Source organism: Trachypithecus francoisi, unplaced genomic scaffold, assembly GCF_009764315.1.
Source record: "Trachypithecus francoisi isolate TF-2019V2 unplaced genomic scaffold, Tfra_2.0 Lachesis_group10, whole genome shotgun sequence".
In the NCBI taxonomy this organism is placed as follows: Eukaryota; Metazoa; Chordata; class Mammalia; order Primates; family Cercopithecidae; genus Trachypithecus; species Trachypithecus francoisi.
Window position 1 is genome coordinate 73,584,547 of NW_022681455.1, and position 111,405 is coordinate 73,695,951.

The window sequence follows — 111,405 nt, forward strand, 5'->3', positions numbered from 1 at the left end:
AGTCAGCAAGACCACTTCAGAGATGAACGCTGTGATCCAGATGAGACGTTTGAAGGCCCTAATGAGGACAGTGGCCATGGGGTAGGGCAGAGGAACACAGCAACGAGTGTCTAGAGCAGGGATGTCCAATCTTTTGGCTTCCCTGGGCCACATTGGAAGAAGAATTGCCTTGGGCCACAGCAGCCAAGGGGCCACTATTGGCAGCAGCACCAATAAAACAGGAGCTGGGCCAGGCGCAGTGGCTCACACCTGTAATCCCAGCACTTTGGGAGGCCGAGGCAGGTGGATCACCTGAGGTCAGGGGTTCGAGACCAGCCTGGCTAACATAGTGAAACCCCATCTCTACTAAAAATATAAAATTAGCTGGGCATGGTGGCACACACCTGTATTCCCAGTTACTTGGGATGCTGAGGCAGGAGAAGAATTGCTTGAACCTGGGAGGTGGAGGTCGCAGTGAGCGGGATCACACCACCACATTCCAGCCTGGGCTGTGAGTGAGACTCTGTCTCAATAAAAAAAAAAAGAAAAGAAAAGAAAAGAGAAAAAAAGAAAAACAGCTGCTGCAGCAGCAGTTCCCACTCAGGCCGCACAGGTCCCAGGAAGGGTCTGAGATGAGAGAGGCAAAGTCCTAGCCAATACTAGATACCCAGAGAGGGCAAATAGAAAGCCTACTTTCTTGGCCGGGCGCGGCGGCTCACGCCTATAATCCCAGCATTTTGGGAGGCCGAGGTGGCCAGATCACGAGGTCAGGAGATCGAGACCATCCTGTCCAACTTGGTGAAACCCCATCTCTACTGAAATACAAAAAATTAGCCAGGCGTGGTGGTGCGTGCCTGGAGCTACTCGGGAGGCTGAGGCAGGGGAAATGCTGGAACCCAGGAGGTGGAGATCAGAGCGAGCCAAGATCACGACACGGCACTCCAGCCGGGCGATGGAGTAAGACTCTGTCAAAAAGAAGGAAGTGAGGGAGGGAGGAAGGGAGGGAAGAATCCAAACCCACTGACTGAAGTAACACCTGCTGCAGGGTCCATCATCCAATTGTTTTAATAGTAACACTAAAACTAGGTGGGGAAAGTGTGACAGTCAGTATGTAGAGGTAATTCAAACGCAAACCCAACAGCTCAAATTAACGAGCAGAGAAAGCGCACCAAGTACGTACACAGGTGGTCTCAATGAATTCTTTTAGCTAATATACAGGGCTTTGGAACAGGTCCAAGGTCATGATGCTGGCACATTGTTCCATGAATCTTAAAGATGTACCTTCTAAGTTGAACATCTGATATCAACCAATAATATTTTCCAAAACCTTCCCAAGTCCTACCCTTCTGGGACCAACTTTATCGCCTAGTGTTGAAATAGTGTTTTTCAATGAATTCTTTATTAAACTTGTTACTTGACGTATGACCTGTCAACCAAGTGGGCTGCTGTCTCCTAAAATATAGATATAGCTTTTCTAAGTCCCACACCTTGACTGGGCACTGCTTTAGGAAAGGTTTCTCTTTTGATGGATATTTTTCTGCTGAAATAGATCATCAGTCCTTTCAGTCTGTGTTCTTGTCATCCCTGAAGCATTTATGCCTTGCTTAAGCCCTTCATTATAATCAGCTGTCCTTAGCTTGCTATTTCCTGCAAGGGCTTTGCCTCAATCATAGATGAAATAGAACAATTGCCCTTTTAGCTGTGGACCAAGTTATCTTTGGGGTGCCCTATGTAAATGAGAGCACTTGAAAATGCTAATTTATAATGAGCCAAAAATTGATAATAATATCACTATGAGTGAACTGGTGAGAAGGCCAAATGGATGGACAAGAAAGAATGTGGCTGGGAAAAAGGAGTGAGCTGATCAAATGCACAGACAGGAAAAAAGTGAAGACAGAGAAACATGGGCAGGTCATGATTGCCACTGGGGTGGTTCGAGGCAGTAGAGCAAGAGAAAAAGAATAATGTTTTGTTACTGTCCTGACAGCCATGTAACAGGTAAAAACATAAGACTTGAAGTCCCCAAGGGGAAAATGTGGATCTGATTAGAATAACGGATGTGATAAAGTATGGGGAAAATTGTGTATATAAGAAAAGCACAGCCGAGCATGGTGGCTTGCACCTATAATCCCAGCACTTTAGGAGGCCGAGGTGGGTGAATCACCTGAGATCAAAAGTTTGCGACCAGTCTGGTCGACATGGTGAAATCCTGTCTCTACTAAAAATGTAAAAATTAGCCAGGCACGGTGGTATACCCCTGTAATCCCAGCTACTTGGGAGGCTGAGGTGGGAGAATTGCTTGAACCTGGGAGGTGAGGCTTTTGTGAGCTGAGCCTGGGTGACAGAGCGAGACCCTGTCTCAAAAAAAAAAAAAAAAAAAAGAAGAAGAAAAGAAAAGCAGGCCAGGTGCGTGGCTCCCACCTGTAATCCCAACACTTTGGGAGGTTGAGGTGGGTGGATCGCCTAAAGCCAGGAGTTCGAGACCAGCCTGGCCAACATAGTGAAACCCCATCTTTACTAAAAATAAAAAAAATTAAAAAAATTAGTCGGCCATGGTGGCAGATGCCTGTAATCCCAGCTTCTTGGGAGGCTGAAGCCCAGGAATCACTGGAACTAGGGAGGCAGAGACTGCAGTAAGCCGAGATCGTACCACTGCACTCCAGTATGGGCAACAGAGCAAGCCTGTATCTCAAAAGAAAAGAAAAGAAAAGGAAAGAAAAGAGTACAAAATTAAAAGCAAGAAAACATTAAAGCGATTAGAAATCCTGGGGAGTGTGAGAGAAGGAAAGTTTTCAAAAAAAATATATAATCATAATACATCTGCTGGCTCTTCAGTGAACAATATTTACCAGTGACATAATTATAAATAGTCATATAATTGTATGAGAAGGATGGGAGACAGGGAGTATAAGGGAGCTAAATCCACCACCATTGTTTCAGAATGTAAACAGATAATATCTGAAACTGATACATCAAGAAATACATGGCCAGGCATGGTGGCTCATTCCTGTAATCTGAGCAATTTGGGAGGCCGAGGCGAGTAGATCACTTAAGCCGAGGAGTTCAAGACCAGCCTGGGCAACATAGCAAGACCCTAACTCTATAAAAAAACTTTTTTTTAAAATTAGCCACACCTGCTGGCATGCGCCTGTGGTCCCAGCTACTTGACAGGCTGAAGTGGGAGGATCGCTTAATCCTGAGAGCTCAGAGCTGCAGTGAGCCTGTTTGTGCTACTGTGCTCCAGCCTGGGTAATGGATGGAGACCCCACCTCAATAAAGAAAAGAAAGGGAGGGAGGGAGGGAGGGAAGGAAGGAAGGAAGGAAGGAAGGAAGGAAGGGAAGGAAAGAGAGGTAAAGAAGCTTATTATTTATTCTTTTAACTGATCAAAGAGTTTAAAATTTTTATCTCCACCTGTAATCCCAGCTACTCAGGAGGCTGAGGCAGGAGAATCGCTTGAACCTGGGAGGCAGAGGTTGCAGTGAGCTGAGATGGCGCCACTGCACTCCAGCCTGGGTGACAGAGCAAGACTCCGTCTCAAAAAAAAAAAAAAAAGGTTACCTTCAGAAAGCAGAAAAGGAGGGGGAACAAGACATTGTTGCTTTTATTACAAGGTCTTTGGTGTTGTTTAATTTTTTTTTTTTAAGTTAGCATGGAATTTAGTGTCAGAAAAAATTTTACTGAGCATTTGCACCGGGCTAGGTATTTTCTACACATTCATTTAAATCTCACAACCACAACAACAAAAACACTTCTTTAGTGCTTACTATGTGCCAAGTACTGTTTCAAAAACTTAACGTTTATCTCATTCCATCTTTGCCATAACTTTATGTTAGTCTTATTTTGCCCACTGAACCAATGAGGAAACTGAAGCACAGAGGGAACAAGTAACTTGCCCAAGGTCATGAGATTGAGAGTCACGGTGCTGGGACCTGAGCCTGGGTAACCTGGCTCCAAAGTCTGTGTTCTGAACCTCTACACTCTGTTGTGTTGTCTAGCAAAGCCAAGGCATAGATATTATTGTTGGTTTGTTGTTGTTGTTGTTGTTGTTGTTGTTTGAGACAGTTTCTCTGTGTCACCCAGGCTGGAGTGCAATGGTGCAACCTCGACTCACTGCAACCTCTGACTCCCAGATTCAAGCAATTCTCCTGCCTCGGCCTCCTGAGTAGCTGGGATTACAGGCGCCTGCCACCACACCTAGCTAATTTTTTGTATTTTTAGTGGAGACGGGGTTTCACCATGTTGGCCAGGCTGGTCTCGAATTCCTGACCTCAGGTGATCCACCTGCCTTGTCCTTCCAAAGTGCTGGGATTACAGGCATGAGCCACCATGCCCAGCCCAGGCATAGGTATTATTATCTAATCCTTGAAGGTGAGGAAACATACAGAGAGAAAGTCACTTTTCTAAGATCATATAGATAGTATGTTGTGAGATCTGGTTTGACCATGGATTAGATTGATTTTGACACCTATGCTTAGTCTCTCCATTGCATCATGCACAACTGTGTTTACAAAAATGAGCTAATTGGGAAAAAAAGGAGGGCATTCACCCTCACCACTGCTATTCAACATAGTGCTGGAAGTTCTAGCCAGTGAAATAAGGTTAAAAAAACAAAAAAGAGAGAGAGAATAAAAAGCACACCAATAAAAAGGGAAGGAAAAGAATGGTCCATATTTGCAAATGACATGGCGGTCTACACAGAAAATTCCAAGAAATCTATAGAAAAACAATTGGAACTGGCTGGGCGCAGTGGCTCAAGCCTGTAATCCCAGCACTTTGGGAGGCCGAGGTGGGCGGATCACCTGAGGTCAGGAGTTTGAGACCAGCCTAGCCAACATGGGGAAACCCTGTCTCTACTAAAAATACAAAAATTAGCCAGGTGTGGTTGTGGGAACCTGTAATCCCAGCCACTTGGGAAGCTGAGACAGGAGAATCACTCGAACCCGGGAGGCGGAGGTTATAGTGAGCTGAGACCGCACCATTGCACTCCAGCCTGGGCAAGAAGAGCAAAACTCCATCTCAAAAATAAATAAATAAATAAATAAATACATAAATAAATAAATAAATAAGTTCTGCAAGTTCACAGGATACAAGAGAAAGACACAAAATTATTTCTGTATTTATGTATTAACAATGAACACATGAAAACTGAAATTAAAAATACAATGCCTTTTATAATTGCTCAAAAGATGAAACAATTATGTGTAAATCTAAATAAATAAGTTTAGGAATTACATGCCAAAAACTATTAAATCAAAGATCTAAATATACAGAGAAACCTAATGTGTTCATGAGTAGAAGACTCAGTAAAGATGCCAAATCTCCCCAAATTGAGTTGCAAATGTAACAGAATTCCTGTCAAAAGTTCAGCAAAATTTTCTACAGATACAGACGAAATTATTCTGAAATTTATATGGAAAGGCAAAGGCGCTAGAATAACCAAAACAATTTTCAAAAGACATTGATAAACTCAGAGGAATCACTCTTCCTCACATCAGGACTTACTAGATGTAGCTACAGTAAGGCCAGGCGTAGGGGTTCACACCTGTAACCCCAGCTCTTTGGGAGGCTGAGGCGGGTGGATTGCTTGAGGCCAGGAGTTCAAGACCGGCTTGGGCAACATGGTGAATTCCTGTCTCTAAAATCTTCTTGTATCTAAAAATACAAGAAGAAAAATTAGACGTGTACAGTGGTGTGAACCTGTAGTCCCAGCTACTTGAGAGGCTGAGGCAGGAGGATCACTTGAGTCTGGGAGGCAGAGGTTGCAGTGAGCCAAGATTGCACCATTGCACTCCAGCCTGAGTGACAGGAATAAAACCCTGTCTCAAAATATATATATGAATAAATAAATAAGTATGAATAGCTGTAGCCACAGTAATAAAGACTATGTAATACTGGCAGAGGGAAAGACACAGAGATCAATGGAATAGAATGAAAAACCTAGAAATAATGCCACACGAGTGCAACCAACTGATTTTTTAACACCCGTCTGCTTTTGCATCAACCAACTGATGTTTTACAAAGATGCAAAAGCAATTCAATATAAGAAGCGTAATATTTTTTCCAAATGGTGCTAAAGCAAAAAAAAAATTTTAAGTATCCTGACCTACATCTCACACCTTATATAAAAACTAACTAATTGAAAATGGATCATAGGCTTCAACATAAAATGTAAAACTATAAATATTTTAGAAGATAACAAAAGGGGAAATCCTTGGAGCACATGAAGAACTCTTAAACATGACACCAAAAGTGTAATTCATAAAAGAATAAATTGATAAATTGGACTTCAAAATGAAAAACTTTTACTCTGTAAAAGACTTCATTAAAAGGATAAAAAGATAAGCTATAAACTGGAAGAAATTATTTGCAAATCACATATCTAACAGAAGGCCACTTTGGAATAAAGAACTCTCAAAACTGAACAGTAAATAAATAATAATAATTCAATTAGAAAATGGGCAGCCGGGCACGGTGGCTCACGCCTATAATCCCAGCACTTTGGGAGACTGAGGCGGGCAGATCACAAGGTCAAGAGATTAAGACCATCCTGGCCAGCATGGTGAAACCCTGTATCTACTAAAAATACAAAAATTAACAGGGCGTGATGGCTTGCGCCTGTAGTCCCAGGTACTCAGGAAGCTGAGGCAGGAGAATCGCTTGAGCGCAGGAGGTGGAGGTTGCAGTGAGCCGAGATTGCACCATGCACTCCAGCCTGGCGACAGAGCGAGACTCCTTCTCAAAAGAAAAAGAAAAGAAAATGGGCAAAAGGCGCATTTCACCAAGGAGGATATACAAATGGCAAACAAGCACAGGAAACGATGTTCAACACCATTAGCCATTATGAAAATTCCAATTAAAACCACAGTGAGTTACCATTACTCACCTATTAGAACATCTGAAATAAAAAAACAGTGACAGTATCAAATACTAGCAAGGATGTGGAGAAACTAGATTTCTTGTATGTTACTGGAGTATAAAATGGTATAGCCACTCTGGAAAAATACTTGCCACTTTCTTAAAAAAAAAAAAAAAAAAGATACACTTACTATATGATCCAGCAATTGCACCCCTGGGCATTACCCCAAAGAAATGAAAACTTATGCCCACACAAAAACTGATCTATGATTGTTCATAGCAACTTTATTTGTAGTAGCCAAAAACTGGAAACAACCAATATGCTCCTTGATGGGGAGTGGTTAAAGAAACTGTGGTACACCTATGTCATGGAATCCTACTCAGTAATAAAAAGGAATAAACTACTGATACACATAAAAACTTCGATGGATCTCAAGGGCTTTATGCTGAACAACAACAAAAGAAATCTACACTCAAAAAGTCACATAGTGTATGATTCTATTTATATAACATCCCCCAAAAGACAAAATTTTAGACATGAAAAATGCATCAATGATTGCTAGAGGTAAGGGATGATGGAGAGAGTGGAGGTGAGTGTGACTATAAAGATGAAGGGGGGCCGAGCATGGTGGCTCACCCATGTAATCCCAACACTTTGGGAGGCTGAGGCAGGCGGATTGCAAAAAAACAAATGACCCCATTAAAAAGTGGACAAAAGACATGAACAGACACTTTTCAAAAGAGGTGTGGGTCACTTGAGGTCAGGAGTCCGAGACCAGCCTGGCCAACATGGTGAAACCGTATCTTTACTAAAAATACAAAAATTAGCCAGGAGTGGTGGCTTACACCTGTAGTCCCAGCTACTTGGGAGGCTGAGGCACAAGAATCGTTTGAACTGGGAAGAGGAGGTTGCAGTGAGCTGAAATCGCACCACTGTACTCCAGTCTGGACGACAGAGTGAGACTCTGTCTCAAAAAAAAAAAAAAAAAAAAAAAAAAGGGAGGAAAAGATGGCAGTGGTTCTTTTCCCAGCTCTGCTGCTTATTCTGAATTCATTTATACAACATGTGGCTCACACTATTAATTACCTAATGTATGTAAGTATAATGTATATTGGGGATGTACTTATAATACAAAATTATTTTGTTTATAATATAAGTGTATTGGGGACATATTTATAATATAAAATTATTGACCCAGCATGGTGGCTCATGCCTATAATCCCAGCAGTTTGGGAGGCCAAGGTAGGTAGATTACCTGAGGTCAGCAGTTTGAGACCAGCCTGGCCAACACAGTGAAACCCCGTCTCTACAAAAAAATACAAAAATTAGCCAGGCATGGTGGCAGGCACCTATAATCCCATCTACTCAGAAGGCTGAGGCAGGAGAATTGCTTGAACTCAGGAGGCGGAGGCTGTAGTGAGCCGAGGTCCCACCACTGCACTCCAGCTGGGCAACAAGAGCAAAACTCCGTCTCAAAATAAATAAATAAAATAAAATTATTTTGTTGTTTATCTGAAATTCCAATTTAACTGGATGTCCTGGGTTTTTGTTTGTTTAGTCTTTGCTGCTATTTTGTTTTCTGTTGTTTTACTAAATCTGACAACACAACCATGGTCCTTGCCTTTATGGAATGTATAACAAACAGTTGAATAAGAAGACAAAAAGTCTTCAAGTAACCAAAGTGATAAAGTAAAAGAACAACGGTTCTATAATCAAGACTATGGAAAATTGTTTTAGACAAGGGTAGTGATGTTTGACATGCTGGGACATAAAGAGAAGCCTGGAATCAGAATGATCAATGTAATTAGAACAGCAGGGGCTGTGGTGCAGAAAAAGGTTTGTAGTGCTCCAGGAACTAGAAGATGGCAGGGCAGCTGGAGCTAAGTGAGAAAGATAGAAGAAAGGACCCAAGAGAGTCTGGTGAGAAAAGCCGGAGCCAAATCCCACAGGACACTGAAGAAGTATCAACAGGTGTTTCGCACTCGAGAAACAATTAAGTGGGACAAACTGATCTCATCCTCACTTTTGAAAGATCAATCTGATCACTCTGTAGAGAATGGGTTTGGGCAAGCACTAGAATGAAAACAAGGAAGTTGGGTGGGAGATTATGGCTATAGATAATCCAGGCAAGAGATAATGCTGGTGACTTTGTGTAAGGCGATACCAAGCACATGCAGAGGCATGGATGAGCTTTGGAAGTAGAGTCAGCAGGAACCACTGATGGATGGGAAGGAGACAAGGGAAAGGGAGGGATCAAAGATAACTCCTCCCAGGAGGTTGAGGCTGCAGTGAGTCTTGATTGCACCACAGCACTCTGGTCTGGGCAACAGAGCAAGACTCTATTTAAAAAATAAATAAATAAATAACTCCTGGGGCTTTGGCTTAAGCAGTTGGAATAATGATAATGCTGTTTTCTAAGATGATGAAAATCATGGGATAAATGGGTTAGCAGAGTTGGGGAGTCAAACTCTCCATGACGAACATAATCTTTGAGATTCTTGAGAGACAACCAAGTAAGAATGCCAAGTAAACTCTGGAGCCCAAAGGAGAGGTCTGCTACAGAGATTGAAAAGGGAAGGTTACCAACATAAAGATCAGTGGTTCTTTTCTTTCTTTTCTTTTCTTTTCTCTTTTTAGAGACAGGATCTCACTCTGTTGCCCAGGCTGGAGTACAGTGGCACAATCATAGCTCACTGCAGCCTCAAACTCATAAGCTCAAACGATCCTCCTACCTCAGCCTCCTGAGTGGCTGGGACTACAGTCACACACCACCACGCCTGGCTAATTTATCCTTTTTTTTTTTTTTTATAGATATGGGGTCTTGCTATGTTGACCAGGCTGGACTTGAACTCCTAGCCTCAAGTGATCATCCCACCTCAGCCTCCCAAAATGCAGGTGTGAGCCACCACATGCAACCATAAATCAATGACTCTTGATCCTGGCCACTCAATAAATTACCTACAGAGCTTTTTAAAAAGTACTGCTGCCCCACATGGACGAAACTGGAGGTTATTTCTTCAGTGAAACAACCCAGGCACAGAAAGTCAAATGCTGCATGTTCTCACTCTAAGCAGGTGCCAAAAAAAGAAAAGTGTACACACGGCTGTGGAAAGTGAAATTATACACACTGGAGACTTGGAAGGGTGAAAGCTGAGGTGGGGGGTGGATGATGAGAAATTGCTTAACGAGAACAATGTTCATTGGGTTATAACGAACCTAAAAGCCCTGACTGGACCACTATGCAACCTACGCATGCAACAAAATTGCACATGTGCCCAAACATTTGTTTATTTTTAAATTTTTTAAATTTCACCTTCAATTTTAGATTTGCGGGGTACATGTACAGCTCTTCTACGTGGGTATATTGCATGATGCTGAGGCTTGGGGTACGATAGATCCCATTACCCACGTAGTGAGCACAGTACCTACCAGTTAGTTTTTCTACCCTTGACCCCTTCTTTCCACCCCCCAAGTAGTCCCCAGTGTCTATTGTTGCCATCTTTACATCTATGAGCACATTTATTTAGCTCCCACTTATGACTGAGAACATGCAGTCTTTGGTCTTCTGTTCTTGCGTTAATTCGCTTAGGATAATGGCCTCCAGCTGAATCCACGTTGCTGCAAAGGACGTGATTTTGTTTGTTTGTATGGCTGCACAGTACTCCATGGTGCATACATTTTCTTCATTCAGTCCACCATTGATGGGCACCTACATTGATTCCATGACTTTGCTCTTGTGAATACTGCTGTGATGAACCCACGAGTGTAGGTGTCTTTTTGATAGAACAATTTGTTTTCCTTTGGGTATATACCCAGTAATGAGATTGCTGGGTCGAATGGTAGTTCTGTTTTAAGTTCTTTGAGAAATCTCCAAACTGCTTTCCATGGTGGCTGAACTAACTTACTTACTTACATTAACTAACTTACATTAACTAACATTCCCTTTTCTCCACAGCCTCACCAACATCTATTATCTTTTCACTTTTAATAAAAGCCATTCCGACTGCTGTGAGCTGTTAATTGGTTTCTTACTGTGGTTTTGATTTGTATTTCTCTGATGATTAGAAATGCTGAGCATTTTTTTGTTTGTTGACTGCTTGTATGTCTGTTTTGTTTTGTTTTAGATAGGGTTTTGCTCTTGTTGCCCAGGCTGGAGTGCAATGGCGTAATCATGGCTCACTGCAATCTCTGCCCCGTGGGTGCAAACGATTCTCCTGCCTCAGCCTCCCAAGTTGCTGGGATTACAGACACATACCAACACGTCTGGCTAATTTTTGTATTTTTAGTGGAGACGGGGTTTCACGATGTTGGCCAGGCTGGTCTTGAACTCCTGACCTCAGGTGATCTGCCCACCTCTTTTAAGAAATCCGTTCATGTCTTTTGCTCACTTTTTAATGGGGTCATTTGTGTTTTTGCTGGTTGAATTGTTTAAGTTCCATATTACACTTCTTTTGGATGCATAGTTTGTTAATATTTTCTCCTGTTCTCCAGGTTGTCTTTTTACTCTGTTGACAGTTTCTTTTCCTGTGCAGAAGCTCTTTCATTTAATTAGATTCCATTTGCCAATTTTTGTTTTTGTTGCAAGTTGCTTTTGAGGACTTAGCCATAAATTATTTCCCAAGACCAATGTCCAAACTGGTGTTTCCTACATTTTCTTCTAGAATTTTTAGTCTCAGGTATTACATATAAGTCTTTAACCTATCCTGAGTTAATTTTGTGGTGACAGAGGTCCAGTTTCATTCTTTTGCATATGGCTAGCCAGTTATCCCAACACCATTTACTGAATAGAGTGTCCTTTCTCGATTGTTTATCTTTATCAACTTTGTCAAAGGTCAGTTGGTTGTAAATGTGTGGCTTTATTTCTGGGTTCTCTATCCTGTTCCATTGGTCTACGTTTCTATTTTCATACCACTTCCATGCTGTTTTTGTTACTGTAGCCTTAGAGTATAGTTTCAGTCCAGGACTATGATACCTTCAGCTTTGTTCTTTTTGCTAAGGATTGCTTTGGCTATTGGGGCTTTTTTTTTTTTTTTTTTTTTTTGGCTCCATGTGAGCTGTAGAATAGTTCCTTCTAATTCTGTGAAGAATGGCTTTGATAGTTTGATAGAAATAACATTGAATCCATAGACTGTTTTGGGCAGTATGGCCATTTTAACAATATTGATTCTTCCAGTCCATGAGCATGGAATGTTTTTCCATTTGTGTGTCATTTATGATTTCTTTCAGCAGTATTTTGTAGTTCTCCTTGTAGAGATCTTTCTCCTCCTTGGTTAGAGGAATTCCCAGACAGATAGGTTATTTTTTGTGTGGTCATTATAAATGGGGTTGCATTCTTGATTTGGATCTCAGCTTGATCATTATTGATGTGTAGAAATGCTACTGATGTTTGCACATTGATTTCCGTATCCTGAAACTTTACTGAGGTCGTTTATCCATCCTAGGAGCCTTTTGGTAGAGACTTTAGGATTTTCTAGATATAGAATTATATCATCAGGGAAGAGATATAATTTGACATATTCTTTCCCTGTTTGGATTACTTTTTCTGTCTCTTGCTTGATTGCTCTGGTTAGGATTTCCAGTACTATTGTTATTGGAAAGCGGTCCCAATCCATATCCCAAGAGAGGGTTTTTGGATCTTGCGGAAGAAAAAACTCAGGGCAAGTGCACAAAGTGAAAGCAAATTTATCAGGAAAGTGAAAGAAAAAAAGAATGGCTACTCCAAAGACAGAGCAGCCCTGGGGGCTGCTGGTTGCCCATTTTTATAGTTATTTCTTGATGCTAAACAAGGGGTGGATTATTCATGCCTCCCCTTTTTACACCATATAGGGTAACTTCCTCACATTGCCATAGAATTTGTAAACTATCATGGCGCTGTTGGGAGTGTAGCAGTGAGGACAGAGGTCACCCTCGTGGGCATCTTGATTTTGGTAGGTTTTAGCTGACTTCTTTGCTGCAACCTGTTTTATCAGCAAGGTCTTTATGATCTGTATTTTGTGCCAACCTCATATCTCATCCTGTGACTTAAATGCCTTAACTGTCTGGGAATCCAGCCCAGTAGGTCTCTCAGCCTCATTCTAGCCAGCTCCTATTTAAGATGGAGTTACTCTGGTTCAAACACCTCTGACACTATGTTGAGTAGGAGTAGTGAGAGTGTTGGCCCATAAATTTGTACAAATAAATGTTCATACTGCTCTGTGAAAAATAATAATAATAATAATTTGCACCCACCAAAAAAGTGCTGCTGCCTAAGCAAATTAACCATTAATAAACTAGAATTTCTGCACGTGGAACCCAGGCATCAGATCTTCTAAGAAACGCTTACATGTGGAGATCGGAGAAAAGAGGAGGATCAAGCAAAAGAAGATTGGAAAGAAGTGGACAATGATAGAGGAAGGAAACCAGGATATGTGGCTCCTGGAAGCTGAGAGAGGGCTGTTTTAAAAGGGAGATAAGATACTCCTGCACAAGGATTTTGTGAGCACTGAAAGAATGCATGCATATGGAAGCACTTTGTAAGCTGTTAATTGATGAACAAATACTACATGAAGTATTACTATCATCTTAAGGAAAAAAATCCTTCTCCCCTAGTACAACATCTGTGTGCTTAGAGAAAGAACTTAGAAAAGCGCTGGGAGGGGGGCCCAGCCCCAGCACTTATACTTATGAGAATTAACCAAAAATCTTTACAGTTATGAGGTTAAACAAATTAATGTTCATTATGCTTAACTCAATGCCTAGTATATCATCATCATCACTATGTAATAATGATGATGATAGATAATAGATAGTGCTTCCTATGTGTTAGGCAATGTTCTAAGTGCTTTATATCTATTCAGGTAGCATTCAAGAATGATGAGCTATTGCTGTTTCTTTTGTTATTATTATTAATTCCAAATGGTTTGGTTTCCTTAGTGGGCATTAAGGGAGGTTATAGATGCTGGTTTGGCGTTCCAGAGGCACTACCGTTCTGATGTGAGGTTAATGATGTCCCCTGAGACCTCTCTAGAAGTAGCAGAGAAAGTGGGGAGGGGGCTTCCCTAGAACAGAGACCCACAGGTCTCCAGAACTGTGTGTCAGCTCTAGGGCCACCTGGCAGACAGCAGAACTGTCCTATGGGAGGGCTGTGTCCCACTGTGATAACTGAATTCCTTCATGTAGGCTGTGCTTTAGGCCTGTTCAGAGCTATATGTGAAGGTGTCTGGACATGATAAGAACTTTATCTGGGTTCTTCAACTCAACTATTATTTACTGACCACTCATAGGCACCAGTGTATCTAAGCCTGTCATTGACTTTGAGAAGTAGAGATGGTTATCCCCATTCTCCAGGTCAGGAAGCTGAGGCTTACAGAGGCTAAATAACTTGCCCAAATTCACACAGCCAGTTAGCATCAGAGCCAGGACTGAAACTGGAATACCCTAAATTCAAGTTCTGACTTCTTCATCTCCCATGCATGTCATTTTTTTTTTAACCAAGTTTTGAGGAGGTAGGGCTATGGCCAAATTTTAAAAACCAAAACCAAGACCTAGAAAGACTTCACCTTCAATATGCTAGCAGGGGAAGGGAAATGGGCAAAGGACATAGGTAATTTGCAGAAGAGGCACACAAACACCAAAAATAAAAAAGTAAATAAATGCAAACACACATTTTAAACATTTTAAACACACATTTAAAAAATATACACACATCATTTTAAGCCCATGAGATTCATTTTTTAGATGTATAAAAGTCAGAAAATAACAAGCCTTGGTAAGGATATGGGTAACACAACCCCAAGACACTATTGTAGATTTGTGCAATGACCACAGAGAGCAAGATAATTGTATCTAAAAATGTTTAAGAAATGCTCACTCCTGAATCGTTTGAACCCAAGAAGTGGAGGTTGCAGTGAGCCAAGATCACACCACTGCACTCCAGCCTCAGCCACAGAGCAAGACTCTGTCTCAGAAAAAGAAATGCTCACTTCCTACAACCCAGCAATTCTACTCTAAGTAGAGTCTACAGAGAAACTTCTCTCACTTGTGTGCAAGGAGAAACATACAAGGACATTTCCATCGGTAACAGGAAACAGGAAACTATTTAAATGTCCAATATTAGAGAATGGATACATTAAAAGAGGTAAATTCATACTACATACTGTCTAGCAGTTCAAGTGAATAGACTAGATCAAAATATACCATATATGAATAGATCTGAAATAGGCAGACTTGATGGGAAAAGGCAGGTTTGCAGAACGATGCATGGAATATGGTATCACTGACTAAAAGAAGTGATTTGTAGGAAAAGTATAGGTCCTTGAACTAGCACAGAGTGAAGAAGGGACATATTTAGGGCCAGAGGATCTGTGGTTCAAACTTCTTGACATGTTTGTGTCAAAACTCTCCTCACATTTTTCCAACTCCCTCCTCACCACTGTCTCCCCCTCCCTCCCTTCCTCCTTTCTTCTCTTAGAATCTCCTAATCTAGGTTCCATGAGTGCGTTTCAGAGAAACTGTAAATCCCCTAACATTTTAAGTAAAAAAAATTGTATTTATGAATATTTTTCTGGGGAATGGGTCCATGTCTTTCATCAGATTCTCAGAGAGGTTACAGACCCATAAGATTAAAATTCATGGAAAAAAATGTTCAGAGCATAAATGTAGCTTTGATGCAGTTTCACTGGTCTATCATGCCTTGGGAGTAGGAGTTATTTCTCATCAGAAGGAAAAAAAAAAAACGAGAGAGAGAAAATGTGAAGTGATTTGTTCTGACCCTGTTTCCACTCGTCCTGTGCCCTAGGAGAAAATGCACTGCCTTAAGAAATAGAAACATCTCCATCCTTCCTGGCCTGCCGGGCCGCTCATCCATCATCTCAGGCAGGCTCTGGGTAAATGCAGCCAGCTTCCTTTTCTGCCATTCATGACCCTTTCCATCAGATATCGGGGTCTGACTCTGGCCAGCGTGTTGACAATTATGAAGATTTTTCTAACCCAGCCCAACAGCCTCTGCACCATCAGAACACTCCAGCTAAGGAAACTACAAGAGATCAGAAGGGATAAACAGTTTTACAAAGATGCCCCAGGAGAGTGTGCAAATTCATAGGTCCAAGTACAACAACAAGGAGTCCCCAGGGCCTGAGGATGCTGGGATTGAATTAGGCTTCTCCACCATCTAGAGTTGTGGGATGCCATAGTTCTCTGCTCTAAACTCACAGGTCCTCTGGGGAGACCAGTGAGATGAAAGCTATCAATGCACACATCTTGGGGCAGCTGATGGTCAGCCATGTGGCTCTGCTGATCCTGACTGGCTTGCTCTCATGTCCAGGTGTCAGCTGGCTATCCAGGCACCTGGACTGGCCTCTGCGGGGCGGCTGGGCTGCTTCAGCTCTCCTGCAAGTGTCTCTCATGCTCCAGCACACAAGTCTGGGCATGTTCTCACGGTGAGGGCAGAGGGACAAGAGACAGCAAGTGCCAGCATGCAAGCCTATTTCAAGGCTCTGTTTGCATCACATCTGCAAATACCACATTGGCCAAAGCAAGTCACAGGACCCAGCCTGGAGTCACGGACAGGTCTTGATGCCCTGCCTACAGTGAGAAAGCATGGCAAGCCAAGTGAGAATCTGCAATATTTTTTAAATAATTTCACCTTTTATTTTAGTTTCAGGGGGTACATTTGCAGTCTTGTTGTGTTAGTACATTGCATGATGCTGAGGGTTGCAGTATGCTCAATCCCATCACCCAGGTAGTGAGCATAGTATTCAATAGTTGTTCAACGCCTCCCCCCATCTCTTCCTCCCCACTCTAGTAGCCCGCAGTGTCTGTTGTTTCCATCTTTATGTCCATGAGTACCCAACATTTAGCTTCCACTTATAAGTGAGAACATGTAGTCTTTGGTTTTCTATTCTTGCATTAATTCACTTAGGATAATGGCCTCCAGCAGTACCCATGTTGCTGCAAATGAAATGACTGGGTTCTTTATGGCTGTGTAGTATTCCATGGTATATATACACCACAATTTCTTTATCCAATCCACCACTGATGGGCACCTAGGCTGATTCCATGTCTTTGCTATTGTGGATAGCGCTGCAATCAACATGTGAGAGTCCATGTGCTTTTTTGATAGAATGATTTGTTTTCTGTTGGCTATATACCCAGTTATGGGATTGCTGGGTCAAATGGTAGTTCTGTTTTAAGTTCATTGAGAAATCTCCAGACTACTTTCTACAGTGGCTGAACTAGTTTACATTCCCAACCACAGTGTATAAGCAAGAACCTGCATTTTGAGGTCAAGCTCTGCTTCTCACCAGCTACGCTGATGTCTTTTAAGTTCTCTGAGCAAATAAGACACTACTTTTCATCTATCTGATTAGTGAAGTTTTTTTTAATGTAATAATACACAGTGAATAATAAGGCAAAGAAACAGGCACCTGAATATGCTCTTGGTGGGATTTTACTCTGTTTTCTACAGCAACTGAATCATACTTATCATGGTGGATTGCAAAAATATCCCCTAATTCTTCTCATCTTTGTATGCACTCCCCTTTACAATGTTACTTAGCAGCTCCTACCTCCATGAATCTGGGTTAGTCATGGGCCTTGCTTAGGCCAAGGAGAGAATGGGAAATGTAATGCAACAGAGGCTTGAACATTGGAATTGCCTCCTTTGCTGTGCTTGGAAGCCTGAGGCCACCATGTGAATGAGCCCAAGCCAGACTGCTATAGAATGAGAGGCCACGTGGAGGAAAACTGAGGTGCCTCAGCTGACCTTAGAAGCATGAGCAAGCCCAGTTAAGATCAGCCAAGCCTGGTCTAGAACAGAAAAGCCAACCACCTGAGCCCACCCCTAGTTGCCAAATCCCAGAATTATGCATGAGCTAGTAAAAGATGCCAATTCATTGTATCACATCCTCATTAAGGTCAGTGTCTTTCATAAGCAGAGCTGTGATGTAGCTCCATTTGACAAATATTTATTAAGCCTATTATTATATGCTAGGATTGTCTAGGCACTGATGAAATAAAATGAAAAAAATAAAAAATGAAAAAATGTGTCTGCCCTCACGAAGCTTACATTCTAGAGGTAAGAGACAGAATATTGTTTTGTTTTTTTTGAGATAGGGTCTTGCATTGTCACCCAGGCTGGAGTGCAATGGCGCAATCATAGCTCACTGCAGCCTCAACCTCCCAGGCTCAGGCAATTTTCCCCACTCAGCCTCCTAAGTAGCTGGGACTGCAAGCCCACTCCACTGTGCCACCTGATTTTTTACTTGTTTGTGGTAAAGATGAGGTCTTATTGCCCAGGCTGGTCTCCAACTCCTGGGCTCAAACAATCCTTCCACTTCGACCTCCCAAAGTGCTGGAATGACAGGCGTGAGCCACCATGCCCAACCATAGAATTATTTTATTTTTTTTAATTACTAAGTGTAACAGATTGAACAAGAGTGATGAGTTGCTCTGGAGAAACAGTAACACTATGTATAACACTATGATCCAGGAACCTTTCAAATGAGGATGGAGAGTGTTGAGAGGGGTTATAATAGTAAATGAGAAGGCCAGATGAAACCTCTATAAGGAGCTGACCGAGTGAAGATCTGAAGCAGGTGAGGAAATGAGCCTCACTGATATCTGGAGAGGAGTCTTCCAGGGTGAGGGAATAGTTAAGAACAGTTTCTGAGGATGGGCTGGGGCCAAGAAGTGTATAGGATTCAAAGACAGAGAAGTAAAAGGGGGGCCTGATTGCATCGGGTCATGTGGCGACTCTAAGGAATCTTTTGTAAATTCTTGTATAGATCTAATATTTTAACCACGTATGTGGTTTATAATTTTTAAAAAACATATATAGATCAAAAACAGGCTGGGCGCAGTGGCTCATGCCTATGATATCAGCACTTTGGGAGGCCAAGGTGGGTGGATCACCTGAGGTCAGGAGTTCAAGACCAGCCTGGGCAACATGGTGAAACCCCTGTCTTTACCAAAAATACAAAAATTAGCCAGGCGTGGTGGTGCGTGCCTGTAATCCCAGCTACTCAGGAGGCTGAGGCAGGAGAATCGCTTCAACCCGGAAGGCAGAGGTTGCAGTGAGCTGAGATCACATCATTGCACTCCAGCCTGGGTGTCAGAGGGAGACTCCGTCTCAAAAATGCATACCTGTGTGTGTGTCAAAAACAAATAGCAATCCTGAGCTGCACCCACGGATTGCAGTATTAATGCACTCTACATGAATTTTATTATAATCCCTGGCCCCAAATTCATAGAGCTTGCCGGAGACAGCAAAAGAGAGATGTCATTTTTGGGCACAAGCTGCCCTCTGCTGTTCACTTTTGGATTAACAGCCACCGTTATCACCTAAAGAAGCAAATGCTGTCCTGGTGGAAAACAGGTAACTAGTTATCAGGACACCCGTCTTCCTTGCCAATAAGTTCAACTATCTCCAGAAGCTCTTAAAAAACAATATAAGAGGAAAGGATATCTCCCAAATCTTCATCATTCATTTCTATCCAAATATTACACTATCACTTTTTTCTTTTCTTTCTCTCTTTCTTTGTCTTGTCTTGTCCAGTCCTGTCCTGTCCTGTCCTGTCTTTCTGATGGGTCTTGCTGTCTTGCTCAGGCCGGAGTGCAGTGCTGTGATCATACCTCACAGAAGCCTCAAATTCCCAGGCTCAAGCGATCCTCCTGCTTTAAACTTCCAGCTGGGACTACAGGTGCACACCACCCTGCCTGGCTAATATTTTCATCTTTTGTAGACAGGGTCTCACTATATTGCCCAGTCTGGTCTTGAACTCCTGGGCTCAAGGGATCCTCCCGCCTCAGCCTCCCAAAGTGCTGAGATTACAGTCACAAGTAACCAACCCTGGCCTATATATATATATGTGTGTGCGTATATGTATATACATGTGTGTGTGTGTGTGTGTGTGTGTGTATATATATATTTTTTTTTTTTTTTTTTTTGAGATGAAGTCTCACTCTGTCACCTAGGCTGGAGTGCAGTGGTGTGATCTCGGCTCACTGCAACCTCCACCTACCAGGTTCAAGTGATTCTCCTGCCTCAGCCTCCTGAGTACCTGGGATTACAGGCACCCACCACCATGCCCAGCTAATTTTTTGTATTTTTAGTAGAGATGGGGTTTCACTATGTTGGCCAAGCTGGTCTCAAATGCCTGACCTCGTGATCCACATGCCTCAGCCTCCTGAAGTGCTGGGATAACAGGCATGAGCCACTGCACCCGCCTTATTTTTTATTTTTTTAAGATTTTTTTAAAAGCAGTTTTAGGGTCATAGCCACATTAGGAGGAAGGCAGAGAGATTTCCCATACACCCCCTTCCCCTACCCATGCATAGCCTCCCCCATGATCAACATCCTCCACCAGAGTGGTACAATTGTTGCAACTGAGGCACCTACACTGATGCGTCATTATCACCAAAGTCCCTAATTTACATTAGGGTTCACACTTGACGTTGCATATTCTGTGGGTCTGGACAAAGGTATAATGCCATGTATCCACCATTACAGTATCACACAGAGTATTTTCACTGCCCTAAACTTCTGTGTTCCGCCTATTCATCCCTACCTACCCACCCCTAAACCTTGGCAATCACTAACCTTTTTATTGTCTCCATGGTTTTGCCTGAAAATCTGAAAAGGCTGTATACTGTATGATTCCAACTGTATGACCTCCTGGAAAAGGCAAAACTGTTTAAAGATCTAAAATATTCACCCACTTGTTCATTTGATGTTCTGCAAATGCCTGTGAGGTGAGCTGTGTGGGCAGTGTTAGCCCTTTTTGCAGATGAGAGAACTGAAACTTTGGAAACTTGTAGAACTTGCATTTAGTCTCATTAGCCAGTGCATGGTAAAACCAGGATGACAGTCAGAACGTTCTAACTCAGCTGGGTGCAGTGGCTCACGCCTGTAACCCCAACACTTTGGGAGGCCAAGGTGGCAGGATCGCTTGAGGCCAGGAGCTTGAGACTGGCCTGGGAAATACGGGGAGTCCCCCATCTCAACAACAACAAAAAAATTTAATTAGCTGGGCATGGTAATGCATACCTGTAGTCCCAGCTACTCAGGAGGATGAGGCTAGAGGATTGCTTAAGCATCAAGTCTGCAGTGAGCTATGACTGCATCACGGCACTCTGGCCTGGGTGACAGAGCAAGACCTTGCCTCTTAAAAAAATAAAATATGTCCGGGCACGATGGCTCACGCCTGTAATCCCAATACTTTGGGAGGCCAAGGCAGGTGGATACTAAAAATGCAAAAATTAGCCAGGCATGGTGGCACACACCTGTAGTCTCAGCTACTTGGGAGGCTGAGGCAGGAGAATGGCTTGAATCTGGAAGGTGGAGGTTGCAATGAGCCAAGATCACACCACTGCATTCCCGCCTGGACAATAGAGTGAGATTCTATCTCAACAACAAAAAATAAATAAGGGCCGGGCGCGGTGGCTCAAGCCTGTAATCCCAGCACTTTGGGAGGCCGAGACGGGTGGATCACGAGGTCAGGAGATCAAGACCATCCTGGCTAACACGGTGAAACCCCGTCTCTACTAAAAAATACAAAAACTAGCCGGGCGAGGTGGCGGGCGCCTGTAGTCCCAGCTACTGGGGAGGCTGAGGCAGGAGAATGGCGGAAACCTGGGAGGCGGAGCTTGCAGTGAGCTGAGATCCGGCCACTGCACTCCAGTCCGGGCGACAGAGCAAGACTCCGCCTCAAAAAAAAAAATAAATAAATAAATAAATAAATAAGAACCTTCCAACCCACTTCGGTACAACTGAAGTACAAAGAGGGTAGAAGACTTGCTCAGCATCACACAAATTTTAAGCAACAAATCCAAGATAAAAAGCCATGAGTTTTCATCACTCTAACCACAGACATGTCCAAGGAGAAGCCCAGGTAAAGACCCAGGGAGGAGACGGCCATCTACAAGTCAAGAACAGAGACCTCAGAATCAGCCCTGCCAATACCTCGATCTCAGGCTTCTAGCCTCCTGAATTGTGAAAAAATACATTTCTATTGTTTAAGCCATCCAATTTGTAGTACTTTGTTATAGCAAATGACTACAAAGGGTCTCCTCTTCTTGATAATGATATGATCATTATATTAGAAATGTCATACAAATGAAGTGAACAGAGCAAACAGTAATTACAGGCAGAACAGCATATGTGCCAGCCAGTTCTACCTCGGCGGAAGCTCCAGGAAGTTGTTCAGAAGGCTTTTGAACAGCGGACTGAGTTTAAGAGTGAATGAGGGCTTAGGGTGTAAATTCAAGGGATTGGGCTGCTGCTGGGAGCTCAGGATATTCTTGGCTACTGCAGCCCTACTTTACCTTTCATTGGCATGGTCATAACTTAGGTGGAAAATGTTGATTGTTTAATCATGTTGCCTTACTTTTTGACCTGATAACCATTGATCAGTGGAAAGAAACACCTGCACAAGTCAAAGCAGGGCTCATTCCTCGGACGGCTTTGTGAATTGGCTTACTAGCACTCAAGAGAGCTTACTGCCTTGTTTGCTTTCTTTATCCCTTGCTGTTACTGAGAAAGATTTGCCCTGATTAGAGAAATTAGGATATACAGAAGGAGTCAACAAACTGCATCAATAATCTCCAATTAAAAGACAAGGACTCAATATAAGGATAGACAAACCGATCGATGGAACAGAATAGAGTACAGGAATAGACCCACACATATTGAATCCACTTATTTTTCACAAAGGTACCAGGTCAATGCAATGGAGAAAGAGAATTTTTTAATAAAATGATGCTGGATTCGATATCCATATAGAAAAAATATAAAAGAACTTCTACCTCTACTTCACTTCATATATAAAAATGAATTAGGGTACATGTTCTCAGGGTTTCCTGAGGGCTGTGTCATGGGCAAAAAATGTTTTTCAATAACAAAATTTAAAGGCTGGGCATGGTGGCTCACGCCTGTAATCCCAACACTTTGGGAGGCCGAGGCTGGTGGAACACCTGAGGTCAGGAGTTCAAGACCAGCCTGGCCAACATGGTGAAACCCACCTCTACTAAAAATACAAAAATTAGTTGGGCATCCTGGCGGGTGCCTGTAATCCCAGCTACTCAGGAGGCTGAGGCAGGAGAATCACTTGAACCCAGGAGGTGGAGGTTGTAGTGAGCTATCGTGCCACTGCACTCCAGTCTGGGTGACAGAGCGAGACTCCATCTCAAAAAAAAAAAAGTAATGAATATTAATTATTAATGGAACATTTACAGGGTTAGGTCCCACAGTGTGATAAAAAGGCTCATGTATATTCTGTCATGTAATCCTAGGAGATGGGTGTTGGTACTGATTACATGGGAACATGAAGCTTAGTAAATTTAAGTTAGTGGCTCTCAATGGCATGCTAATATCATCTTGGGACATTTTATTTTTTAAAAAATTCTGATGATTGGGCTTCATCCCAAGTCTACTGGGTTAGAATCTCTGTGGATGGTGTCCAAGCATCTGTATTTTGTAAGTGCTCTCAGAGGTGACACTGATGTACAACCAGGGCTGAGAACCAATGTGAATGTTAGAGAGACTGGAATTCAGGGCTTTACTGCCACTTCATATACAGAAGATGATATAGATATAGATGTTGATAGTAATATCAATATATATAGACATAGATGATATAGACAGAAGTACAGATGTACATACACCTAGTGTATTAGTCCATTTCACACTGCTATAAGGAACTACCTGAGACTAGATCATTTATAATGAAAAGAGGTTTAATTCACTCACGGTTCCACATGACTGGAGAAGCCTCAGGAAACTTACAATAATGGTGGAAGGAGATGGGGAAGCAAGGCACATCATATGTGGTGGCAGGAGAGAGCGCGAGCTAGGAAGGAAGTGCCACAATTTTTTTTTTCTTTTTTTTTAGACAGGGTCTTGTTGTGTCACCCAGGTTGGAATGCAATGGTGTGATCTTGGCTCACTGTAATCTCTGCCTCCCAGGTTCAAGTGATTCTTCCGCCTCAGTCTCCCAAGTAGCTGGGATTATAGGTGTGCACCACCATACCCAGTTAATTTTTGTATTTTCAGTAGACACAGGGTTTTGCCATGTTGGCCAGGCTGGACTCGAACTCCTGATCTCAGGTGATCTGCCTGCTTCAACCCCACAAAGTGCTGGGATTACAAGCATGAGCCACTGCACCCAGCCTACACTTTTAAACCATCAGATCTCATGAGAACTCACTCACTATCACAAGAACAGCTTTGGCGCTGGGCGTGGTGGCTCACGCCTGTACTCCCAACACTGGGAGGCTAAGGCAGGTGGATCACCTAAGGTCAGGAGTTTGAGACCAGCCTGGCCAACATGGTGAAACCCCGTCTCTACTAAAAATACAAAAAAAATTAGGCAGGCATGGTGGTGGGCGCCTGTAATCCCAGCTACTCAGGAGGCTGAGGCAGAATAATTGCTTGAACCCAGGAGGTGGAGGTTGCAATGAGCCGAGATCGTGCCACTGCACTCCAGCCCAGGCGACAAGAGTGAAACTCCGTCTCAAAAAAAAAAAGAACAGCTTTCGCAAAACTGCCCCCATGATCCAATTACCTCCCATCAAGTCCCTCCCCCAACACGTGGGGATTACAATTTGAGACGAGATTTAGGTGGGGACACAGAGACAAACTCTATGACCTAGTATTGAATTTGTTTTCAATTATTGATGAACATCTCAAGTATAAAACCGACTGGCACTGTTTCCTCTCCTCACTCCTTTCAGTACTTCCATCCTCATGTTGCTGCTTTCTCTTGTGGTCACTGAAACTCCTGAGCAGTGAGAGTCCAGATAACTCAGAAACTGACGAATCAGAATGGATGCTGGACTTATCGCTGGAGCAGGATTGAGAGGTTAACGTTTTGATCACTGGATCCTGAAGAGTGAGGATTCCAAGGGAGAGCAGCAGTAGGGAGCCATTCAGAGGGCTCAAGAAAGCAGCTGTTTTCCAACTGAAAGTAATGCCAGTGTCTGCCTGTGCCTTGATTTATTGAGAATTATGTGGCAGATACTGTGATACATACTTAATAAACATTATTTTATTCCGTTTGGTCATTGTTGAAAACATTTCCTTTTTTTTTTTTGAGACAGGTCTCCCTCTGCCACCTAGGCTGGAGTGCAGTGGTACAATCATAACTCGCTGTAGCCTCAAACTCCTGGGCTCAAGCAATCTTCCCATGTCAGTCTCTTGTGTAGCTAGGACTACAGACATGCCCCACCACACCTGGGTAATTTTTTCAGGGGAAGGGGGGCACTGACAGGGTCTCACTATGTTGCTCAGGCTGGTCTCGAACTCCTGACTGTGCCTCAGCCTCCCAAAGTTCTGGGATTACAGACATAAACCACCATGCCCAGCCAGGTCTGAGTATTTTTTAAAGGTAACGTTAAGATGGCCTGCCTCTCAGACATCTATTTCATGTCTCTACTCAAGGATTGCTTCTTGCGTGTTGGGAGGAAAACGAAGAAGCTAGCAGGCAGTCTGCAGTCCACACTGGGCTGCCCCCACCAGCTGTCCTGTGCCTGGCAGCGCTGCTTTCAGCCCCATTCATTTCCAACTCCAAGGGGGTTTGTCACTTTGAAGGTTGTTGCCACATTTCCATCCTGAAGTGGCAGCTCCAGTTGTGTTTCCCAGATAATTTCCAAGATGCTAATTGCCACCTGCTGATTTCCTGTAAACACTGTACTTTACACATGTGATTAATCAGAGAGCTGTGGACTGTTCCGAAGAAATGTGTGTGCATGTTTGTGTGTGCGTTTCATTACCGTGGTGGATTTACATCACGGGCAATGTTTGCTCACAAAGCTGCATTAGCAAAACAGCAGGGAAAACAAAATTACAAAATACCATAAACTGCAAGTTCACAGACTGTATACACAACAACTCAAGTCAGCCCAACAATTCCCTGACTAAATTCTGGAACCAAGCAGCAGGAAGGTAGCATCTCTAAAGGAGACTTTGAAGACTCTGAACCATTTCTTCTTCAGATTCAAGATCGACCTTGTGCCAGACCTTACCTTTTCACTGCAAGTTACCTGCACCTTTAAACCTCCATCTCCTCATCTGTAAAAATGGATAATTTTTGAGTCACAGAAGATACCATGTAATATGTTTATTTTGTATATCAGTCAGAATTGTGTGAGTTGCAAGTGACAGTAATTGAATTCAAAGTGACTTAAGCAAAACAAGGGAATATATTGGCTCAAAAACCTAGAGACAGGGGTCTAGTTTCAGGTGCAGTTGCATTTAGGAGCTCAAACAATGACTTCAAACTCTCTGTGGCACCTTCTCTGTTTTTTGATCTTGCCTCATTCTTTGAACTCTCCTTACAGCAATCTAGTAGACTTGCCAACAAGTCCAGGCATATATTTTATCTTCTCAGCAACCACTGTAAACTAGTGTAGATAGCATCTCACTTGGGAAATGACCCACTAGCGTAAGAGTTAAAGGAACATGAAAAACAGCTTAACAGTCAAAGTCAGGTTTTTTTTTTGAAGAATAAACCTGAGAGGGGCTTCTGGCCAATTTCGGTCAGGAGTACTCTCTCTTACAGACTAAGGATGTTTAAGGATATAGAAAGTGGGGAGCTTATCATAGAGTCACAATGTTTCTATGTGAGGGAAAGTTTATTATGGGGTTGAAAGGTCTCTGGTTGGTGGTGAAGCTATCTCGGGGTTGGCATGTTTCTGGTTGGAGCAGGGTTTATCTTAGGGTTGAAATGTTTCTGGTTATGCTGACACTAGCCATTAGGCTGATGTTTTGGGGCTGGATTTAGGCAGTTTTGTTTGTTTTGTTTTGTTTTTAATCAAGGGGAACTTAAAATGGTGGGGTTTGTCCAAGATGGCAACGATCCTGCTCTGTCCACTAACCCATTCTCAGACCTCCTGATTTGGGTAGAGTTAATTGCCTACTTGCTTACACCTACCCAAACTCCCAAGACATGCACAGAATCAGCCACATACATGAAGACACTGCCAGACCTCTGACCCCCAAACCAAACCAGATGGTTGTAGGGGCAGCCTGGCACCATCTGATGGTGTTTGTAACAGAAAAAAAAATGGGGATTCCAACATCAGGATATGGATTTCATGACGGATACTCAACCTCCCATACAAACCTATGTGCTGAGTGACAAGAGGGAGACGTTTACTCAACTCAGAAGTAACTGGTCAGCCCCTTTTACACATGCCTGTTTCAGTCTGGGGCCAACAGTGGAAAATGGGTGGTTCACAGACCCAAATACACGCACATCTGGCCAAGGTCACTATTTGCCATTTTCTGTTTCTAAGCCTCCCCAAGCCTCTGTGGCTATTTATTTATTTATTGAGATGGAATCTTGCTATTGCCCAGGCTGGAGTACAATGGTACGATTTCAGCTCACTGCAACATCTGCCTCCTGGGTTCAAGTGATTCTCCTGCCTCAGCCTCCCGAGTAGCTGGGATTACAGACAAGTGCCACCACACCCAGCTAATATTTGTATTTTTCAGAGAGACAGGGTTTCATCATGTTGGCCAGGGTGGTTTCGAACTCCTGACCTTAGGTGATCCACCCACCTCGGCCTCCCAAAGTGCTGGGATTACAGGTGTGAGCCACTGCGCTGGCCTCTATGGCATTTCTTATAGGAAATACTCACAGAATCCCAGCCTGAGATTCTGGTCTTGAAGTATAGAACCCATTGCTCTATCTAATCACACAGCCCCTTTTTCCCATCCTATTGGGGCAAGATCCTATTCCCTGATCCCTTCATTTCCATTGTTCCTCCTCTTCAACTTCTTCCCTAGTGGGAAGACAGTCATTAGTATAATACATGAAAGCTATCCTGTGAGAGTTGACCAATATTAGCCATAGAAGTTTGATGGTCTGGCCGGGCGCGGTGGCTCAAGCCTGTAATCCCAGCACTTTGGGAGGCCGAGACGGGCGGATCACGAGGTCAGGAGATCGAGACCATCCTGGCTAATACGGTGAACCCCGTCTCTACTAAAAATACAAAAACTAGCCGGGCGAGGTGGCGGGCGCCTGTAGTCCCAGCTACTCGGGAGCTGAGGCAGGAGAATGGCGTAAACCCGGAGGCGGAGCTTGCAGTGAGCTGAGATCTGGCCACTGCACTCCAGTCCGGGCAACAGAGCGAGACTCCGCCTCAAAAAAAAAAAAAAAAAAAAAAAGTTTGATGGTCTTTGGGTACCCTGCTCTGAAAAAATGCGAGAACTCAGGGAAAAGTGGTCTTATCAAGACAGATAAAAAGAAGCAGGTGCAGATAAAGCCTGGAGCCCTTGTTAGAAAAGAATGGAGGGATGGAAATCAAGATGAAGGGAATTTCTTTGTGTCTACAAAAGGCAAACTCAGCCTGACAGGTAATGCACACAACAAAGAGATGTTGGCAGCAGCCTCTGCATTCTCAATCTATTCCCGACTAACAATGATGAGCATTAAGTCCTTTCTGACAATTAAATGAGCTTACTTGCCTTATTTTCTAGTCATTGTAAGTTAAAATAACAGGGTTAGATGCAGCATAAAGTAATGGTTAAAAGCACAAACTCTTGAGTCAGGCCACCTGGATTTGAATCCAGGATCCTCTACTCAGCAGCTAGAACAACTTGGGCATGTTACTTCCCTTTGCTTTAATTTTCTTGTTAGTAAATGGAAATATCGATAGCATGTACCTCCCAGTGTTGGCATGAGAAAGAAACTAGTTATTGCATATAAAATAGTCAAAACCACACCTGGCTCATAATGAATTAATTCAATACATATTAGCTATTAGACAAGCAGCAACCCGGACTTCCCTGCCTCCAGGGAAATTCCCTTGTCTACACGCACATGGTTGATTGGGTGAATCCCCCAAGAGGAACACTGGACCTCTCTAGGGACTCACAGAGACAAAGTGGGAGCACCCAATAGAAGTGTGGCTTGCACATAAGGAGCTTTGACTTCCTTGCAAGCTATTCCTTGCTTGTGCTTCACTTGATTTTTAAGATTTGGGGATACATGTGCATGTTTGTGGCAAGGGTATTACATGCATAATGGTGTGGGTTGGGCTTCTAGTGTACCTGTCACCTAAATACCAGCCATTGTACCTAACAGGTAATTTTTCAACCTTCCCCCCCATCCCACCCTCCCCACTTTAGGAATCCTCAAAATCTATTCTCTCCATGTTTATGTCCAGGTGTAACCTTTATTTAGATCCCACTTATAAGTGAGAACATGCAGTATTTTTCTGTTTAGTTCACCTAGGATAATTGCCTCCAGCTCCATCCATGTTGCTGCAAGGGACGTGATTTCATCCTTTTTTATGGCTGCATAATATTCCATGTTGTAGATCTGCCACATTTTCTTTTTTGTTGTTGTTTGTTTCCTTTTCTTTTTTGAGACAGGGTCCCACTCCACCAGCCATCACAGCACATCATAGCTCACTGCAGCCTCCACCTCCTGGGTTCAAGTGCTCCTCCCACCTCAGCCTCCCTAGAAGATGGGACTACAGGTGCATGCCACCACACCTGGCTAATTTTTTATTTTTATTTTTGTCATTATATTGCTCAGGCTAGTCTTGGTCTCAAGCAATCCTCCTGACTCAGCCTCTCAAAGTGTTGGGATTACAGGTGTGGGCCACCGTGTCCAGCCCACCACATTTTCTGCCTGTCAACCACTGGCAGACACTTAGGTTGGTTCCATGACTTTGCCATTGAAAACAGCTGCATTTGATCTTCTGATTAAGAGGGATTTTTCTTCTGTTTGACAGTGTTGCAGCAAGCTCTCCCAAGGCTTTACTCTGAAAATAGGGAAAGGTCTGCAGCATATTTTCCTTGTCCCAAGCTAAAATGACTTGGCACAATCAACTACAAGGGGTGAGCTGGATTGGTCACAAGAGGGCATACATGGACATCAGAATTCTCCAATAACTAGAAGACTTATCACAAAGTAGGCAATGGGGTCAGTAACAGGTGTTCCCAGAACTCCAGAGACAAAGGCCAGCTAGAACCCAAAGGGCTATCCATGCATCCCAGACAAGAATAGGGATTAGAGGCCGGGCGCGGTGGCTCAAGCCTGTAATCCCAGCACTTTGGGAGGCCAAGGCGGGTGGATCACGAGGTCAGGAGATCGAGACCCTCCTGGCTAACACGGTGAAACCCCGTCACTACTAAAAATACAAAAAACTAGCCGGGCGCGGTGGCGGGCGCCTGTAGTCCCAGCTACTCGGAGGCTGAGGTGGGAGAATGGGGGGAACCCGGGAGGCGGAGCTTGCAGTGAGCCGAGATCGCGCCACTGCACTCCAGCCTGGGCAACAGAGCGAGACTCCGTCTCAAAAAAAAAAAAAAAAGAATAGGGATTAGACCACAGGCCAGTTCAAGTAAATTTTGTCAAAAGGTTTGCTTGCAGCTGTCTTTGCCAACGTTATCCTATCAAGGTAACCAAAGTTCTGGCATTTGCAACCCCTCTCCCTTCACCAACTACCCACTCAGATCACCCTGGTCCGTTGAATGTACTCTAGTCCCGCCCACCTCTAGAACGCCTCTTATCAATTCCTGCCCATTCCTCAAGCTTAACTAAATTTCAGTCTCATCCATGAAGTTTGTTTTGACCATTTCCAAACCATCTGAACTGACAGCTCTAATTGCCCAATATAATCACATGGAATTATATATGGTTTTATGAGACCTCATCTACTAGGGCCTTGAGGGAGAGTGAACATCCCTTGGTTTTACCTGTATAGCATCTTTTATCCCTTCTTCTAGTAGTAGCATCCACTCAATTTTTCTTTAGGAAAAAAAAAAAAAAAAACCCTTCCAAACTCTTGGACCAGGTGGCTCAGAAGGAGGTGGCCACACACCACAGCTCCAGAGTGGACACGTGACCCAGGCCTCACCAAGCAGGAATTCCCTCTCCCTGGTCACAGTGATTGGTTCAGGATGGGCACACGACCCAAGTCAACCCTATGAGGGTCAGCCCCAGGACATTTGCTGAAACTATTGGGGGTCCAGGGGAGTGTACTCTCTTTCAGAAGGCCAGCAGCTACTACATGGGGAGAACCTACTGAAAATAAGGGTGATTCAGGAAAAAGCAGAGCTGAAAATAGAGGGGAATCAATTGCCTGAGGACATCATCTGAGGACAGAGCAAGACACTGCCTCAAATTTTTGCCACTGTACTGTAACACTTTAAAGGGTCACGCCTTATGCATCTGCCTATCCCATTAGTACCTGGCATGGTGCCTTATAGAGAGGCATGTAGCTTAGTTAAGAAATCATTATGTGAAAATATTAATACTATGTCTGAAGCAGACACCAGTACACACATACCCAATCTTCTCATTTCTACTTTTCAATTTGTAACAAGTGGATCAGATTTGGCATAAAAGAAATGAGAAGGCTGGGCACGGTGGCTCACACCTGTAATCCCAGCACTTAGGGAAGCCAAGGTGGGTGAATCACTTGAATCACTTGAGGCCAGAAGTTTGAGACCAGCTTGGCCAACACGGTGAAACCCTGTCTCTACTAAAAAAAAAAAAAAAAAGAAAAAAATTATCCGAGTGTGGTGACACACACCTATAATCCCAGCTACTCGGGAGGCTGAGGCACAAGACTCTCTTGAATCTGAGAGGTGGAGACTGCAGTGAGTCAAGACTGCACCACTGCACCCCAGCTTGGGTGATGGAGTATAAAAGGAAGGAAGGAAGGAAGGAAGGAAGGAAGGAGGGAGGGAGGGAGGGAGGGAGGCAGGGAGGGAGGGAGGGGAAAAGAAAAGAAAAAAAAAGAAATGAGAAATAACCCAGCACGGTGGCTCATGCCTGTAACCCCAGCAGTTTGGGAGGCCAAGGTGGGCGGACCACTTGAGGTCAGGAGTTCGAGACCAGCCTGGCCAACATGATGAAACCTCATCTCTACTAAAAATACAAAAATTAGTTGGGCATGGTGGCGTGTGCCTGTAATCCCAGCTACTTGGGAGGCTGAGGTAGAATTACTTGAACCTGGGAGACAGAGGTTGCAGTGAGCCAAGACTGTGCCACTGCACTCCAGCCTGGACAACAGAGTGAAACTCTGTCTCAAAAAAAAAAAAAAAAAATGAAAAAAAAAAAAGAGAAGTAACAGACATTACTAAAAAATTCTCTTAGAGTTTTTATTTTTTATTTTCTACCCAACATAGGCATAGATATAATTTCTTAGCACTTTAATGCATATTTAATGTTCATGTTTACAGTGACCCTACATTAGATCCCACTGGCCAACACCAAGTTATAGTTAATCAGCTTGCCAGACAAAAGGCTGGTGGCTCAGCACCATGGATAGAGGAATCTGGTGCAAAAGTTGAATCTGCGCCTACTTACAAAATAACAGCAGTGAGCTGTGATATATGATGTTCTACCAAGGAAAGATTAGTGTGAACATTCTTCCTGGCATCAAAGGAAGAGCGTGGCTCTGGGTTTGGATCAACTCAGAGGATTGAGGTCTTGAGAAAATAACCACTCCTTAAAGATACCTCTGAGTACCATGACTTGCTTCATTTACTGACCTATATATTGATCCACTACTTCTTCGACAATCTGCTCTTCTGTTCCCAAGACACCATTTTCATGCTGAACTAAATGTAAACACCTAGCTAGCAAATGTGGAGGACATCTGTTCTTTTTACATGTCCAGCATCTATAACCCTTTTTTCTTTTGCAAACCATCCTTCAAATGAATTAGCTGTCCTGAGTTTGCTTTTTGTTGTTTTGAAGAAATAGAGTCTCACTCTATCACCCAAACTGGAGTGTAGTGGTTCCCTCATGGCTCACTGCAGCCTCGACCTCCCAGGCTCAAGTTATTCTTCCACCTCAGCCTCTTGAGTAGCTAGGACTACAGGTGTGTGCCACCACACCTGCTTAACTTTTATCTTTATAGAGATGAGGACCTTACTATACTGCCCAGGCTGGTCTTGACCTTCTGGCCTCAAGCAATCATGCCCTCTTAGCCTCTCAAAGTGCTGAAATTACAGGAATGAGCCACCACGCCTGGTCCAAATTAGCTGTTTCTTTAAATGGTATTAAGGAATTGTTGATACAATTGTGAAGGGCTTATGATGATATTGAAGCTATGTTTAAAATAAGAGTTCCTGGCCAGGCAGAGTGGCTCACGCCTGTAATCCCAGCACTTTGGGAGGCTGAGGCAGTCGGATCACTTGAGGCCAGTTCAGGACCAGCCTGGCCAACAAGGTGAAATCCGTTTCTACTAAAAAGACAAAAAGTTAGCTTAGAGTGGTGGTGCACGCTTGTACTCCCAGTTACTCGGGAGGCTGAAGCAGGAGAATCATTTGAACCTGTGAGGTAGAGGTTGCAGTGAGCTAAGATCACATCACTGCACTCCAGCCTGGGCGACAGAGCAAGACTGTCTCAAAAAAAAAAAAAAAACATTTAAAAAAGTTCCTGTCTTTACACAATACATTCTGACAGTTCCAAATAAAATAATATCATGTCCAGAATTTGCTTCAAAATAATCCAGGATTAGAGCAGGCGAGACAAGATTGGCCATGAGTTGATCATTGTTAAAGCTGGAGGACAGAAACATGAGGATTCTATTTTATGTTCGAAATTTTCCATTAAATATATACATATGTAAATATATATATATACACACACATATGCATATATATGAGGCTGTGTGTGCGCACTTGTGTGTGTGAGAGGCTACCAAAAAATTGTAACAATAATTCCTGAACAACTTATGATCCTGCACCTGAGCAATAATAAAGAGCAAGCCTGATTCCCTCTGCTCCCTGAGGAGCTTTCAGGAGGCAAGGTTCTAAATGCCCCATGCAGACCTGAGATTTTTCTCTTGCTCAAGTCCACGTGATGGAGCAGGAAGTTCACATGTCCAGGGATGATCACTTTCGCAAGATGTCTCAGGACAGCAATTTCTAAGACATGAAACCTTTTCATGCACTTTTCCCTGACAAGCAGCTGGGAGCAGGGACTGGGCCAAGCGTAAGTGAAAGCATACCTGATTGTGGTCATGGGCCCCAGGTCAATACATAAAGTCTAGGTGAGAACCAAAGCAACAGCAGCAAAATATTAAATACAAAATGGGTTGGATAACTAGAGGGAGCCAAGATATAATGCCAAGCACATTAGGATGGAGAAAATGTAAAATACGAAGATGGCAGAAAGGTACAAACGGAAGACACAACTAAGTATTCCCCTAGGGAGCCTTTTGGGGGACTTTTCATGCAGCAGCCACATCAGGACAAATGAGGTGCCAGCAGAAAGACTGGTGGATAAAATGACTATAAAACTGCTTCCAAAACTGTGAAACCATGCGCACATGGGAGGAATTGCTTAGAGGCTACATATCACAGATGAGGTTGAGTGCTTACTATGCGTAAGGTACTTTATAAGCTCCCAGTACACAGTAGTTAAAAACATAAAATGTCCTGCTTCATTGAGCTAACATTATAGTGAGGCAAACTGATGTAACTGTCAATTATTTAAAGGTGTGATAACTTCACCTAAAAATACTGCCAGCTTCTCTTTAGAAATCAGAAGATCTAGGCTGGGCGCAGGGGCTCACTCCTGTAATCCCACCACTTAGGGAGGTCAAGGCAGGCTGGTCGCTTGAGCTCAGGAGTTTCAGACCCTGTCTCTGCAAAAAAAATATATAAAAATTAGCCGGGTAGTGACACATGTCTGCAGTCCCAACTGCAGTGACCTATGATTGCACCACTGCACTCTAGCCTAGGTGACAGAGCAAGATTCCTTCTCAAAATAATATTAATTATCAGAAGATCTAGCAAGGCTTGGTCTGTATTCCTGCATGGCAACAAGAGGCTGGAACTAGTGGCTGCTTCCTTTACAGGAAATGTGGCCTGCAGCTCACCACAATCCCCACCATTCCCTATTGTGTTATACTCTGCCTTACTTCACTCTATGTTATCTGCCTGAGCTCTGCAAGCTTTCAAGTTTGTGACTCCTGCTCCCTCGTGTCCCCAAGTTGTTTGTGATACTTGCCTCTCCTAAAACCACCAAATAGCCCAAGGAGAACGTAAAGGACCCCACTCTTATTTGAATCTGAATCCTGGGTTACCATTTAATCTGATGTAACCTTGGGCAGTGACATCACCTTGCTGAAGTCTCAATGCCCTAAACTCTGAAATGAAGACAATCACATCTGGTTTATACGATTTTTGTGAGGACTAGGCTTTGCCTAATTAGCTCTTACTCCTCCTTTGGATCTCACCCCTAGCACTGCTTCTTCAAAAAAACCTTTCCAGACCTCCCAAATAGATCAATACCTCTGATAGACATAGGTTCTCAGCACCATGTCTCTTCTTGGTGGCACCCATCTCCCTTAGAATTACACATCAGTTGGTGGATTACTTGCTTAATTCCTGCCTCTCCCACCAGTCTGAAAACTCAATAATGGGAGGGGAATCCTGCTTTTGCTCCCTACCTACCACCACATCTGGCATTAAATAGGTCCTCAGTATTATTTAGAAAGAAAAATGAGCTGTGTACAGATGCTGATACAACCCCTGGCATATACGAGGTGCCCCACTGATTCTCTCTGCCCCACCCTCAGCTAATGCCTGTTATGTACATGGTACCCTAAGCTTCCGGGGCTAAAATTGGCTCAATTTTTAACATTTGGGAAAGAAGTGATTAGGTTGTGTGCTCTAACAAGCTATCTACCTCCCAGAATAAGGATTTTTGTTTTGCCCACTGACATACATGTAGCCGAACTGGTGTCCAGGCCACTCATCGCCTGAAAGCTAAAAACTCAAAAGACAAGCTTTGGTGAAAGTAAAGTTAGCTTTATTCAAGAAACCAGCAACCTGCAAAAGGCAGTGCACTAGGGTTCAAAGACCACCTTTTTCAGTTGTGCCTCTAGATCCAGGAATTTTAAGGAAAATTAGGAGAAATAATCATCAAAACATTCTTGTGGGCCAGGGGCAGTGGTTCATGCCTGTAATCCCAGCAATTTGGGAGGCTGAGGCAGGTGGATCACTTGAGGTCAGGAGTTCGAGACCATCCTGGCCAACATAGTGAAACGCCATCTCTACTAAAAATACAAAAACTAGCCAGGTGCGGAGGCGCACACCTTTAGTCCCAGCTACTCAGGAGGCAGAGGCTGCAGTGAACCAAGACTGGGTTCTTGCACTGGGTTCAAGCACTCCAGGCTGGGCGACGGACCAAGACTGTCTCAAAAAACAAAACAAAACAAAAACATTCTCGTCAATCATGCACAGTCTCAGATGGGCAGTTAATCATTACTTTCTTGGTCAACGCCTTGTGACTAGATTGTGTAGGGACCATCAGCCTGTTCCCAGAGCTGCTGGTCTGTGTGTTTTATCTGTTGAAGAAGGTCCTGTTTTTGCTGTGACTGTTTTTAGTGAATAATTTACAAACTCAGGCAAAACAATAATTATACTCAAGCAAGCAAGCTTCTCTCTTAGAGTCAGTACTGCTGTTACCCGTTGCAGGGCCTAGGGGACTTAGCTGGACGCCTACCTGGCTTTTGTTACCCAATGCAATGCCTCCATGACATAGCTAAATGCCTACTCGGATTTAACTCTGCTTATTTTTAGAAAACAGGATGTCTGTGGTCACAGGTTCCTTCTTAGCTTACTCGACCTCTCAAGAACCTCTAGCTTCATCCTCATCCAACTTCAGTACTAAATGACATTCCCATTGGCACCATGACAGTTGACAATCACCATCATGACCCGAAAAGACCAAAAAAGGACAAAAAAGAGGCAGCGCCTTGATTCCAGGAAAATCTACCTCCCTTCCCAAGAAAAAAACATGAATATTCCTCCTCCTGTTCTTTTTATTTTTTTATTTTTTTAGAGACAGGATCTTGCCATGTTGCCCAAGCTGGTCTCCAATTCCCGGGCTCAAGCGTGCCTTTTGCCTCCTTGCCTTGCTCTTAACGCCCAGCCTCTTCATTAAGGACACCTGAGGACTAAGCGCTGATTTGTATGTTTTTTGTTTTCTGTTTTGTTTTTGACCCAGTCTCAATTTGTCACCCAAGCTGGAGTGTGGTGGCACTATCTCGGCTCACTGCAACCTCTGCCTCCCGGGTTCAGGCGATTCTCACATCTCAGCCTCCCGAGCAGCTGGAATCACAGGTGTGTACCACCACGCCCAGCTAATTTTTGTATTTTTAGTAGAGACGGGGTTTCACCATGTTGGCCAGGCTGGTCTTGAACTTCTGACCTCAAGTGATCCACCTGCCTTGGCCTCCCAAAATGCTGGGATTACAGGCGTGAGCCACCACGCCCGACCTAAACTCTGATTTTTTAAATCCTGCCCAAATTCCTATGTAAGGGATCTGGGGAGTCCTGCCCTACAAACCATAAATTCTCATCAGATGGGTTTTATTTAACCCTCTATATGATGACTTACTTGCCAATCTGACTCTGGCATAACATTACGTGACAAAGAAGAAAGTCAAAATATTTTACCCCAAAACATGTTTCTTTGCCCTATTTTGCAATTTCTTCCATAAAGGACAGCATTTTCCCCTAAAACCTATCCTTTGTGGGGGAAAACGTGCCTCTGTAAAGAACATCTATTAACATAGCTAGATCTTTTTCTTCCAGGCCCTTCCAATCCTAAACAGATTAACTAAAAGTCTAACACCTTTTGAAGATCTGAATAGGAAACATTTGTCATCTATTATCTCTAAAGGCAGCCACCATAAGACTTCAAAAGAACTTTGGTCTTCACTTTTATCTTAACCTGTACATTTCCTTTCTATCAATCCCAGATCTTTAGACAAACTCAACCAATTGTCAAGTACAAAATGTTTACATTTACCTATAGCCTGGAAGCCCCCACCCCGACCCCCACCCCTTTGAGTTGTCCTGCCTTCCTGGACCAAACCAATGTATTTCTTAATGTATTTGACTGACGTCTCATGCATCCCTAAAACGTATAAAACCAAGTTGCACCCCGACCACCTTTGACACATGTTCTCAAGACCTCCTGAGGGCTGTGTCACGGGCCATGGTCACTCGTATTCGGTCCAGAATAAATCTCTTCAAATATTTCAGTTTTACTTTTCATCAACACTTCCTATTACCTGTAAATTCTGTTTTCAAGAGCTGAGAGCTTGATTTGCGAGCTACGCTCCCACTTCTCCAATTCCATGGCCACTGAAGGGTGAACTGCCTGACACACTTGGTCTCATGCGCTAACTCTGCAACAATGGACAGACAAAAGCCCCTTTGGGAGAAACCAGCACCCCCTGGTGACACTGTTGCCTCTGCCAAGTGCGCAAAGCGCAGCCTGGCACATAGTAGGTGCTCGAGAGGGAAAGCCGGTCTATGAAATCGGGGACAGGGGCAGCACCATGAGGGAGCAAGCAGGGGCCTGGCTGGCGGAACGCTGGCCCTGAGACCCCTCTGCCGCCTTCTCCTCAAGCTCGACCACATCTACCTTCCCAACGCCAGGAGCAACAAGAAACCACTGAGCTGGGACAGCGCCGGGAAAGACCTAGAGCCAAGCACAGATCCCTCCGCCGGCAAGGAAAAAGGCCACAAGGTGCGCCTCCGCCAGGGCAAGAAAATCCCAGAGTCCGGTGACCCGCTCCAGCCCCGGCCGCGGCCCTGGTCCAGAAACACAGCACAGATCCCTCCGCCGGAAATCCGTGTCCCTCCGCCAGACACACGAGTCCGCGCTCCCGTGCTCTCCTTCCCCGGCAGCCAGGCCTCGGTAGCGGCGACTCTGCCTCAGGGAGGTCCCGCCACCTCCTGGATTCTCCGCCTGAAGCGGCACTCGCCTCCCGCTCCCATACTGTTCGCGATGGCAGGTGCCCTAGAGTCCCTCTGTGTCCCTCCGCTGCGGAAGGACCCTCAGCGCCCAGTCGCCGCGCAGCGCGCTCTCGCGAGAGTCCTCCACACGGGCCCCCTCCCCCAGCCCCTCGCCCGCGAAGACGCCTCGCGCGGGCCCCGCGGCGCTTGGTGGCAGGCGGCGCATGCGTGGCTGCGGCTCCCAGCGCCCGCCGCGGGCCGAGTGGACGAGGCCGAACGCGAGGAGCCGGCCGCTGCCCCTTGCGAGGCCTGGCTTCGGCCTGCGGCTCTTCCCTCCTAGCGGAACGGTTTTTGCGGCCTTTCCTCAGTGGGCAGAGGTTTCCTGGGGACGGTTGGGGCTGTAGTGGGCCCGAAAGAGCGCGGCGCCGCTCTCGGACTCCGCCAGCTCCCAGCGGCACCCGCAGCGGCCTGGGCATGCTGCCCTGACCCGAGCCCGGAACCTGGCGCCGGGCGGGGCCTGCACATCCGGCCCCACCCACTCGAGGCCTCGCCTCTCGGAGCCCGACCCCGGAGTAGCGGACACACCCCCTCCTGGCCCGACTGTCCGCCTCCGCCCAGCCTTTCCTCAACCAGCTTCATTTTTCTACCAGTCCTCCAGCCTCCCGGTTTCCGACTTTACACTAAGAGGGATGCATCCTGGAAAACCACATTGCGGGGTCGCGTCTTGTTTGGAGAAAAGGCCGGGCTTTTGCATCTTAGGATATACATTCACCTTTTCAAGGGCCTGGCATAGATTTGATTAATCAGCCTGGAATACCCTGTTCCTGCTGACCTGGCCGTTTTTACCTCCCTACCTTACCACACTCCCAGGAAGATTAAGCAAGGAGCGCTTGGAGTCTTCTTTGGGTCCCCACCTTGAGCTAGACGTGAAATTGACCCCTGGGCTGCAGCATGGCTGTAGCCCTCGACTCTCAGATCGACTCGCCCCTGGAGGTTGAGGGATGCCTAATAATGAAGATGGAAAAGGACCCCGAGTGGGTATCAGAGCCCATTCTGGAAGGATCGAATAGCTGTGAGACTTTCCGCAAATGCTTCAGGCAATTCTGTTACGAGGATGTGACCGGACCCCATGAAGCTTTCAGTAAACTCTGGGAACTTTGCTGCCGGTGGCTGAAGCCAGAAATGCGTTCCAAGGAGCAAATACTTGAGCTGCTGGTGATTGAGCAGTTTCTCACCATTTTACCCGAGAAGATTCAGGCTTGGGCACAGAAGCAGTGTCCGCAAAGTGGAGAGGAAGCGGTGGCCCTGGTAGTGCATTTGGAGAAAGAGACTGGAAGACTGAGGCAGCAGGTGAGAGAGGATTTTCCAAATTTTTGTACTTAGAAAAAAGGGAATGGGAAAGGCATGTGGGCAGGGATGTGCTGTAGAAAGAAGTGCTTTTCAGAGAAAGATAAATGGTACTAATAAAAGACCCTGTAAGGGGGTCTTTTCACTTTAAGTGAATCCACTTAAAAGGGGATCAGAGTTTCATATGAAATACAAAAGTAAAAGCTTTGGTTGAAATATTGTCTTGCAATGGAAACCAGACATTATTCACCTAAGCATTTATCGTCATCTTTGGCATAATGTTTGCAACAAAACAATATAAGAGAACAATATGGTTTTGCGTCATAGAGGTTCACTTACGCATTTTGATCAAAAAAGGCTATTCTGTTCCCCCTTTAAAAAAAATAAATAAATAAAAAGACTTCATTCGTTATCCCAGAGCTGTCTCCAAGCATTTACTTTTCCACTCACTGTCTTCTGAAGTGCTCTCATGCCATCATTTCTGTCACTCTCCTCCAGTCTTCATTTCTCAGTGGCTTGCATGCTCTTCTAGTTGTTCTTCAACCTCCCTTTCATGAACCTCGTGAAATCCTGCAGTATTTGCAAGATTTGCAGTTTCACCTTGCACCGGACTTGCATTGTGTATAGATCTATCAGCAGTTTGCTGTGTTGGTCAGGGATAGACAGATGTGGATATTAATTTTGGAAGTTTTCATTTCACTAGTGAATATATTCATGTCCTGGTAACTTTTACTTCTTTGTGAATTTAACAAATATAAAGAGTCAAATAATATCTATTCTAGCAACAAGGAGGCTCTTTCACTCCTGGCAGATTTCCCCCTCTGATTAGTAATAAAGATTACTCTGGCTGTGCGTGGTGGCTCACATTTGTAATCCCAGCACTTGGGGAGGCCGAGGCGGGTTGATCACCTGAGGTCAGGAATTCGAGACCAGCCTGACCAACATAGTGAAACCCCATCTCTACTAAAAAAATACAAAATTAGCCAGGTGTGTTGGTGCATGCCTGTAATACCAGCTACTTGGGAGGCTGAGGCAGGAGAATTGCTTGAACCTCGGAGGTGGAGGTTGCAGTGAGCCAACATCGTGCCATTGCACTCCAGCCTGGGCAACACGAGTGAAACTCTGTCTCAGAAAAAAGAATACTCTTCTATTACCTTACACCCAGACTGCTGGACAGTACTCTTAGCCCAGCGCTCTCAGATACTCCATTGGGGATGGAGTGGAATTTTCATTCCTTCTCATGTCTCTGTCCTTCTTTGATGTCTTTCCTAGGAGAATTTCGCCCTGCTATGGGTCTGTTTTACTCCCTCTTATGGTATTGACTTCATTTCTCAGGTCAGCAGTCCTGTGCACCCAGAGAAGCATGCCCTGCTTGGAGCAGCGTGGGAGGTGGCAGACTTCCAGCCAGGGCAGGTGGAGACCCAACCCAGGGTGGTGTCTCGGGAGGAAGCTGGAAGCCTCCACTCAGGACACCAGGAACAGCTGAACCGAAAGCGAGAACGTCGGCCCTTACCCAAGAATGGTAAGAGGGAAGACTTGGAGCATGTCCAGTGCAGAGGCTGCGGCAGATTTCCACGGTACCCCCAACGCTGTGAATGCTCAGTGGAGGGCCTCCCAGATACATGTTCGAAATAGAGTATTTAAGGAGAAAGGTTTCATTCACTTCAAGAATTAGGAACATGTGCAATATAAGTGAAAAGGTATCATAAAGTTGGAAACTGAGTCTGGGAAACATGGGAAAACCCAGTCTCTACAAAATCGCAAAAAAAAAAAAAATTAGCGGAGTGTTTTGGCATGCACCTGTGGTCTCAGCTACTCAGAAGACTGAGTCAGGAGGATTGCTTGAACCCAGGAGGTTGAGGCTCCAGTGAGCCGTGATCACACCACTGTATTCCAGCCTGGGTGACAGAGCGAGACCGTGTCTCAAAAAAAAAAAAAAAAAATCCAAACTGGGGAAACAGATTGCCTGGACCAGCTATGAGATCTTGTGGTGGTATTTAAACTCTCCACGGCTAGACACAGTGACCCATGTCGTAATCCCAACACTTTGGGAGGCCGAGGCACTACAGTAATCTTGTGTTTTTCAGTCCTGCCATGTGTATGTGCTCTTGGCTGACTAAACAAGTCAGAAAGCTGTTTGAAAGGGAACAAGACATTTGTGTTCGAAGTTTGACTCACAAGGCATCACAGAAGTGGCATACGAGAGGGATAAACAGTTAAGACTTTGCAGAGGGGGGACCACTGACATTCATAGCTGCCCTGCACGTTAATGAATCAGGTCAAATACTAGGAAATGATTACCCTGTCCTTCCCAGTCCACAGTGATCTCTCCATCTCCTGAACTGTGGCTTCATCTCAGGTTTAAAGAGAGGAATGGAAACATCACTGGACCTGCCGTCAGAAGTCTTCTGTTTATATCTTGTCTCTGCCACCCTCTGTCTGTGAACTTGGGCAAATAATGTGAAAAGGAACATGAATGCACAGAGGCTAAGAGCTTAGGCTTTAGAGGCAGACAGACCTCGATTCAAAACCTAGCTCTGCCATTTTTTTTTTTTTTTTTATCTATGAGGCCTTGGTCAGGATACTTCTCAAACTTTCCACTCTCTCATCTTTATTTTATTTTATTTTATTTTATTTTATTTTTTCTTTGAGGTGGAGTCTTGCTCCAGGTTAGAGTGCAATGGCACAATCTCGACTCACCGCAACCTCCGCCTCCCAGGTTCAAGCGATTCTCGTGCCTCAGTCTCCTGAGCAGCTGGGGTTACAGGCGTGTGCCATCACACCTGGCTGATTTTTGTATTTTTAGTAGAGACAGGGTTTCACCATGTTGGCCAGGCTGCTCTTCAACTCCTGATGTCAGGTGATCTGCCCGCCTTGGCCTCCCAAAGTGCTGGAATTACAGACGTGAGCCACCACGCCCAGTCCTCTCATCTTTAAAAGGGAAGTAACAAGGCCATTCGTGCAGATTAAATGAGGCAGCGTAAAGGAGCCAGTGCATAATAGTGCTCAATAAATGTTAGTTTCCTTTCCCCCAGAATGGCACAATTATTTTTAAACCTCAAGTATGTCGGACTTACACAGCTCTTCACTGAGAGGCAAGATTCAGTACTACTATACTTTTTTATGCCTCCCCAAATTTATATTATGATGGAATGCATTGCAAATGTCCATGGTTGAGAGAGAGAGAGGAAGGGAAAGGAAGGGAAAGAGAAGAGGGAGGAAGGGAAGGAGGGGAGGAACCACAGCCATAGTCTCACACTGAGACGTGAGTGGGACCTGAGCATTGGCGGTGCCCTTTCAATCAGATATGTGCTCTCCAGTTCCCACAGTCCTTACCTGGCCCCCTTCATCTTGTACTTTACTTGCTTACCCCCAGAAAGAATTTGAGGTTGTGATCCCAGCTTTAGGGTACTGTGGTTCTGGACATTGTTCTCAACTCGCAGAGAAAATGGTGAATTTATATTTGTTGGTGTTTCAATACATACTCTTCTCTTAAAACGAGAGACAGCATGAATTAAAGGGTCAAAGCCGAGATTACTAATCGTTTCTTTCTATTCTTACAGCTCGGCCTTCTCCCTGGGTTCCTGCCCTTGCTGATGAATGGAATACCCTAGATCAGGAAGTGACAACCACACGGCTTCCTGCTGGGTCCCAGGTACATTGTAATTGTCTTTTTTTTCTTTGAGATGGAGTCTCACTCTGTCACCCACGCTGGAGTACAGTGGCACGATACCAGCTCACTGCAACCACCTCTGCCTCCCGGGTTCAAGCAATTCTCCTCCCTCAGCCTCCTGAGTAGCTGGGACCGCAGGTGCATGCCACTACACCTGGCTAAGTTTTCGTATTTTTAGTAGAGACGGGGTTTCACCATGTTGCCCAGGCTGGTCTCAAACTCCTGACTTCAAGTGACCTGCCCACCCCGGCCTCCCAAAGTGCTGAGATTACAGGTGTGAGCCACCATGCCCTGCCATAATTGTCTTCTCTGGCCTTCCTTACTAGGGTATTTAGGCACAATGCTTTTCTGTGCCTTCACTGTCCTCAAATTTTTATACTCCCCACAAGAGACTTTTTCCCCATTACTCCTTTTCCCAAAAAGATGGGACCCAGTCTTCTGAGTAATGAGACTCCTTGCTGGATCATCTTGCTTATCTTGTCATCTTATGATTCTTTCTCTTCTGCTTCATTTGGCACAAACTATCCACTTGTTCGTTGATTTCAGTTCTTATTTAGGGTCCTTCTCTGCCTCATCCATGATTGTTCATCCTTTGAAGACCTGTGCAGTTATCTTGGTAGTCATTGGTGTTAGTGTCATTACAGGAACCAGTGAAAGATGTCCACGTGGCCAGAGGCTTTTCCTACAAAAAGAGTGTGCATCAGATTCCTGCCCACAGGGACCTCTACCGGGATTTCAGGAAGGAGAATGTTGGGAACGTGGTCTCCCTGGGTAAGGATTCCTTCCCTTTCCAAATATAAGACTTGGGGCTTTCTAATGTATTCATTTCTACTGATTAGAAGATAGTCAGATATAAATGTTAACACTTAAAGGATCTCTAAGGATTGTCTAGTGTAATTACTTAGCCAGGTTCTCTTCCTTCACCCATTCCTTCTTCCAGTAAAAAAATAATAATAATTTAGTGATTAAAACTTTGGAGAGGAGTTACATATGACTGTCATATTTGTATTATATAAAATGATATAGTACAGTAAATGGTATTATTCCATAGGAAACTGAGGCTTAGAGAGCTTAAGGAACTTCCCCTGGTCAAAAAGTGAAAGAAGCAATGTAGCTAGGATTCAAATTACTACATGTTCATCTCTTTTGTATTGTAAGCTGGCACATTCTCAATTTGCTTTCTGTTCTTAACAGCTCTTTCCTACTAACCTCACCAAAATGTCTTCAGAAGTTCTTTTTTTTAAATGAAATATGTTATTAACGAAATATTTTGTTTTCAATAAGTACTTATGAAAATATATCTGTACCAATAATTTTCAAATGTGAAGTCACAGATTATCTTTCCCCTTCATGTAATAGAAGAGTGGATCTCAATCTCTTTTGAGGAGAAAGACGTCTTTGATGTGTCTCAGGACCACAAAGCTCTATCATAAGCTATACGGCTTTTTTTTGCCCACCCACCCTCAACCTCCTTAAGCAAAACAAGTCCATTTTATTTCTTTGATGTATGTATTTATGGGTTCCTGTAAGTTTTTGTTTGAAAATTAGGTTCTTCTACCTAATTTTTTTTGGCTTTACTGGGGTACAAATAAATTTAATATTTATTAAATATATGCAAATAAGGCCAGGCACAGTGGCTCATGCCTGTAATCCCAGCACTTTGGGAAGTCAAAGCAGATGGATCATTTGAGGTCAGGAGTTCAACACCAGCCTGACCAACATGGTGAAGCCTCATCTCTACTAAAAATACAAAATTAGCTGGACATGGTGGAACATGCCTGTAATCCCAGCTACTTGGGAGGCTGAGGCAGGAGAATAGCTTGAACCCAGGAGGCAGAGATTACAATGAGCTGAGATCACACCATTGCACTCCAGCATAGGCAACAAGATCAAAACTCCATCTCAAAAAATATATATATGTATATATATGCAAATAAAATTATGTATATTTAAGAATGTCATATTGCAACTTGATGATTTTTTGTACATATACGTTGTAAAATAATAACCACGTTTGAGTTAACACATCCATCACCTTACATGGTTATGTACTTGTGTGTTGAGAATACTTAAGATCTACACTCTCAGTAAATTTCAGGTATACACTATAATATTGTTAACTGTAACTATCATGCTGTATAATTAGAATTTATTAATCATGTAACTGAAAGCTTATACCCTTTGACCACCATCTCCCCTTACCTAAGCCTCTGGCAACCACTGTTTTCTTCTCTCTTTCTCTTAAGTTCAGCATTTTAGATTCCACATGTAAGTGAGATCATATTTGTCTTCCTCTGTCTGGTTTATTTCACTTGGCACAATGCCCTCCAAGTTCATCTGTGTTGTCTTGTCACAAATGACTGGATTTCCTTTTTTTTTTTTTTTTTTTGAGACAGGGTCTTGCTCTCACCCAGGCTGGAGTGCAGTGGTGTGATCTCGGCTCACTGCAACCTCTGCCTCCCAGGTTCAAGCAGTTCTCCTGCCTCAGCCTCCCAAGTAGCTGGGACTACAGGTGCATGCCACCATGCCCAGCTACTTTTTGTATTTTTAGTAGAAACAGGGTTTCACTATGTTGACCAGGCTGGTCTCAAACTCCTGACCTTGTAATCCACCTACCTTGGCCTCCCAAAGTGCTGGGATTATAGGCATTGAGCCACTGGGCCCAGGCTTCTCCTTTTTTATGACTGACTAGTACTCCATTATATATATTTTTTCCTGTATTTTCACATTTTCAATATTCATTTGTCAGCAGATTCTTGGGTTATTTCCATGTCTGGACTATTGTGAATAGTCCAGTGACTATTCACTGTGAACTGTGAACACGGGAGTATGGCTATCTCTTCAAGATGCTGATTTTGTGTCCTTGGGATATATACCATAAGTGGGATTGCTGGATCATATTGTAGTTCTGATATTTTGAGGAGCCTCCCTAATGTTTTCCATAATGGCTGTACCTGTTTACATTCCCACCAGTAGTGCACGACGATTCCCTTTTCTCCAAAACCTTGTTATTTGTCTTTTTTTAATTGACAGATAATAATTGTATATATTTATAGGGTACAATGTGATGTTTTGATACATGTTTACGTTGGGGAATGATTAAATCAAGCTAATTAACAAATCCATCACCTCAGCGTGGTGTGGTGGCTCATGCCTGTAATCCCAGCACTTTGGGAGGACGAGGTGGGTGGATTACAAGGTCAGGAGTTCAATACAAGCCTGGCCAACATAGTGAAACCCCGTCTCTGCTGAAAATACAAAAATTATCTGGGCGTGGCAGTGTGCATCTGTAGTCCCAGCTACTCGGGAGGCTGAGGCAGGAGAATTGCTTGAACCCAGGAGGCAGAGGTTGCAGTGAGCTGAGATCATGCCAGTGCACTCCAGCCTAAGGGACAGAGGGAGAATTTGTCTTAAAAAAAAAAAAAGAAAGAAAGAAAAAAATTTATCACCTTACATACTTATTTTCCCATGGTGAAAATATCTAAAATCTACTCTTTTAGACCAGTCACAGTGGCTCATGTCTGTCATCTCAGCACTTTTGGAAGCCAAGGCAGGTGGATCACCTGAGGTCAGGAGTTTGAGACCAGTCTAGCCAATGTGGCAAAACAACATCTCTACTAAAAATACAAAAATTAGCCGGGTGTGGTGGTGGGCACCTGCAATCCCAGCTACTTGGGAGGCTGAGGCAGGAGAATCACTTGAACCCAGGAGGCATAGGCAAGTTGAGATCGTGCCACTGCATTCCAGCCTGGGTGACAGAACGAGACCCTGCCTCAAAAATAAAAGAAAATCTACTCTTTCAGCAATTTTGAAATAGACAAAGCATTACTACATATTATAGTCACTATATAATAGATTACTAAATCTGTATAATAGATTACTAAAGTTTATTCCTCCCATCTAACTGAAATTTTGTACCCTTTGACCAAATCTCCACTTTCCCCATTCCTCCTTCCTCCTTCCCCAGCTTCTGGTAACCATCCTCTACTCTCTATTTCTATGAGTTGGGCATTTTTAGATTCTGCCAAGAAAGTGAGATCATGTGATATATGTCTTTTCTGTGCCTGGCTTACCTTAGTTAACATATGTCGTCCATGTTCATCCATGTTGTTGCAAAGGCAGAATTTTCTTCTTTTTTAAGGCAGAATAGTATTCCTTTGTGTATAGAGACCACATTTTCTTTATCCATTCAGCCTCCTGGTTACTTCCATATCTTAGCTATATGTGAATAATGCTGCAGTGAACATGGTAGTGCCTCTTTGGCCTACTAATTTTAATATTTTTGCATATATACCCAGTAGCAGGATTGCTGGATCATATGGTAATTCTATTTTTAGTTCTCTATGGAACCTCTGTACTGTTTTCCATAATGACTTCCCAATTCACAACTCCGCCAACAGTATTCAGAGGTTTCATTTTCTTTTCACCAACACTTCTTATTTTTGTCTCCTTGATGATAGCCATTCTGAAAGGTATGAAGTGATACCTCATTGTGGCTTTGATTTGCATTTCCCTGATGATTAGCGATGTTGGGCACCTTTTCATGTACGTATTTGCCATTTGTATGTCTTCTTTGGGAAGATGTCTATTCATGTCTTTGTCTTATTTTTTAATGAGATTGTTTGGTTTGTTGTTGTTATTTTGCTATTGAATTATAGGAGTTCCTTGTATATTTTAGATATTGACCCCTTAGCAGATGAGTGGTTTGCAAATCTTCTATTCCATAGATTTTTTCATCACTTTGTTGACTTTTTGTTGTTGTTGTTGTTGTTTTGGATTAGTTTTTTTTTGCTGTACAGAAGCTTTGTAGTTTGATATAGTCCCACTCATTTATTTTTGCTTTCATTGCCTGTGCTTTGATGTCATATCCAAAAAAATAATTGCCAAGACCACTGTCAAGGAGCTTTGTCCCCTGTGTTTTCTTCTAGGAGATTTATGGTTTCAAGTCTTACATTTAAGGCTTAATCCATTTTGAGTTCATTTTTGTGAGTCGTGTAAGAGAGGGGTCCAGTTTCATTCTTTTGCATCTGGATATCCAGTTTTCCCAGCACCATTTGTTGAAAAGATGACCTTTTCCTAGTGATGTGTTCTTGGCACTCTGTCAAAGATTATTTAGCCATACATGCATGGACTTCTTTCTGGGCTCTCTATTCTGTTCCACTGGTCTTTGTGTCTGTTTTCATACCAGTACCATACTGTTTTGATTACTATAGCTTTGTAATACAGTTTAACAAAAAATTCTGACTTCTCATCTCTTACAGTCCCAGTACATATATATGTATGTATGTTGGGGTGGGCATGGAGGGGAATGTGGGGAAAAGATTCACTTTATTTTACAAGTAACAAATACTGAGTAGAAGCATACCCTGAACCTAACACAACATTGGCTACTGAGAGGGAATCAAAGATTAAAAACGTATATTCTTACCCTTAAAGGTTTTCTTTTAAGAACTAGCTATGAAAAGAAATGGTACATACATGAGAAGTAAAATGATCTTGTAAGTTAGTAGGTGTTTGTACCAAGGAAGTCATGTAAAAATAAATGTGCAGTGTCACAGCTGAGAAAGGTTTGGGTGTGAACAAGTGGCCCAGGAGAGCATGTGACAGCAGAAGATTGAGGCATGCAGTAATGACTTATATGTCTACCATGAAATATGTTTCTTTTACTATAGGAAGTACAGCGTCTACATCTAACAAGATAACCCGGTTGGAACAGAGAAAGGAGCCATGGACTCTAGGTCTGCATTCCTCTAACAAGAGAAGTATGCTACGAAGCAGCTACATCAAGGAAAAGTCAGTTCATGCTATTCAGGTCCCTGCAAGGAGTACAGGAAAAACATGGAGAGAGCAGCAGCAGTGGGGTTTAGAAGATGAAAAGATAGCAGGTGTCCATTGGAGCTATGAGGAAACAAAGACTTTCCTGGCAATTCTCAAAGAGTCTCGCTTTTATGAAACACTTCAGGCCTGTCCCCGAAATAGCCAGGTGTATGGTGCTGTGGCTGAATGGTTGCGAGAATGTGGCTTCCTTCGAACCCCAGAACAGTGTCGAACCAAGTTCAAAAGTCTCCAGAAAAGCTATCGAAAGGTGAGAAATGGCCACATGCTAGAACCCTGCGCCTTCTTTGAGGACATGGATGCTTTGTTGAACCCTGCAGCCCATGCTTCGTCCACTGATAAGCCAAAGGAGATGATACCTCTCCCCAGACTGAAGAGAATTGCCATCAGTGGTAAGGAACACATCAGCTTGGTGGAGGAGGAGGAAGCCGCAGAAGATTCTGATGGTGACGAAATAGGCGTTGAATTTATCCGCAAGTCTGAAATCCATGGTGCCCCTGTCTTATTTCAGAACCTCAGTGGTAAGAATTGTGCTTTGTTTCTCTGGTAAGAAAACAGATGTGTGATCTTGTGGAAAAAGGAGTAGACCAGAAGTGACCAAACCCAGGGGGGTGCTGTCACACACACCTCACCACTTTCACTGCAGTGTGGCCACATCACTGAAGTACTTTCAGGTGCTTGCTGCTACCCCTATTGCAGTCAGAGAGTAACAGCTCCAAGCAGCCATGGAGGAATCGTTTTCACTTTAGAGCACAGCATGGATTTTGAGTGTTTGGGTGCTCGTGGAAGGAAGACAAATGGAGTTAAAGGGTTCTAAGGATCTAGTATTATCTGATAATTGGCATAAAACAATCAGTTGTATTGGATTATAATAAGTCAAGCATGCATTATTACATTATCTAAAATAACCATTACAAAATTACGTAACAGTTTCAACAGGTTTTCATTAAAAATGAAATAAACCTGTCTTGCGTAATCTAAAATTAGAAGACAAGAAAGGAGAGAAAAAGGAGAGAAAAAAGAATACAAAATAGATGAGTCAGATGGAAAAAAATAAGATATAAATCCAAATATATAATCAATTCCAAACTTAAAGGACTAAGATTATCAGACATTAATTGCTTATAAGAGAGCCATCTTAAATATAATACAGAGACATTAAAATTAAAAAGGCAGACAGATACACCATGCAAAAGAGAGCTGGTATTAAATATTTCGTGACTGAGAGATGCAGAATTAAATCACCAGTTAATAACTGTGCGACAGTAGACACATCATGTAACTACTTTGAGTTTCAATTTTCTCATCTGTAAAATATGACTAAGAATACCTCATAGGGCCATATTTTCTTAATCCATTCTGTCACTGATGGACATTTGGGTTGGTTCCAAGTCTTTGCTATTGTGAACAGTGCTGCAATAAACATACGTGTGCATGTGTCTTTATAGCAGCATGATTTATAATCCTTTGGGTATATACCCAGTAATGGGATGGCTGGGTCAAATGATATTTCTAGTTCTAGATCCTTGAGGAATCGCCACACTGTCTTCCACAATGATTGAACTAGTTTACAGTCCCACCAACAGTGTAAAAAGTGTTCCTATTTCTCCACATCCTCTCCAGCACCTGTTGTTTCCTGACTTTTTAATGATTGCCATTCTTACTGGTGTGAGATGGTATCTCATTGTGGTTTTGATTTGTATTTCTCTGATGGCATGTGTCTGTTGGCTGCATAAATGTCTTCTTTTGAGAAGTGTCTGTTCATATCCTTTGCCCACTTTTTGATGGGGTTGTTTGTTTTTTTCTTGTAAATTTGTTTGAGTTCTGGTGGGAACTGAACAATGAGAGCACTTGGACATAGTAAGGGGAACATCACACTCACTGGGGCCTGTTGTGGGGTGGGGGGAGGGAGGAGGGATAGCATTAGGAGATATATCTAATGTAAATGATGAGTTAATGGGTGCAGCACACCAACATGGCACATGTATACATATGTAACAAACCTGCATGTTGTGCACATGTACCCTAGAACATAAAATACAATAAAAAAAAAAGAATACCTCATAGGGTTGTTATTAGTGTTAAATAGAATAATATAAATGAAGGCACTGTGAAAATGCTAAAATACAATACAGCGTTGCCTGGTATCACTGTTGTTAGTAATGTTTCTTTACTCCAGCTAGAGATAAATTCTTTTTTTTTTTTTTGGAGATGATGTCTTATTCTGTCGCCCAGGCTGGAGTGCAGTGGCGCAATCTCGGCTCACTGCAACCTCCTCCTCCTAGGTGGGTTCAAGCAATTCTCCTGCCTCAGCCTCCTAAGTAGCTGGGATTACAGGCACCCACCACCACGCCTGGCTGATTTTTGTGTTTTTAGTAGAGACGGGGTTTCACCATGTTGGTCAGGCTGGTCTCAAACTCCCAACCTCAAATGATCCACCCGCCTCGACCTCCCAGAGTGCTGGGATTACAGGCATGAGCCACTGCACCCAACCTATAAATTCTTACATAGAATGGAAAACTAAATCAGGCTAGGGAATGTATTCATGACTAAAACCATTCAAAAGAAATATCTGGCTGGATGCGGTGGTTCATACCTGTAATTCTAGCACTTTAGGAGACTGAGCTGGAAGGATCCCTTGAGGCCAGGAGTTCTAGAGCAACTGGGCAGCACAGCGAGACTCTTTCTCTACAGAAAATAAAACAATCAGCCAGGCATGGTGGCACACTCCTGTAGTCCCAGCTACTCAGGAGTCTGAAGCGAGAGGATCGCTTGAGCCCAGGAGTTCAAGGCTTCAGTGAGCCATGATTGTGCCACTGCAGACCAGCCTGGGCAACAGAGTGAGATTATGTCTCAAAAAATAAAAAATAAACATCTGCTAAGATGGGAAGATGTATTAGGCCTAGACAGGTCTCACCAATCTGAAAATCCATCAACATGAGGCTGGGACTCTTGGGGTGGTCTCAATTATGGGAATCCAGTCATAGGCCTGGAAGAGACCACCTAGTAAGATAGAGGATAGAGGTTTTTTCCTACTATAGATTACAAAACATACAAAAAGTATGTTTTACAAATTATATTTAGATATGCCCTGAAAAGTTTTATTCTGCTATAAATACAGAACATAGTCTTGTCATGCAGATCATTTCATCTCAAAGTAGAGGATTCAATGATGTCCAAAAACTACTCTGAATATAGTTCTGCTCCTTAAGGAAGACTGGTTACAAAAGTGGTAGGAAATTTGAGGGGAAAACTTCCTATTGGAAATTCTAGTCATGATTCTTAACCACTTTGGAAAGAGCCTTCTAGAGAACTAAATCATTTAGTTAATCACCGTAGCAATGGCAGATTTGGGGAGTGCATTTTTATTCTTCCAAATAAGCTTTGAGATTAGTTTACCAATTTCAATTTTAAAAATCTGATTGGGATTTTGACTGTAGATTCATATGAGAAATGATATCTGTACAACTTGAGTCTTCCTATTCATAAACGGTGTCTCGTCATTTTTTCTAGTTTTATATTACACATTTTTATATAGACCTTCTCATTTCTTGCAAAGCTTATTCCTAGGCATATTGTAGTTCTTGTTGCCACTGTAAATGGAATTTTTTTTACCTCTGTATTTCTTAATGTATATAGTATAGAGGCTACAGACTCCTTTTCTTTCTTACATTGTGAACTTTATCCCCAAATGGCAGGTGTGCACTGGGGCTATGAAGAAACCAAGACTTTTCTTGATATCCTCCGTGAGACTCGGTTTTATGAAGCACTTCAAGCCTGTCATCGGAAGAGCAAATTGTATGGGGCTGTAGCTGAACAACTTCGAGAGTGCGGCTTCCTCCGGACACCAGAACAGTGCCGAACCAAGTTCAAAAGCCTTCAGAAGAGTTACCGCAAGGTGAAAAATGGCCACGTGCTAGAGTCCTGTGCGTTCTACAAGGAAATGGATGCCCTGATTAACTCTCGGGCACCTGCTCCTTTCCCCAGCACCCCAGAAGAAGTCCCATCACCTTCAAGGCAAGAAAGAGGGGGTATTGAGGTTGAACCCCAGGAACCTACGGGCTGGGAACCTGAAGAGACCTCACAGGAGGCAGTAATAGAAGATTCTTGCAGTGAGAGAATGAGTGAGGAGGAAATTATGCAAGAGCCAGAATTCCAGGGACCTCCAGGTCTGCTGCAGAGCCCAAATGGTAAGGTGCAAAACCAAGGAGTTTTAGTCCAAAAGAGGAGTAAGTGTGATTTACTGAAAAATCAGTAGATCTTGCACATAGCTCATGAATATTCCTTCATTCAACAAATATTTGAGTGCCTGTGCTACTTGAAGAACAGAGGATATAGCAGTGAATAAAACAGCTCCTGGCCAGGCATAATGGCTCACACCTGTAACCCTAGCAGTTTGGGAAGTTGAGGCGGGTGGATCACCTGGGGTCAGGAGTTTGAGACCAGCCTGGCCAACATGGCGAAACCCTGTCTCTACTGAAAATACAAAAATTAGCTGGGTGTGGTGGTGGGCACCTGTAATTCCAGCTACTCAGAAGGCTGAGGCAGGAGAATCACTTGAAACCCGGAGGCGCAGATTGCAGTGAGCCAAGATCGTGCCATTGCACTCCAGCCTGGGTGACAGAGTGAGACTCCATCTGAAAAAACAAACCAAAAGTTCCTGTTCTCGTGGTGCTTCTCTTCAAAGGAGGAACTCACTTTAGAGTGACTCAGTCCTTGGGTTCTCAGCCTTGGTTTTTGTCGGTGTGGGTCAGACAGGGTTTTGTATCTCCTGAAAGTACCGTGGGGAAGAAAAACTTGGAATTACACATGAGAAAAATCTTGGATGAAGGAAGAGTGTCATTAAGCACAAAAGAAGAACATCTTATAGTTATGTGTGGTGTGTAAGACAAAAAAGATAGGCAGAGACTAAATGAAAATTCTGGTCCTGAGCTCCACCTGCATGTTTCCCCTGCATGTTAGGCCCTCGTGGGCCTGTCACTAGTAACTCAGGCTTAAGATGTTCAAAACTAACATCACCATCTTCCTTACCACACCATGGCTCTTCCCTGTGGGCTCCCGCCCTCATCCAGACTATCACATCTATCTGTCCCCTCTTCAGTTACCATTAGCCACTGTCTAGTTCAGTCTTCTCTCTCTCTTGCCTAGACTGTTGTAAAAGCCTCCAAACCAGTTTTCCCCACCCACACTCTTATTAAGGTTTCACAGCCATTTTTGATCTGAGCTTATCTTACTCTTCTAGTCTACATGTTAGTGTTTTCCTTCCTCAACTCTGTGCTTATTCAGAGTAGAACTACTGCCTATTTCCTACAGACACGTCAAGCCCTTTCTCATCCAAACTTTAGCTTGTGATGTTCCCTCCAGCTTGAATGTCCTTGGCTCTACATATCTCCATGTCTCACCTCCCATACTTTGTCTGTCTCTGTCTTATGGCACTGAACACTTTAGATGTAAGATCTCGCAGACATGGTGAGCTCCTGAAGGACAGGAGCTCCATCTTCCCGTAACACTACATTAAGCACCCCCGGCAATCAGTTGAATGTGTGGGATAATTCAGGACTAGTTTATTGAAGCATATGACTCTAGCTTAGTATATATATGGGAAATGATAGTATGAAGGCTTGAATTAAGTCCTGTAGAACCCTGGCTTTGATAACTCTGGAAACAAAGTCCTTGTGAATCTTGTTTTTAAAGTGAGCTCCAGACACATCGTCAAATTATCAAGCTTTCTCTAAGCCAACTGCTAGGCTCTGACTTCCTCCAAATCCCAGAATAACATTGTACTCAATCAGAAAACTTCGGCCGGGCGCGGTGGCTCAAGCCTGTAATCCCAGCACTTTGGGAGGCCGAGATGGGCGGATCACAAGGTCAGGAGATCGAGACCATCCTGGCTAACCCGGTGAAACCCCGTCTCTACTAAAAAATATAAAAAAACTAGCCGGGCGAGGTGGCGGGCGCTTGTAGTCCCAGCTACTCAGGAGGCTGAGGCAGGAGAATGGCGTAAACCCGGGAGGCAGAGCTTAACAGTGAGCTGAGATCCGGCCACTGCACTCCAGCCTGGGCGACAGAGCGAGACTCCGTCTCAAAAAAAAAAAAAAAAAAAATCAGAAAACTTCAAAAGAAGTACTGACATGCCAGGTGTGGTGGCCCACACCTGTAATCCTAACACTTTGGGAAGCCAAGGTGGGAGGATCGCTTGAACGCAGGAGTTCAAGACCAGCCTGGGCAACATAGACCCCATGTCTACAAAAAATAAAAAATTAGCTGAGAGTGGTGGTGTGCACCTATAATCCCAGCAACTTGGGGGGTTGAGGTGGGAGGATCACTTGAGCCTGGGAGATCAAGGCTGTGGTCAGCTATAATCATGCCACTGCACTCCAGCCTGGGTGACAAAAAGAGTACTAATAAGTGAAAGATGGAATTGTTAGGGCTTTTTACTTAAGTGACTAGATTGATTGATGGCTGCCCTCCTTTCCCCTTCCCATGCCACAGCCTCTGCACTTGGGATTGAGAGTTATCTGTTGTTTCCACTGAATGTATGGAAAGAAGGTAATGTTGAAACTGGCAATAGAAACAAGGCAGGAGAGCAGATGTTTCAGAACAAGGGTTTGGGAATCAACTCAACCTGAATTGGGCCTAAGTTGCACAGCTTGTGAAATGTTTACGGATGATGTGATGTCTGGAATTGGCTGCAAAGTAGTCTGGATGGAGGGAGCAGGGAGTGTGTGGGAGTGGAAATGAAATGGGATTGGCCATGAATAGGTCATAGTTAAATGTAGGTAAGTGGTTCACGGGAGTTCATTATATATACTGTTGTTCTCCAGACTTTTCTGTGTTTGAATTTTCCATAATAAGTTAATACAAGGCCGGGCGCGGTGGCTCAAGCCTGTAATCCCAGCACTTTGGGAGGCCGAGGTGGGCGGATCACGAGGTCAGGAGATCGAGACCATCTTGGCTAACACGGTGAAACCCCATCTCTACTAAAAATACAAAAAAATTAGCCGGGCGTGGTGGCGGGCGCCTGTAGTCCCAGCTACTCGGAGGCTGAGGTGGGAGAATGGCATGAACCCGGGAGGCGGAGCTTGCAGTGAGCCGAGATCGCACCACTGCACTCCAGCCTGGGCGACACAGCCAGACTCCGTCTCAAAAAAAAAAAAATACAAAAAAATCACACAGTTAATAACTGACCAAGATGGGACCAGACCCAGAGCTGTGTAATTCCAAAGCTTGTCTCTCTTCACCATGTCATGCTCTCTGTCCAGAAAACTTCACAGAAAATCTGGATCCAAGATGTAGTGAACGTGGATGTAGATGAAAAGAGTGAGAAAATAATTCCAATTTGGGGAACAGTGAGAATTAAGATTTCAATTAGTGTGGTTTATGGGACAGCCTGGAAAATAAAGTGAGAAGAACATTTGAGAAGAAACAGATACTCTTGGATGGGATATGATTAGCTATGTAGAGGAATTTAGTTACTCAAGTCCCTCAAGGAACTTCGACTTGGTCAGAATCTAATCTATAGATCAGTGTGATGTAGTGTGCTTTAGTATAGAGGTGAAATTATGAAAATAGGATGAATTAGAGCGGAACCTCAGGGAGATAAGCCAGGTTGCCCTCATGTTAATTGGGATATGGATGGGGAATGATGGCTTGGATTATAATGCAGGAACCATTTCTGAAGGCCTAATCTGTACTGGCTGTTATTGGCCTGTTTATGAATGGAAAGAAATACAGCAGAATGAATCAGGGAAGAGTCACAGGGTCTGAGGTTAGAGAAGTGTATGGAGAGCAAACGGATCAAGCCTTGCAAGCCAGGTTGTTCATGGTTAACATCAGACTTGTATGAAATTTGTATTGTCTTTTGTTTTTTCAGATTTTGAAATTGGAAATAGCATCAAAGAGGATCCAGCAGAGATAGTTTATAAGGACATGGAACAGCATAGGGCATTAATAGAAAAGTCTAAAAGAGTTGTTTCCCAGAATACCGACCCCAGCAAATATCGCAAAAGGGAATGCATCTCAGGAAGACAATGGGAGAATCTTCAAGGAATTAGACAGGGAAAGCCAATGTCTCAGCCTAGAGATTTAGGGAAAGCCGTTGTGCATCAGAGGCCTTTTGTGGGGAAGAGACCCTACAGACTTCTCAAATACGGAGAAAACTTTGGAAGGAACGCTCGTTTGATGTGCCGGATGACCCACCACAAGGAGAATCCTTACAAGTGTGGTGTCTGTGGGAAGTGCTTTGGTAGGAGCAGGAGCCTGATCAGACACCAAAGAATCCACACAGGCGAAAAACCTTTTAAATGTCTTGACTGTGGAAAAAGCTTTAATGACTCCTCAAATTTTGGTGCCCACCAGAGAATTCACACAGGAGAGAAACCCTACAGATGCGGAGAGTGTGGAAAATGCTTTAGTCAGAGCTCTAGTCTTATTATACATCAGAGAACCCACACCGGTGAGAAGCCCTATCAGTGTGGAGAGTGTGGGAAAAGCTTCACCAACAGTTCTCATTTCAGCGCCCACCGGAGAGTTCACACTGGGGAGAATCCCTACAAATGTGTGGACTGTGAAAAAAGTTTCAATAACTGTACAAGATTTCGAGAACATCGGAGAATACACACTGGAGAGAAACCCTATGGATGTGCCCAGTGTGGCAAACGTTTCAGTAAGAGTTCTGTTCTTACCAAACATCGGGAAGTTCATGTGAGAGAAAAGCCTCTGCCACACCCTCCATCTCTGTATTGCCCTGAGAACCCACATAAGGGAAAGATTGATGAGTTTAGGAAAACTTTTTGATGATGATCTTCTCTTCCTAAATGCCCCTTTAGCCATTTTACCCTAATCTCATTCTTGGAAGCAATCTTTTCTTAGCTATGAAGTGTAATTCCCAAGATAAACTTGAGAATATAAATAAACTAGACACTTTCATCCTGTTCTCACCTCTGCCTCTAACTTGATCAGTCTGTTCCTCTTCTTCTGTGTGTCTCAGCTTCTCCTTTAAGAATGTGGAGAAGATGTGTTGTCCAAGTTCAGAATGAAATACTCCTCAGTACGTTGAGGCCACTGCAGCTAGCTGAATTGCTAAGTCTGGCAACATTCAAGATCTTTCCATGTGGATGAGAATTGTTTGCAAGGATATAAAAAATGCCAAAAGTTTTTTTGTTGTTGTTACCTACTCCATGAGATCCTGGATGCAACTTGATAACAGATTTTCACATTTAGGGAGAACTTTGAGGAGTCTGATCAGAACTACATCAAATCCATCTTGGTTTTGAAGAGATCCACAAAAGAAGAGTGAAGATTTTATAGCTTTCCTCAGAAGTCCGTTACAGTGTACCTTTTTTTGTGTCAAGAAGTTTATCCAAATAGCTAGGGCAGAATCCCTGTATTATTACTGAAGTCCTGTTACTAATGCCTTGCCCTACGTGGAGGTGAGAAGCAATTGATCACCCCTCATCCTTTTCTGTACCTGAAGACTTAAATCCCCTGGCTGCTGCTTCTCCGGTCTATAAGTAATCCCAGGTCCTTGTACTGTTTCTTGTAGCCCTGCACTTACCTCTCAGTTGCTCTGGGTGCTCCTGCCGACCTCTTCTGAACTACCATGCCCTCCTCAGATGGAATAGGAGGCCTGTTCATGGTGTGTCTCACTAAAGTAAAGCAGGATTTCAGACACGTTCTAGTTCTATCCTCTAATTTCTCTGGCTCTTATTTAGAACATGACTGGTATGTTGGCATATTTCGTACCTTCCACCCCCACACTGCAGTATAATAATAGTGTTTCTAAAACTTTAAGGGGATAGGGAAGAGGTAATAGACACCGGAAACATTTCTAAGACCGGTTGTACTCCTTTGGCCTGCTGTAGATCAGATGGCCGTCTCAGCTTAAACCAGTGCTCTCGGGGCTGGCTGTTAAATCTCCCAGTCTCTATTCCTGAGGCTTCTAGTCCCTGTTCACCACATCAGAAACCTAACTGTAGTGCCCCAAGTAACTTATACAACTCTAGAGCTCACTGGGTGAAAAGTGGGAACATTCATAAAAACCTCAGTCCAGAAATCCAGAACACTGTTTTTGTTTTCCTCATTTACCTGTTTTGTCTGAAAAATCTCTTTGAGAACCCCCAGCAGTAACCCAGTAAACACTGAAGGAAAAGTTCTGATGGGAGATGGTTAATTCACTTTTGAAGTTAGAGATAGAACCCAGAAATTTGATTTTCCAGGGCCAGTTGCTTCAGGATGGAGCCAGTGGTGTTTATTCCCGTAGTATGTAGGTAACCCAGGGTGGCTTTGCTTTGGCAAGGGAGAAGTCACAAGTTTAATGGGAAGGGAACCAGAGTCAGGGCTGTTTGTAAGTGATTATTTTGCTCTTATCTCTCCCTTTCTTTGTCAAATGCTCTTATTTGAAGCCATCTGGAAATGATACTGTTCCTTTTGGTACGTTTCAATCTTTTGAAACTTGTTCAGCAAAGTACCTAGGAGGGTAGGCGCTGTACAAAGAAATCTAATTTATGGTGCCAGAATGGGGCGTGGCCTCTTGGAAGGCAGGTGACTCAGGTAAACGTTGATAAATGTTTCTGATTTACGTTTGTTGGAAATGTTATGACTTTTCACATCTCGGTTGATTTTTCTGTGTTTTCTAAGTTAAAGATTTCTAATGCTAAGTACAGTTCCATGTTGGTAGTATACATAGCAACGTAAGATGTGTGTGGTGCCAGTGGGCTTGTGTTTATATTGTGTAGATGTTCTGGAATTCCAGCTCTAGAGAAGATGCACATTAATAGAAATAACCACTTAGTAATACGTACACAGGATTGATATTATATGGAAGCATGATTCAGGAAAGTAGATGACTTATTCATAAATATGAAGCACTGTTATATGTAAGGCCATGTTCTAGCCACCGTGAAGGATACAAAAAGGAAGGAAGGGGCATGGTGCCTGGGTTCAAGGAACTCACCGTTGATAGAGGAATTATCACAGCAAAAGGTGGGGCCACTTACACCATGGCAGCTACACAGGGCCAGGAGCTCAGTCATGAGAACATCACCTTCACCTGCAGAAGAGTTTCGCTGGGTTGCTCAGAATCATATTCTGTACCTTCATCTCTCACCCTTCCCCAGTGGCAGGAAAGGGTCAAGAACCTTTCCCTTTCTAGTGGGACAAACTGATTCTATTTAACTCTTATATGCCTGCGAGCAAGCTGAGGCAGAATTTGGGTTCCCCTACCTCTACTCCTAATTGTAAATGGGCTGTCTGGAAATGTGTTACATTAATTTGATGAACTTTGTTCTGAAGAAATGGAAGGTCTATCCCCCATTTTAGACTAACACTACTTGTCTCCCTGCATTTTATTTGTTTTCATCTGGTACATGTAAGTCAAAATGAATAATCATGTTCTGATCAATGTGTCTTTTAGATCATATAACATTGCCTTTATGAAGATTCATAGAAAAAGGTTTTTTTATCTAGATCTCAGTACCAAGGAAAGCCTGATCCTAAGCGCAGTATATATACACACACACACGTCTACATATGCGTGTAGATCTGTATGTATGTATCACAAACACTGTGATTTTTGTAACTTAAGCTGCTTTTTCTCTCTCTCTTCTGGCTGCTGGAAAGCTCAACAAAACTTACAGCCCACCTCAACCACCTACCCCAACCTATATTTATTTCATTTTGTCTTATTTCCTTGTAAATTGTGTCAAATCCTGTTTTTGAAAAACAGCATAGACTGACAACTTTTCACTGTCATCTTATCAAAGGCATTTTGGAAACTGGGCTCGTATGTCCCACCTAGGCTTGCTTTGTTACTGCCACAGATACCTCCAGTTCTTACCAGTGATGTTATTAATGCATTCACCCTAATTCATTCATCTGGAAAGAAACAGTTTTTAAAAGAGGGAAACCTCACACACAAATGGCTCAGGGCAGCCTGCCTTGGTGGAGTAAGTATGAGACCAGAAGCTGAAAGAGACAGTTTTAGTCTTGTCACTACTTAATGAGCGTTGTTTGATACATCATAGCCTCTCTGGGCCTTGGCGCCTCATCTGAAGAGAAGTTGAACTTGATTGCCAAGTTGCTGTGGCTCTAATGTTTCATGAGGCTATGGAGCGTGATACAGATGCGGAAGACGTTAGAAGACCAGGCTGCTGGCCCAGCTCTCCTGTGCCTGCCACATCTGGCCATACCAAATCCATCTCATGCTTCAGGAAAGGGAAGGGATGCTGTGACAGCAAAGTCAGCCCAGGAGCTTGTTCGGGAAGGAGAAAGGGCAAGTCCCTCATGATCCACAGCAGGCAGCCCCCCAAGCACCTCCATAACCAGTGGCAGGTAGGCTGAAGTGAAGGAAGCCTGTCAGGAGGTCTGGCTCCCGGTGACAGACAAGACTCGGCTGTGAGGAGCTGGAGCAGCCCTGGCTAAAGGAGTGTCTGAGTAACTTGTGAAACTGGAAGCCTCTGCCTCTGAATGCATTCCAAGACCCGGAGCAAATAGATGTCGATTCATTGTTTTGTATCAGTGTTCACTTAGATGTCTTCTTGAAAACTTGTTCGTGGAATAAATGTCTAAAATAAATAGCTCCCATTGGTTTCTGCCATACTTTGAAGGGCGTCATTCTATTAAGGGAAAATATAATGTATCCAAAGAAGTTGATAAAAGCTGATCCTAGTAGCGAATGAAAAGATTTCCAGTCTCATTCGAGTTCACTGCTGTCACCCGCAAGTAGCAGGGGTCTTCTGTGAGTCCACAGCTGTCTGTGGGCAGCAGTCCTCTGGTGGTTGTCCCTGCCATTGTCCCAGTAATGGTCGTCTCCAGTGCTAGGAGGGAATTAGCCTTGGATACACGTGCTGCGTGCTGCCTGTGTTTCGGAGGCACTCCCCCATAGCCTAATTGGCGGAAGAAGCCTTGAAAGTTTCTTGGAAGATAGAGTAACAGGAGGGACAAAACTTTACTCTTTTGGGGTCTCAGGCTAGGCGTGAGGATTGAAATAACACAAAACAGGTAAGAGAAAAGCATACACGGGAGTTTCCACAAGAAATGAAGACCCAAAGAAGTAGCAAAACCTAACTGTATTATGGATTGAACAAAGAGTCAGTTGTGGAAAAGTACCTAAAATATGGGGAGGACCAAAGGAAGATAAGAATTATCTTAACAAGGTCTGTACAGATTTCCCTCAACCTTGTCTCCCCATCTTGTGATAAGAACGTTTCTTTCTTCCCAGGACAAGGAGGGCATCTTTCACTTGGGGGTTCATCTCCTGCTTTCAGGAAGTAAAAGAGGAGTGAGAGCACCGTGTGGCACCTGCTGTTTCTCAGGTGCCTTTAACTCAATCCTTATTCCCAAAAGGGCACAAATGGGGGTGGCATCTTCTGTCATCCTTCAGCGTTGCTTTTGATTGACAATTTTGGCATACAGGAAGTGTTCCAGTGGCTTCCACTTAGCCCTTCCTGCCATAACAACTCCAGCTGCATGGGTTGTAAAGGCAGGGTAGAGATTTTACCACTTGCTGAGGATCTATTTCCAACTATACCATCAGGAACTGTAGGAAGAACTATAGGATGGGTCCAGAGAGCCAGTTCATCTGAACATGAGGTCAATTCCAGACAAAGTATCTGTCACGTGGACTTGATAAACCTCTGCTCTGTGCAGCGTGCTGCAGTGGAACCCAGAGACCTTGTCTGTAGAGTATCCATAACTAGATGAGTCCCCCTGTATTTTCCTTGAGTAAATGGCCACAAAACTTTTTGGCGAAAGCCAAGATAAAAGCTCGTTATCTTCACAGGCCGTGTTCCATCAGGGTTCTTCCACAGGGTTACCTGACCTCCCATTCATTCACAGAGACTTAAGTCTATGAACTCACTCAGGTCTGGGAATTGGAAGAGAGACTAAGTCTCTGAGGGGAAAAACAATCTCTTAAGGATTACAAATTTTCAATTCCTAAAAATCAGTTGAGGCAATTAGACGTTAAGGGAGGAGAATGAATGCTTTGTGTTCCAAGCACTAAAAAGCGTTGCTCATCATAACCCCCAAACTTTATGATAGGTCCAGGGGCTTGGAGGGGGAACAGTGGCTTTGGGTTCCAAGACGTAAATATCTAACTCACTCTGAGGTGGTCGGACTCTGGAGGGAAAATGGTGGTGGTGGTGGTGGTGGTGGTGTGTGTAGGGATCTAGGGGGGCCAAGGGGAGAGGAAGGACCTGAAAGGCCATAAGCTTGCTTGGATACATATGCAGAGTCCATGGAGCATGCAAGTGTGCTTGGCATGGAAGTTGTGCAATTATCAGTAAAGGAGCCCTCTTTGAAGACAGCAGTGTGACTTTGCTATAGCATACACCATTTCTGAGAACCTCTTCCAACAGCGGCACCGTGTGGCAGCGGAGAGAACAGCAGCTGCAGGCACGAAGTAATTTCCCTACAACGTGCAAGGTGTTATGTTTCGTTTTGTTTTTTTTGTTGTTGTCTGAGATGGAGTCTCACTCTGTCACCTAGGCTGGAGTGCGATGGCGTCATCTCGGCTCACTGCAACCTCCGCCTTCCAGGTTCAAGAGATTCTACTGCCTCAGCGTCCCAAGTAACTGGAATTACAGGTGTGGGCCACCTCTCCCGGCTAACTTTTGTATTTTTAGTAGAGAAGGGGTTTCACCATGTTGACCAGGCTAGTCTTGAACTCCTGACCTCAGGTGATCCACCCACCTCGGCCTCCCAAAGTGCTGCGATTACAGGCGTGAGCCACTGCAACTGGCCCATGCAAGTATTAGTAAATATCAGCACACTTCCCTTTTGGCTTGCTTAAACCCCCAGGGTTCTTGGAAAATGTAATCCAGTAGGGATACTAGAATTCCTAACAACATGGCATGTGAGGACCTCAACACAATTCTGGCAAAAGGAAATGGCTCCGTACTTGTACCCCAAGGGTCTGGAGAATTAAGTACACACCTGTTGCAGTAAAAGGGGCACTAGACTGTGTGTCCAAGATCCTGGATTCTAATTGAACTCTGCTGCTCGACAACTCTGTAATTACAGTCAAATTATTTAGCTTCTCTGGATTTTGAAATTTGGTGTTGGACAGGATGAATGGATTCCAACCTTTTTCCCTTGGGAGGCCCTAATGGTCCCTATATGAGAATACTTGACTGAGAAAATACATATATGCCAAGTCTGTAAGTTTCTTGCCAAGGCTGGTAATCACGCCTGTAATCCCAACACTTCGGGAGGCCAAGGTGGGAGGACGGCTTGAAGACAGGAGTTCAAGATCAGCCTGGGCAACACAGTGAGAACCCATCTCTACAAAAATAAGTTTTTAAATTAGCCACTATGGTGATATACACCTGTAGTCTCAGCTACTCAGGAGTCTGAGGCTTGAGGATTGCTTGAGCCCAGGAGGTCGAGGCTGCAGCAAGCTGTGACTGCACCACTGCACTCCATCCTGGGTGACAGAACAAGATACTGTCTCTAAAAAAAAAAGAAGAAGAAATTTCTTGCCAAACCCCACCCCTTGTCATGATTCTGATACCTGCAAATTGCAAAACCTTTGATTAAATGATAAATATGAGAGCTAACAGACTGTGTACTTACTATGTACTGGACATTGTGCTGATACTTTATAAACGTTAATTTTCATAAGCATTCTGAGGTAGTAGTTGCATTTTACAGATGAGAAAGCTGAGGCTAAAGAATTTCAATAGCTTCTTCAAGCACATACAGCAAAAAGGTGACAGTTCTGAAACTTAAACTTGGATCTTCCTCAGGATGTAAACTTACAGCCACCGTATTTTACTACTGTAATAGAGTTTCTAGCTCTAACACCCCAAAATTATGTGACCTCCTTGTTACTGAGAAAAAGGGAGCTGGGATAGAGATGAACCTGATGATCTGCATGAGTTTTGGATTCCACTCTGTAGGGTCAGAATGAATTTGGAAGTCACTGGAATCAGCCTATGCCATTCTTACAGTCAGTGAGTACTGAGTCCCTTCTGGCCAGGCACAGTGGTTCACGCCTGTAATCCCAGTACTTTGGGAGGCCGAGGTGGGCCAATCATTTGAGGTCAGGAGTTCAAGACCAGCCTGGCCAACTTGGTGAAAACCCGTCTCTACTAAAAATACAAAAATTAGCTGGGCATGGTGGCACACACCTGTAATCCCAGCTACGCAGGAGGCTAAGGCAGGAGAATCGCTTGAACCCAGGAGGCGGAGGTTGCAGTCAGCCGAGATCACACCGCTGCACTCCAGCATGCGCGGCAGAGCAAGACTCCATTAAAAAAAAAAAAGAAAGAAAGAAAAGAACTGAGTCCCTTCTATTCAGCAAATGCCAAACAGATAATGTACAGTTACTTAATACAAAGATGAATTTATATCCATCTTGCTCTTGAGAGCTTATAGTCTAGAAATGGAAATGAAAACCACAACCTAAAATCCAATTGCAAGTTTGAAATGAGAAGAGTTACAATGAATGTCTTTCCGTCCTCCTTTTTTTTTTCTCCCCCAGACAAAGTCTTGCTCTGTCACCCAGGCTGGAGTGCAATCATAGCTTGCTGCAGCCTTGACCTCCGGAGCTCAAGCGATCCTCCCATTTCAGCCTCCTGACTAGCTGGGACTACAGGCATGCGCCACCGTGGTTCTGTCCCCTTTTTAATGAGGAACTAATAGGCAAGTAGGAGACTAGGCAGAGGACATAATATTGTCCCATATTCAGAAACAGAAAAGTATGATGACAAAGGTCATGGACCCTGCAGCCAGATATACCTGACCTTCAACAATTGCCCCACCAGTGCACTAACTGTGTAGCTTAGCCCATCCTTTGGAACCTCCATTGGCTCCTCCGCACAATGAGAATAATGAGAGAATCTACCTGTATTCGTTTCCTGGAACTGCTCGAACAAACACCGCAAACTTCGTGGCTTAAGATGACAGAAACTATTCTCTCTCTGTTCTGGAGGCCAGAAAGTCTGAAATTAGACTGTCAGCAGAGCCAGGCTTCCCACAAAGGTTCTAGATGAGAACCTTCCTTCCCTCCCCCAGCTCCTGGTGACTCTTGGTGCTGTCTTTTGGCAGCATAACCCTAACCTCTGCCTCCATCTTCACGTGGCCTTCTCCTTTGTGTCTCTGTGCCTCTTTTACTGTCTCTTACTAGGAAAGGGCACCCTAATCCAGTGGGATCTCATCTTGACCCTTACTTTAATCGCATCTTCAAAGACCGTGTTTCCAAATACCGTCACGCTCTAAGACTGTAGACTGACACAGATTTCAGGAGGACACTATTCAACCCACTGTACTATCTCATAGGATTGTCATAGGGAGTAAATGACATAATATGTGTAAAGCATTCAGCACAGTGCCTAACATGTAACAAACTCTCCATAAACGTTAGCTACATACATGTAGGTATACATATATATGGATATATAACTTTTGTTGTTTACTAGATTTGTCAAAGATTTATTTCATTATTTCACCAAACAAAACAGTAACTTTTAACATTTTTTACTCTTCTTTTATTTTATTTTGTGGCAGGATATCACTCTGTTGCCCAGGCTGGAGTGCAGTGGCTTGGTCTTGGCTCACTGCAGCCTCTACCCCCTGGTTTCAAGCAATTCTCCTCTCTCAGCCTACCAAGTAGCTGGGATTACAGGTGCCCGCCACCATGCCTGGCTAATATTTGTATTTTTAGTAGAGAGTGGGTTTCACCACGTTGGCCAGGCTGCTCTTGAATTCCTGACCTCAAGTGATCCACCCACCTCAGCCTCCCAAGGTGCTGGGATTACAGGCGTGAGCCAGAGCACTTGGCTTTTCTTTTCTTTTCTTTTCTTTTTTTTTGAGACAGGATCTCACTCTGTTCCCCAGACTGGAGTGCATTGGTGCTGTCATAGCTCACTGCAGCCCCAACCTCCCAGGTTCAAGCGACCCTCCCACTTCAGCCTCCCCAGTAGAGGAGACTACAAGCATGTACCACCTGCCCAGCTAATTTTTTTTATTTTTTGTAGTTACAGGGTTGTGCCATGTTGCCTGGATGGTCTCGAACTCTGGGCCTCAAGCAGTCCTCCACCTCGGACTTTCAAAGTACTGGGATTGCAGGCGTGAACCACCGTGCCTGGCCCATTTTTAACTCTGTGTAGATGTCCTAATTTGCTTGTTTCTGGTTGTATCATATTTTTTTCCTCCCCTTTTCTATTCTGTCGAGTTGTCATCGTTATTCTGGTTTATTATCTCCTTTTCTCTGAGAATGGTTTGAATGTGTGGATATATCGTGAATCTATGTTCTCAGTGGGCAGTCTCTTATTGTAGTGGTGATTTTCTTCATTTTCACTCAAGACAGCATTTTGCTCATCTCGTTGAAGGGGATGAGTTTTCGCTTGTTGTTGAGAGTGGTTTCTCCCTGCCCTTCTTTCTGGTGTTATAATGATCATCTTCCATAAATGACCCATTGATTCTTAGGGAGAAGAAGACACACACTCTGCTTCGAAGGAGTGACTTCCAGAGCGTGTCTTTCCATCCTTTCTTATTTGTTACACTCTTATCTTCCACCCAAGTGCCACTGGCTCTTCAGGCCTGTACTGTGTCACTTGTTCAGGATTCTATTAGCTTGGTGCAAAAGTAATTGCAGTTTTTGCCATTGAAAGTAATGGAAAAAACTGCAATTACTTTTGCACCAACTGGCTGGGCACGGTAGCTCACGCCTGTAATCCCAGCACTTTGGGAAGCCGAGGTGGGTGGATCACTTGAGATCAGGAGTTCAAGACCAGCCTGACCAACATGGTGAAACCCCATCTCTACTAAAAATACAAACATTAGCCAGGTGTGGTGGCATATGCCCATAATCCCAGCTACTTAGGAGGCTGAGGCAGGAGAAGCTCTTGAACCCGGGAGGCAGAGGTTGAAGTGAGCTAAGATCATGCCACTGCACTCCAGCCTGGGTGACAGAGCAAGACTCTGTCTCAAAAACAAAAAACAAAAAGCAAAAAAAAAAAAAAAAAAAAACAATCTTTTGCACCAACCTAGTATTTCCTCGGGGAATTCTTGCAGCGCACTCCAAGCCCACACCCCGCCCCCACCCACCTCCCCAGCTACAGTGAATGAATGGGCTGATTCATGTCCTGGACAGCACGGAGCACTCAACTAAGGATAGCCCTGAGTACTCAGCCAGACCCTGGACTCTGCCTGGAGCTTTTCAGCAGGGTCCTGAGGTCTGTGATCTGGCTAGACTAGAGTCTGACTAGAGTCCAGTTGACTCTGACTAGAGTCCAAATTGGACTCAATATGCACTCTGAGCTCCAGGCAGAGCTCCAGGATGGGCCTGTCCAAGTGGGGACAGGCTCTAGGCTGGCCTGAACTCCAAATGCCTGCCGTGGCCCAGGACTCTGAGCTGGGCTGTAGGATCAGCAGCTCTGGACAGCCAAGGCCTAACCCCAGACTTTTTTTTTTTGCTTGCTTTCTCCTCAGCAGTGCCCATTTCTCAAATGAAAGGCAAGCCAGTAAGCACATGGAAGGAAATACTGGACTATTTATTGCAAAGTGAGAATTGTCAGCTTGAGAAGCAAGGAAGTGGCCGGGCCCCCAGAAGGCCCTTCTACAACAAAACAATCAAGAAACAAGAGAAGGAGAGAGAAGCGGGGTGCGGGAATGAGCTCGTGTGCAGAAACAGCCTCCTCGTCCAACTCAGGGACCTTCCTCTCAAGAAATATCCTCGTGTTGTGGTGTTTGCACCGCTCTCTGGGCAGCATGGGCAGATCCCAGGCTGGGATCACTGATGAGCACAAAGGAATTCCAGGAACCTAGAGCCTCCTCAGCAGTCAGTCTATCTGAGAAACCAGGCCCAAGCAGTGAAAGCAGGGAGTGGCTCCTCCGGGCCTCTGCCTTGGCAGGAAATGCAGGAACTCTCTGGTCCTCAGTCTTGGACAGGTGAGCTGAGGACACCTGGAGCAGCAGGAATCCCACGAGCTCGGCTTCACCGAGCCTTCAGGATGAGGCGGGTCTTCCCATCTCCGATGAAGCACCTGAAAGAAAGATGACCCAGTAAGGTCTCAGCCCCGGAGGGGAGACCCAGCCCTTCGCCACATGTCTCCAGGCTCAGAAATCTCCAGAGAGATGACTTCCTGAGCCTCCCCAGCCTTAATAGCCAGATTCCCTTGGGGAGAGGGAGACACTGTTTCCTGCTTGGTTTCTTTTTTTTTCTTTTTTTTTTTTTTAATTGAGACAGAGTCTCACTCACCCAGGCTGGAGTACAGTAGCGTGATCTCAGCTCACTGCAGCTTCTACCTCCCGGGTTCAAGCAATTCTCATACCTCAGCCTCCCGAGTAGCTGGGACTACAGACAAACACCACTATACCTGACTGATTTTTGTATTTTTAATAGAGATAGGGTTTTACCATGTTGACCAGGCTGGTCTTCAACTCCTGACTTCAAGTGATCCACCCACCTTGGCCTCCCAAAGTGCTGGGAGTACAGGCGTGAGCCACACGCCTGGGTCCTGCTTAGTTTCTAACCCTTTTCCTGAAGATGCCCATTGCTGCCACTCTGAAAGCCCAGGAAAAAATGAATAGTGATGGCCGGGCACAGTGGCTCACACCTGTAACCCAGCGCTTTGGGAGGTAGATCACCTGAGGTCAGGAGTTGGAGACCAGCCTGGCCAACATGGTGAAGCCCCCCCAAAAAATTACAAAAACTCTACCAAAAAAAATTACAAAAACTGGCTGGGCACGGTGGCTCATGCCTATAATCCTAGCACTTTGGGAGGCCCAGGAAGGTGGATCACATGAGGTCAGGAGTTTGAGACCAGCCTGGTCAACACAGTGAAACCTTATCTCTACTAAAAATATAAAAATTAGCTGGGCATGGTAGCAGTGCCTGTAGTCCCAGCTGCTTGGCAGGCTGAGGCAGGAGAATCTCTTGAACCCAGTGGGCGGAGGTTGCAATGAGCCAAAATCACACCACTGCACTCCAGCCTGGGCAACAGAGCAAGACTCCATCTCAAAAAATGAAAACAAAAATACTGTAGCTGAGCGTGGCGGGCACCTGTAGTCCTAGCTACTCGGGAGGCTGAGGCAGGAGAATAGCTTGAACCTGGGAGGCAGGGGCTGCAATGAGCTGAGATCGTGCCACTGCACTCCAGCCTGGGCGACGGAGTGAGACTTTGTCTCAAGAAAATAGTGACGCTTTTCACTGAACTATAGGCTGGGTCCTGCAGACCCCAGGACCGCTGGTGGGCAAGGGAGCAAGTCGTCTAAATCGGCCTGTTCCAGGGCCTGTCCTCTCCCAGACAGTGCAAGGTAGGCCCAACTTGTGTTTACGAAATCCAGACAGTGATCCTTGCACTCCTGGAGTCCAGAGTCCGGAAGGAATGGGACATAAGAAGAGAGCCCATGGAGAAGAGGCCAAGCAGGATGCACGGGGACTCTAGTCTTTTCCATCTGGAATCCACTTATCCTTCTGACAATATCAACCTTCTTATCTACTGCAGCACTCCGGGAAGCACCACTCACATTGTATTTCACGTGAATGGCGTCTTCCAACATGCATACCCTTGGGGGTGCCATTTACATGATTTTCCCATGTAGATGGGGTCCCCTGGAGTTGTACAATACCCCCACGGGGAACTACTCCTCCCCTACTCTCAGTCCTATTGGCGGTGTTCAGGTAAGGCTGACCTCACCCCCACTTCAGGCTTAGGTTCTTGCTCCAGACATTGCCAATAGGAATGCCTGATCGGCTGGGCTTGGTGGCTCACACCTGTAATCCCAGCACTCTGGGAGACTGAGGCGGGCGGATCACTTGAGGTCAGGAGTTTGAGAACAGCCTGACAAACATGGTGAAACCCCATCTCTACAAAAATACAAAAATTAGCCAGGCATGGTGGCGTGCACCTGTAATCCCAGCTACTCAGAAGGCCAAGGCAGGAGAATTGCTTGAATCCAGGAGGCAGAGGTTGCAGTGAGCTGAGATTTTGCCACTGCACTCCAGCCTGGGTGACAGAGAGAGACTCCATCTCAAAAAAAAAAAAAAAAAAAATAGAAAGTGCCTGACCCCCGTAGCTCAGTGACTGATTCTGAAGTGAGCAAATCACCCACACACAGTGGGCCAGTTCAAACCAGTGAATACCAGACCCTAGCTTTTTGCTAGATCTTGTTGTTCTAATTCCTCTAGAGTTGTTAAGCTGCTAAGATACAAGCCTCAAGTGGCTGGTAAACATCTTCGCCTCCATTGGAGAGTCTATCTAAGCATGAAGCCCACCCGGAGGAAAACAGAGCCTATGAGAAAGACCAAGGCAGGGCACAGTGGCTCATACCTGTAATCCCAGCACTTTGGGTGGCCTAGGCAGGAGGATCATTTGAGGTCAGGAATTTGAAACCAGCCTGACCAACATGGTGAAACCCCATCTCTACTAAAAATACTGAAAAAATAGCCTGGTGTGGTGGCAGGCACCTGTAATCCCAGTTACTTGGGAGGCTGAAGCAGGAGAATTGCTTGAATCTGGGAGGCAGAGGTTGCACTGAGCTGAGATCACACCACTGCTCTCTAGCCTGGGCAACAGAGGGAGACTCTGTCAAAAAAAAAAAAAAAAAAAAGGAGAAAGACCAAGTCTGAGCACCACCTGAAACCACTGCTCCCTGTGAAGTTTCTGATGATGTGAGCCAATGAATTCCTCTTTGTGGCAAACGCTGTTTTGAAATAGATCTCTGTCACTTGCAACCAAAGCTCCTAGATGGAGCCATTTTATTTGCCTCTAAAGAGGCTCCCTCTTTTCTCTTCCAAACCCAAGTGAGAGCCTAGCCCTCTAGCCCCGGACTCTCTGGGAGATGTTGCCAAGTGCCCATTCCATGGGCCAGTGACCCTGTGTCACACTCCTACCTAATGAGCAGTCCAACAAGCAGGCCAGCCAGGAGTGGGCCCAGCCAGTAGATCCAGTGGAAGTCCCAGTGGTTGGCCACCACCGCAGGTCCAAAAGCACGGGCCGGATTCATGCAGCCTCCAGACACAGTGCCCCTGCAAACACCCAGGCACCCTGGTCACCAGGATCCCAGCCAGGCCCCACCTCACCTCACGTTCACGTCCCCAACTAGGCCTAATCACACACCACCCAGAAACCCTCTCTAAACTCCCACATCATGAGCTCCTGGGTAGATCCTAAAGAAGGTAGAGAGGCTATCAGCACTAGGAAGCAGAAGGTGTGACTCCCCACTGGGCGTGCAGTCCAGCACTCCCCACAAACTCCTCTAGAATGCCCAGCAAAAATGCCTGCTCAGCGACGGCAGGAAGAGAAGCTGGATCTACATCTGTTCCAGAGTCTACAGAGCAAAGTCCATCAGTTTCAGTCCTTTTGGAGTCAAGCTGACCTAGATTCAAAACCCAGCCACACATTATAAAATAATGAAAAGTGTATCATTGGATTGTTTGTGACCCAAAGAATAAATGCTTGAAGGGATGAATACCCCATTTACTTTGACGTGATCATTACACGTTGCTTACCGGTATCAAAACACCTCATGTAACCTCAGCCAGGCACGGTGGCTCATGCCTGTAATCCCAGCAGTTTAGGAGGCCGAGGCAGGCAGACCACTTGAGGTCAGGAGTTCAAGACCAGCCTGGCCAACATGGTGAAACCCCGTTCCTACTAAAAGTACAAAAATTAGCCAGGTGTGGTGGCGCGTGCCTGTAATCCCAGCTACTGGGGAGGCTGAGGCAGGCGAATCGCTTGAATCTGGAGATTGAAAGTTGCAGTGAGCCATGATCATGCCACTGCACTCCAGCCTGGGTGACAGAGCAAGACTCTGTCTCAAAAACTAAAACTAAAACTAAAATAAAATAACGAACAGTATAAGTGGATTGTTTGTAACACAAAGAATAAATGCTTGAGGGGATGAATACCCCATTTACCCTGACATGGTAATTATGCATTGCATGCCCATATCAAAGCGTCTCATGTAACCCAGAAATATATACACCTACTAGGTTCACCCACAAAAATTTAAAAATATATATATATAAAGAAAGAAAAACCCCAGCCCAGATAGTTCTAGTTGCGGGGAGCTCCGTGAACCCATGAACCTCTCTGTATTCAAGTGAGGTGAAAGTGACTATCCCATAGGTTGTCATCAGGAGTGAATGAGAAAATGCAAATAGAGCCCACACCTTGAATATAATTAATGTACAAAAAGCATTAACTAATCTAACTGATCCAGATGAGGCCCTTGTTGCACCACAAGCTTAAGGCCCAGAATCTCCTACAGGGAGACTCTTCCCCAGGTGCACCTCTCTCGTTCTGGGGCTCTGTCTTTACCCCATTCTCTCAAGCTGGGGGCCTGTAGACCTCATCCCCACCCTGTGTCCAGCTTCGAAGTCAAAAGATTTGTAAGTGAATCAAAGGCCACTAGAGGGCAGCAAAGCATGGCCACAACTTCACACATGCCCCAGCCTGCCCCAGGCTCCACCTCCCAAAGCTGAGGGAGCGCTGACCCAGGAGAAAGATTAGACTTTGTTCTGTGTCCAAAAGAAAGGAAAGAGTCAGACATTAGGGAGAGGCTCCTTGGGCTGGGCAATGTGGCTCATGCCTGTAATCCCAGTACTTTGAGAGGCCAATGCAGGAGGATGGCTTGAAGCCAGGAGTTCAAGACTAGCCTGGGCAACATAGCGTGGCCCCCATCTCTAAATAAAATAAATAAGAAAAATAAAAAGGGCTCACTCATCCTCTTGTCCCAAATCTATCACTTAATTTGCCACTGCCCACTGACCTTAAATAAGTCACTTCTGTCATCTCTGAGCCTCAGTTTCCTTATCTATAAAACGGGAGACATCATCCCCAATCTTGTTGCCTTAATCCCTTCCAAAACCTGCTGGGAAACTCAAAATAAAGGAGACAACAGCTACAGATGCTTTTTGTAATCCTGAGGCTAAAACCTGGCTGCCCAGTGACCAAATGAACACAGTTCACAGAAATGTTGTATTTACGCTACGAAAATTGGAAAACATCACATACAAATTTAAATTTCTGACTTCCTTTGAATGAAATCATCACCCCAAACCCATGTTCCCAGCAATAATTGACAAGAGCTGAATTGACTGGAGCGCCTCCGACACCGCAGTCCCCACCACTCCCTGTTGTCTGCCTGATGCCAGCCCACCTCCCCATTTGCAGCACCTTCCTGGCCCCTAATAGCAACTGAATCTGTGGCCCTCAGGCCTGAGCTCCTCCAGAGCTGAACAGTGCAGATCTGGGCATGGTCGCCCCACTGCCAAGGGACACTCACCCAGCCAGGATATCCACGGTGACAGCAAAGCCGATGGAGAATGGGGCCAGAGGGCCCTTTGTCTTCTCATTGATGGCACCCATGCATACGGCCAGAGCCAGCAGCGTCGTCAGGATGATCTCTGCCACCAACGCCCCTGCCACCTGCCCCTGCTCCTGGACGGTCACAAAGGCTGCCCCAGATGCATTCCAGAACCTCTCCTCGGGACTCACCACCTGCACAGAGAAGCTGCTCAGCCTTTCAGTGGGGCAGAGAGACAGCTGGAAACTGAGGGGAGAGGGCCTAAAACATGCTTGCCCACCGTAAGGGCCAGTGAAAGGTTAGGTCCAATTTCAGTGACATAGACCTGAATCCACATCCCAACTCTGCCAGATTTTACTCTGTGACCCTGTGTGAGCTACTGAACCTCTCTGAGCCTCACTTTGTTCATCTGAAAAATAGGAATGGGGCTAGGCATGGTGGCTCACGCCAGCAACCCCAGCACTTTGGGAGGCCGAGGTGGGTGAATCACTTGAGCTCAGGAGTTCGAGACCAGCCTTGCCAACATGGTGAAACCCCATCTCCACTAAAAATACAAAAATTAGCGGGGTGAGGTGGCGGGTACCTGTAATCTCAGCTGCTCAGGAGGCTGAGGCACGAGAATCACTTGAACTCTGGAAGCGGAGGTTGCAGTGAGCTGAGATCACACATACCACTGCACTCCAACCTGAACAACAGAGCAAGACTCCATCTCAAAAAAAAAAAAAGAAAGAAAAGAAAAAAGAAAAAGAAAAATGAGGATAATCTAGTCATGGCTCCAGGTTACAGGCCTAAAGCTTCTATAACTTAGATGATCCTCTTTGAGAAAAAGAACATAAACTATCTTTTTTTTCTTTCTTTGAGACAGAGTCTAGTTCCATCACCCAGGCTGGAGTGCAGTGACCCGATCATAGCTCACTACAGCCTCGATCTCCTGGGCTCCAGTGATCCTCCTACCTCAGCCTCTCATGTAGCTGGGACCACAGGTGCATACCAATCTTGCCCACCTAATTTTTTTATTATTATTTTTTGTAAAGATGGAGGGTCTCACATGTTGCCCAGGCTGGTCTGGAACTCCTAGGCTCAAGTGATCCTCCTGCCTCCGCCTCCCAAAATGCTGGGATTACAGGCATCAGCTGCCATGTGCAGCTCAAAATACCTTACTCTTACAAACTTGACAAACACATATGATCAGGTGAATTCATTGCTAGGCCCCCATAGAACCGTGGAAGGGGCATATGCAGGAGGGCCCTGAAGCCTGAGCTCAGTTACTTCTACGGGCATTCAGCCTCAGGGCTATCACAGCCCCAAAGGGGAAAGACAGCACGGTGTGCAAGCTTCTGGACGCTGGACCCAGTCGGGGCTGCGCTGCTTACAAGCACGTCTGAACTTGAGCAAGTTGCCTGCTTCTCTGCCCCTCTGTTTTCTCATCTATAAAACAGGGATGATACTGGCAGCTCCCGGCTCACAGACAAGGCCGCTGGTGTGCCTGGCACAAGGTAAGCGCTGTCTATGAACTGACTGGTTTCTCGTAAAGTTGCTGGGAGATGAAATAAGAGTATATGTGTAAAACATTTAGCAGGGAGAATGTGCTCAGGGAAACGTGCTGTCCCACAAGTGGCAGAGCCGTGTTTGACAGGTTTTAAGTGGCAGGGCTTGAGCTAGGTCTGGGCACTGCTTTTCCTAAAGAAGCAGAGCAGGAAGGTCCCGGGCATGTTCCATAGATAGGGGAACAGACTGTGGCTCTCAAATGGGAGCACGGAGAGACCAGGGCAGGGGATGACAGTAAAGTGAGGCTTGAGAACAAAGTCTGCGGTGGGGCAGCACTTACAGCTTCAGACCCTATCGCAGCCAAGCTAACAGAGCTCCCATCCACCACCCCCCACACACCCGCCAAGCAAGGCCCACATCTTGACGGGCTTGAAGGGTCCCTGGCTGAACTGAGACTTAAGGGCAAAAGGAAAGAAAGAGAGAGAGGAAAAAAAGAAAAAGAGGGATGGAGGGAGAAAGTCTATCCATGGATTTATACGTAAAGCTATGAAAACTGTGGCTGGCCAGGCTCGGTCACTCATGCCTGTAATCCCAACACTTTGGGAGGCCAAGGCAGGAAGATCACTTGAGACCAAGAGTTGGAGACCAATGTGGTCAACATAGTGAGAGCCCACCTCTACAAAAAAAATTTTTTTAATTAGTTGGGTGTGGTGACACACACCTATAGTCCCAGCTACTTAACAGGCTGAGGCAGGAGGATCACTTGAGCCCAGGAGGCCCAGCCTGCAGTGAGCTATGATTGCACCACCACACTCCAGCCTGGACAACAGAGTGAGACCCCATCTCTAAAATAAAAAAGAGAGGCCAGGCCCAGTGGCTCACGCTTGTAATCCCAGCACTTTGGGAGGCCGAGGCAGGCAAATCACTTGAGCTCAGGAGTTCAAGACCAGCCTGGCCAACATGGTGAAACTCCGTCTCTACTAAAAATACAAAAATTAGCCAGGCGTGGTGGCATGCGCCTGTAATCCCAGTTACTCAGGAGGCTGAGGCAGGAGAATTGCTTGAGCCCAGGAGGTAGAGGTTGCAGTGAGCCGAGATCATACCCCTGCACTCCAGCCTGGGTGACAGAGCAAGACTCCATCAAAAAAAAAAAAAAAAAAAAAAAAGCAAATAAATAAAAATAAAGTAAAATGCAATAAGAAAGAAAGAGAGAAGAAAAACGTCCACCAATTCCACTGGCAGAAATAAGCAAAAGATTGGACATTTCCCCACTCCTCACTGTCCCCCCGACACACACACACATCATGCACCTCCAGCAGCCCCATCAGAGAGGAAGCCACTAGCCCAGCCCCTGGGGTTCACCCACCTTGGCCAAGGCAGCCCCGAGCAGCCCTCCGAGCAGCTGTGAGACCCAGTACGGGAGAAGCATCACCACGTTGAGGCCTCCGATCAGCGTGGCTGCCAGGGACACCGCAGGGTTGAAGTGTCCACCACTGTAACCCACAAGAGAGGAGGGAGTCATGAGCCCAGGGCTGACCACATGGCTGGCATTCGAGACAGCATGTCCCCGCCAAACCACCAGGCTGGTTTCACAGGGTGAGAGTCAGTCCAGGGCCCAGCTCAAATACAAAGAGATGCCAAATTGCTTCCAATTTCCCTGAGATGCCAGGCAGAGGGTAAGAGATAAAGGGCAGCCTCTACGTCCTAAGTCCAGCCCCCAGGATGGCCCTGGAGGAATCGCGTGTAGGAGACCATCCCTTAACTCCTTCCTGACTCCCTCCGAGCCTCTCTCCAGCCCTTCAGAGATGTGGCCACAGGTCAGATTGAGACACCAAGGCTCCAAGTTAGTAGCCCATGAGCCATATCCAGGCCTCCCCTTATGATTTGTTTGATTTTATGAGACGGAGTCTTGCTCTGTTGCCCAGGCTGGAGTGCAGTGGTATGATCTTGGGTCACTGCAATCTCCACCTTTTGAGTTCAAGCAATGCTCCTGACTCAGCCTCCCAAGTGGCTGGGACGACAGGCATGTGCCACCATTCCCGGCTGATTTTTGTATTTTTAGTAGAGACAATGTCTCACCATATTGGTCAGGCTGGTCTCGAACTCCTGACCTCAAGCAATCCACCCACGTCGGCCTTCCAAAGTGCTGGGGTTGTAGGCATGAGCTACTGTGTCCGGCCCAGGTCTCCCCTTATGAGTAGCTAGGCCCTGAATAAGACCTCCTGATTGGTTGAACTGCTCAGCCAATGAAAACCCTACTTGTGGTCTGAACGTGTGATGGGTGTAAAATGCAGATTTGGAGTTTGGGCTGGAAATGGCATGGAGAATCATGGGGGGGAACTGGAGGTTCATGACCAAGTTGGGGACTGGGATTGGGAATTTGGGATGTGGAAGAAAATTAGACAAGTCAGAACCTGAGGTCGAAGGGCAGGTTGCAGTTGATCAGCCACTCCCTGGTCCATGGGTAAAGAGCCTTCCTGTTCACCAAGATGTTCAACCAGCCCAGGCCCCAGAGCCAGGGTGGCTGCACTCACCAGTGTCCCATCCAGTCCCACTCTAATGGAGGAACTATTGTCACAGTTTGGCCTCCTGAATCCATCTGGTTCCCAGGAATGGATCCTCCCCAATGAGAGAGAAAGGTACCCCAAGACTCCCCATGTCACACAAGAACCAAAGTGCCCCCCAAATGTTAAGAGCCCACCAATGAGCTTACCCATCCTCTAATGGGCATAGGACATTCAGCTGAGACTGGACAGAGGACCTCAGCGCTACACAAAAGGACTTTGTCCAACACCCTGATACCTCGAGACCAGCTTCCCCAACTTGTCTGACTCAGCTCTGGGCCCAGACCCTCATGCATGGTTTGATTTGATTTGATTTGATTTTTTTTTTTTTTTTTTTTTTAAGATGGGATCTCACTCTGTCACCCAGGCTGGAGTGCAATGGTGCAGTCTCGGCTCACTGCAACCTCTGCCTCCTGGGTTCAAGTGATTCTCCTGCTTCAGTCTCCCAAGTAGCTGGAATTACAGGGGCGTGCCACCACGGGGTCTTGCCATGTTGGCCAGGCTGCTCTTGAACTCCTGACCTCAGGTGATTCACCTGCCTCGGCCTCCCAAAGTGCTGGGATTACAGGTGTGAGCCACCGTGCCCAACCTCCATGCATGGTTTGAAAGCACCAGCCAATGCTCAGACTCCACAGGTTGGGAAGAGGGGCAGCCAGGCCTACTTGGCCTCAAGTAGCTTAGCCTGGGCTCTGCTGAGATACACAGATGGAGTCAGGGTGAGGCGGCTTCCCACAGGAGCCCCAGAGGGGAGAGAAACTGTCATTCAGAGTATGGCTCTACCAGGAGGGCCAGGTGACAAGAATCACACATTTCCTGGTTTATACTCATTAGCAATAAAACAATCAAGACACATTCATTCCTTCACTCATTGTTCACTCAGCAAATATTTCTCTAACACTTACTATGTGCCAGGTGCTGTGGTGCTTATAACTTACATACATAACTTATCCTGGATCCAGTGAACAACCTCAAAGTCAGTGTCTGGCACACAGTAGGTGCTGAATAAATATTTGTCAAAAAAGCCAAACAGAGAGGCAGTATTTGCAGTGCCAAAGAGATGATCTTTCCAGCCAGCTGGCCTGGGTTCAAAGCCCAACTCTGCCACTGAGGAGCTGTGTGGCACTGGCCAAATTACATAACCTCTTTGTGCCTCAGTGATCTCTGCCTGAGAAAGCTATTGCAAAGATATAAAGAATTAATACGTGAGCAGCTCATAGTACTATCTATGGAGTTAGCATTCAATAAACATCAGCTATTATTATTACTCACATTTATACCACTGCACACAAAGGCTTCAGCAACTTGCTGTGGTCACCCAGCTAAGAAGTGATAAAGGTTGCCTTCAATCTCAGATCCGTCCAAAGGGAGTATCATATACTTTTTCTTTCACTCACAGCCTCCCTTGGACGTCTAAAGAGATGTGGCTTTGTTTGTTTGTTTATTTGATTGTTTGTTTGTTTATTTTTGGAGATGGAGTCTCACTCTGTTGCCCAGGCTGGAGTGCAGTAGCACAATCTTGGCTCAATGCAACCTTCCCCTCCTGGTTCAAGCAATTATTCTGCCTCAGCCTCCCAAGTAGCTGGGACTCCAGGTACCTGCCACTACGCCCAGCTAATTTTTGTATCTTTAGTAGAGACAGGGTTTCACCCTGTTGGCCAGGCTGCTTTCCAACTCCTGACCTCAGGTGATCTACACGCCTCAGCCTCCCGAAGTGCTGGGATTACAGGCGTGAGCCACTGCACCCAGTCTAAAGAGATGTTAAAGCTCTTTTCCATTCTGGTTTTCTCAGAAACAGTATTTCTGTTTCCTCATTCAGATCTATGTTTTGAGTGAGATTTAATACAGACCAACCATGTCCCAGATCACCCTGCCAGGCACCCCATTCAAGATCTTCGTCATGATGGCTGGCTCTCCTGGGAGCCAGCAGCCATGTCCACAGACCTTCCCATTGATCCTCTACCCAGATGAGAGCTAAGTCAGAGAAGCCTGTCCCTTTCCCTGCCCCTCCTTCTTGATCACCTCTTGATAAGCCAGGACCACTGCAAATCCCTGCATACCCAGGTGGGAAAACCTGGCTCACGTCTTCTATGCATTTCTGCTTTCCGTAAAACCCCCTTCTAGTGGTAACAATAACACAGCAACTGATGCCCATTGTGTGTGTGGTGTGTGCCAGGCGCTCTACTTCATTTAATTCTCATGCCTCCCCCATGAGGCACTTGGAGTGGAGCGCTGGAGCCGGACAGCTTGTTCTTGACTCCCGGCTCTGCCACTTTCTGGCCCTCTAAGCTTGGACAGATTACACAGCCTTTCTCTTTTGCAGCTATAAAATGGGGTTAATAACAAGACCTACCCCACAAGGCTTTTGTGAGGATTAAATAACTAATATCTATAAAGTAATTAGACTAGTGCCTGGTATATAAATGTGTTGGCTTGAAAAAAAACCATTTAAAAGTATGCTACTATTCCCATTTTATAGGTGGGGAACTTTGGGTTTAGAGAGTGACTTGCCAGCCAGGCATGGTGGCTCATGCCTGTAATCCCAAAACTTTGGGAAGCCAAGGCAGGAGGATCGCTTGAGACCAGGAGTTTAAGACTAGCCTGGGCAACATAGTGAGACCCCGTCTCTACAACAAAATTTAAAACTTAGTTGGGTGCTGTGGCGCATGCCTGTGATCCAGCTACTCAAAAAGAGAATGACTTGCCCAAAGTCACAAGCTCACAGGCTGCGGGGTCTGGTGTTGACCCCAGACAGTCTGACTCCCAACCCCATAGTTATCCAGAGCGCTCCTTGAAATCCCCAATATATGCACCCAGGGGTCCTTGACAATGGCTTTGTTTTCCACCCCCAGCGCCCCAAGTCAGCACCAGGCTGAATCCTCAGAGCTGGTCTCACCTGATATTCCCCAGCGTGGCAATCACGAGCCCCAAAGCCAACCCGTGGGCCAGGGCCGGCTGCAGCAGTCCAGTGTCCGTCCCATTCTCAATGACCGATAGGCACCCGATGAAGATGAAGAGAGCAGAGCCCAGCAGTTCGACCAGGCACGGCTGCACAAACCGTTCGTACCAGGACACTCGCCACCTACCACCCGCACTCGACTCCCTGGCCTTGCCATTGCCAAATTCAGGCTCACACATGGCTATCTGTCGTAGGGAAAAAGGGACAGAGGACACGGGTGGGAGGCAAGTCCAGATACAGAAGGTCCCAACCCCCAACTTTGAATTAATTCACAGCCCCCCTTGCTCTGCCAGCCTGGAGAGGAAGATGCTGGCAGAGGGCGCACCTCTCCAGACGTCAGGATCAGATGGCATAAACATCAGGCTGTTGCCTGAGCTGCTGAGAAACCTGCACCTGCTGCCCGGGACACTGTTATCTCCTAGGGACGGGACCTGCTGGTCACACTATAGGCTCTGCCCCTTTTAAAGGGCTGCAGAGGCTCAATGCAAGTGCAGAGAAAGCAATAAACCTCAGGTAGGAGGCGGCTCTGAGGCCCAGAAGAGGAAATTTTTTTTTAAATCTCAACAGGGCAGGATGAGGGAGTCAGGGATTGCTGAACTTTCCACCAATGAGGGAAAAACACACCAGCTTGGCTGTGTCATCTGAGAGCACACTCCAGGCTGTAGAAGGTGGGAGATGGGTCCAGCACCCCAGCTCCCCATGGTCCAAAGCAGGACAGCCCATGTAAGTGGGCCCCACTGGGTTGGAGCCTCACATGTTAAGAAACAGCAAACTCAACCAGGTGCAGTGGCTCATGCCTGGAATCCCAGCAGTGTGGGAGGCCAAGGTGGGTGGATCACTTGAGGTCAGGAGTTCGAGACCAGCCTGGCCGACATGGTGAAACCCCATCTCTACTAAAAACACAAAAATCAGTCGGGCGTGGTGGTGCATGCCTGTAATCCCAGCTACTTAGCGGGGCGAAGGCAGGAGAATCATTTGAACCTAGGAGGCGAAGATTGCAGTGGGCCAAGATCATGCAACTGCACTCCAGCCTTGGCAACAGAGCAAGGCTCTGGAAAAAAAAAAAAAAGGAAAGAGAAAGAAGAAAGAAAAGAAAAAAGAAAAGAGAAAAAGAAAGAGGGAGGGAGGGAGGGAAGAAGAAAGAGAGGGAAAGGAAGGAAGGAAGGTAGGAAGGAAGGAAGGAAGGAAGGAAGGAAAGAGAGAGAGAGAAAGAAAGAAAGAAAGAAAGAAAGAAAGAAAGAAAGAAAGAAAGAAATGGTGTGTTGGTGTTTGCCTGTAATCCCAGCTACTCAGGAGGATGAGGCATGAGAATCACTTGAACCCAGGACCCAGAGGTTGCAGTGAGCTGAGATCACACCACTGCACTCCAGCCTGGGCAACAGAGTGAGACCCTGTCTCAAAAAAAAAAAAGAAAAGAAAGAAACAGCAAACACATTTTCAAGTATTTTTCCACTGAGTTCCACAGCTTCAAACACTTCCAGTCACCGTGACAACCTGAGCCAGGACTGAGTGTATAGATGACGATCCTTCACAGACAGAGGCAGCAGAGACTAGCAAGAGGTAATGAAATGCAGTGGCAAGACCCATGGACTTTGGAAACAGGCTGCTTGGAGTTCAATCCCAGCTCTGCCATAAACTAGCCATGTAACCCTTGGGCACACAACTTGGCCTCTCTGGACCTTTGTTTTCTCATCTGTTTGGTGTGGATGTTTGTGTTTGTACCATGTCATAGGGTCGTTGGGAATTTTAAATGAGATAATGTGGGTAAAGTGCTCAGGACAGTGCTAGACACACAATACCAGTGTCCACGAATTTATAATGCATGCTTGGCTGTAACTAATAGCTAATAGTGAGCATGTTCTATGTGCCAGGCACTGGGGCTAAGTGCCTTCTATTATCTCATTTAAACCTCACTGCCACCCTGTGAAGCAGGTACTATTATTATAGCCATTTCACAGACGAGGAAGTGGAGTGTCAGGAAGATTGAGTTTCCCAGGATTATACAGCTTATATGATCACAGAACTTGTGGGCTGTCACAAAAGGATAAATACTGTATATGATTCCACTTGTATGAAGTACCTAGACTAGTCAAATTCATAGAGACAGAAGTAGAATGGTGGTTTCCAGGACCCGAGGGGAAGGAAGAATGAAGAGTTTGTGTTTAGCGGGTACAGATTTCCTGTTTGGGAGGAAAGTTTTGGGATGGATGATATAGTAACACAACAATGTGAAGTACTTAATGTCACTGAAATGTACACTTAAAAATGGTTCAAATTGCCAGGCGTGTTTGGCTCACACCTATAATCTCAGCACTTTGGGAGACCAAGGCAGGCAGATCACTTGATTTCAGGAGTTCAACACCAGTCAGGCCAACATGGTGAAACCCTATCTCTACTAAAAATACAAAAATTAGCTGGGTGTGGTGGTGCACACCTATAATCCAAGCTGCTTCGGAGGCTGAGGCAGGAGAATCGCTTGAACATGGGAGGCAGAGGTTGTAATGAGCTGAGATCACACCACTACACTCCAGCCTGGGTGACAGGACGAGACTCCATCTCAAAAAAAAAAAAAAAAAATAGTTAAAATGGCATATTTTATTTTATGTGTATTTTACCACAATTGAAAAAAAATACTTGTGAGCTAACCCACTACACTCTACTGCCTTTCTAAGAGGGATGGATGGATGGATGAATGGATGCAGATGGATGGATGGATGGATGGATGGATGGATGGATAAGTGGATGGATGAGTGGATGGATGGATGGATGGATGGGTGGATGATGGATAGATAGATGGTTGGGTGGATGATGGATGGATGGATAGACGGGTGGGTGGATGGATGAATAGATGGATGGATAGATAGGTGGGTGGGTGGGTGGATGGATGGATGGATGGATGGAAAAAAGGGAAGAAAGAAAGGAAAGGAGGAGGGAGGAAGGAAGGGAGAAAGGAAGGAGGAAGGAAAGAAAATGAGATGAGTTCCTTATCCATTCATTAACTCACCAAACATTTAAATAGCTACTGCAAGTCAGTCACTGTTCTAAGCTGGCTGGAGATGTAGCAGTGAACAAGACAGGCAAAATTCTGCTCTGTGTGCATAGCTTTATCTCTGAGTGTTTGTATGCACTAATGGAGAAGTCATGCTGGAGCTAAAGGAATTTTAATGATTATTTCTGACATTTCTCAACTACTCACTACATCTCCAACACCATGTTAAACTCTCTATATATATTCATAACCCCCCTTTGAGATAAGTCTTATCACTTATTATCACCATCTTCAGATGATAAAAATGAGGCACAAAGAAGTCAAAGAACTCACCCATGGCTGTGTACACAAAAAATGTCTGCTTCAGGACAGAAGAGGATGTATGTAGAGAAGAGTGTGACAGTTTGTTGACAGCCCATGTCAGTGAGAGGCCCAGGAATACAGGGTCTCTGCCGGATATCTTCGCCTCTAGGAAGGTTATCTTTAGCCCTGTTCTCTACCTCCTCCATATCCCACATATCCCACAGCACATCATACAGGATGTTTCTTAGACCCTTCCTTCCACGTCCTATAAATAGCAACATAAGATAGCCTGACCCAAGGCTGCCCCATCCCCCTCATTATTTACTCAAGTCCTGCCAGTACTGCTTCCAGAATAATTCGCTCTTGTTTTCACCCATGCCTTCATCTGTTCTTGCTTAGTCCCTTGAACAAAGAAAAACTAAGCTGGGTGCACTAGCTTGCACCTGTAATCCCAGCACTTTGGGAAGCCAAGGCGGGCGGATCACGAGGTCAGGAGTTCAAGACCAGCCTGACCCACATGGTGAAACACCGTCTCTACTAAAAATACAAAAATTAGTCGGGCATAGTGGCACACGCCTGTAATCCCAGTTACTCAGGAGGCTGAGGCAGGAGAATCACTTGAACCTGGAAGGCGGAGGTTGCAGTGAGCCGAGATCGTGCCACTGCACTCCAGCCTGGGCCACAGAGCGATACTCCATCCCCCACCCCACCCCAAAAAAATGGATTCTTTGCTCACATAATAGTCCATGGCAGGCTCATCTCCAAATGGTGACTCAGGGATCCAGGCTACTTCCATCTTGGAGCTGCCCCATCTAGGTCCTCAGATCTTCTCCAGCAAAATGGGAAAAAGAGAATGTGGAGGGCTGTGAAGGAGATTATTATGTGCTGGGCCTAGAAATACTATATATCCCTTTCATCTATACTTGATGGGCTCAAACTCAGTCACATGACTTCACCTGACTACTACAGAGCCTGGGAATTGTAGTCTTGCCCTGTGCCCGGGAGGAAAAAGAAAGGCAGTTTATGAATATCGAGCAATGTCTGCCACATACTAGAAATTGTTGCTTTCCCAGAGACCATGGTTCTAGTCGAGTTTTTCCCTGAATTAAGTCATTCAGTGTCTCCCACGGTTTCAAGACAAAACCAGACTCCCTTAGCTAGCCACAGAGGCGTCAGTTCCTAGCCCCTGAATCATCTCTTGCCACATGAACCCTAAACAATTTATCAGATAAGCTACGTGCCCTCACCCAGCCTTGTCCATGCCGGTCCCTCTGTTTGGAGTCCTTGTTTGCCCTCTTGGCCAACTTCTACTGCTCATTCAGATCTCAGATCAGATATTATGTCCTCTGATGCCTGGGCCAACTACCGAATAGTCCTCTAAAAACACCCTTCCTTTGCTCAAGGCAAGGTTGGATTCCATAGCTCCAAAACTAGGCTGGCATGGTGGCTCATGCCTGTAATCCCAGCACTTTGGGAGGCCAAGGTGGGCAGATCACAAGATCAGGAGATCGAGACCATCCTGGCTAACACGGTAAAACCCCATCTCTACTAAAAATGCAAAAAATTAGCTGGGCGTGGTGGCAGGCGCCTATAGTCCCAGCTACTCGGGAGGCTGAGGCAGGAGAATTGCTTTAACATGGGAGGCGGAGGTGGCAGTGAGCCAGGATTGCACCTCTGCACTCCAGCCTTGGCAACAGAGCAATAGTTCATCTCAATTAAAAAAAAAAAGAAAGAAAAAGAAAAAAAAAAAAAAACTAGTGGCTTCCAGGGAAAACCTGAATGCCATTCAGACAAAACAACATATTTCCACTACATGAGAATTTTAGAATTTTAGAGTATGTCCTGATGTCCTCATACGCAATATACTGGTCTCTCAAAACCACTGAAAACCACAGTGGGCTAAGGAGATACTGTCTTCCTAAGAAATTCTTTGGTTGGCAAACTTCCTAGTTTTCCAAATCCAGGTCTCGTTGAGATGACCAAGGTTTCTAATTTTTATCCCTGTTTGGTTGGCAAGACCTCTCTGCATCTATACCTGTCTGCCATCCCCCCCCCAGGTCCAGATGGAGTGTAGAAGCAGGTCACATTTTACCCTGGCATCTCACCTTTCTCTTCTTTCTTGCCTTAATGGCTGCACTATTGTGCCAGATGTGATGCTAGTGCTGTGGCAGTCACCTTGGACCATATATATAGGCCAGATGTAGTGGCTCACGCTTGTAATCCCAGCACTTTGGGAGGCCGAGGCAGGCGAATCACCTGAGGTCAAGGGTTCGAGACCAGCCTGGCCACATGGTGAAACCCCGTCTCTATTAAAAATACAAAAATTAGAGGGGTGTCGTGGCACACACCTGTAGTCCCAACTACTCAGGAGGCTGAGGCAAGAGAATCACTTAGACCTGGGAAGCAGCAGTTGCAGTGAGCCAAGATCACTCCAGCCTGGGCAACAGAGCAAGACTCCATCTAAAAAATACACACACCACACACACACACACACACACACGATTATAAAACCTAAGACCAGTATTTGAGATATTTTGCAGACCCTGCCCTTCATGAGTCAGCTGGCACTACCCAGATGGATAAACTGGCTCATCTGATCTTGTGCCCACCCCGCAGGAACTGACTAAACGCAAGAAGACAGCTTCGACTCCCTAAAATTTCATCTCTGACCAATCGGCACTCCTGCCTCACTGGCTTACTCCCACCCACCAAGTTGTCCTTAAAAACTCTGATCCCTGAATGCTCAGGGAGACTGATTTGAGTAGTAATAAATTGGTCTTCTGCACAGTCAGCTCTGTGTGAATTACTCTTTCTCTATGGCAATTTCCCTGTCTTGATAAATTGGCTCTGTCTAGGCAGCAGGCAAGGTGAATCTGCTGGGAGGTTATGTAATTAAGAATGAAACACAAATATAAATAAAATATGTTTTTAACGTACGTGTCTTATTCAGTGTAGGTGTGTTATTGTCTGTATGTACAATATATGTGAATTTTTTGTGTACATGTGGGTTTTTTTTCAAATGGCTACTAAGTTGTTAGAACTTAAGAATTTTTTAAGTGTTTCAAACCTAATTCCTTAATAAATAGAGCTATTAGATATTTTTTGGTGGGGAGGGGCCTCCGCACAGAGTGAACCAAGAAAGTTTGGGGTCCTCTGAATTAAAGAATGTATGTTCGGCCGGGCACGGTGGCTCAAGCCTGTAATACCAGCACTTTGGGAGGCCGAGACGGGCGGATCACGAGGTCAGGAGATCGAGACCATCCTGGCTAACCCGGTGAAACCCCGTCTCTACTAAAAAAACACAAAAAACTAGCCGGGCGAGGTGGCGGGCGCCTTTAGTCCCAGCTACTCAGGAGGCTGAGGCAGGAGAATGGCGTAAACCTGGGAGGCGGAGCTTGCAGTGAGCTGAGATCCGGCCACTGCACTCCAGCCTGGGCAACAGAGCGAGACTCCGTCTCAAAAAAAAAAAAAAGAATGTATGTTCTTCTATTTCAAGTACTTGCAGAAGAGAACAGTTCTTGGAGATACATCATCCCAAAATTCCAGAGATACTGGGTTTCAGCTTAATGATTTCTTCTCAAAACTAGACACCATTTATAATGCAGAGACTTGACAATTTAGGCTGTGCTCTGTGGAAAACCACAGAAACTTAAAGCAGAACCTCTCATTCTCTTCCAAAACTGCTTTCTTTCTATCTCAGTAGATTTGCAAATGTATTCAATATATTCGCACTTGGAGCTCAGGGCCACTAGCCATTGGAAGTAAGTCTAGTTTTTACCTTTCCATCTTCTCAAACTATAAGATTAGTTTGCACCTGAGCAACTTCCTTCCTCATAGAAGTCACCAGCTCTTTCTTTTCTCCCCTGCAGTGTCAAGGTCAAGTTGTTGAATGTCTTTTGAGTCACAGGTAACCAGTTATACTGGCTATTTCAGAATGCTTTACAGCCAAAACGTCCTTGAACGAAGGAAGAAGTCCACTAAATCTGATCAGCAAGGGTCCAGCTTCTCTTCATCTGCATGTTTTGAACAATAAAAATGACTACCATTTTCTGAGAACCTACTGAGAGCTTGGCACTCCGGCTTCTTTTTCTATCTCTTTTATCCTTTTTATCTACATCCAAATTAAATAACTCTACAGAAGAAAAAATCCAAATGATCAATAAACAGACAAAAAAAAAAAAAACAAACAAAACTTAATCTCTGCAATAGCGAGAAAACAATTCAAATTAAAGCAACAGAAATAACATTCTCACCATTAGACTGGTAGAAACATTTTTTTTTAACTGATTAACATACAGTGCTAACAAAGAAGGGGAAAACAGGCCGGGCGCAGTGGCTCACGCCTGTAATCCCAGCACTTTGGGAGGCCAAGGCAGGCAGATCACCTGAGGTCAAGAGCTCAAGACCAGCCTGGCCAACATGGTGAAACCCTGTCTCTATTAAAACTATAAAAATCAGCTGGGCATGGTGGCTCACGCCTGTAGTCCCAGCTACTTGGGAGGCTGAGGCAGGAAAATTGATTGAACTTACGAGGTGAAGGTTGCAGTGAACTGTGATCACACCACTGTACTCCAGCCTGGGTGACAGAGTGAGACTCCCTCTCAAAAAAAAAAAAGAATGTATGTTCTTCTATTTCAAGTACTTGCAGAAGAGAACAGTTCTTGGAGATACATCATCCCAAAATTCCAGAGATACTGGGTTTCAGCTTAATGATTTCTTCTCAAAACTAGACACCATTTATAATGCAGAGACTTGACAATTTAGGCTGTGCTCTGTGGAAAACCACAGAAACTTAAAGCAGAACCTCTCATTCTCTTCCGAAACTGCTTTCTTTCTATCTCAGTAGATTTGCAAATGTATTCAATATATTCGCACTTGGAGCTCAGGGCCACTAGCCATTGGAAGTAAGTCTAGTTTTTACCTTTCCATCTTCTCAAACTGTAAGATTAGTTTGCACCTGAGCAACTTCCTTCCTCATAGAAGTCACCAGCTCTTTCTTTTCTCCCCTGCAGTGTCAAGGTCAAGTTGTTGAATGTCTTTTGAGTCACAGGTAACCACTTATACTGGCTATTTCAGAATGCTTTACAGCCAAAACGTCCTTGAACGAAGGAAGAAGTCCACTAAGTCTGATCAGCAAGGGTCCAGCTTCTCTTCATCTGCATGTTTTGAACAATAAAAATGACTACCATTTTCTGAGAACCTACTGAGAGCTTGGCACTCCGGCTTCTTTTTCTATCTCTTTTATCCTTTTTATCTACATCCAATTAAATACTCTACAGAAGAAAAAATCCAAATGATCAATAACAGACAAAAAAAAAAAAAACAAACAAAACTTAATCTCTGCAATAGCGAGAAAACAATTCAAATTAAAGCAACAGAAATAACATTCTCACCATTAGACTGGTAGAAACATTTTTTTTTAACTGATTAACATACAGTGCTAACAAAGAAGGGGAAAACAGGCCGGGCGCAGTGGCTCACGCCTGTAATCCTAGCACTTTGGGAGGCCAAGGCAGGCAGATCACCTAAGGTCAAGAGCTCAAGACCAGCCTGGCCAACATGGTGAAACCCTGTCTCTATTAAAACTATAAAAATCAGCTGGGCATGGTGGCTCACGCCTGTAGTCCCAGCTACTTGGGAGGCTGAGGCAGGAAAATTGATTGAATTTGCGAGGTGGAGGTTGCAGTGAGCTGTGATCACACCACTGTACTCCAGCCTGGGTGACAGAGTGAGACTCCCTCTCAAAAAAAAAAAAAAGAAAAGAAAAGAAAGATGGGGGAAAACAGGCAAACTTACACATTGCTGGTAGAAGTGGGAATTGCTACAATATTTTGTAACATAATCTTGAAGTATTTATTGTTAATACTTAGATATACACACCTTTCACCCAGCAAACCTTAAGCTGGGAATTTTAGACTACAGATATAAAAGCTTCAGTAGGTGAGAATATAATTACAGAGACATTGACTTCATTTATTTATTTATTTTATATTTTTGAGACAGGGTTTCACTTCCATCACTCTGACTGGAGTGGAGTGGTGCAATCTCAGGTCACTGCAACCTCTGCCACCTGGGCTCAAGAGTTCCTCCCACCTCAGCCTCCCGAGTAGTTGGGGCCACAGGTACATGCCACCAGGCCCGGTTAATTTTGTTTCTGTATTTTTTGTACAGACAGGGTCTCACTACATTGCCCAGGCTGGTCTTGAACTCCTGAGCTCAAGCAATCCACCTGCCTGGGCCTCCCAAAGTGCTAGTATTACAGGCGTGAGCCACTTTGCCTGGCCAATTTCATCACTGTTCATCATAGGAAAAAAAAAAAAAAGATGAATGTCTACTTTCAGTGTCCTGAACATCCCATAGTTTCTCTCACTGTTCAAGTCTTCAGACAGTCTACTTCTTTTACCCAAACTGCTCCCTAATCCTTCAAGTCTCAACTAAGAAAAAATAATTTTGGGGGGCTGGGCAAGAAAGTGAGACCCCATCTCTACAGATTAAAAATTAAAAAGTTGGTCAGGCTTGGTAGCATGTGCCTGTAGTCCCAGAGGCATGGGAGGCTGAGGCAGGAGGATCGTTTCAGTCGAGGAGGCCAAAGTTGAAGTGAGCCATGTTTGGGCCACTGCACTCTGGCTTGGGTGACAGAGTGAGAGCCTGTCTCAAACAAAAAACAGCAACTATATATATATATGATTTTCTTGTTTTTTTCTAATAACTTTATTGAGGCATAATTGATATACTGCACATAAGATAAAAGGATAAAAGATGATAACTTTTTTTTGAGACAGAGTCCCCCCGTGTCACCCAGGCTGGAGTGCAGTGGTGCGATCTCAGCTCACTGCAGCCTCTGCCTCCCAGGTTCAAGCGATTCTCCTGCCTCAGCCTCTCGAGTAGCTGGGACTGCGGGCGCCCACCACCATACCTGGCTAATTTTTGTATTTTTAGTAGAGACGGGGTTTCCCCATGTTGGCCAGGATGGTCTCTAACTCCTGAGCTCAGGAGACCTGCACACCTTGGTCTCCCAAAGTGCTGGGATTACAGAGAAATGATAATGTTTTGAAAGGGAGAAAGAGAGAAAGCATCATGGGAACTGCAAATCACGTGTGTTGGTTAGAAATTGGATGGATCTCACAAACATAAAGTGAAAGAAAGCAGACACAAAGGAGTACATACTGTGGATTCTAAAACCCAGAAAGAAGCAAAGCTGGCCACACTACTAGCTTTAGGAGTTAGTTACTGCGCAGGGCACATGGAGACTTTTGGGGTGATACCTCTATTTCTTGGTGCGGACGCTGGTTAACCGGGTGAGTTCACTTAGTGAAAATTCATCTAGCTGTTACAGCATGTGTGCTTTTCTGTGTGTATGGTATACTTGAATAAAAAGTTAAAACCAGTCTGTTCTCAGATAGTCACGTGCCGGACATAAGAGGAAATCTGTAGGTGACTCTTTGGTACCTGAGAAGAGAATGCTGAAGATAATACTGAATTCAAACTCCATGCTGTCAGTTATAACATTTTATCACTGTGAAATATAAATATAAGCCAGTAGTAGTGGCTCATGCCTGTAATCCCAGCATTTTGGGAGGCTGAGGTGGGCGGATCACTTGAGCCTAGGAGTTCAAGACCAGCCTGGGCAATATGAACATGGCAAAACACCATCTCTACAAAAAAAAATTTTTTTAAATTAGCCTGGCCTAGGGGCAGACAGCTACTGGGGCCGGGGGTTGGGGGTGACCTGAGGTGGGAGGATCTTTTGAGGCTGCAGAAAGCCCTGATCATATCACTGCACTGCAGCCTGGGTGACAGAGTAAGAACCTGTGTCTAAACAAATAAATAAACACATTTGGAAATTGTCTCTAAAAACCAGAAGCTTCAGCTGGGTGTGGTGGCTCATGCCTGTAATCCCAGCACTTTGGGAGGCTGAGGAGGGCGGATCACTTAAGGTCAGGAATTTGAGACCAGCCTGGCCAATATGGTAAAACCCTGTCTCTACTAAAAGTACAAAAATTAGCCTGGCGTGGTAATGGTCGCCTGTAATCCCAGCTACTTGGGAGGCTGAGACACAAGAATAGCTTGAACCCAGGAGGCGGAGGTTGCAGTGAGGGGAGATCCAGAGGGCGCCACTGCACTGCGGCCTGGGCCACAGAGCAAGACACCTCCTCAAAAAATAAAAAAATAAAAAAAAAAGAAGAAAAGAAAAAAATCAGAAGGTGGGGCGCGGTGGCTCACACCTGTAATCCCAGCACTTTGAGAGGTCGAGGCGGGCGGATCACAAGGTCAAGAAATTGAGACCATCCTGGCCAACATGGTGAAACCCCATCTCTACTAAAAATACAAAAATTAGCCCGGTGTGGTGGTGCATGCCTGTAATCCCAGCTACTCGGGAGGCTGAGGCAGGAGAACCTCTTGAACCCAGGAGGTGGAGGTTGCGGTGACCCAAGATTGTGCCACTGCATTCCAGCCTGGTGACAGAACTAGACTCTGTCAAAAAAAAAAAAAAAGAATCTGGAGCCTCTACTATGCTCTTTATAATGAGCAATTGAAATTGTTATCAAGGAGAATAAAGGTTAACATGCAGTAAGTCCTAGCCTAGGCCTTGCACAGAGCATTTAACAAACATCATTCTACTTACTCCTCGTGACAATCCTATAAGGTAGGTATTATTGCCGTTTTGCAGGAAACTAAAGTTCAAAGATCTGGTGATTCACAAAAGGTCATATATTATATAATTAGGATCTGAATCAGTTTGCAAACTCTGAAAATTATGCTTTTAACAGGTAAAATATCTCTACAGGAGAGAAACCACCGGAACACAGGAACAAGCAATACCTTTTGACAAAGTCGTCTGGTTCTATTTCACTTGTGAAAATCGACTTCTGGATGAAAAAACCCTGGGCAGAGTTTGGAAACAGATTTGGGTCTTAATTAAGAATTTTCTCCAAAATTATTTCATTCTCCTTCTTATTCTCCAAAATTTCTTTTTTTTTTTTTTCTTTGTTCTTTCTTTTTTTGGAGATGAATTCTCACTGTTGCCCAGGCTGGAGTGCTGTGGTGTGATCTCAGCTCACTGCAGCCTCCACCTCCCGGGCTCAGGTAATTTTCCCACCTCTGCCTCCTGAGTAGCCGGAACTACAGGCACATGCCACTACACCCAGCTATTTTTTAATTTTTTGTAGAGATGGCGTCTCGTCATGTCGCCCAGTTGAAAGAATTTCTAATGTCTTCAGAAAACACAAATAATTTAGTCTAATTAGAAAAATATGCTTTTCTCAAAAACTCAGAGGCATATTTGACCCCAATAATAGGAGAAAAAGATTGAATAGTGAGCTTAGAGATAAGGAAATGTTAGTAATTTTTTTAAATTAAATGTTACGTATTAAGAGTTTTTAAAAAAATTAATAGAATAAGGACCTAGAAATTCTATTCAGAACTTAGAGAAAAACATTCAGACATTTATTTATTTATTTTTTGTTTGTTTTTTTGTTTTTCCTTTTTGAGACAATCTTGCTGTATTGCTCAGGCTGGAATGCAATGGTACACTCTCAGCTCACTGCAACCTCCACCTTCCAGGTTCAAGCAAACCTCCTGCCTCAGCCTCCCGAGTAGCTGGGATTATAGGCGCCCACCATCACACCTGGCTAATTTCTGTATTTTTAGTAGAGATGGGGTTTCACTGTGTTGGCCAGGCTGATCTCAAACTCCTGACCTCAAGTAATCAATCCACCTGCCTCGGCCTCCCAAAGTGCTGGGATTACAGGTGTGAGCCACCACACCTGGCCTATTTTTTTATTTATCTTTTGAGATGGAGTCTCACTCTGTTGCCTGGGCTGGAATGCAGTGGTTCAATCATGGCTCACTGCAAATTCTGTGTCCTGGGTTCAAGCAAACCTCCTGCCTCAGCCCCCGAGTAGCTGGGATTATAGGCGCCCACCATCACACCTGGCTAATTTCTGTATTTTTAGTAGAGATGGGGTTTCACTGTGTTGGCCAGGCTGATCTCAAACTCCTGACCTCAAGTAATCAATCCACCTGCCTCGGCCTCCCAAAGTGCTGGGATTACAGGTGTGAGCCACCACACCTGGCCTATTTTTTATTTATCTTTTGAGATGGAGTCTCACTCTGTTGCCTGGGCTGGAATGCAGTGGTTCAATCATGGCTCACTGCAAATTCTGTGTCCTGGGTTCAAGCAATTCTCCTGCCTCAGCCTCCCGAGTAGCTGGGACTACAGACATGTGTCACCAGGCCTGGCTAACTTTTTGTATTTTTAGTAGAGATGGGGTTTCACCATGTTGGCCAGGCTGGTCTCGAACGCCTGACCTCAAGTGATCTTCCCATCTCGCCCTCCCAAAGTGCTGGGATTACAGGAGTGAGCCACTGCACCAGCCCTAATGTTCACAATTCTTACGAACATTACAATTCAGACCCTCTAAGCTAGACTAAAGGAAAGACAGAAAAAAAAAGAAAAAGAAAAAGAAAAACCTGTCCTGTCATCTAAACCATTCAATAAGTATAAAAGAAAGGGAGGAAAATTATACAGTGCTTCCAGTTGTTTACAAGGATTATTTCCATGAGTTTTAAAATATTCTTTATAAGATGTTTGATTGTTTTGATTACTAAGCCAAATACATATGATAGCACCTAGCATAGAACTTTAATAACTCTTTATAGTGTATGTTCAATACATATTTGTTGAATTAGAATGTACATCTTGCTTAATCAGAGCCACATGTATTCTGTTCTTTGAAAAATTGCAGACAAGACTGGTCAATTTGGTATTTTTTGTTGGAATCCTATTCAATAACTATCACTCTTATACTTCTAGTCATTGGTCTAATGGAGTGGGATTTTACAAACGTAAGTTATATAGTCATCCGTAAGTTAAATGATGTAATTCTATTTTATTTAACATAACAGAAAAAAATGTAAATGCAATAGTATACCTTTAAAACCTAGGGGCATTGGCTGGGTGTGGTGGCTCACACTTGTAATCCCATCACTGGGAGGCTGAGGCGTGTGGATTACTTGAGGCCAGGAGTTCGAGACGAGTCTGGCCAACATGGTGAAACCCAATCTCTACTAAAAATACAGAAACTAGCTGGGCGTGGTGGTGGGCACCTGTAATCCCAGCTACTTGGGAGACTGAGGCATGAGAATCACTTGAACCAGTAGGCGGAGGTTGCAGTGAGCCAAGATCGAGCCACTGCACTCCAGCCTGCGTGAAAGAACAAGACTCTGTCTCAAAACAAAACAAAACACCTAGGGGGAAATATTTGTCGAGACTAACATCCACCCGGAAGCTGTCTGGATACAAAACATTTAAAAGCAAGGAGAGGGGCCAGCGCGGTGGCTCATGCCTGTAATCCAACACTTTGGGAGGCCAAAGAGGGCGGATCACCTGAGGTCGGGAGTCCGAGACCAGCCTGACCAACATGGAGAAACACCATCTCTACTAAAAATACAAAATTAGCCTGGCGTGGTGGTTCATGCCTATAATCTCAGCTACTCAGGAGGCTGAGGCAGGAGACTGGCTTGAACCTGGGAGGTGGAGGTTACTGTGAGCCGAGATCATGTCATTGCACTCCAGCCTGGGCAACAAGAGTGAAACTCTGTCTCAGAAAAAAAGCAGGGAGAGGAATATGTTATTAGATTTTTTTGCTTTTGTTTTTATTTTTCTGACTTTGTTTCACAAAAAGAATTTTTGTCAATCAAGTAGAAAGTTTAACTTCTGGCCTGATAAAAAGTGTGAAACTGCAACATTCTGTAAGTTAAGCCACCTCTCGAGAAACACAGAAAGGTCAATATGTATTTGGTTTTTAAAATAAAACTGTATGATTTTATACATACATACATATTACATTTATACATATACATATACATATATACACACATACATATATACATTATACATGTATACATACATATATGTATAAAGTCATAGTTTTATTATATATATAAAATCATACAGTTTTATTTTATATATATACATTTTTTTTTTGTTTTGGTGGGGGGCCAAAATATATTTTTTCTTGCTGTGTTGCCTAGGCTGGAGTGTACTGGCATGATCTCAGCTCACTGCAACCTCTGCCTCCTCAGTTCAAGCGATTCTCCTGCTTCAGCCTTCTCAGTAGCTAGGACTACACCACACTCAGCTAATTTTTTGTATTTTTAGTAGAAACGGGGTTTCACCATGTTGACCAGGCTGGTCTCAAACTCCTGACCTCAGGTGATGCACCTGCCTTGGCCTGCTGGGATTACAGGTACCAGCCACTACACCTGGCTGTATGATTATATTAAACATATTTTTTCAAACAGCATGCATTTCCCTTCTTTACCCCTTAACCCTCCTTGCGACCTCCAGAAAGTCAGTTCTGTGTGTTGCACCTGATTCGTGATTTACATCTGTGTGTTGAGGTCAGGATGGTTCAGTGGGGCCCAGCTGGGCGGGAGGGGGCATCGGTCCTTACTGTTTGCACTATAGGTGCATCTCAATGGCCCTCCCTTTCCCTTCCTCTTCCTGCCCCTACCCTGTCATGCAGAATCCCAAGCATGGAATTGAACCCAAGGCAAATGTATTGCATGACCCTTTGCTATAAAAGATATTGAGCAATAAGTTAATTTTAGAAGTGTATTTTTAGGCTGTAAACTTCTTGTGATTCATTGAAAATAAACACAGACCAGGAAGGTACCTAGGAGGACAAAGGTGAGGGGGTGTGTGTGTGCATGTGCATGTTTGAGCTTTGGGACAGGTAAGAGGGCTTCCGGGGCGGGCTTGGCCTTGGCAACTATTGACGTTTAGGACTGAATAACTTTGTTGTTGGGATTTGTCCTGTGCTTTCTGACATGTTTAGCAGCATCTCTGGCTTCTATCCATGAAATCTCCCTGCTCCCCCAGTTATAACAACCAAAAATTATAATCCCAGCTACTCGGGAGGCTGAGGCAGGAGAATTGCTTGACCCTGGGAGGTGGTGGTGGCAGTGAGCCCAGATGGCACCGCTGCACTCCAGCCTGGGCAACAGAGCAAGACTCCATCTAAAAAAAAAGTCTCTAGATGTTGCCTGATGTGCTCTATGGGCAAGAAGGGTTGAGAACTGAAGGGAATTTGGGCTATTTGGGAAAGGCTGACAGCCACATGCTGATGATCAGGTCTGCGTGAGATAATGCTGAGGTTCCCACAACGACTCAAGCATTCAGGGCCACGATGTGACCTGTGCAGGATAATTTTTCTATGTTTGTTTTTGTTTTTGTTTTTTTGAGACGGAGTCTTGCTCTGTCGCCCAGGCTGGAGTTCAGTGGTGTGATCTCGGCTCACTGCAACCTCCGCATCCCAGACTCAAGCAATTCTCCTGCGTCAGCCTCCCCAGTAGCTGGGGCTACAGCCGTGCACCACCATGACTGACTAATTTTTGCACTTTTCTTAGAGATGGGGTTTCACCACGTTGGCGAGGCTGGTCTCAAACTCCTGACCTCAGGTGATCTGCCCACCTCAGCCTCCTAAAGTGCTGGGATTACAGGTGTGAGCCACCGTGCCCGGCCAGAGGATGACGATCTTAACATTTGCTCAGAAATTATTGCTGGTGGCCTGGCAAGGTGGCTCACAAGTGCCATTGCACTCCAGCCTGGGCAACAGAATGAGACTTCCTCTCAAAAAAAGAAAAGAAAAGAAATCATCGCTGGCTTGGTGATGGGGCCAGAACATCTCAAGTTACTTTATTGATATATCCAGGAAATTTTTATGTATTTATTCTGTTTGTAGGGCACTGCACTAGACAGTCTGAGTTAAGTGTATTGCCAAAAAGGTGTGGGGCGAAATCGCTTTCTTCCTCTCCGTCCGAATAGCGATTGCTTCTTTCTTTTAATTTAATTTAATTTAATTTATTTATTTATTTTTTTTGAGACAGAGTCTCGCTCTATCGCCCAGGCTGGAGTGCAATGGGGCGATCTCGGCTCACTGCAAGCTCCGCCTCCCAGGTTCACGCCATTCTCCTGCCTCAGCCTCCCGAGTGGCTGGGACTACAGGTGCCAGCCACCACGCCTGGCTAATTTTTATATTTTAGTAGAGACGGGGTTTCACCGTGTTAGCCAGTATGGTCTCCATCTCCTGACCTCATGATCCACCCGCCTCAGCCCCCCAAAGCACTGAGATTACAGGTGTGAGCCACCGCGCCCGGCCTTAATTTAATTTTTATTGTGGGAAAATATACATAACATAAAAATTACTATTTTGACCACTTTTAAGTTCAAATCAGTGACATTAAATACATTCACATTGTTGTGCAACCATTGCCACCATCCACCTCCAGAACTTTTACATCTTCCCAAACTGAAACTCTGTACCATTAACTCCCTAAACCTCTTCCCTCAAGGCCCTGGGAACCACTGTTCTACTTTCTGCCTCCATGAATTTGACTACTCTAGGGGAATCACACGATATATATTTTTTTTGAGTCTGGCTTATTTTACTTAGCATAATGTCCTCAAGGGTCACCTGTGTTGCAGCATGTGTCAGAATTTCCTTGCTTTTGGTGACAGAATAATATTCCATTGTGGGTATAGACCACATTTTTTGTTTGTTTGTTTGTTTGTTTTTGAGATGGAGTCTTGCTCTGTTGTCCAGGCTAGAGTGCAGTAATGCCATCTTGGTTCACTGCAACCTCCACCTCCCTGGTTCAAGCAATTCTCCTGCCTCAGCCTCCCAAGAAGTTGGGATTACAGGTGCCCACCGCCATGCCTGGCCAGGCTCGTCTCGAACTCCTGACCTCGTGATCCGCCCGCCTCGGCCTCCCAAAGTGCTGGGATTATAGGCATGAACCACCACACCCAGCTCTGTTTCCTAATGTTAAAAACAAGTCACTTTTCTTCTCAAAATTACAAAAGTCTCTTTCTTTCCCCTCTATCAGTGGTTGGCTTCCCTAATGGTCCATCTAGCTCTGGCTCTCCCTCTCCCTCTCTGATGCTATGTCTCTGGCTCTGTTCTGTGGTCCATGGATATCTCGCATGAATATCTGCTCAAGATCTCATTCCTCCTTCTTTAGGTGATGGCATCTTGATTTTCCTTGAGGAAGTCACCATTCCTCCACTCTAGGTTCACATGATTTGAGTAGAGCAGATCCCCTTTTCCCCCATCATTCAGCTCCCCAACCTCATCCGCCCTACCCCTTCGAAGGCTGCACATCAGACCCGGGTCCAGCAATCAGACACCCCCTCTCCCAGGCCATACTTCATACTTCAGGGATAGGCATGTGATCACAGCCAGGCCAATCTGGGAATCTGGAGACTTTGGGGAGTTAGACATACCTTTTTTTTTTTCCCAGACAGAATCTGGCTCTGTCATCCAGACTGGAGTACAGTGGCGCGATCTCGGCTCACTGCAACCTCTGCCTCCCGGGTTGAAGTGATTCTCCTGCCGCAGCCTCCTGAGTAGTGGGACCACAGGCACCTACCACTGCACCTGGCTAATTTTTGTATTTTTATTTATTTATTTATTTTGAGATGGAGTTTCACTCTTGTTGCCCAGGTTGGAGTGCAATGGCATGATCTCAACTCACTGCGACCTCCGCCTCCCAGGTTCAAGTGATTCTCCTGCCTCAGCCTCCCGAGTAGCTAGGATTATAGGCATGCACCACCATGTCCGGCTAATTTTGTATTTTTAGTACAGATGGGATTTCACCATGTTGGCCAAGCTGGTCTTGAACTCCTGACCTCAGGTGGTCTACCGGTCTCAGCCTCCCAAAGTGCTAGGATTACAGGCGTGAGCCACTGCTCCTGGCTGACATACCCTGTCAATGGGATTGCTGAGGGTGAGGATTTAGACCTGAGGCTGCCAGCCACTGTGGTCGCCACCAGAAGAGATGGGCCGGAAGAGAAGGGAGCCAGTCAACGAAAAAAAGAGCTGATAGTTGGAGGAAAACTGATGAATCCATATTGTGCCCTGTGTCCAGCTGTGCCCAAACTAGCCCTGGTCTTTATTTATTTATTTGAGATGGAGTATGGCTCTGTCACCCAGGCTGGAGTGCAATGGTGTGATCTCTCCTCACTGCAAGCTCCTCCTCCCAATTTCATGCCATTTTCTCCTCCTGCCTCAGCCTCCCGAGTAGCTGGGACTACAGGCGCCCGCCACCACGCCCGGCTAATTTTTTGTATTTTTAGTAGAGACAGGGTTTCACCATGTTAGCCAGGATGGTCTTGATCTCCTGACCTCGTGATTCGCCCACCTCAGCCTCCCAAAGTGCTGGGAATACAGGTGTGAGCCACCGCACCTGGCCTAGACCTGGTCTTTTTCAGGTTTTTTTTCTTTCTTAAGCCAGTTGGAGCTGGATTTTTGTCCCTTACTCAAAAAAAGAGAATTCTGGAACTCCCTTTTCTGCCAAGATACGATTTGCTTTTTAGATTTCAGAATTCCTAGGACATGCTGGACCAGAGACACCACAGCAAGAAGACATATCCTTGGTGTTTCTGAAGCCCAGGCCTTTGCTCATGAATATGGACAAGGCAATACTTTAGTCATCTTATGACACACCCAGAATATAGATGAGTAACGGATAATGTCAAGCAGACTTTCCGGTCAAATCGGGGAGATGTGTCAGATGCATCAGTAACTGTCATATAAAGCAGAACATGAAGGCAAAAGTCACATTCCAGTAAGCTGCCCTGGGGTTTATGTGGCCACCGCTGATGACCCAACTCTAGTCCAATAGATAGGGAGTACCTGTCTGTTAACAATGTCTCTTTGTCACAATGCCAGAAATTCTGACAATAGAAGGAGTCATTTACATTCCCAGTCATCTTCTTTGGGAATATGCAGTTGTCCCAGTGAGTATCCTAGTTTTCCACAACACCCCCTAGGACCTTGATACCGTAGGCCAATGAGAAGAAAACAGCGGCATGATTAAGTGGGACCCCAGCCATCAGCCCAAAGCAGAGGGTGCTGTATTGGTAGCCTCTGGCTGAAAGTACAAAGTCATACCCACAGGTGGGCAGGACACTCTTAGCTAGAACAAGAAGGGAAGTCAAGTGGCACCAGCTTCTCCTGGGAGCAGGATCCCAGACAGTGGGATCCCAGACAGGAGTTATGGATGGGGTGGACAGAAACAAGGCAGAGGGTCAAGACTTCAGCCAAGTGTACTGTGTAGTCAGGAGCTGGCTTGTTAAATAAAAAACAGAACCTGAGGTCAGGCACGGTGGCTCATGCCTGGGGGAGGCTGAGAAAGAAGGATCTCTTGAGCCCAAGAGTTCAAAACCACCCCAGAAAACATAACAAGACCCCTCCCGTCCATGTAAAAAAAAAAAAAAATTGGCTGGGCATGGTGGCTCACATTTGTAATCCCAGCACTTTGGGAGGCCAAGGCGGGTAGATCACTTGAGGTCAGGAGTTCAAGACCAGCCTGGCCAACATGGTGAAACCTTGTCTCTACTAAAAATTCAAAAATTAGCAGGGCATGGTGGCGTGTGCCTGTAATCCCAGCTACTTGGGAGGCTGAGGCAGGAGAATTGCTTGCACTTGGGAGGTGGAGGTTGCAGTGAGCCAAGATCATATCATTGCACTCCAGCCTGGACAACAAGAGCAAAACTGCATCGCAAAAAAAAAAAAAAAAAAAAAATTTAATTTGCTTAGTGTGGTGGTGCATGTCTGTGGTCCCAGCAACTTAGGAGACTGAAGCAAGAGGATCGCTTGAGCCCAGGAGTTTGAGGCTGCAGTGAGCCATGATCACACCAGTGCACTTCAGCCTGGGCAGTAGGGTGAGGCCCTGTCTCAAAAATAATAAAAACAATAACAAAAAAAGGCCACCCTAGAAATAGGAACGCTTTTACACTGTTGGTGGGACTGTAAACTAGTTCAACCATTATGGAAGACAGTGTGGTGATTCCTCAAGGATCTAGAACTAGAAATACTATTTGACCCAGCCATCCCATTACTGGGCATATAACCAAAGGATTATAAATCATGCTGCTATAAAGACACATGCACACATATGTTTGTTGCAGCACTATTCACAATAGCAAATAGTTGGAACCAACCCAAATGTCCATCAATGATAGACTGGATTAAGAAAATGTGGCACATATACACTATGGAATACTATGCAGCCATAAAAAAGGATGAGATCACGTCCTTTGTAGGGACATGGATGAAGCTGGAAACCATTCTGAACAAACTATTGCAAGGACAGAAAACCAGTCACCACATGTTCTCACTCACAGGTGGGAAGTGAACAACGAGAACACCTGGACACAGGGTGGGGAACAACACACACTGGGGCCTGTCTTGGGCTGGGGGGAGGGAGGAGGGATAGCATTAGGAGAGATACCTAATGTAAATGATGAGTTAACGAGTTAACGGGTGCAGCACACCAACATGGCACATATGTAACAAACCTGCACGTTGTGCACATGTACCCTAGAACTTAAAGTATAATTTTTAAAAAAAAAAGGTCACCCAGAAGCTGAAAGCGAATTGAAGGTATCAATGTGAGTTGGGGTGGGGGTTTAAATTAAGAACACAGGTCTGGATGTCAATGATAGCCCCAGGAACAATGGATTCTGGCTTTGTTTATTTTATTTAGTCCACCCAACAACTGTGTGAGGTAGGGATCATAATTATCATCCCCATTTTACAGACAAGGTAGCTGAGACCCAGAGAGGTAAAGGACCACACATGTGAACAGTGGAGATGGCATTCAACCAAGCCTGTAAGTCTGTTTCCACAGCCAGTCTTTTTCTTTTTGAGATGGAGTTTTACTCTTGTTGCCCAGGCTGGAGTGCAATGGTGCCATCTCGGCTCACGGCAACTTCTGCCCCCTGGTGTTCAAGCGATTCCCCTGTCTCAGTCTTCCGAGTAGCTGTCACTACAGGCACCCACCACCACGCCTGGCTAATTTTTTGTATTTTTAGTAGGGATGGGGTTTCACTATGTTGGCCAGGCTGGTCTCGAACTCCTGACCTCAAGCGATCCACCCGCCTCGGCCTCCCAAAGTGCTGATTTATACAAATCGCTATTGGGTAAAATAGTTTCCCCTTAAAGATAAGGCATACCTTGTTTTTTTCAAGGAATTCTTCATTTAAGGCCAAGAGTGAATAATTTGCAATAATCAAAACACACAGTTCTTTGATAACCCGTACGTTTTTTAAAGGAGTCCTTTTGGACTCACTCACATGAAAATTTATATTGATGTTTACAGTCGTGAATTAAAGATGTCTAAATAAGCCCGGGCATGGTGGCTCATGCCTGTAATCACAGCACTTTGGGAGGTCGAGGCAGGTGGATACCTAAGGTCAGGAGTTCGAGACCAGCCTGGCCACTATGGCGAAACTCCGAATGTACTAAAAATACAAAAATTAGCCGAGCGTGATGGCACATGCCTGTAATCCCAGCTACTGGGGAGGCTGAGGCAGGAGAATCGCTTGAACCTGGGAGGTAGAGGTTGTAGTGAGCCCAGATGGTGCCACTGCACTGCAGCCTGGGTAACAGAGTGAGACTCGTCTCCAAAAAAAAAAACTAAATATTTGTTGGAGCTCGGAAAATGGTTGAGGTCTGAAGCCTAAAATGAAGGCTTCAGAAACAAAAGTTTTTCTCTGGCCAGGCACGGTGGCTCACCTGTAATCCCAGCACTTTGGGAGGCCGAGGCGGGTGGATCACAAGGTCAGGAGATCGAGATCACCCTGGCCAACATGGTGAAACCCTGTCTCCACTAAAAATACAAAAATTAGTTGGGCGTGGTGCCAGGCGCCTGTAGTCCCAGCTACTTGGCAGGCTGAGGCAGGAGAATCGCTTGAACCCGGGAGGCAGAGGTTGCAGTGAGCCAAGATCGCACCATTGCACTCCAGCGTGGGCGGCAGAGTGAGACTCCATCTCAAAAAAAAAAAAAAAGTTTTTCTCTGCCCTCTTGCCCTCCTGTCTCTGGCCCCTCTTCTTCCCCCGAGGCAAGTCATAGAAACTAGAATCCTTCTTCCTTAAGGCTGGTGACAGAAACCAGATCCCCTTTTCCCCCAAGCCAGCCATAAACTCTAAAAATGTTACTGTATATTTTCCTCTGCCTTTCGGTGTGAAAAGGGACCCAGAATTTATCTGACCTATCTTGTTAGATTGTAGACCATAAGACCCCCATTCCAGAGAGGGTCGTGGCCCACAGCAGCAAGGAAAGAGCTGTTCAGGGAGGCCAAGGAGAATCCAGACAGATAGGCCTTGCAGGGTTTCCCCACGCAGTGTATTAGCAGTAGATCAGACCCTTTTTGCTCAATCCTATTGCTATACAGCTGTCCATACTTTGTTGAACCTAAGCTTAAAAATGGACATTTGTCCCTGTATCTTTGGGTCTTCATTCCGCAGGCTCCCGTGTCACATAAAACGATGATCAAATAACTGTATACGCCTTTTCTGCTACTAATCTGCCTCTTGTCAGTGATTTTCAGCAAACCTTCAGAGAGCAAAGGGGAAGTTTTTGTTTGGCCCCTACATTGTGTTAGGAAAACTGGGTAACCTCATATAAAAAACAAACAAACAAAAAAACCAAAGTTGGATCTTTGCCTCCTTCTTTAGCTCAAAATAAATTCTAACAAACCAAAGGTTAAAATGTAAAATAGGCACCATAAAAGCACTAAAATAAAACATGGGTGGATGTTTTTGTAGTCATGAGAGGGGAGAGGCTTGATAAGAATACTAGACACTTATAAACGGAAAGGATTGATCATCTGAACCAGAGAAAATACAGAACACGAGGCCAGGCACGGTGGCTCACGCCTGTAATCCTAGCACTTTGGGAGGCCAAGGCTGGTCCCCATGTTGGCCAGGCTGGCCTCAAACTCCTGACCTCAAATGATCTGCCTGCCTCAGCCTCCCAAAGTGCTAGGATTACAGGTGTGAGCCACTGCACCCAGTGATAGTTTTGTTTTTTTTAACCTACACGTGACAAAATAAATAAAGCAGTAATAGATTGTATACCCAAGGTATACAATAAGTGTCCATGAATCCATACTGATAAAAATAAATTATTGAATAAATTTTAAAATGAGGGGCCAGGAGCAGTGACTCACACCTGTAATCCTGGCCTCAGCCTCCCAAAGCACTGAGAACACAGGTGTGAACCACTGCGCCCAGTCAAAAACATCTTTCTATTTTTTTATTTTTTTTTTTAAAGACAGAGTCTCTGTCACCCAGGCTGGAGTGCAGTGGCACAGTCTCAGCTCACTGCAACCTCCGCCTCCAGGTTCAAGTAATTCTCCTGCCTCCGCCTGCCAAGTAGCTGGGATTACAGGAGCGCGCTACCACACTCAGCCAAGTTTTGTATTTTTAATAGAGATGGGGTTTCACCATGTTGGTAAGGCTGGTCTCAAACTCCTGACCTCAAATGATCCGCCTGCTTTGACCTCCCAAAGTGTTGGGATTACAGGTGTGAGCCACTGTGCCGGCCAAAACAAATTTTTTTTAATTTTAGAGATAAGATTTGATAAAAATTCTAAAGCAGCTATAGATGAAAAAAGCACCCACACCCAGTGATAAAAGACAGAAGGTCAACTAGGAGAATATTTGCCATACATATGACAGACATAGGTCTAATTAATTTCTTAACTGACAAAGAGAATTCATACATTATTAAGAAAAGGACAACCCAGCTTTTAACCAGGCAGGACATTGATAAAGGAATAAAAAAAGGCTAATAAATAGATGAAAAGTTGCTCAGTCTCACTCATTATGGCTTAACCTCACTCACAGAAAAATCAAATCAAAACAAGATATATTTCTATCTCCATCTATCTATCTATCTGTTTATCTGTCTATCTTGTTTTTAACTGACTGGACATTTTAGATTTTTTCCACGCCAACAGAGATCTGAAAAGCATACTTCCAATCCCCACTGGTGGAACGTGCAGCCTTATTGGGTGAAAATTTGGAAAGCACCTTTCAAAATGTAAAAGGTACCTCTCTCTGACACAGCAATCCCATTGCTAAAAATGTCCTGTAACAGGTATTCAAAGGTTACCTGTTGTAGCATTGTACATAAAAGCATAAAAACCTGAAATGACTGAAATAATCATTAACGGTTAAATGGATTCTGCTACATTGAAATAAAGAAATAACATGTAGCTGATAAAAAATAAGTAGATCCACAGGTACTCACATGGAAAGATCTCCAAAATGTTTGGGTTGTGTTTTGTTTTGTCTTGAGACAGGATCTCACTCTGTCACCCAGACTGGAGTGGAGTGGCACGTTCACAGCTGCCTGCTGCCTTGACCACTCCAGGTTCAGGTGATCCTCCCACTTCAGCCTCCCAAGTAGCTGAGACTACAGGCATGCACCACCATGCCCGGCTAATTTTTGTATTTTTATGTAGAGATGGGGTCTCACTATGGTGCCCAGGCTGGTCTCTAACTTCTGGGCTCAAGCAATTTGCCCACCTCGGCTTCCCAAAGTGCTGGGATTACAGGTGTGCAAAATATTTTATTAGGTGAAAAAAGTAAGGTTAAGTGTAGTGTCTAGGCATGAGCACTTTTGGGCAAAAATTTTAAAGGATATATTTGTATGTGTGTGTGTTGTAGTTGCAAAGAATGTAATTTACAGTGTATTATAAACACCATACTTTTTGTTTTGTTTTGTTGAGATGGACTCTCCCTCTGTTGCCCAGGCTGGAGTGCAGTGGCGCAATCTCAGCTCACTGCAATCTCTGACTCCCAGATTCAAGCGATTCTCCTACCTCAGCCTCCCAAGTAGCCGGGATTACAGGTGCGCACCACCATACTTGGCTAATTTTTGTACTTTTAGTAGAGACAGGGTTTCACCATGTTGGTAAGACTGGTCTGGAACTACTGACCTCAAGTGATCCGCCAGGCTTGGCCTCCCAAAGTGTTAGGATTACAGGCGTGAGCCACCATGCCCAGCCAACACCATAGTGTTAAGTTAAAACTATTAATATTATTCTTTTGAAGGTACACAATAAAATGCAAATACCATAGCAATGTTCACATCTACCCAATATCTGTTTCATTGTTTTAGACTTCCATATTGTATTAAAATTAAATGTTCTAAAAAATCCAAATGTAGTAGAAAAACGCAATCACAAAGGTAGCTTTAAACAAAGATTTCTGAATAATTCTGTTTTCTAACTTACGAGTACAAGAAAATGTTGGTATGCTATTTATACTTTTTTTTTTTTTTTTGAGATAGAGTCTTACTCTGTCACCCAGGCTGGAGTGCAGTGGTGCGATCTCGTCTCACTGCAACCTCTGCCTGCCAGGTTCAAGCCATTCTCCTGCCTCAGACTCCTGAGTAGCTGGGGCTACAGGCGCCCACCACTGCACCCAGCTAATTTTTGTATTTGTATTTGTATTTGTATTTATTTATTTTTTTTTGAGACGGAGTCTTGCTCTGCCACCCAGGCTGGAGTGCAGTGGCCGGATCTCAGCTCACTGCAAGCTCCGCCTCCCGGGTTTACGCCATTCTCCTGCCTCAGCCTCCCGAGTAGCTGGGACTACAGGCGCCCGCCTCGTCGCCCGGCTAGTTTTTTGTATTTTTAAGTAGAGACGGGGTTTCACCATATTAGCCAGGATGGTCTCGATCTCCTGACCTCGTGATCCGCCCGTCTCGGCCTCCCAAAGTGCTGGGATTACAGGCTTGAGCCACCGCGCCCGGCCCATTTTTGTATTTTTAGTAGAGATGGGTTTCACCATATTGTCAGGCTGGTCTCAAACTTCTGACCTCATGATCTGCCTCCCAGAGTGATGAGATTACAGGCACGAGCCACTGCCCGGCTGCCTGAGGAGAGGGTCATTCTTCATCAACAGCATCAAGGGGTGCCCAGTAAAGGAGAAATAAGCCAATCTGACAAATGTGAAGAAATGAGACCCCACACCTTCATATAATGGTAGTGCTGGGGAAAAAGAAAAAGATTTTATGTGCTATTTAGGGCAGGGAGAAAGGAGACATAAACAACATAGCAGTCAAAAGTCCAGGCTCTAAAGCCCACCTGCCTGGTTTCAAATTCAGTTCCATCATTGATTGGCTGTATGACCCTGGACAAATTACACTATTTCCACATACCCTTATTTCCTCATGTTTAAAATGAGAATGAGGCTGGGCAGAGTGACTCACGCCTGTAATCCCAACACTTTGGGAGGCCAAGGCAAGAGGACTGCGTGAACCCAGGAGTTCAAGACCAACCTGGGTAACACGGTGAGACCCCATCTATACAAAATATAAAAAATTAGCCGGGCAAGGTGGCATATGCCTGTAGTCCTAGCTAATTAGACTTGGGAGGCTGAGGTGGGAGGATCCCTTGAGCCCAAAGTGGCTGCAGTGAGTTGTGATTATGCCACTGCACTCCAACATGGGTGACAGGAGTGGGACTCGGTCTCAAAAAAAAAAATGAGGATAAAAACAAACTGACATAGAGTTGTTATAGGGACAGAATAAATTAGCACAAGCAATTAGAAGAACAAATATGCAATTGGTTAGTAATGACGGCAGACACGGGCATACAAGCATGCTCTCTTGTGAATGCTAATCCATCTGCCTAGGGAACTTTGTATGACAGTCTCAGGAAAGCTTCCTTGGCCAGCCTAAATGGATACGCTGCTGCTTTTTTTTTTTCTTTTTCTTTGAGATGGAGTCTTGCTCTGTCGCCCAGGCTGGAGTGCAGTGGCCGGATCTCAGCTCACTGCAAGCTCCGCCTCCCAGGTTCACGCCATTCTCCTGCCTCAGCCTCCTGAGTAGCTGGGACTACAGACGCGTGCCACCATGCCCAGCTAATTTTTATATTTTAGTAGAGACGGAGTTTCACCATGTTGGCCAAGATGGTCTCGATCTCTTGACCTTGTGATCCGCCCGCCTCGGCCTCCCAAAGTGCTGGGATTACCGGCTTGAGTCACCACACCCAGCCTAATTTTTATTTTTTTAATAGAGACAGGATTTCACCATGTTGGCCAGGCTGGTCTCGAACTCCTGACCTCAAGTGATCCACCCACTTTGGCCTCCTAAAGTGCTGGGATTACAGGCATGAGCCACTGCACCCAGCCAATAAGCTGCTTTTGTTAGGTGAATCCGTGGCTTTTCCACATAAAGGTTGCTATACCTTACAGTAAGGCATAGTTAACCGCCCTTCTCCAAAAGAATGAAAGCTCCTTAAGGGCATATATCATGTCTGTCTTGCTTATACAGTAGGTGCTTATCTTTTATTGAATAAAATAATAAAATGATGAAAGGAGCCAGGTGCAGTGGCTCACACCTGTAATCCCAGCACTTTGGTAGACTGAAGTCAGGAGTTCGAGACCACCCTGGCCAACATGGTGAAATCCCATCTATACTAAAAATACAAAAATCAGCTGGGCATGGTGGCACACACCTGTAATCCCAGCTACTCAGGAGGCTGAGATAGGAAAATTGCTTGAATCTGGGAGGCAGAGGCTGCAGTGAGCTGAGATCAAGCCATTGCACTCCAGCCTGGGTGACAGAGCAAGACTCCGTCTTGAGAAAAAAAAAAAAGAATAATGAAAGGAAGAAAGGGACAAGGAAGTTTGCATGTGGGGTGGGCTTTGAAGGTGGGCAGGGTTGCATGGATGAACTCTGGGGAAAGCACAGGCCAGGGAGAGAGGCCGGCATTAGATATAGCCTGCCAGCACCTGTTTCGTTGACTAGAAAATAAGAGTACATGTAGGATAAGGCCCAATCACAGAGCATCTTCCTTGCCTTGCTAAGAGCTGGACGTTCAGGCATTAAGCAGAGATGCAGCCTTGACAGTCTTTGGTCATGGGAATGATGTGCTCAGGGTCTACATTCCTGAGAACGAAGGCCAAAAAGATTCTGTGTGAGACAGAAGAAGACTGAGTCCGGGTGGCAGCAGTAGAGTAGAGACAGATATGATAAACACACTGATTAAGGAAAAGGAACTGAACGTGGCCTCCTAGCCAGTGAGGAGAAGAGGAGAAGCAGCGAGTCGATGACTCTGAGGATGCTGAGTGGAGTGGAGGTCGTGCTGGGAAGGAATTCAGAGCTCAGAAAGAAGAGTTATTTAGGGTCAGGTGCAGTGGCTCACACCTGTAATCCCAGCACTGTGGGAGACCAAGGAGGGTGGCTCACCTGAGTTCAGGAGTTTGAGACCAACCTGGTCAACATGGCGAGTCCTCATCTCTACTAAAATGCAAAACTTAGCTGGGTGTGGTGGTTCATACCTGTAATCCCAGCTACTCAGAGGTTGAGGCACGAGAATTGCTTGAACCTGTGAGGCGGAGTCTGCAGTGAGCTGAGACTATGCCACTGCACTCCAGCCTGGGCAGCAGAGCAAGATTCTGTCTGAAAAAAAAAAAGAATAGTATTTAGGAGAGGGGGAAAGATGTATTTGGTTTTAGAAATGTTGAGTTTGAGAAGCTGGTGAGTCACCTAAGAGGAGGTTAAGATAGGCTCCTGGGAACACCGTCTAGGAGACATCAGACTTTTCCCTCTTTTTGGTTAATTAGGGTTAAGATCAACGTTTCAGGCC

General features: G+C 44.9%; 3 protein-coding genes across 5 annotated transcripts; 1 reads left to right on the forward strand and 2 right to left on the reverse strand.

Annotated features, from left to right (window-relative positions):
• Window positions 1-5,334: 5,334 nt before the first annotated feature.
• LOC117087470 (translation initiation factor IF-2-like) lies at window positions 5,335-39,233 on the reverse strand. Of its 3 annotated transcripts, XR_004438822.1 has the most exons (3): window positions 37,866-39,233; window positions 34,291-34,424; window positions 5,335-5,632 (listed from the first exon to the last, which is right to left on the reverse strand). XR_004438822.1 is itself a non-coding variant. In XM_033217707.1 (1 exon), the coding sequence occupies exon 1, from the start codon at window positions 39,009-39,011 to the stop codon at window positions 38,202-38,204; it is 810 nt and encodes a 269-aa protein (XP_033073598.1). In that variant the 5' UTR covers window positions 39,012-39,233; the 3' UTR covers window positions 35,572-38,201. The 3 variants fall into 3 exon arrangements, 1 of the variants encoding a protein (XP_033073598.1); XR_004438821.1 differs by lacking the exon at window positions 5,335-5,632 and having other exon boundaries at window positions 33,157-34,424; XM_033217707.1 differs by lacking the exons at window positions 5,335-5,632; window positions 34,291-34,424 and having other exon boundaries at window positions 35,572-39,233.
• ZKSCAN2 (zinc finger with KRAB and SCAN domains 2) lies at window positions 38,773-61,983 on the forward strand. Its single transcript, XM_033217706.1, has 7 exons — window positions 38,773-39,885; window positions 41,218-41,404; window positions 43,446-43,537; window positions 44,200-44,326; window positions 49,228-49,911; window positions 53,089-53,580; window positions 57,264-61,983. Exons 1-7 carry the CDS (start codon window positions 39,487-39,489, stop codon window positions 58,184-58,186), a joined length of 2,904 nt encoding a protein of 967 aa, XP_033073597.1. The 5' UTR covers window positions 38,773-39,486; the 3' UTR covers window positions 58,187-61,983.
• Window positions 61,984-68,865: 6,882 nt separating this feature from the next.
• AQP8 (aquaporin 8) lies at window positions 68,866-82,112 on the reverse strand. Its single transcript, XM_033217708.1, has 6 exons — window positions 81,981-82,112; window positions 81,593-81,840; window positions 77,502-77,628; window positions 74,627-74,841; window positions 72,231-72,365; window positions 68,866-69,378 (listed from the first exon to the last, which is right to left on the reverse strand). Exons 2-6 carry the CDS (start codon window positions 81,832-81,834, stop codon window positions 69,330-69,332), a joined length of 768 nt encoding a protein of 255 aa, XP_033073599.1. The 5' UTR covers window positions 81,835-81,840; window positions 81,981-82,112; the 3' UTR covers window positions 68,866-69,329.
• Between the last annotated feature and the right edge of the window lie 29,293 nt (window positions 82,113-111,405).

Bases quoted from the DNA above. Each gene is read 5' to 3' on its own strand.
- AQP8 (XM_033217708.1), bottom strand. From the start codon at position 81,834: ATGTGTGAGCCTGAATTTGGCAATGGCAAGGCCAGGGAGTCGAGTGCG. The intron at 77,629-81,592 runs GTGAGACCAGCT...TGTGGGTTACAG, and splicing joins GCCACGCTGGGGAATATCAG to TGGTGGACACTTCAACCCTG. The intron at 74,842-77,501 runs GTGGGTGAACCC...TTCTCTGTGCAG, and splicing joins TCGGGGCTGCCTTGGCCAAG to GTGGTGAGTCCCGAGGAGAG.
- LOC117087470 (XM_033217707.1), bottom strand. From the start codon at position 39,011: ATGCCCAGGCCGCTGCGGGTGCCGCTGGGAGCTGGCGGAGTCCGAGAG.
- ZKSCAN2 (XM_033217706.1), top strand. From the start codon at position 39,487: ATGGCTGTAGCCCTCGACTCTCAGATCGACTCGCCCCTGGAGGTTGAG. The intron at 41,405-43,445 runs GTAAGAGGGAAG...CTATTCTTACAG, and splicing joins TCGGCCCTTACCCAAGAATG to CTCGGCCTTCTCCCTGGGTT. The intron at 49,912-53,088 runs GTAAGAATTGTG...CCCAAATGGCAG, and splicing joins CTTATTTCAGAACCTCAGTG to GTGTGCACTGGGGCTATGAA.